Raw genomic sequence first — 144179 nt, forward strand, 5'->3', positions numbered from 1 at the left:
TCAAGGGACGTTGTCAAGTGGAAACATACATATGCACATATGTACATAAATGTATGTACATTGGGGAGAGCAATATTTTCATATCTTGGAAGTGTATATTTATCTCTTATACGTATCTTTAAATTAAAAAAAAAACCTTCTTTTGTTACCTTAAATTAGATTGAGTAAGTGCCCGTGCCACCATGATTTGTCACAGAGTAAAGTAAAATTTGAAATTGTTTTCGCTCTTTTAAATACGATTAATCCGTGCCGCATCGTGCTAGAAGTTTTGCCAAAATGCAACTCTTACTCAATGTAGTTCTTACTTTCATCGGTCTACCGCTTAGTCAGTCGTTATTTTTTAACCAACAATACTCCACAGTTTGTGTGGGAGAGTTGATCAAACGGCTGCTGCCTAGCCGTTTATTAATAGATTTTTGTACGCTGCCTAATAAGGGTCTCTTAATAGCCCTATCGAAAAAAATTTAACAGTTAAAAACAGTTTAGACATTGCCTAGACGTTAAGTTTTAACTACACAAAATTAAGCAACGATTTTTAAAGCTGAAAAAATAAAATGTTTCGAATTTTACATAGTCAAAAATGCAGCGGCAACAACGTTGAACGTTTCACAATGCATCTGTTAGATATTGTAGCACAAGTTCAAGCCACAAAATTAAAGCTTTTTATTCAAAATGAAAGGTACTCTTTTTTTTTGAATCTTTTGGCTTAGAAGTTATTAATTTTGATAGCTGAAATATGCCCCAAGGGCTACGCTTTGCGTCAAAATTATATTAGCCTCCTGCTCTGCATATCTTGCAGCAATTCTCGTAGGAGCCGTTATATGTATGTACATTTGGTGTGGGGTGTATGTGTGTGTGTGTATTTGTACCGTATATATGTATGCACGAGTGTTTGCCATTAATCAGACATATCCATTTACATGTGATGAACTTTATCCCTTAACCTGTTTACATGTAAATTACCTGCTGCTGATGCTCATTTCACGAGTGTATTTTACAAGAGAATACACCAATGCAGATGCACACACACACACACACACACAGACAGAGAGAGTCACATGTACAGACAGGCATTTTACAGCAGGGTGCAGGATTGCATGAATAATTGAGCCACTGACAATGCAAGCAACATTGCAATGCATTTTTCATATTTGCATTTACCTGAGATACGCAGTGTGGCAAGGAGGAGTGGTGGGGGGTGGGTGTGGTAGGAAACAGACATGACACACTTACGGGTTAAATAATATTCAGCATATGCAATTGCCGTTATATCCTTGTAATGGCCAAAAATAATGGAAATTATACGTACTAGTAAGTCAAACACATACACAGGGAGCACAGGGGGAACGTGGTGGGTCACACTTTCATGGACCCCGGACACACAGTTAATGGAGCTGTTGGCTGGCTTACAGTTCAAATTGTAGGCATTGCTGTGGCTGTGCCAGTGGTTGTGCCAGTGGCTGTTGTAGTCTTAGTTGTAGTTGTTGCTGCCATTAATGCGAGTGTTGGCACTTTCGCACGCAGCATCATCTACTGCTGTCTCCCCCTCACCCGCTTAAGTTTTCGGGTAAACACATTCATAAAGCAAATATGCCAGCTCACCATCGTACCCACACACCCACCTCCCACACGGGCCAAGGTTTTATTAAGCTGCAGGTGAGACATCTGAGCATCATAGCAATAAGACATCCCAGGCCTGGCCTTACCTCGTCGCGCAATATACCTCCAACGGGATATACACTCCGCCACTCCACTGATGCCTGTATGTCGATGGCATCGGACATATGCTAAACCGAGAACCGAATGCCGAGTGCCGAGCCGAGCTGAGCTTCAAGCTGGAGCCGAAGCTGCCGTGTTGTTCGCGTATAAAAGCCGCTGCCTGCGCCGCTGTCGCCAGCATTCTGCGTTCGGCTGGCGTAGGACGCGCACAACTCTCCTTGCCAAAGCGGAGACCACCACAGAGGCGGCACGGCACTCCTCCTCACCGAAAGACGCGTCATCGTTTGAAAAAAGCGCTCGCAAAAACAAAACCAACGCGAAGGAAGAAACCAGGCGAAAATACAAAACAAAAAACAAAAAAAACCAACGACAAAAGTCGCGCGCGATTCGTAAGCTGTTTACTTTGCCATTATAAATCCGGCGAGCGCTTTCTTTGTGTTTGTGTTGATGTTGGTAATTCCTGTGTTGCCCCGCACCCCCACTCCCCACACTCTGACCATTTTTTGCTCCTTTTTTTCTAGTTGTTCAAACAGTGCATAAAAAGTAGACGGCAAAGAAGACAAATAACAGGAACAAAAACAAGCAAAACAACAACAAAAATTTGCAAAATTTGCAAAACGGATGTGTAAGCGAAAAGTGTTGCATTTCCGTCGCTCTCGTTGGGTATCTTTGGAGCCACAAGAAAAATGGCCTCAGGTGCCGCCAACACATTGCCCTCCTCGAATCACGTAAAAGGGAGGGGGGAGGTGGCGAAAGCAGAACTCCAAATTATGTTGCTAAGGGGGTGTCAGGATGTCAGGGTGTCCCTCGCAAAAAATAGTACATTCCCATAATGGAATAATAAAATCAGTTAATTGATGATTTAGTGCAATTCGTGATATCAACATAAAATTCTTCATTATCAGCAACCCCATTTACCACCATTATCTCATCAAAAATAATTACATAAAATATGTTCCACAGCAGCGACACCTGCGCATCCCCCCCATTCATGTGGAGTCATTCGGTCCGTCGCTTGCGACAGAAAGAATTTGAAAATTTTACACACAACAGAAATTTAGACGAGAACGAAAAACTAACTAAAAATCCCATATGTACATAATATGTAGTACATACATATGTATTTGTAGATAAACAGACTGAGGGAATTCTCTACAATTGCTTTTATCCACAGATGAACTTTCACTTCAAGGATTAGCAATATCAATCAGAAATCACAATGAAACTAAAAAAAAAAATATAGACATATTTCTAGGGATATTTCACCATTCTCTTAGACGCATTTACGTTTATTCAGCATATGAATCCATATTAATTTGATTGAATTACTATAATCAAATATAATATCCGAAAATTGTACTACAAAGCTCATTAACCGCAACCCACAGTGTGTTTTACTTGGAAACAAATAAATCAAAATTTAAATTGCATTCTCTATGACAGAGATAAACACACACAATCAGAAGCAAAGAACATAAAAGAAAACGAGAAGGAACGTGTGAGTCGCTTCTGGGGACGCGACTCTACTTATACCCGTACTCAGTCAGCATATACATTTTTAAGCATATAATTATTTAGAATTTAAAAAATACATTTTTTTGCTACATCGGTTATCTACATCTTACATATACTATTTATATTATACATCTAACATGTAGATTGTACATGTTCCATTTAGATTCTACATCTCCTCCGCTAGGGGTTGCTCGCGCACTGAACGCGGCAGAGTGTGCGAGAGAGAAAGAGATAGGTACCGGGTCGTTGGCAGGGGGATGCAGAGGAAGCAACAGAAAATTAATTTCTTCATTTTGGCTATAATTTTTATCCGATCTGATTCAGATTCGGCAATCTGGTAGATATGGTCATTCTCTACGATACTGCATTTTTAGTTTTATCTTTAAAATTGTGCCTGCCACAGATTTACGTCCTTTGTGGGGGCGGAAGGGGGCGGGGCGAAATTTTGAAATACACTTGTAGCAGTGTGATATCACATGAGTCTGGAAACCAAATTTGGTTACCCTAACTCTTATAGTCTCTGAGATCCAGGCGCTCAACAAGACGGACAGACGGACGGACGGACGGACGACGGACAGACCAGACATGGCTATATCGACTCGGCTATTGATGCTGATCAAGAATATATATACTTTATGGGGTCGGAAACGTTTCCTTCTCTGCGTTACACACATCCACTTTTACCACAAATCTAATATACCCCTTAACTCTTTTTTGAGTACGGGTATAAAAAAAAAAAAAAAAACAAGTTTATCTTTAAAAAGAAAATTTAAGTACTTTCCCAAAGTATTTTGTTTGTGTGGCGAGGGCGAAACTTTTGGCACAAAGCGCTTGAAATTTAATTTTAATTCGTTTTCAATTCGGTCTAACCAGCCGCAAGGGCAGCGGTGGGCAGAGTTAATGCAGCCGAGGATTGCTTAACTCGTGCCCCAAGAAGACGGATTGCGTGTAGCGTGGGTCCTACACGCCCTTAGCAAATGATTCAAATTTACTTTGATCGGTGGTATTGGTGGTCGCAAATTCATGTGGAAAATTTATTTGAACAAAGAAAGTTTCAACAAAAACTACCCACTTCCAGTGATTCACAAAAAAAATGCATGATAATCGTGTTATTTCTTTGAGTACACTTTGTAGATGAATATCGAAAAAGAAAGAAAACGAAGAATACACAAAGAATATATGTACAGACATATATTGGAAAGAAGGATCTGCGGCTAGTTCCTATAGTCTCTGATCAGTACACACTCCATTAAATTGTATCACTTGTTGTCTCTTAAGATCAGCAAAGCATTTAAATATACCCAACTTCTTAATGATTTCCACAGAAATACTTTAAAATATTCCAAAAATCAATTTCCTAAATATTTTATTTTTTAAGCTGGCAAAAAAGCATACATACATATGTACATTGTACATACATTGCTATGAAAAAAACTTAGCTGCACAATTGATTATTTTGTAGGTCTCAGCTGAATATTTGATGCTTTTAATTCCCAAGAATTTTTTGCCAAATAAGTGTTCAAACCCTTTAAACAATTCCTTCAAATTAATAATTATCATGAGTTAAGTCATCTGCATAAAACTTTTCCTCTTATGTGGTTTCTTTTATGTATTTTGCGTATATAAATCACTGGAAAGAAATATGAAAAAGAAATTCTTTTGTTATGAAAAAATATACGAAAAATTTTACACTTCTAAAATAATATTGCACGGCATTGTGACTGGTTTCCAGTCAAGGATATACCTTTGATATGAACCGAAATGAAATGATGAGTTGATTGTGTAATTTGGCCACCGATAAAATTTTGTCCTGTGTGGGAGAGCAGCAAACTGATTAATGCACTTTATGCCTGACAAATCTACCGTAATGTACCCCAATTTCCAACTCTTTCTCATGCCCCACCGAGGGGCATACTAGAGACGACTTTCTCTCTGTGTCTGTGTCACTGGCGAGAAAGTGAGCGAAAGTGAGTTTTTGTGGCATGTCATTGTCGTCGGCGTTGTCACACGTAGCGGCGCGCCGCCGCCGCGGCGGCTCTGATGCTGCTGGCACGTTGAAAACTTTTTCGGCATAAGTTGACGGCTATGCGAGAGCGGTGTGTGTGTGAGTGTGGTGTGGCAAGTCGTAAGCACGATATGGCGCTGCAAAGTATGCTACACGAAATTCTTAATGCAAACGACGCCGAAAAATTTTCCAGCGGCAGCGGCCAGGCAATGAAACTTTGATGGAACCCCCTGCCCATCCCCATCTCCATTTACATCTCGCTGCAGTATCCATAACCATGGAGCACCCCTCCCTTCACACCCCGGACTCTGGAAAATAAATTTGACATGTCAATACACAGGACGTGTAAATATTTATTATGTACTTAAAACTGTGTTGCTGCTGCCGCTGCCGCACAAATGTCTCGATTGTCTGATTTAAATGTAAATTGTACTTGTAATTTGTTGTTTTTTTTTTGTTTTGCTGTTGTGCACACTGAACACTGATTTGTTATACAAACAAATCGGTTTTGTCCATCAAAAAAGCTACTCCGCCCTTTTGACAAATTTCCGAGCGATAAGCAAAAAGGCGATTGAGGGACACAACAAGCGATTACCAATAAAGGAGAGTCGATCAGCTGATTGACAAGTATTCCGTTTAAAATGGCGCTGCAACTGGGTAGCGTTTGCCGGCATCAGCTTCGCCGTCACACTCAGGACCCACGACAGGAGCAGTACCAATATCGTCAAGAGAAGCTACAACAAAACGAGAAGGAACGTGCGAGTCGCTTCTATAGACGCGATCTTATTATACCCGTACTCAGTCAATATATACATTTTTGAGCTTATGATTTTTTAGAATTTAAAAATTAAAAAAAAAAATTTTACATTTTACATTTTTTTGCTACATCTGTTATCTACATCTACATCTACAATGTATATTCCACATCTAACATGTAGATTGTACATGTACCATTTATATTCTACATCTCCTCCGTTAGGGGTTGCCTGCGCACTGAACGCGGCAGAGTGTGCGAGCGAGAAAGAGAATCAATAGCGTCAGCAGCGCTGGAGAAGGAGAGGGAACCAACAGAAAATTCATTTCTTCATTCTGGCTATAATTATGATCCGATCTAGTTCAGATTCGGCAATCTGGTAGATATGGTCATTCTCTACGTTACTGCGTTTTTATACCCGTACTCAAAAAAAGTTAGGGTATATTAGATTTGTGGTAAAAGTGGATGTGTGTAACGCAGAGAAGGAAACGTTTCCGACCCCATAAAGTATATATATTCTTGATCAGCATCAATAGCCGAGTCGATAAGAGCCATGTCTGTCTGTCCGTCTGTCCGTCTTGTTTGACGCCTGGATCTCAGAGACTATAAGAGCTAGGGCAACCAAATTTGGTTTCCAGACTCATGTGATATCACACTGCTACAAGTGTATTTCAAAATTTCGCCCCGCCCCCTTCCACCCACACAAAAGACGAAAATCTGTGGCAGGCACAGTTTTAAAGATACGATAAAACTAAAAACGCAGTATCGTAGAGAATGCCCATATCTACCAGATTGCCGAATCTGAATTAGATCGGATCATAATTATAGCCAGAATGAAGGAATTCATTTCAGTTGCTTCCCCTCCCCATCCCGTTACAGACAACACAACTCATTTTCCTTCTCGCTCGCACACTCTGCCGCGTTCAGTGCGCGAGCAACCCCTAGCGGAGGAGATGTAGAATCTAAATGGTACATGTACAATCTACATGTTAGATGTAGAATAGACATTGTATATGTGATGTAGATAGCAGATGTAGCAAAAAAATGTAAAATGTAAAATTTTTTTTTTAATTCTAAAATTCTAAAAAATTATGCTCAAAAATGTATATACTGACTGAGTACGGGTATAAGTAGAGTCGTGTCCCCAGAAACGACTCACACGTTCCTTCTCGTTAGTTTTATCGTATCTTTAAAAGTGTGCCCGCGGGGGCGGGGCGAAATTTTGAAATACACTTGTAGCAGTGTGATATCACATGAGTCTGGGAACCAAATTTGGTTTCTCTAGCTCTTATAGTCTCTCAGATCTAGGCGCTCATTAAGACGGACAGACGGACGGACGGACGGACAGACGGACATGGCTATATCGACTCGGCTATTGATGCTGATCAAGAATATATATACTTTATGGGGTCGGAAACGTTTCCTTCTCTGCGTTGCACACATCCACTTTTACCACAAATCTAATATACCCCTTAACTCTTTTTTGAGTACGGGTATAAAAACAAACTGCAACAAGTACAGTCACCGCCGATGGTGCCAGTGATGCTGCTGCTCCTGATGCTGACACTCCTGACGCTGCCCCTGAGCGCCTTCTCGAACCGTAAGTAGAACACAAAAATATATTGGCAAATTAAGATGAATCAGATACAAATTTATTTGCACAAGCAAAGCTTTGGAAGGGATCATATACGCAAATGCATAGGCGTAACTCACTGCCGCATCTTCTACTAGTTGTTTGCCCTCTTGTCTGTCTGTCTGTCTGCCTGTCTGTCTGTCTATCTGCCTGTCCGTGTGTGTGTTTGTTTTTTTGCTGGGTAATCGAGTATGTGTCTAGTATGTATGCTTGTATGTATGTGAAAGCATGCGTTGGGCATTACGTTATCAAGTGGAGCAGTGGAAATGCCATCGCCGAGGATGTAACATGTCTGTTTGTTTCCTTGCTACAAGCATTAAAATTCGCAGGCACACACACACACACACTCACATTTACCGGCATCGTCACCCACATCCTCATTGAAGGGGGTAAGGTTGAGACCGCGACCGAGACGGAGACGAAGTCTGAGTCTAGGGTCTGAGGTCTCTCGATGGCATCCCCATAAAGTTCATGGCTTGGTGGCTTGTCCTGAGCACGGTCGACGCCTTGGCAGCCAACAGAACTGAACAGAACACAACCGAACCGAACAGAACGGAACGGAACGAGGGAGGACAGCAGAAGCGTGCATTAAAAATCAATAGAAGTTACAAATGTATCCTTCCATTGGGCAAAAAGGGCAAAACATTTGTGGCGCCATTTGTGCGCTGACAGGCTGACTGACTGACTGACTGGCTGGCTAGCTGGCTGGCTGGATGGCTGGCTGGCTGCTGCTTCGTTGGTTGGCTGCTTGCTTCCTTCGTTCTCGTCTGCCGCCGGAATGTGCAGCAGGGCGTTGAGTCAGGGACTCCTGTGCAGGTGTGGATCTAGCATCTGAATGCCATCGCAATAAGCACATTGAGTTTCAGTCGATGTAGGTGATCGGACTCGGATGTGCCGAGATGGCCAAAAATAAAATCTTCTGACATTTATACTAGCAATAACTGAAACACAAGTAAAGCAGCTATTTAAACAAAACAAAAAAAACGAGAAGGAACGTGTGAGTCGCTTCTGGGGACGCGACACTACTTATACCCGTACTCAGTCAGTATTTACATTTTTGAGCATGATATTTTAGAATTTTAGAATTAAAAAAAAAATTTACATATTTTTGCTACATATGTTATCTACATCTATATATACAATGTATATTCTAAGGAGGTGGCGTTAACCCGTATCAGACGTGGAGGCCAAATAAATCTTTCAACTAATCACGGTTGAAAGTAACTTAAAAAAAAAAAACAACTAAAAATCAATTTCTTCATTCTGGCTATAATTATGATCCGATCTCATTCAGATTCGGCAATCTGGTAGATATGGTCATTTTCTACGATACTGCGTTTTTAGTTTTATCGTATCTTTAAAAATTTGCCTGCCACAGAATTTCGTCCTTTGTGGTGGCGGAAGGGGGCGTGGCGAAATTCTGAAATACACTTGTAGCAGTGTGATATCACATAAGTCTGGAAACCAAATTTGGTTTCTCTAGCTCTTATAGTCTCTGAGATCCAGGCGTCAAACAAGACGGACAGACAGACATGGCTCTATCGACTCGGCTATTGATGCTGATCAAGAATATATATACTTTATAGGGTCGGAAACGTTTCCTTCTCTGCGTTGCACACATCCACTTTTACCACAAATCTAATATACCCCTACTCTTTTTTGAGTACGGATATAAAAAAAAAATCTTCTGATATTTAGACTAGCGATATATGCAGCTCAGTCATTACTGGCATATTATATCCAGCGATCATAAATCAGTATAGTAGCAAGATGTCGGCTATGGGCTAAAGCCATGAATATGTATAAAGCCAATTTTCAATCGATAGAGGAGGAGCACTCACTCGACGTCCAACAAGTCCAAATTGATGCTCAAACTATGCCAGAACGTTGTACGTTGGTCCGAGAAGGACACCAGCAAGGAGCATTCATGAATCATAAAAAAGAGACAAAAATTCCACTTTGCCAATCGAGTTTCATACATTCACATTTGGATCAAATAGATGTACGAGATGTTCCCCACAACATACGCCCACAAAATACATATGTATGTACATGTTATGTGTATGTTATTTATGGCTTTTTTTGCCATCGACAGTCAATAAAACAAAATTTAAATGCAAACCAAACCGTAAACATTCAAATAAGAAAAAAAATGTTCCAACTTTTGTTGTTGTCTTGGCTCATTCTTTTTCTCGACTTCCTTTCCATTCTTTTTGCTTCCGATACGAGTTTATGTATGTATGTATGTATGAGTGTATCGGTGTATGGGTGTGTGCCCCAGTGCCTCAGTGCCTCAGTGCCAGTCCCAAATCCGAAGTAAGTGTCTGATTAGTGCAAGGGCCTCCACAACTTGTTTACCTTCGATGTGGGAGCCTCATAAATCCATAAGAACTAACCGAAACCGAATAGGATGAGGAATAGCAAAAGAATCACTTCGCTCCGCTCTCCCGAGTGCCTGGCTCAAGTGGGCTTTGCCCCTCGATGTGTGGCGCCATCCCTCCCCATCCCCATCACCATTCGTCCCGCTCCAGCTACCGTTTCCTGTCTGCTTAATGGCCGGGGCCATGTTTTACCAAGCAATTCAATTTATTTAATCCAGTGGACAGTTCCAGTCAGCTCCTCCTGGTTCCTCGTTATATGCCCCATGCACTCCCCGGACCGCAACAGATAGCTAGATATGGGGGTAGGTGGTAGGGGGTGCGTGTGCGACCCATGCCACATGCCAAATGTGAATTTCCCGTTAAGCGTAAAAATGATCCGGAATCGGATATCGGTGCTTCCCTCCGTTATTCCGTTTGCCGAGGTTGGTCAGCACTTGAAGCGAATTTTGCGACGCACGGAATGAAATCGGAGCTAAAATCGACCAGTTATATTCCATAAAAAAAGGCAAGCTCCAAGAAAGTTTATGTTGCGCGTGGATGGATACCAAATAAACACGATAGTCCATAAGTACAGTGTGTGGGGAAGATCTTAGAGCAGATCTTTGGGAATAGTTCCGTTTCCATCGTCTAATACATTGAAGATTCATCCCTAAAGTCCACCAATCAGCAGATTATTATGGAGCTTAATAACAGAACCGAAGACTTAAATGTTTTCAAGTATGTAAACGAGAAGGTACGAGCATAAATTCCTAGAAGCGAAACGAATATTGCAACCAAATGGTAACTTTTCATCGAATTATATGTAATCCTAAACAAAAAAACATATTGTTTGATGCCGTGGTTCAGAGTCGAGAGCGTGTTGTCAGAACATAATCCTGCCTGCATTTTTCAAAGCTTTGACAAAATTGTATTCTAAAGACCTGTCTCCAGCACCGCGGAATCGAGAAATTCCTGTCAAACTCCATGTAAAAATAACTGCGGCATGAATTTTTTGTATACGTTTTCCTGGAGTGTGTATCCAGCAATACGTGCGGAATCCACAGATTTATATCGATATTATGCGAGAACAGCTGACACACAGCTCAGGAATATATCTTCAACAATTATTCCTGAAGTGAATGATGCGAGATGTAGACAAAAACTGTGCGCAAAACAAAAAGAAAGATGCAAATTGTTCCTTTTCCCATTGCAACTATATATATACATATATATTGCAAACAACACAATTACTTCACCGTCAGAGAGCATTTTTTCCCTTTTTATACCCGTACTCAAAAAAGAGTTAAGGGGTATATTAGATTCGTGGTAAAAGTGGATGTGTGTAACGCAGAGAAGGAAACGTTTGCGACCCCATAAAGTATATATATTCTTGATCAGCATCAATAGCCGAGTCGATGTAGCCATGTCTGTCTGTCCGTCTGTCTGTCTGTCTGTCTGTCTGTCTGTCTGTCTCGATGAGCGCCCTAGATCTAGAGACTATAAGAGCTAGGGCCACCAAATTTGGTTTCCAGACTCATGTGATATCCCACTGCTACAAGGTGTATTTCAAAATTTTGTCCCGCCCCCTCCGACAAACGACAACGCAACTCATTTTCCTTCTCGTTCGCGCACTTTACCGCGTTCAGTGCGCGAGCAACCAGTAGCGGAGGGATGTAGAATCTAAATGGTACATGTATAATCCACATGTTAGATGTAGAATATACATAATATATGTAAATAGATAAAAGATGTAAAATGAAAATGTAAAATTTTGTTTAATTCTCAATTTCTAATTTCTCATGGCACATCCGTAAAGAACAGTGCAGTAGTCATCCCCGAACAGGAATCCCACCACTCCCCACCAGAATTTTCTTGAACAATTGCGGTGCCGCGCTGAGCTTTCTGGATGACTTTTTCCGTCCCCCGGCCAAACGTGTCGTCCGCTTCTTGGTCTTGAACCGAGGCCCACGGGCACTTGTGGATGGCTGCTCCCCTTTCTGGGTGCCGCATGGCACCTGTGGGGCAATTGGCAGCGAGGATATGGCTGTCAAAATTAGCTTCTCCACTATCGGGTCCATACATTCAGGGCCGCTTTCTGGCAGATTTGCCGGTTCCCCGTGCTGGCCAATCGTGTCGTCCGCGCTTGTCTACCACGGGCACTTGTCGTTGGCTGTTCTGTCTGGTGCCGCATGGCACCTGTGAGGAGATGGGCAGCGAGGATATGGCTGTCACCCCACTCGGCGAAGTCCATCCAGTGTCGGGAAATTTCCCTTCGGTATTTCAGGTTCCATCGGGTGGCCATCGGAAGGAGGTCAGCATGTCACCATCGAGTGCGTCGACTGGGCCGAGAGGCTAGGGGGACTCAGGCAGGACTTCATCGACGGCGTTGCGGTGTCATTGAGGCTCAAGCTGGACCCCATCGACGGCGTTGCGGTAGCATCGGAGCTCAAGCAGGGCATCGTTGGCAGCCCGTTGGCGTTCGAGAAGCGGCCGAAACTCTGAAACCTGAGACGAGGCGTTACTCTCGAAACGTGCTCAACGTTCCGGAATCCGACCTGGCTGACGGTCTGCCGGTTCTGCTTGCGCTTGCAGTTGACACAGTAGCAAGGCTGCGTAGAGGGACCGATGGATGTGAGGCTGTCGCATGACGTCCAGCACCTGCTCCACTTGTTTAACGCCTCCACGTCCCCTTGGGCCCAGGATAGTGCGCTCCAGCTCGCGACAGCGGACATCTGATTTTCATTCTGATTGATGAGAACATCGTAGGTCAGGTCGGTGATATGGGTGGCACGACTGTTCGTCGCCGACAGGTACACGAAGCTGGAGTGGTGCACCTCCCCCCTGCGCTGGGCATGTGCCAGACCGATCTGAGCGACCAGTTCGCCGGTCTCCCCACTGCCACTGGTGCTGGGATTGGCGCTGCTCAGCACCGCCGGATTCGGCGATTCCTGAGGATGAGGCGACGCCTTCTTCTTGGGCACTGGTCGAGCCAGTTGCGTCTTCAATTGCTTCACCTTTGATTCCTGAAGATGAGGCAACGCCTTCTTGTTGGGTACTGGCCGAGCCAGTGGCGTCAATTTCTGCACTTTTTGAGGGGGGGCCTGACCACGGCTGAGTCCTGCGACGCGAGGAAGAATATTCCTCTTTGGCTGGCCAGCGGGTGGATGTGAAGCAGGTGCCGGATAGGGCGCAGCCGCAGCAGATCTGGCTGCTGCCATGGTCGGAGCTGTCCCCAGTTGCGTGACTTCGTCCGAACGTGGATGGAAATTACAATTGGCAAGCTTCTTGCGAGTGCCCATTTTTTGTTGACTTCTGACTTCGAAGTCACAGCAACTTCTGATAGATACGCCTGAAGGTAACCCATTGACTGTATTTCACGCATATGCCTCAGAAAGCAGCACAGAAAAGGTCTAAAACAGCTCATAGAGAGTGTAAAATTATCTACCTATAATACCTTTAATACATATATTCAGAACACTCCCCGCTCTGCTCTGCTCCCTCCCCCTTCCGCCCCCACAAAGAACGAAAATCTGTGGCAGGCACATTTTTAAAGATACGATAAAACTAAAACAGCAGTACAGTAGAGAATGCCCATATCTACCATATTGCCGAATCTGAACCAGATCGGATCATAATTAAAACCAGAATGAAAAAATTAATTTTCTGTTGGTTCTTCCGCCCCCTCCTGACAGAGACCCAATACCTATCTCTTTCTCGCTCGCACACTCTGCCGCGTTCAGTGCGCGAGCAACCCCCAGCGGTGGATATTTAGAATCTAAATGGTACAATCTACATGTTAGATGTAGAATATACATTGTATACATATGTATATGTGGATAACAGATGAAGCAAAAAAATGTAAAATGTAAAATTTTTTTTTTTTTAATTTTAAACTCTAAAAAATCATATGCTCAAAAATGTATGTACTGACTGAGTACGGGTATAGGTAGAGTCACGTCCCCAGAAGCGACTCACACGTTCCTTCTCGTTAATTTCTGTTGAGTTTCACAGATGTTTACAGATGATTCATCAACCCTGTTTTAGCTACATATGTTCCACACAGTCACGGAATAACTAGGCCGTAAACAGATTATAGTTTCCAGTGCTATGATGAACATATTTTTAGTTCTAAAATGGTAGCCCAACAAATCCAATCGGAATAGGTGGAAAGGATCAGGGAATGTATTCATTTGATCTTCCTAGGGTATTTAAAGGTGTGAAACCTTTTTCTGTTCTCTGATTTTTGTGTTTTTTTTGTTGGATTCACTTTCACCTGGCCTGGCCTCTGACCCGTCACCAGCCTGGTCTCTGACCCGTGCTGACCTGGTTGCCCTACTGGCATGTGCTGTGCTGGTCTGTGTCTATTTAATTCCCGTAAATTTTTATTCAATTCAATTGAAAGCTTTACGAGCGTTTAGCAGCTCGCTTTAAGCTGCTCCACCACGTGCACTCGTGCCTTCTTCTTTCTGACTCGCCGCAGGCTGCTGTGCCTTTGTTGGAGCTTAACTCTAATGTTGTTATACCCTTGCCGGGGTTATGCTGATTTCGGCAGATGTCACCAGACATTATTTATTGTTTATTCTCTTCACTTTTTGCTCCACTCTGTATATAAATATGGCGAAACTGCCTAGATGGGATGCATATTTGAATGATCAGTCGATCAGTCGCATTGACATGTGCCATTACATTAAGATGTAGCTGGAAAAATGAACTACATATTTATTTGCAAGGGTATTAAAACCTTAGAACCCTAAAGCTTGCCTTTCTGTCTTGTTTTTAGTTTTATATCTAATTTCTTTGCCCTATTGCTTTTGTTGTATGAATGTGAAGAGCTGAAGTCTCGCTATTGCTTGCTGTCTCGTCTCCGCTCTCCTACTCTCTGCTGCTGCTGTACTGCTGTTGCTCTGCTTCTGCTGTTTCTTTAGTTTGTTGTTGTTGTTGTTGGGTGCTTGACTCTAGATCTTGTTGCTGCTGTTTTTTTTTTTTGCTTTTTCTGCTCTTGTGCTCTCTTTTAGTGTTGATTTAGTTGTTCCTATTGTTTGTGGACGTTTTTTCTTGTTGTGTACAAAGTGCTCTCGTTCCTGCTCTCTCGCATTGGCTGCTGCTGCTGCTGCTGTTATTGCTAGAACTGTTGTTTGGAGACTGGTTAGCACTAAGCTGACTCTCCCACCAATTGTGGGGGACTTTGTCGGTAAAGAGGACGAGGGTTAACGGTAACGGTGACAAATGGTGACAAACACGGCAACGACTGAGATTTCTCGCAACAATGGAAATAAAAACATCTGAAAACTCTGCAATTGAAGTGTCGACTGGTAGCTACCCGATACTCACACTCAGATGTGTGTTTTTGCTAACAATACGATGACAACGAACTAATTGTAACTATCCAAGTGGATGTGACAGCAGATATGAGTGCTTTGGCTTGCCAAAAGTATAAATATGCCCCATAAAAACAGCATAGATTAGCTGCGCTGGTGCTAGTCTGGAGTGTGTATACACCCCCTTTTGTTCTCGGCTAGTACAGGGCATCAGGACAGAGCATATAATGGAGTCTGCTAAATGTCTGGCAGCCCATCAGTTTTCGTTAGCGGCAATCTCACTGAAGACTGCATTTTGTTTATCATTTATTTTAATCGATACACATGGATTTTGGGGGAAACTTCGTATATATTTGCCCTAAAAAGTATGCTATGGATATGGCAGTATATGCATGGATATGTAAATATGTACATATGTACAGATGTGTGTATTCGAATCCCCTATTTGTGTACGCTCGAAGATACTGCTTTCTTCTATTCGTCAGTAATTTACATACATATGTATAAGTTCTATGTACATATGTATGTATGTACAAATTGATGTAATATTTGATTTTGGAATATTTAATATTATTTGCAATATTCCACATTAATGCAATGGAGCCAGCGGGCAAGGGGGCAAAGGGGCAAAGGAGCAAAGGGGGAAACTTTTTCCATTAGTCATTTACCATTGCTTCCGTTTCGAGTAAATAAATATAAAAGATGGTGAATATTACACTGCAGTTATCTAATCTAGCTTAAGCATAATGGGAAATGATTTCCCAAAAGAAGAACTCTGAACCCTCCCTCCCATTCCCTCTCTTAGGGTCTCCCCCGCCCCCTTCGTCTGGGTAGCCTGAAGTGATTTTAAAAGTTATTACCTCTCTTATCGCCTTCATCGCTGCCAGGTAGGTGTCCTTCGTTTGTGCCTTTTTCTCCTGCCCTGTCACAGGCGAGTCTCTTGTCACAAAATTTGCATTCACTTTCGGATAACAGCATAGAGCCGACACCTTTTGGGCCTTGCCAAACAAAACAAAGGAAACGAGAAGGAACGTGTGAGTCGTTTCTGGGGACACGACTCTACTTATACCCGTACTCAGTCAGTATATACAGCTTATGATTTTTTAGAATTTTACAAAAAAAAAATTTTACATTTTAAATTTTTTTGCTACATCTGCTATCTACATTTACATATACAATGTTCATTTCTACATCTAACATGTAGATTGTACATGTTCCATTCATATTCTACATCTCCTCCGCTAGGGGTTGCTCGCGCACTGAACGCGGCAGAGTGTGCGAGCGAGAAGGAAAATGAGTTGCGTTGTCGTTGGCGGGAGGGGCACGGGGAAGCAACAGAAAATGAATTTCTTCATTCTGGCTATAATTATGATCCGATCTGATTCAGATTCGGCAGTCTGGTAGATATGGTCATTTTCTACGATACTGTGTTCTTAGTTTAATCGTATCTTTAAAAATGTGTCTGCCACAGATTTTCGTCCTTTGTGGGGGCGGAAGGGGGCGGGGCGAAATTTTGAAATACACTTGTAGCAGTGTGATATCACATGAGTCTGGAAACCAAATTTGGTTGCCCTAGCTCTTATAGTCTCTGAGATCCAGGCGTCAAACAAGACGGACAGACAGACATGGCTCTATCGACTCGGCTATTGATGCTGATCAAGAATATATATACATTATGGGGTCGGAAACGTTTCCTTCTCTGCGTTACACACATCCACTTTTACCACAAATCTAATATACCCCTTAACTCTTTTTTGAGTACGGGTATAAAAAGGGTGCTTCGAAAATCAGTTGAAAATCGAGAGAATCATTCCATAACTAGAGGGCCAGCCCCATACAGCTAATGAGAAGATATATGGAGTCTGGCGGCTACCTGATGGGGCCGGGCCGAATGGCCATGTATGTACATATGTATTTATGGGATTTGGTGTCAAAGTGAAAACTTGACTGAATAAATAATAAACTTGGAGCCCAAGCAGCACCAAAGTTTCTGGGGGAAGGCAGGGCAAAACTTCTGTCCATGTTCCCAACGACAGGAGCTGTGGCAGCCCTAATATGTTGGGGCTTACGTGAGGAGTACGTGCATGAGTAGTGCCACTGGGAATGGTGGCTGGTGGCAGATGGAAGGGGCGGCGGTTGCTCTGGAGAGCTCAATGATGGCCATTCTGCGACGTTTGCCAATTTTGGTTCGCTCCCTATGCACAGGCCCAGACACAGACACAGCCACAGCTACAGACACTCTCAGCAAAGCAGAGAGAAAACTCAAGTCCCTTGAGTGCAGTGTGCACAGTGGGCCCAGCATGCAAGATAACTTTGAGTAGTAAAATTAGTTATCGATTCGATATATATGCACATGTATGTGTGCTTGACTTGTTTGTTGTTTTTGACATATTTTTCGACATATTTTCGTTCCACTGTGCTTGGGGTGTTTGCCTGCAGCCTGCATTGACATAAGAAGAGAGCGAAAATTCCCATGATTTCGATTCATTTCCACAGCAATCTTGTCGCGTCGCGTCTTGCTTAAACACAATTCAACACATTGTCGGTGCTTGCTCTGGTGGATAAATTGAAGGAGGGGGGCTGTGGTGGGGTGTGGGGAAGGAGAGACAAGCCAATGCACTATGGGGAAAATTCCAATTTTTCGGGTAAGGGAGAGGTCCCGGTTGTGGACATAGTTAGGTTTTTGCCTCATAACTTTTGACCAATTGCATATTATACAAACATATGTGTACCAATTTAAAGCTAGAGGCATTAGCTAACTATCAGTGAAGAACTAAATTGATTCCTTCATTTGGAAAAATTTTATCAAGAATTTAGTGAAGTAATCTTTTTTCGAGAAAAAAAAATATAGGCCTAGTTGTGGACCACCCTGAAAAATCCGCTTAAAATTAAAAAATGTGAAAGAAAATCACCACAAATAACGAGAAATTGGAAGTTTATTTATTTTAAGAGCCTACTGGCTTAAAGAGAAAGAAGGATGATACTTTTTAACATGAATCATCGTAGTCAGAGTCGCAGTGTTTGCATGTGAAGTAGCTGGCACGCATATTAGCGCACTTTAAATGCACAAGACGACTACATTCATTGCATTCGATGGAGTTTGCGGCGGTCAACTTCTTTGGCAGGAGGTGCAGACATCTCTTTCATCTTCCGAAAGAGCCTTGCTTCGCTTAGCTGCTGGTTTGCCTAATGATGCCTTCCGTCCACGCTTTTTCTGGGCAGAAACAGATGCCTGCTTCCTCAAGGAAGCAATACAGTGCGGCGAGGTAATCACGGAAATAGCGATTCAGGGTGCTGCGAGAAATGCCATATTCTTTAGCAGTAGCTTGTCCGACAAGCAACACTTAATGGCTTTCAACAGTGCAGTAAAATTCATTTCTTTTTTTTATGTGTCACATTCGAGAGGGTGCTCTGAGGTGATCTTGATTTAACCACTAGACCGATTTTGTTTACATTTTTTTTAAGCTTTGCATGAGAGAGAAGGGAATGCAATCTTATTCTAATGTAATCCTAAAGTAACGGTTAATGAGAATAGACCTATCCCACTCTAATACATAGGACGGGGTGCTAGATAATTATGATCTGCGCTTAAAAGCTTTGGCAGCTTCATAAGGTGCTTCTAGACGATGCAGTGACTGCATGAGAAGCTCTTATGTCTGTGAGGCTGCACGCTTTGTTCACACAGGAAAACGAAATACTATAATTTTTTGACAAAATTTACATACATTTTTTCGCACTTGAAAAATAATAAAATTTACTTTGAAGTTTTTTTTTCCCCCATTTTTTATTATTATGCTCACAGCACCTAGACCAAAGCAGCTATTTGTTTCGGTATTAGCACAATAACTGCGTATTGTTACCGAATATGACTCCCAATACTCAGATCAGAAGCATCTGCTTGCTGTCCAAGTTTTTGGGGGGTGGGTCACAACTAGTACCTGGTCCACAACAGGGCCCTCTCCCCTATTAATTAATAACTTTTAAACTAAGCAAGATTTTTCGATGCGGTTTTTTGATTAATGTTATGCACACCCCTAGAAACATTTTTGGAAAAGTGGGCGTGTTCCGCACACAAATTAAAAAAAAAATAATAATTTTAATAATATTAAAAAACTGAATAGCTATATTAATATTTATTGACTATAATACTCTTTAATACATAAAAATTAAGTTTTACTATTGGAAAAACTTCAGTTTGATGAAATTCAGGAGCTAAAGAAACCATAGTTAATATTAATAGAAATTTACATAATTTTTTCTTAATTCATCTTCGAAATCCTCAAAAGTTTGATCTGGGCCTTCAATTTCACATTATTAGAGGATTAACAAGTCGATGGGATAGGCAAGGTCTTTATGCTTGCTGCTTGAATCATCAAAAAGACATTGCACTCTTGAGTTTTCTATAGAGTTGCGGCATTTTTTTTAGCTCCTTCTGCTTTTAACAAGTAAGCCAACTTTGGATGACCAATTTGTCGATTATTGTTCCCATTTGATTCGCTTTTGTATAATTTTTTTGTGCTCATTAACTAATTTTAATGATGTTTTCAAAATTGTTTTTGTTCCGCATGCATTTTTTTCATTTTGCATTAAAATATTGGCAAAAATATGAGTTTTGCTCTGTAAATATAAAACATGTGTTAAAACATGAATGTTTTTATTTAATATCCTTGGTTGCGAATGAGTGGACTGTATTAATCTTTATGTATTTTTATTTGATTCATATGTAATATTAGTGGTTTAAATGTTATTTGCACAGCGGGTTATATACAAAGCGGGGGTGACAATAGCGGTGCGATGATGAATACGCGTGCGGGTACTCTCAAGTATAGTTTGGTACTGACTCAACTCCACCAATAAAGTCGAGCCCAAAAGGGAATTAGAAGATCACGCGATGCGACACTCCAATACCAAGACGGTGCACATCGATGTCTTCGTGTGCAGCTGCGCGTTTTGGCTATACGCGTGAGAATGTTACAGTTAAGTTTTTGGACATAAGCAATAAGAACAGCGGGCAAACAATCGCGAGCATATGATTAGGGCAACTCTTATATGAATGAATATTGACTTAAAACTAAGCGATTAATTCCTCAACATACCGGCCCCCCTGAACGAATGTTCAGTTAAAGGGAAGCACAGCAATTTTGGTGATAGGTCTCTTGTACACTCCTGGGCAGTTTTTACGGTGACCACTCGAACTCTCTCGTCTTGACCAGGATGAACTTCGGTGATGCGGCCAAGCAGCCACTTGCTAGGAGGTTGATTCGGCTCCTTCAGTACCACAAGCGTATCCACTGTTATGTTGTTGGTCTCCTGCTGCCAGTTGGTGCGCGACTGCAAGGAAGAAAGGTATTCAAGATTCCAACGTTTCCAGAACCCTTGAACCTTGGCTTGCAGCTGTCTCCAACGCTGCAGTCTGTTAATGTTCACTTCCAAGAACGATGGCTCTGGCACCGACATATGAGGTTGACCTGTAAGAAAATGAGCGGGGGTAAGGGGATCCAGGCTGTGATCGCTGGGAGCGCACAGTGGGCGAGAGTTTAGTAGACCCTCAATCTGGGTTAAAACGGTGGAATATTCTTCGAAAGTTAATGCACTGCTCCCAATTACTCGGCGAAGGTGAAGTTTAATTGATCGTACGCCAGTCTCCCAAATACCTCCAAAATGCGGGGCAGACTGCGGAATGAAGTGCCAGTTGATTTCCTGACTCGTCAGAAAACTTGCAATGTCCTCATCTTGACTTTGAGATACAGCCATCCGTTGCATTTCCGTTAATTCCCGTCTGGCTCCGTGGAATGTTGTGCCATTGTCTGAGTATAAGTCGGATATAGGGCCACGTCGAGACCAGAATCGTTTGAAAGCGATGTCTTGATAATAACTGGTCCAGCGTAATCCAATCCAGAATGCAGAAAACAGCGGGTGGGCTGAACCCGAAAAGCGGGAAGATCAGCCATGAGTTGTGTGCTCGTACCTTTACGCTGGAGGAAACAAATCTTGCAGTTGAATACGATTTTCCGGACTATGTTGCGGGCACCGAGAATCCAATACTTCTGTCTCAAAGTGTGGAACATAAATTCAACTCCAGCGTGTAGCGATGTGACGTGCTGGTGTCTAGCTAATAAAACAGCGACTGGTGATTCCTTTGGTAGAAGTATGGGATGTTTTGCCTCGTAAGTTGCCATTGAATTGTCAATGCGTCCTCCTACGCGCATTGTTCCTTGGTCGTCAATAAATGGAGTGTAGCGAATCAGTTTGGATTTTTGAGAAAGTGGTCGTCCAGTGCTTAGCTGCTTGTACTCCACTTGGAAGAACTCCATCTGAACGTGTTTGATTATCCTAGAGCGTGCATATTGAAGCTCCCATGATGATAAAAACGATGACAGGCGTTCCTTGCAGCGAAGACGGTGTACAAAACGAAAGCAGTAGCTTATTGTCCGCAAGAGATGTGACCAGGAGGAAGCCTTGTTAATCATACATTGAAGATCATTTCCTTCATCGGAAATGTGTAGATTAACTTGAGGCATGACCTTAACTTCCATGTGCGCAGCCTCCTCAGTCGACAGTGCAAACTTTGCCTTAGCAGGTGGCCAAGTGAGCCGAGATTGTGAAAGCCACGGTGGTCCATTCCACCACAGTTGATGGTCTACAAGATCCCTCGGTAAAAGTCCGCGTGATGCACAGTCCGCGGGATTATCCCCAGTGCGAATGTGATTCCAGCAACTACGTGGACAAGCATCTAGAATCTCAGCAGTCCGATTGCAAACATAAGTGTTCCAAGTCCGAGGGGGCGATGAGAGCCAATGCAGCACAACTTCTGAGTCAGACCAACATGAGGTACTGGAAATAGGAATAGTTAGTGCTTGCTTAACCAGAGACATCAATTTTGAAAGAAGATGGGCTGCATTCAATTCGAGCCGCGGAATGGATACAGGTTTGATGGGCGCAACACGGGTTTTTGCGGCGATCAGTCTGACAACATAGTCTTATTGAGTTTCACGCGACTGTAAATAACAGCGGCGTATGCATGAGAAGATGCATCGGCAAATCCATGCAGCTCCGCTGCTTGAAGTGGTGAGGATATGTAGCGAGATATGCGACACGTTTCCAATAAATGAACTTCTGCTACAAACTGTTGCCAACGTGAACATAACTGCACCGGTAGTGGCTCGTTCCATTCGACCGAGCTCAGCCAACTATCTTGAAAGAATCCTTCAGAAATACAGTACTGGGGGCAAGCAAACCCAAGGGATCGTAGATATGGCAAGCTCCGACAGCAAAATCCGTTTTGTCAGAGCAGTTGTGGCGTCGGGAATGGTCAGTTTGAAGGAAAGATTGTCAGCAGCCGGGTCCCAACCTATTCCAAGAACCTTCACATGTTGAGCTGGGCTCTCTTCTTCTAGAGCTTCAAGGGGTACTCACAAATGTCCTTTGGCAGCGATTGTAGTAGTGGCCAACAGTTTGAGCTCCACTTTCAAAGTTTAAATTGAGCTCGACTCAATAACAAAATCAATTCATCCTTGAGTGCAATGAGTTCGTTGATATTATCGCATCCCGTAGGAATATCATCCACGTACGCGTCCCTTACCAACACCGCAGCAGCATTCGGATACAACTCGGCATGATCTTGAGCGATTTGCTTGAGAACTCTTAACAGCCAGAAACGGTGAAGACGCTAAACCATAAGTCACGGTCAGAAGTCGGTAATGATCAAGTGTAGCAGTCTCCTCCTTCGCCAGAAAATACGTTGGTACTGCGTGTGTTCTTCTGAAACTAGGATGCCTCTAAACATTTTCTCAATGTCTGTACAGAACACATAACGATGCTGTCGGAACCGTAAACAGACTCCAAGTAAATCCCTTTGAATAGGTGGTCCAATGTGTAGTCGTGAATTGAGTGAATATCCCTTGCAGTCCTCCCCAGAGCCATCAAACACAACTCGGCATCTCGTAGTGGTGCTGTCTGGTTTAAATACTGCGTGGTGTGCTAAATAATTGTGACTGGCGAGATCCTCGGGTAAGGTAGTAGGAGGAATCAACTCCATGTGTCCTCGTTGTAAGTAATCCTCCATAAAGTCGACATTGTTGTTTGAGTGCCGGAAACTTTCGAAATTTCCGTTCGAGAGAAGAAAGCGGCGTATGGCTTGCGGCAATGTGGATCCCCATCGGCGGACGGAATCCTTGAATGGATATCGGACGACGTAAACTCCATCGTCTCTGCGGGAATGCGTTTGAACGAAGTGTTGTTCAGCGGGATCACTAGCGTCAATGGTAGCGCTACTTGGTTGAACTTGGTCCATGTCCATGAACGATCGGACTAAAGTATCCAGACCCTCGTGAGCATGATGAGCTAGTGCGTGGGTGTAATCATCAATACCGATATGGTAACTGCCTGTAATGACCCAACCAAATTTAGTATGAAGTGCAATAGGATATGCGAAACCAAACTCTTTGCGTTCTCCAGTGTATATGTTCCAAAGTTGATCAGCTCCTAAAATCAGGTCGATTTCACCTGGTGTCCCAAATGTAGGGTCTGCTAAGGGTAGCTCAAAAATCTTTCCCCACATTGGGGTGTTCGACTCAATCCTCTGTGCTGGAATCGAGGATGTTAAAGTACTCATAATCAGACCTGTTACCACTACGGATGTTGTGCTTGTGCGCGAGAGCAGCGTGAACGTGGCGCGACCTCGAGTAACGCCAGCCGGGCTTGCACCTAGGCCAACAACTGGTATACGAGCATGCGTGCGCGACAGCCCTATCCGTTGAATAAACGACTCGGAGACCATCGTTATCGTCGAACCAGTATCCATCAAGATCCTGCAGGTTGTCTCATTGCCCCAGGAGTCGACTATAGTGGCTAAAATTGTTGGCAATATAGCTTGACTAGTGGCCAATACTCCTCTCTCCAATGTATGATGGCTGACCACGGCAGGATCAACCTCAGCAGCATGCATGGGCGAGCACAAGTTTGGGTCAGCGGATGTATTGACAGCAACACTCGGGGTGGTGCGAATCTCTTCTGGATGGACAAGAGTGTGGTGCCTCGACTTGCACAGACGGCACGTATTTGTGGAATTACAATCCTTTACTTGATGAGATCGACTTAGGCAGTTGAAGCACAACTTACCCTCCATTGCAAATGTGCGACGATCCACGACGTTCATAGCTTTAAATTGAGTGCACACATACAGACTGTGTGGCCCGTGACAATATACGCAACCACGAGCAGATGTAGTTGGCACGTCCACATGATGAGAAACTGCACGACGTTTGGGAGAATCATGAACTACTGTTAACTCTTGACAGGACTCCAGCGCATCAAACCGGGCGAAGAGAAAGGCGAACAGGTCATTTATGGTCACATTTTCCTTGCACGATTCACTGGACGTAGCCCAAGCTTCCTTGCATTCAGGGTCTAATTTTGAGAGCAAGATATGGATAAGCCATACATCGCGGCTGTCGCATTTCAGCGCGTGTAGACCACGTATACTCCCGTCCGCGGTGTCGACTATGTTACGCAACTCGATTATGTTTGAACTTTTTGCAGTTGGCAGCGAAAGAAAGTTTTGAATGAACGACCGCGCAATCAGTGATTTTTTATTATAACGATTTTTTAGCCTCTCCCATGCGTCCTGGTAATTATCGTCAGTAATGGGAATATGTTTAATCAGGGACAAAGCTTCACCATCTAGATACGACTTTAAATAATGGAACTTTTGACAGTTGGAAAGACTACTCTTCTTGTCGACTGAGCCTAAGAACAGATCACTAAACTGACACCAATCTTCGTATCTTCCAGAAAATGTAGGAAGGCGTATTTTTTTCGAACTGCAGCTCAGCGGGTCGCGCTGACTCCCGAATCTTCTCCAAAAGTTGTGTTTGTCCCTCAAATAGGCGTTCCACAGTACTAGATATCAGTAGATTTGACGAGTCGTGTCCATTATCGTGACTGCTCCGCTCACTTATGGCTCCAGTGGAGAACGGCATGGGCACTATAAAACTTTCCCTCATATTCGGCGATATCCAAATTCGGATCCACAAATCCGTCTTCCTCATTGTATTGAACTAAGTCCTCAGAGAGCTCCATAAAGCGGTTGAAAGTTGCAGCCAATCGGTCCAACTTGTGTTCTAATGTTTGCACAGACGTGCACGACTGTACAAACTTCTGAGCCTCCGTAGATGCACGAGTTAGTTGGGATTTGCACGCACCACGCTGCTGAATTATGCGATGTACGAGAGTCTTCATGACGGCCAGCAATATCACTCAATATATTTCAAATAAAATTAGCCGGAGATCCGGCTCGAAGGACCAAAAATTTCTTATGGTTGCGAATGAGTGGACTGTATTAATCTTTATGTATTTTTATTTGATTCATATGTAATATTAGTGGTTTAAATGTTATTTGCACAGCGGGTTATATACAAAGCGGGGGTGACAATAGCGGTGCGATGATGAATACGCGTGCGGGTACTCTCAAGTATAGTTTGGTACTGACTCAACTCCACCAATAAAGTCGAGCCCAAAAGGGAATTAGAAGATCACGCGATGCGACACTCCAATACCAAGACGGTGCACATCGATGTCTTCGTGTGCAGCTGCGCGTTTTGGCTATACGCGTGAGAATGTTACAGTTAAGTTTTTGGACATAAGCAATAAGAACAGCGGGCAAACAATCGCGAGCATATGATTAGGGCAACTCTTATATGAATGAATATTGACTTAAAACTAAGCGATTAATTCCTCAACAATCCTTTTGCCTTTTTCCTTGCCCCATACATCAAACAGCTCCGCGTTTGAAAACTCGAAGTCCCTTGCAAAAAATTAATTTGAGCAGATAGTGCGGAAAAGTGCGTATTGAGACAAACTGCCTTTAAATCAAAATTAATAGCTCTACGACATACTATTGGACGTACACTTATGGACCCTTATGTTCGTTTTATATGTCTCGAAGAACTTGGAATATATTTCCAAGAAATGTGCTTTGAGAACGTGTACTACTTTTACAAACTATTAATAGAACACGCACAACTACAAATTACACTAGTCAACACTAGAATTAGGCTGTGGCCCAAAATTTAGATTCTTATAGATTTCGGGGATTAAAATTTTTTAACGAATTATGGTTTTTATACCCGTACTCAAAAAGAGTTAAGGGGTATATTAGATTTGTGGTAAAAGTGGATGTGTGTAACGCAGAGAAGGAAACGTTTCCGACCCCATAAAGTATATATATTCTTGATCAGCATCAATAGCCGAGTCGATAGAGCCATGTCTGTCTGTCCGTCTGTCCGTCTGTCCGTCTGTCCGTCTGTCTGTCTTGTTGAGCGCCTAGATCTCAGAGACTATAAGAGCTAGGGCAACCAAATTTGGTTTCCAGACTCATGTGATATCCCACTGCTACAAGTGTATTTCAAAATTTCGCCCCGCCCCCTTCCGCACCCATAAAAAACGAAAATCTGTGGCAGCCACAATTTTAAAGATACGATAAAACTAAAAACGCAGTATCGTAGAGAATGACCATATCTACCAGATTGCCGAATCTGAATCAGATCGGATCATAATTATAGTCAGAATGAAGAAATTAATTTTCAGTTGCTTCCCCTCCCCCTCCCGACGAGACAACAGAACTCATTTTCCTTCTCGCTCGCACACTCTGCCGCGTTCAGTGCGCGAGCAACCCCTAGCGGAGGAGATGTAGAATCTAATTGGAACATGTAAAATCTACATGTTAGATGTATAATATACATTGTATATGTAGATGTAGATATCATATGTAGCAAAAAAATGTAAAATGTAAAATTTTTTTATACCCGTACTCAAAAAAGAGTTAAGGGGTATATTAGATTTGTGGTAAAAGTGGATGTGTGCAACGCAAAGAAGGAAACGTTTCCGTCCCCATAAAGTATATATGTTCTTGATCAGCATCAATAGCCGAGTCGATAGAGCCATGTCTGTCTGTCCGTCTGTCCGTCTGACCGTCTGACCGTCTGTCCGTCTGTCTGTCTTGTTGAGCGCCTAGATCTCAGAGACTATAAGAGCTAGGGCAACCAAATTTTGTTTCCAGACTGATGTGATATCCCACTGCTACAAGTGTATTTCAAAATTTCGACCCGCCCCCTTCCGCCCCCATAAAGAACGAAAATCTGTGCCAGGCACATTTTTAAAGATACGATAAAACTAAAAACGCATTATCGTAGAGAATGCCCATATCTACCAGACTGCCGAATCTGAATCAGATCGGATCATAATTATAGCCAGAATGAAGAAATTAATTTTCAGATGCTTCCCCTGCCCACTCCAGACGACGACAACACAACTCATTTTCCATCTCGCTCGCACACTGTGCCGCGTTCAGTGCGCGAGCAACCCCTAGCGGAGGAGATGTAGAATCTAAATGGTACATGTATAATCTACATGTTAGATGTAGAATATACCTAATATATGTAGATGTAGATAACAGATGTAGCAAAAAAATGTAAAATGTAAAATTATTTTTTTTAATGCTAAAACTCTAAAATATTATATGTTCAAAAATGTAAATACTGACTGAGTACGGGTAAAAGGGAGAGTCGCGTCTTTAGAAGCGACTCACACTTTCCTTCTTGTTTTTTTATGGTGTAGTTTTTTTTAAAGAGTTTTTTATATCTGGTTTGCATAGAACTTTGCAGTTCTGAAAAGCTGACAAACGCAGCTATAAATCCGACCTAGACTTTTTGTATTTGCAGCTTAACGCCTGGAAGTCAAAATTTTGACTTTAAAAACTGGGAAAAGTCTTGGCATGCATTTTTAGTTTTAGATGACGCATTAATTAGTCGTCGTTTAAAGTATTGTTCATTAAAATTATGGAGAAACAGTGGAGCTAAAATTCGTTAACCAAACCTCAAAAGTGAAAAAATAGACAAAAAATACTTTTTGGAATGTTGCGGGCCCAACTGCCAATTGGAAACAAAGCAAACGAACAGGGGTTGAATTTTTGGTAAAAAGTATTTTTTGTCTATTTTTTCACTTTTGAGGTTTGGTTAACGAATTTTAGCTCCACCGTTTATCCATAGATTTTAATGAACAACCTTAAACGACGCCCAATTATTAGAATTTATTGTCGCAGAATATCCACGGATGTTTATTTAATTCTTTGATTTGTTCCGCAGGTCAAATGTTAGTACTCTCTCAATTTCGTTCAGCCAGGAAGTGACTCTGTCTCCCTCGCTCCGATCTCTCCTTTAGTCCATCGATACTTTTACGACCAAGACGATATTTTTCGCAAGGTGCAAGAGTCGATATTATGTGGGTTAAAAATACTAGTGATATTCCCTCTCTGACCTAATTCCACATAGTTCTAGTTCGCAGAACTAGAACTATCGAAACTTATTACGATATTTTATACAAGGTGCAAGATTAAATGTAAATACAATTGTAGGTTAACGATAATAATAGTAATACAATCTAACAGCTCGGCCATCCTGACAATTAGATCGTCCTCGATCGTGAGTTTGTAATTAAGGTTAATTGTAATTATATGTGTATATATATAAAATGTTAACTACTTAGGTTATTTTCACACTGATTACGCCAATCGGCCCATTTCCTCAACCGGCATGCCTCTACAACACCGTCATACGGGATTTGACTTATCTGGCAATTTTCAATGTCGTTTAACACGTATCTGTCATTCGGCAATACCTTCCTGACGATATACGGATCCCTGTATTTTGGAACAAATTTTTTATTTGTACCGATTGTGGTATCAATGTTTCTCATTACAACGAAATCTCCCTCTAAGAACTCAATGTGGTTTTTGTGCTTCCTTTCAAAATACTCTTCACTCTTCTGCTGACTATGCTCAATTTTATCTAAAGATTTCTTACGTATTGATTCTAAATCACCTTGCGGTTGGTCTTGCTTGTCATCTAAATATTCTGTCAACGCGTCAATATTACAACCCCTTTGCTGAACTCCAAATAACAAAACTGTGGGCAATTCTTTCGTGGTCGAGTGCACTGAGTTGTTAGTTGCAAATTCTGCCTTTATCAAGAGTTTACTCCAATCTTCGTGATTTATTGGCTCAGTTATTTTGGCCAACATAACTTTTATGGTTCTGTTTACCCGTTCTACCTGACCATTCGCTTGAGGTGACGCAGTTGCTACTTTCACATGTTCTATATTATTTTCTAACAGAAATTTACTAAATTCTAATGATGTAAAACATGATCCTCTATCACTTATAATTCTACGTGGACGACTATAGAATTGAAAATACTTTAAAAAACAACTGTTGACTTCTTTCGTGCTTGTCGTATTTACAGAAAACAATTTTACAAATTTCGTAAACGCGTCAATGATGACTAGCACATGCTTTTTCTTTGATATAATAGCGGGAAGTGGTCCAAAATGATCTACGTGTAATGTATCAAATGGGATTGGTCGCTTAGGAATATTGTGAAGTGTTCGGTTGTTTGCGTGTGTGGGCACTGAAAACATTATGCAATTTAAGCAGTTTCCTATAAATGAATCAATTTTAGATCTCATATTCGGAAACCAATAGTGCCTTAGGATTTCTTTCATATATTTTTCAGTTCCTAAATGACATAACTTCTCGTGAACTCTTCTGATTATGTGCGTTTTCATTTCAGCTGGGACATAAAATAATTCGACGTCATTCTCATTTAATCTATACACAATTCCATCACTCAAAGAAAATTTCTTAACAGGTCCATGTTCCAATTGTTCTTTCAATTTCTCTATATAGTTGTCTCTGTTTTGTGTTATCTGAAGCTGAAGACTAATGTCATCAATGTCAATTACGGAAACTATTCGGTCTTTGTTATCACTTTCATGAATTGTAACTACTGGCTCATATTCAAAATCTTGATTAAGCGCTGAAGGATATCTACTAAGCGTGTCAACATGGGCCATATATTTTCCACTGCGATGTTTCAGAGTGTAATTATAATTAGCTAACTCCATGGCCCATCTGGCAATACTTGAATTAAAGCGTCCTTTTCCTAAACATAAGACTACTGCGTTACAATCCGTTATAATTTTGAACGGAATTCCTTCTAAATAGATTCTAAACTTCCTTAATGAATAAATCACTGCTAATGTTTCGAGCTTGAAACTTTCATATCTTGCTTCTAGTTTGGTCGCTCTCTGTGAAAAAAATGCCGTTGGGTGAAACTTATCATCATTTTGTTTCTGCAACAAAATTCCACCAAAACCTTCACTACTTGCATCACAATGCAGCTCTGTTTCTCGATTTGGATTATAAAGAGCCAATACTGGGAACGAAATTAGTTTCTCTAGCAGATATTCAAAAATTTGTATGCACTTGTCTTGAAGTTCAAACTTAGCCCCTGGTTTCGTAAATTCCTGTAAAGGTTTTGCTATTTTTGAGTACGCCGGAATAAAACGCCTAAAATAGGAGAATAATCCTAAACACTTTTGCATTTCATGGCGATCCTTTCGCAACGGAAGATTCTTAATTGTTGCTGTGTGCTCGCAGTTTGGGCTTATTCCTTTTCCACTAAGTGTATAAGTTAACAAGAGTTAACTGAATTGTCCATTGGGTTGGACGAATTCTGAGTTAACAAGAGTTAACTGGATTGTCCATTGGGTTGGACGAATTCTGCGATATCGCAAGGTAAGCAGTTTCGTCAACCGTGGGATCGCCGTCGTCGCGGTCGCCGGATGCCGGCCGCTACTGGACACCACGCACGAGGCGCAAGGTCAGCACTTTTGCTGGACAGCGACGAGTGCCGTGGCCGGCAACCAAGGGTCCCGTAGCTGGGAAGTTTAGGTTTTTAAGTGAGTTGTTAATTACCGGCCGAGTGGCATTCACGTATCAACGTTTCGCCTTGCGGGTACTTAATCTCTCATTGTATTCTTTTGCAAGTTTAATTACATTCATGAAATAAATAATACTTTACATCAAATACCCGTGTCGTATTTTAAACATTACTGGCGCCCAACGCGATAAAAATAAACCACCCCTGAGAGAGTAATTTAGCGCGGAGACAACGCCCGCTAAGTGAAAATCGGCTAAAAGTGCCACGAAGGGTCAAACAAAAAGACCAAAAAACATCGAGTGCGGAGACAAAGCCCGCTCAAAAGCAAGCAAAAAGAAAGTGGAAACTGTGGAGCGCGGAGACAACGCCCGCTCAAAAACACAAAGATTATTATCAAAAAGCCACGCCCGCGGGAGATCGGTAAATAGATCGCCGCAACACACCACCAGGAATCAAAAATCACGGTGAAGAAAGGCGCGTACATCAATTGCACGCAAAAGCTCGTAGCCTCGAGTGTAAATAAAAGGCATTTAATCAACCCCAAACTGTTACACCAGAGCGGACGGCTTTGGGCAGCGGCGACGAGAGAAGACAACAACTCAGAACTAGAACTTTCCAGCTAGAATCAATACACCATAAGAAGGAACATGTAAGTGAAACCTTTCTTCATAATCGCCCTATAGTGAAAATAAAAAAAAAGAAAAAAATAAAAACAAAACCCCCTTTTTTTTTTTTTTTTTGGTTGCGATAAACGCAAGCAAGAAACGTTACACCACACCATAAATACATTGTTGTCGGCGGGCAACAACAACGAGATCTGTGTTTGAGGGAGCTTGAATTTGATTCCTAAAGAAAATAAACAGAAGCAACGGCCCGGCAGAGCTGGTCCTGACCTACGACAAAGACAAACGAAACGTTAGGGGGCGACCGAAAAAAAAATCCGTCTATGCCCATTTCCGAGTTAGCCAGATTGTTCGGCGGACTCAGCGTAGACCTTGAAATAGAACCCGAGGGAAGAGTAGAAAAAATGGACCCTGTTCAGATCAAGGCTGTTATAGAGGCGGCGGTCAACGCTGCGCTAGAAATACAAAAAGCGGACTTTAATCGGCGTTTGCAGGCTGTAACTGACCAGCTGCACGCTGCGAGAGTTCAGGCCCCCGAGGCCAAGGCCTACGAGGCGGTCACCTTGGACCGAGCGGTAGGTTGTGATGAAGCTCTGGATGCGGTAAAAACGATGCCAGAGTTCAATGGGGCCCAGCAGCAATATGTTTCCTCGCGACAGGCAGCAAAGGCTGCCTATAAGCTATACGAGGGGTTTGTAGGAAGTTCAAAGCACTACCAAGCGGTTTTAATAATCAGGAACAAGATTAGAGGGCCCGCTGACTCACTCTTAGCGTCGTTCAACACAGTGTTGAACTTTGAGGCGATCATTAATCGCCTCGATTTTACATATTCGGACAAGCGTCCGATACACTTGCTAGAGCAAGAGCTTGCCACACTTCGGCAAGGTGGACTGTCCATCACTCAGTTTTACGAAGAGGTCGAGAAGAAGCTCACCCTTCTCACAAATAAGACGATCATGTCACAAGACGCCGCACAGGCGCAATACATTAACGAGAAGTATAGGGCTGACGCACTCCGTGTCTTTGTCTCAGGCTTAAGAAGAGGCCTCACGGATACATTATTTGCGGCACAGCCTGCGGACTTGCCATCAGCCTTGGCCTTGGCACAAGAAATCGAGGCCAACCATGATAGGTACGACTTTGCAACGAATTACGCAAGAGCTTTAGAAAGCAAGCCACAGAACCGAACAAAGTATAGGCAGGACGGACAGAATGAACCCGATCACTACAAAAGACAATCGAAGAACCCGTTCTACACGAACAGCCAGAGGAACCATCAAGCAGGTGGTCACCGTAGCCAAGACAAAGTAGAGATGATGGATGTTGATCCATCTTCCTCTAAATTCCGTCAGCCAACTGGCTTTCAGAAGCAGCAGGGGCACAAGCCAGGCCTACCGGCTACAGAAAACCCTAATAACGGGCACCAACATTGTGCGTATAAAAGACCGGCTGGATCCCAGAGATTTTCCGACCAGCGCAGGCAGAGGGTCAACCACCTCGCTCAGGTGGACCCGGACAAATACGAGCAACAGTACGAGCAGTTAGCGTCGGAAGCAGTGGCGGAGATTGATGAAGACAATAGTGCAGGATACGACAGTGATACTGTCAATTTTTTAGGGGAGCATCCCTGCTCCCGTTCGTCAAACGAACAGTAGCAGGGAGGACACTTAACCTTTTAATAGACACTGGGGCTGCGAAGAATTATATCAAACCTTTAAAAGAACTTAAGGGAATTGTCCCTGTAGAGGCCCCATTTGTTGTAAAATCCCTGCACGGGTTTAATAAAGTAGAGCAAAAATGTCTCCTAACCATATTCGGCATAAAATGACCCTTTTTTATCTTGCCGGAGCTATCAACCTTTGATGGCATCGTAGGGCTCGACACGCTAACGAAAGCTGGCGTCAATATAAACCTGGGGACAAAAAATCTCCACTTTGGACAGGAATCTGAAAAGATCCTATTCCACAAATGCCCCAGCGTTAGCTTCACAAAAGTAGACGACATTGAGGTCCCGCCAACAGTAAGGGACGAGTTTCTCAGAATGATGTCCAGCCGTATAAAGGCATTTGCAGATCCGACTGAAATGCTACCCTTCAACACAGCCGTAATAGCCACAATTAGGACCGAGAATGAGGAGCCAATCTACTCGAAAATGTACCCCTTTCCTGTAGGAGCCACTGATTTCGTCAATGACGAGGTAAAGGACCTATTGCGGAACAAAATCATTCGGCCTTCCAGGTCTCCGTACAACAACCCCATATGGGTTGTTGGAAAAAAAGGCACTGACGACTCGGGCTCAAACAAGAAGCGGCTAGTCATAGACTTCCGCAAGCTTAACTCAAAGACCATACCAGACAAGTATCCAATGCCTTGTATCTCCATGATACTTTCAAATCTGGGTAAGGCAAGATACTTCACTACCCTTGACCTAAAGTCAGGGTACCATCAAATCACGTTAGCTGAACGCGATCGTGAAAAGACCTCATTTTCGGTAAACGGAGGCAAATATGAGTTCTGCCGTTTGCCATTTGGCCTCAGGAATGCATCAAGCATTTTTCAACGGGCCATCGATGACGTATTACGGGAGCATATTGGTAAGATATGTTACGTATATGTTGACGACGTCATCGTGTTCTCAAAAAGTGAGGCGGATCATGTCAGAGACATTGACACCGTGCTTGGCAGCCTCCACGACGCGAACATGAGGGTGTCAAAGGAAAAGTCCCAGTTCTTCAGGGGGACAAGTGGAATTCCTTGGATTTGTGGTGTCAACCGAGGGCACGAGAACAAGCCCCGATAAAGTCAAGGCTATTCAGGGGTTTAGACAACCCTCCACCCTGTTTGCGGTAAGATCATTCCTGGGTCTTGCCAGCTACTACCGGTGTTTTATAAAGGACTTCGCTCAGATAGCAAGACCGATCTCTAGCATTCTGAAGGGAGAAAATGGTAAGATCAGCAAACAACGCTCGAAAACCATTCCCATACAGTTGGATGATGTTCAGAAACAGGCCTTTGATAAACTTAGGAACATTTTGGCGTCAGAAGACGTCATCCTCCACTACCCAGACTTCAACCAACCATTCGACCTAACCACTGATGCCTCGTCCAGTGGTATCGGGCGGTACTGTCACAAAATAATAGACCCATAACCATGATTTCTAGGACTCTAAAAGACAGAGAACTAAACTATGTGACCAATGAAAGGGAGCTTCTGGCCATAGTCTGGGCCCTAGACACTCTCCGTCACTACCTGTATGGAAAGAGTGACATCAACATCTACACAGACCATCAGCCACTGATTTTCGCGGTTTCAGATAGAAACCCCAATTCCAAGATAAAGCGTTGGAAGGCGAGAATTGATGAGTGCGGCGCAAGGGTCTTATACAAACCAGGCAGGGACAATTACGTAGCAGATGCGCTGTCGCGACAGAACATCAATGTGTTAGGAAGTCAGAGTCGATCCGACGCAGCAACAATTCATTGTGAAGCATCGCTCACTTACGTAATTGAAGCCGCAGACAAACCAGTGAACTGCTTCAGGAATCAGATAATCCTAGAAGAATCAAATACTCCTTCCAAGCAGCTCCACATCCTCTTCTCCGAAAAGACCCGTCACAAGATCGAATTTGCCAGTCGAGATACACTTCTTGCGTCCATCAAGGAAGCGGTAAAGCCTGGAGTCGTTAACGCCATCCATTGCACTCTGCCAACTTTGGCGTTTGTGCAAAACGATCTGGTAAAAGCCTTTCCGGACACAAAATTTCGATTTTGCAAAACCTTGGTGACAGACATCACCAACGACGGGGAGCGAAGAGAGATAATGACAGCCGAACACAATCGGGCGCACAGGGCAGCCCAGGAGAATGTGAAGCAGGTACTGCGAGATTATTATTTCCCGAAAATGGAGAAAATCGCAGCAGAAGTGGTGATAAACTGCAGGATATGCCAGAAAGCCAAGTATAACCGGCACCCTAGGAAGCAAGAGTTAGGGGTGACTCCAATTCCGGCAAGGAGTAGGCGAGTTGATTCATATCGACATCTTTTCCACCGCAGGAAGTACTTCCTTACCGCAATTGACAAATTTTCAAAGTTTGCAATAACGCAGCAGGTTGCTTCACGCACGATCACGGACGTGAAAATACCAATTTTACAATTGGTAAACATCTTCCCAGCTATTAGGACCATCTACTGTGACAATGAGGCAGCTTTCAACTCGGAGACCATTCGGTCTTTATTAAAGAACCAGTTCGACATTGATGTAGCGAATGACCCAGCTTTGCACAGCACATCAAACGGACAGGTGGAACGCTTCCACAGCACCCTCTTAGAAATAGCCAGGTAGAAGATACGGCTGAACTAGTTATTCTAGCGACCATCGAATATAATCGAACCATCCACTCCGTCACGAACAGGACACCTATGGATGTGGTCCACGCAAGTTGTGACCTTGGGGAAGAAATTATGTTAAAGCTAATAAAAGCCCAACAAGAGCAGCTCGATAGAAACAAACCGACCAGGCAAAATAAGACCTTTGATGTAGGCGAGCAGGTCCTAGTGAAAACCAATAGGAGGTTAGGGAACAAGCTAACTCCCCTCTGCGCTGAACAAAAGGTAGAGGCAGACCTGGGAACCACCGTTCTTATTAAAGGGAGGGTGGTCCACAAAGACAATTTGAGGTAAGTAAGGAATTAGGTGTAGTAAACCGGGATTCATAGCACTAAGTTCAGGTCCACTAGGACAAATTATAGTAGGATTAAAGAAGGTATAGCTAATAAGCCGATGTGTCTCTCATTTCTTATAAGTCACCCGTTGAGTATCTCTGCCTCCTAACAGTCTTGGCCTTGACAGCCATGATCGACTCAAAGCTGACGGACTACACGCACGCGGACTACATTCCCATAATTGACGGACGGACCGTAATATGGAACGAAACCTTCTACGTACAACACTCCACGAACTTGACAGAGTATGACCGATACATTCAGGAAACAATAGACTTGACTGACGTGTTCCCTCAGACACATATGAGGAAAATATTAGAAACAGACACGAAACACCTACTGACGTTGACTGCGGCTTTGGGAGTTCATCACAGGCATGCGAGGAGTCTGAATATCTTGGGGTCTGCACTGAAGGTAATCGCAGGAACCCCGGACTTTGATGACTTACAACAAACGAGACAGGTCGAGTATGATTTAATAAACGCAAACAACAGACAGATAACCATAAACTCAAGGACTCAAACACAGATAAATGCCCTCACCGAAACGGTTAATCAATTATTGAAAGTAAATAAGCAGGAAGAAATTGACACTTCCCATCTATATGAAACCCTCCTAACTAGAAACAGGATATTGACGCTCGAATTGCAGAACCTAATGATCGCCACTACTCTGGCTAAAATAAATATAGTAAGTCCAGCTATTATCGATAGTAATGACTTAGAGGCGATTCTGAAGAAAGGTTCCACAGATATCAGTGTAACCCAACTTTTGGGCGCTGCAAATGTGAGAGCACTAGCTAATAAGGAATTGATCATCTTTGTAATTGAAATGCCTAGACCTAAGCTCATTTGTAAGAAAATAACCATCTTCCCAGTCGCACACAAAGGGGTAACGATCCGGTTGCCCGAGGACACCATAGCAGAATGGGGCAGCAAGGTCATCGCTGTCTCATCATGCATAGGGCCCCCATCATTGGCCTTCTGTAAGGAGGCACCGGCGAACAGCTGCGCTCAAGAACTGCATTTTGGCGCCGTGGCCCACTGCGGCACCCAGCCAAACAACCTACCCCCGATCTTGGAGATAGATGAGGGTATTGTGGTAATCAACGATGCCACCGCCATTGTGACCACCGACGACGGCCCCAGCGAACTGTTACGGGAACATACCTGGTAACCTTTGACCAGGTCGCGCACGTCAACGGGACAAAATACACCAACTTCAGCAATGCGCCAAAGAGAGTCCCGGGCGTAGCTACCTCGGCGAGGATTAATGTCACCCGCCACCAAACAATGTTGAGCCTGCCGTATCTTCACAAGCTGAATGAGGAAAATCTGCAGCACCTGACCGAAGTCCGAACAAACCTTGTGATCAGTTCCGCACTGGCCGCTGTCGTGGGCGTGGCCGTGTGCGTTGATTTAATCGGCGTTTCCTGGTGGATGCGGCGCAGGCAGCAGAAGGGTAACACCGTCGCGATTGAGCAGATGCTGAAGAGCATGGGCTTGACCGAGACGGTCAAGTCTTGAAGGAGGAGTAGTTAACAAGAGTTAACTGAATTGTCCATTGGGTTGGACGAATTCTGAGTTAACAAGAGTTAACTGGATTGTCCATTGGGTTGGACGAATTCTGCGATATCGCAAGGTAAGCAGTTTCGTCAACCGTGGGATCGCCGTCGTCGCGGTCGCCGGATGCCGGCCGCTACTGGACACCACGCACGAGGCGCAAGGTCAGCGCTTTTGCTGGACAGCGACGAGTGCCGTGGCCGGCAACCAAGGGTCCCGTAGCTGGGAAGTTTAGGTTTTTAAGTGAGTTGTTAATTACCGGCCGAGTGGCATTCACGTATCAACGTTTCGCCTTGCGGGTACTTAATCTCTCATTGTATTCTTTTGCAAGTTTAATTACATTCATGAAATAAATAATACTTTACATCAAATACCCGTGTCGTATTTAAACATTACTTATATCCTAAGAATTCGATACTTTCATAACCAAATTGACATTTACTAATCTTAATTTCTAATCGATATTCAGCGAGAATTCTTAACACTCTACCTACTGTTATGAGGTGATCATTTAACGTTTTGGAACCTATAGCAATATCGTCCATATAAACTACTACATTACCTTCGCGAATTAATGGTTGCAAGATAAAATTAATAAATCTCATAAATACTGCTGGTGAATTCATAAGTCCGAAGGGCATTCTTGTATATTCATACTGACCACTAGGTATGACAAAACTTGTATACTGACCCGAATTCTCTGATACTTTTACCTGGTGATATCCGTGTTTCAAATCTAAAATTGTAAAAATTTTATTCCCTTCCAATCTCTCTAAACAGTCATCTATTAGAGGCAACGGATATCCATCACGAATGCATATCTTATTAAGCTGTCTGTAATCTACACACATTCTTTTTTCTCCTGATTTTTTCTTAACTAATACTATTGCAGAAGTATAGGGCGAGTTACTTTCTCTTATAAAGCCTCTTTTCAATAATTCATCAATTCGGTCATCTACTTCTTTTTTCTCTTGGTATGAAAGTCTTCTTGGAACGGAGCGTACAGGTTATTCTGTCTTCAGTTTTAGATTAATTTCATAATTATGCTGAATTGCTGGGATATTACTTAAATCTGAATAGTTAAATTTGATCACTTCAATGAATTTACTACGTTCTTCATCACTCCGCCTCGGGTCTATATTGAAGCAGTCATCTTCATTTGTTATATCAATACTATATATATATGGTATATCTATGTCAGATATTCCTAATGTTTCCTTTGCCATATGCTCATTATCTTTTAAAAAATAGTCACTACTTTTTAAACTTTTTAAATTTAACGAGAAGGAACGTGTGAGTCGCTTCTGGGGAAGCGATTCTACTTATACCCGTACTCGGGCAGTATATACATTTTTGAGAATTAAAATTAAAAAAAAAAAAAATTAAATTTAATGAGAAGGAACGTGTGAGTCGCTTCTGGGGAAGCGATTCTACTTATACCCGTACTCGGGCAGTATATACATTTTTGAGAATTAAAATTAAAAAAAAAAAAAAAATGTACATTTTTTTTGCTACATCTGTTATCTACATCTACAATGTATATTCTACATCTAACATGTAGATTATAGATGTACCATTCATATTCTACATCTCCTCCGCTAGGGGTTGCTCGCGCACTGAACGCGGCAGAGTGTGCGACCGAGAAGGAAAATGAGTTGTGTTGTGGAGTGCGGGAGGGGCACGGGGAAGCAACAGAAAATTCATTTCTTCATTCTGGCTATAATTATGATCCGATCTGATTCAGATTCGGCAGTCTGGTAGATATGGTCATTCTCTACGATACTGCGTTTTTAGTTTTATCGTTTCTTTAAAATTGTGCCTGCCACAGATTTTCGTCCTTTGTGTGGGCGGAAGGGGGCGGGGCGAAATTTTGAAATACACTTGTAACAGTGGGATATCACATGAGTCTGGAAACCAAATTTGGTTGCCCTAGCTCTTATAGACTCTGAGATCTAGGCGCTCATCGAGACAGACAGACAGACAGACAGACAGACAGACAGACAGACGGACAGACGGACAGACAGACATGGCTATATCGACTCGGCTATTGATGCTGATCAAGAATATATATACTTTATGGGGTCGGAAACGTTTCCTTCTCTGCGTTACACACATCCACTTTTACCACAAATCTAATATACCCCTTAACTCTTTTTTGAGTACGGGTATAAAAAAACTAATCTTATCATCATTTCCATCCTTCACTAAATCATTGTTATTGCTATCTGATAATCTCAACTCATTATTTATATTTGTCAATACTATGTTTTCAATTGGGTCGCCGTCAATGTTTACCAATATTTTATTTTCAATTTCACTGTCAATGTTTACTAATACTCTTTTTTCAATTAAGTCACTGTCACTAATTTCTACAGTTCTGTTTTCTATTAAGTCCCTGTCACTGTTCACTAATATTCTATTTCCTATTAAGTCACTGTCACTGTTCACTAATATTCTATTTTCCATACTGACTTGCATTACTCGTTTTAAATTTTCAATTGTATTTTCAAAAATCAATTTTATTCCATAATGTTCAAGGAAACTACGCCCCAGAAGGACATTACTAGATACATAATTATTGGGTACAACGTAAAATATGAGTTCTTTCTCTATGTTATGAAAATTTACTTTAACAACTATTTTTCCAAAAGTGCTTATTCTTGAACCATTTACTCCAATACTCAGTTGGTCTTAGTACATCATCAAAATTTACATAAGGCATCGCCGCACGCTGCATCAAATTAATAGCGCTACCGGTGTCCAACATGGCAGAAAGAAATTTAATATGATACCTGCGTTTTATATCAGTGTAAAAATATACCCCTACCTGATTCATAATAGGAACAAACATATTGTGCTGCTCTCCGTCGTCCATCATCGGCTGGTTGCTGGCTGTATTCACGGATCGTTGAGTTGGCACAGGCGTCTGTTGGCACTCCTTCACCTTGTGCTGATGGACCCACACTGGAAGCACGATCCCTTCTCCCGCAGAGGTGCGGGACACGATGAAGCGTAGTGTCCATGCGCTGAACAATTATAGCAGCGCACCTGGTTCTGGTCAGGTCCTGATGCACTCATCTCAGAGCGCTTGAAAGTCGTCTGGGTACTCTTCCTTAAAGCCTCGTATTGACGGGCCAGCTCCTTAAGTTTTCCAATGGTCGTCGCTGAATACAATAAGGCGATACTGGTAGAACGATCGCGAAAACCATCAATGATAAACTGAACCGTTAATTTTTCTTCGATGTCGGCACGCATAGCAATTTCTTCCATCAGAAGAATGTATCCCATTACGGAGTTCTTCCCTGGATTGAAAGTGGTTTCCTTCAAGAGAAACATTAAGTCCTTTAATGATCCCGTAAATTCCAGCCGTAATGCAGAATGGTCTTGCCTTACCTTGAGTTTCTTAAAAGCCAAGTCTCTGTGTTGGCTAAAGTTCATACCTTCTCTGTCAGGCCAGCTTCACTCAACATCAATCCCTTTAACTTAAGTGACCTGTCTGCTGTTCTCAATAGGGGCAGAAACACTGCGGGAGGAATAGATAGAATTACATATGACATGATAAGAGCCCTCAGGAGCCCAGCACTGAATAATCTTTTACAAGAATACAACAGGTTATTTACAGAATGTAGAGTCCCTGATCAATGGCGTACAATCAAAGTCATTCCCATCCCAAAGAGGGGTAAGGATCTCCATATCTACCAAAACTATCGACCTATTTCTCTCATCTCGGTATTGGCTAAAACTCTCAATCTTATGATCAAGAGTCGCCTAGATATGTTCTTAGAAAAATGTAACAACATGCCCAGACGATCTTATGCCTACCAAAATGGTAAATCAGCAGCCATGTGCATAAATGATCTCATCAATACCACGGCCTGTGAGAAGAAAAGGGGAAAATTCGTTGCAATTGTAGTAGTAGACATTGATAATGCATATAACTGCGTTAATCTTCAAACGCTACAAATGCTAATGGATTATGAACACATTCCCACGCAATATACTGACTGGATTGTCAATTTCTTTTCGTCTAGATTCCTAAAACTGGGTAACTTCAGTAAAGAAATCAATGGTGGGTTGCCTCAAGGCTCCTGTCTCTCACCTCTACTTTTCAATCTGTACACCAAAAGACTTCATCAAATCAATGATTCACATACGTCCATTATTCAATTTGCTGATGACTTTGCCATCATCTCAACAGGCAACAACATAAATGATGCTAGCAAAAACTTACAGGTAAAGATCAACGACTTTCACCTTCTCTGTCAAGATCTAGGCCTTAATTTCTACCCCAGCAAATCCTCAGTTATGTTTTGCAGTAGGGGAAGACGTGATAACATCGCAGTTACATGCAATAATATCACTTTCCCAATAAAGGAGTCAATTACCTTTTTAGGCAGGATCATTAGTGCCAACATGTCAGACAAATTGCATATTGCAAAAATCAGGGACAAATCAGACAAAAGTGAGCTTTTGTTGCATGCTGTAACTACCATCAAAGCGGGACTCAAACCCAAGGTTTCATCCAACATCTTCAAATCCTTCATCAGATCTCAGCAGGAACATGCCATTACTAGTTTTTCGAATCTAAACATTAGCAACAGCAAGTCTCTTAACACTGCACAGACGGACTGTCTTCGCCGTTGCGTGGGTGTGCCTCCAAAAACATCTACGCATCTGATTTTTGCTCTGGCCGGTATTTTACCTCCCAAACACAGAGCTAAAATTCTCACAGTCAGAGAACTACTGAAAGTAAAGTCTCTAAACCCGACCTTGTATAATGATGTTATTAAATCCACTGCAAAGACTGCCTACACAGCTGTGTATCAAGAATATAGTGATCTTTTCGACAATTATAATGAAGCCAAGAAGTACAAACATAGTCCCAAAGCATTAATTTGTCTGTCAGTCTTTGACAGGAAAAAAACTGACATCTCAAACGAAGAATGCAATGTGATATATCAAGCTAAGCTTGAAGAATGGGTGTCAGGTGGATGGAATATTCTTTCCACTGATGCATCCATCAATGGTGATAAGACAGGCATAGGTATCTTAGATTACCCTAGTAACTTTAGCTATATGTTTAGGACTGAAAATAGTTCCTCATCTGTGTTTGCAGAGCTTGTTGGTATATTAACGGCAGTTAAGATATCAAATATAAAAAGATACAGTAAAACTGTAATTCTCTGCGATAGTCAAGGAGCCTTAAAGGCTCTGAAGAGAAATGAATCAAATTCATACTTGACAGACGAAATCCACCTCAACATGGACAATTCCTTCACGAGCAACTTTATTGTGCACTGGATACCCGGTCACAAGAACATTGCCATTAATGAAAAGACTGATATACTAGCCAAATCAGCCACTAATGAAGGCAAACTATTTAATTTACCCCTAACATTCGATGAAGTAATAAGAAAAGTTAAAATAAAAGTTCAGACGGATTGGAACAATGAGTACAAGGAAATATCAAAAACCAAAGGAATTTATTTTGCGTCAATTTACAATGAAATTCCAGTCAAACCATGGCACTGGGCTCTCGACTGGAGTGCAAAAAACATAAAGGTCATAAATAGACTGTTAATTAATCGAACCTATGATAACGTTTTTTTACACAAAATCAAAGCCAGAAACACCAACATTTGCGAAGTATGCAACGTTCTCGACAATGCGGAACATGCAATTTTTGCAATCTTCTCCTGCCAACGACATGCTATTATCAGGAAAAAATATAAGATTTTTCATCGCTTTAAAGATCTTAAGGAGCTATTGCTCACAAGGGAGCCACTTTTTTTTAGAGAATTGGCCAAATTTATTAATGAGGCTAATTTGGAGTTGTGATTCGAAACACACTGGATTTTATTCAGGTCGGGTTAACTCGGTGCCAACGGAAGTCACCTTGAGGAGCAACCTTCTGTTGTTCCTACTTTCTGAGGCAACCTTCTGTTGCCTTACACACCTACACATACATATCAATCCATTTCACTACTATATATTTTGTTAAACTCTTACACATGACCACACTTTAAACTTAGCATCATATTGTTTAAATTATAAGAATATAGCAATGCAACACCATGCATGGTCTTATTAACAACCATCGATAGACAACAAAATATCGACAGGCCCATCATCGAACTGAAGTACCTGGTCAATGCGGACTCATCGTCGTGCGACCATCCAATTTCGCGGCAGCGATTAAATACCAAAAAAAAAAAAATATTTTTTTTTTCGACTTTTCCCGAGTTTTTAAAGTCAAAATTTTGGGAAAAATACCGCAAAAAAATGATGAAATATGAATTTGAAAGCTGAATAGCTTTCAGGCGTTAGGCTTCAGATACAAAGTTTCTGGGTAAGATTTATAGTTGCATTAGGCACCTTTTTAGAACTGCAAAGTTCTGAGCAACCAGAGGTAAGATACTTAAGTTATGTGGAAAAAAAGCATTAATTTAAGGTAAAATTATTTTTGAGTTGTTTTGGTGAAATGGCTCCAACTTGACCGTTTATCCATAGATTTTAATGAACAATACCTTAAACGACGCCCAATTATTAGAATTTTTTTTTTTTCTACTTTTCCCGAGTTTTTAAAGTCAAAATTTCGAAAAATAATACCGCAAAAAATTATGAAATTTGAATTTGAAAGCTTAATATCTTCCAGGCGTAAAGCTGCAGATACAAAACTTTTCAGAACTGCAAAGTTCTATGCAACAAGATATAAGATACTAAAGTTATGTGAAAAATAAAAGCACTACCTCTGAAAAAAACCATGAAAAAAAATACCAGATTTTAAAAATACTTAAAAAAAAAATGACACCATAAAAAAAATAATAATGTTGAGCTACTGAGCTTCTTCAGTAGCGTTGTTTTGCAAGATTATTTAAGAGACGATGATTGTTCAGTTAATATATTCACAGTTTATTGTACTTAAGTTAATATATATGTTTTATCCAAAACTAGCGAAAGGTGTTCGGATTTGATAACGAGAGTTAACGATGGGTCGATTGAAGACGCGGTGGCCGGTTCAAGACTGTTGAAGTTGTTAGGTTTATGTAAGATTTAGTTTAGAACTCTGTGGCAGGCAGGTCACTGTGCCAGACAGCAAAACGTTTAACTACAGTGATGATCGAATCTGAAGTGTCTTCTGCTTTCTCTGACGAGCCTCCCCCACAGCGGCTGTCGAACGCCGACAGAGAGCAAAGCACCAGATAGAGCATAAGCAAAGCAAACAAAACGGTAATAAAGAGAGACGTTACATTTAAGAGATGTTACATATGGTCTCATTGCTCATTGTGATGCCATGGGCCGGCGCTTAGCCGAACAAATAAAGTACTACAAAAATTATTAAATCCCGAAATCTATCAGAAAAAGTCATTTTGGTTCACAGCCTAATACTCTCTGCACACTGAGTCCATCCTGGGGGAACGGTGGGAATTTTTGAAATATGTGAAACACCGATTCACATTGACACCATCCACCATCCATGAGAAACATCTGTTGCTCACAATTGCGTGAGGTGAAAATTTGTTTACTTTAATTAAAATGAATATAAATAACATTTCAATGGTCGTGAATGTGATTCAGCGGCAAAACATATTCTTGCACAAGCTAAACATGTTGTTGGACATGGACGATGATGATGAAGATAACTTTGACGAGGAGGAGATAATAGAATGGATATCTGTTTTAAAAACACTGAAGCCCGGAAACACACGGCGACGAACTTCGGTGGTTTTCATAATTTGAAGAAGAACTCCCACAATCTCTACAAAGAAATGTCTGAAAATAATAAATAAATATAAGAATCAATTCTCTTTCGTCCATTTTCTTGTCGTCTTGCATAATTCTGTTGATTTATCAAAATTTGTTTACTTTCCTTGTCATCAAGCACCCAAAACAAAATTCAAGACGCGCGTCTGCCAATGTAAACGCCTTTTCTGCTTCATTGCGTCTATTCCGATATCGATAGCAGACGCGCCCAGTGTAAAAAGGCTATTAAAGCAAGTGTTTTTCTACAGTAACAGCTGACTTTAACATCTGCTAGACTTAACATTGTTCTGTTATATAACATTTTTTATATTGGACTTTACAGTTTGAAGTTTTCTTAAGATCTTAAGATTCAATCCCCCATACCCAGTCCGCCTTCGCCCATACTACAGCATGCTACATCTTGGGTTGACTGGCAGCTAAACCAAATATGGCGTCATTCAACGCATTTCCGTTTACATTACACGCTCATTTCCACTCCGTGTGGCTTTATTAAGCGTCGCCAGTTTTTGTTGCACTTTCCTAACGCCTGCCCACCCCATCACCATTGCTCTCTCAATCCCCGTGTGTGTGCTTGGTCCTCCTGGCTGGGCTGGGCTGGGCTGGCTTGCCACTTGAAGTGCGCTCAAGCAGACTAAAGCTGTTGAGGGGAATTTTCTTTGAATTTGCTCCAGTTTGAGCCTAAATCGAAATGTTTTGTTGCCCACACAGTCTGCCCCACCATCCAAAACAAGGGAGGCTAGCAGCAGTATGTCTGAAATTTAAATTGGGCAAATCATTTGATGCAGCTTTAAGCCCAAACGATACGATATATCCATGTCCGTGTGTGTGTGTGTGTTGCTCTGGGTTTCTGTGTAGTTTTGGGTATCCTGTTTGGGGGCAGGCTCTGCCCACGAGTAGCAGCATTCAATGCCGGCCAGAGCCCAGGTCAGATGGCCTTAATATACGATTAAAGATAGTGAAAGATACCCAGAGGGTTGAGTAATTCTTCTCAGGTTCCCCCAATACCGCCAGCCAATAATAAAACAATATTTCATATTTGTTGCTGCCCCTTTCAAAATTTTGAATTTAATTTGCGAAATAATTTGCGTTCCGAGATGAATTTACTTTGGTTAATTTTGAGTGGGTGTGTGTCGATCTGTCGAAAGTTCTTCACTCTGTCCGTTCATCCCACCCCCGTGTAGGATTCCACCGACGAAAAATAGGATTCGAAACCTGTACCAATCCGCCTACTAAAGAAACTCCATTAGGTCCGCATTGAGTCAGGAGTACGAGTATTACTTACTTCCTTTTCCTGTTCCTATCCGAGTGCGTGGGGTGTACCCGAAACACTCGTCCAATCATGCCAACGCTAACGATGAATTGTTCTATTGCCATGGGCATGATCTACAGGAGGTTGAGGTTGAATATCGCTGATCGCTGGGCTAGTTTGATAGTCGACTCGATTTAATTACACTCCACTACCGCTGCAAAGTGTCAGTGCGAAAATTATTTCATATCCGAGAATTTGTAGCTTGGGCCAGCTAAAATTTGATCCATCAGGTAAGTAAGTCCGGTTAAGGAAGTCCGGGTAAGTAAGTCCGGGAAGGGGCAGCCCCGCCGCCTGGGACTGGGCTGCGCCACCATTGCATGCCATAATCTAAATGGTTATAAATATTAGCAACGCAACGAACTTGCAACTCCACTGGTTTAGCTCACTGTGAGTGAGTTTCTGAGTCCTTGGAGGTTTAAAGTTGTTCAATAAATTTAACAAAAAAAATCAACTATAATTTCAATAAATTAAACAAACGAACCAAAAAAAAAACCAACTAAACATAAGCAAAATAAACAAAATTAAATTAAACGAGAAGGAACGTGCGAGTCGCTTCTGGGGACGCGACTCTACTTATACCCGTACTCAGTCAGTATATACATTTTTGGGCTTATGATTTTTTAGAATTTTAGAATTAAAAAAAAAATTTACATTTTACATTTTTTTGCTACATCTGTTATCTACATCTACATATATTATGTATATTCTACATCTAACATGTAGATTATACATGTACCATTTAGATTCTACATCTCCTCCGCTAGGGGTTGCTCGCGCACTGAACGCGGCAGAGTGTGCGAGCGAGAAGGAAAATGAGTTGCAGGATCGTTGTCAGGAGGTGGCAGGGGAAGCGACTGAAAATTAATTTCTTCATTCTGGCTATAATTATGATCCGATCTGATTCAGATTCGGCAGTCTGGTAGATATGGGCATTCTCTACGATAATGCGTTTTTAGTTTTATCGTATCTTTAAAAATGTGCCTGCCACAGAATTTCGTTCTTTGTGTGGGCGGAAGGGGGCGGGGCGAAAATTTGAAATACACTTGTAGCAGTGGAATATCACATGAGTCTGGAAACCAAATTTGGTTGCCCTAGCTCTTATAGTCTCTGAGATCTAGGCGCTCATCGAGACAGACAGACAGACAGACGGAAAGACAGACATGGCTATATCGACTCGGCTATTGATGCTGATCAAGAATATATATACTTTATGGGGTCGGAAACGTTTCCTTCTCTGCGTTACACACATCCACTTTTACCACAAATCTAATATACCCCTTAACTCTTTTTTGAGTACGGGTATAAAAAATTAGAACTATGTTTTGTCCGGCGGCACGCGAAGGTCTCTCTTCTGCAGAGTTCTAATTCCTGGACATATTTTGTGCACAGAATACTTTGGGATGGGCGAATACTCACTCCTCGAAGGGCAAACGATCCCATTGTACATACACATATGAAAAGTCTGTCATAGTTCGCTTGCTTTATCTTTTGGCAGGCCCTTCTCTTCAGGTGTTCCTGTAGGCAGAGGAATGGATGTACAGGGGAGCAAACTTTCAGCCTGTTGCACCCGAAGGGGTACAATGCACCCCTCGAACAAGTGTTTGCTGGTAATAGCTATTGAAATATGCTGCTAGAAAACAGTTCGAATATACCTCCTAGAATCTGCGAGTGCAAGCAAAGCAACAGCAGCAACAATAAAAGTTGTTTAGACATAAGCAATTTACTATTACTTAATCTTTGCTATAAAGTCCATAGATATCAGCAAGTACGAGTATCACATGCAACACAAATTATCTTACCGATATTTTCTAGAATGTTTTAAAGAAATCTACACGAAAAGAAACATATAAAATATTATTAAATAGTCTTCGCAGACAGAAAACATAAATATCCATAATCATTGAATATGCGAGTAAAACAACCAAACTGGTAGCTGAAATCCAAGCTAAAATAATATATATTTTTTATTTATTTACGCTGTGAACTTAAGGTTATAAATTATAGCTACAGAGGGGGAGCGGCTATAACTATTGGCTATCTAAGTAGCTTCCTCGGCTAAATCTAAACTTTATACGCGGTTAAGTCATCCCATCCCAAAGTGCTGGAAACGGGTGAAAGTGCAGGACTTCCATGGTTCTGTTAATGTGAACTTAAGCAGTGGCGGCTGGCACTGCTTTCACCCTTTTCGAATCTTTTCATAATAAACTTTACATTTCCTTTTTTATAGCCGTACTTAAAAAAGAGTTAAGGGGTATATAAGATTTGTGGTAAAAGTGAATGTGTGTAACGCAGAGAAGTAAACGTTTCCGACCCCATAAAGTATATATATTCTTGATCAGCATCAATAGCCGAGTCGATATAGCCATGTCTGTCTGTCCGTCTTGTTGAGCGCCTAGATCTCAGAGACTATAAAGGCTAGAGAAACCAAATTTGGTTTCCAGGCTCATGTGATATAACACTGCTACAAGTGTATTTCAGAATTTCGCCCCGCCCCCTTCCGTCCCACAAAAGACGAAAATCTGTAGCAGGCACATTTTTAAAGATACGATAAAACTAAAAACGCAGTATCGTAGAGAATGCCCATATCTACCAGATTGCCGAATCTAAATCAGATCGGATCATAATTATAGCCAGAATGAAGAAATTAATTTTCAGTTGCTTCCCCTGTCCCTCCTCCAGCAAACGACAACGCAAGTCATTTTCCTTCTCGCTCGCACACTCTGCCGCGTTCAGTGCGCGAGCAACCCCTAGCGGAGGAGATGTAGAATCTAATTGGAACATGTACAATCTACATGTTAGATGTAGACTATACATTGTATATGTAGATGTAGATATCATATGTAGCAAACAAAATGTAAAATGTAAAATTTTATTTTTTTTCTAAAAATTCTTAAAAATCATAAGCTAAAAAATGTATATACTGACTGAGTACGGGTATAGAGTTGCGCTCTTTAGAAGCGACTCACACGTTCCTTCTCGTTTATATTTGGATTTGTATATCTGGCCCTGGTGATGAGCCAGATTTTCGTCAGTCGAGTCGAGCTCTTCGCGGAGCAAACATCTCGGAACAAAAAGGAAAATATATTTTTGGGAAAAAGTGAAAAATTTAATAACGAATAAAAAGCCCAAAAACAGAATTAAACGAAATGTTAAATGTGCCGCGCGTACGTAAAGCTCGGAAATCGAAGCGGTCTCCGAAACCGAGACCGAGACGGAGACCGAGACCTTCGCGTGCCGCCGGACAAAACATAGTTCTAATTTTTAAATTTAATTTTTTTTAGTTGGTTTTTTTTTGTTCGTATCTCTTTGTATCTCTTTGATTAGATCCATCACGATCAGTGCCAACGATACTTGTGTCGGAGCAAAGCGGTTTATTTTTTTGAATTTAAACAGAACATTTTTAGAGCTTTTAGTTCACAATTTAAATCCAAGCAGAGGTAAATGTAAAAATAAATAAATGCTGTTTGCACCACATTTGTTTTGTTTGTTTGATCTACGCATAGATCTACACATAAAGTGATCAGAGGTCCCGGTGAGGCTTCCTTTGGTTCCATACAATCGAACGAATTCATATTCCCGACCCACGAGTAACGGGCCAGAATGCAGATCGAGGGCGGGAGGGCACGGTAAATGGGAGAGAGAGCCAGAAACAGGGCACCGTTGAGCACTTTCCATTTGAAACTCATTAGAAAGTGCTCCAAGCACATGCACGACAGATGGAAGGGATAAAGAGAGAGTGGGCTGGGAGAGTGGGGCTGTGCTTGCATTTGCAACTACTAGTATTTGCAGGGTCCTGTGGGCGTGTCAGCGTCTTCGCTTCAACCAAATTGAATCAAATATGTCCATGCATGCACACATTCACATGTATACATAGAGTACATGTGTATATGTGTGCTCGCTTGTGGGTGTGTAACTGGTCAACTGGTCCGGCAGCCATTCAAGTCCGGAAAGCCCTTTAGTGGATGCTTGGATGGCGCTTTACGCGTGGCCCACAATTAAATCTCAGGTACTCCAATTTGCGCACCACTTAGCTGCGTCAGAGCTGAAAGTACATTCATTATATTACATAAAAAATAGCGATACTTACCGTTCGGTATGCAATATTCCAATAGGCAAACTGAACCAAATTCCTCTCGATTGATGCCCCAATTTTTGTTCTATCAAAATTGAAATACATTTAAGACAGACAAACTCTTTAGACGCAGGAATCGTGATATATATTTATGTACATTTATTTATTAGCTCGAACAAGCTAAATCAGGGGAATATAGCAGATAAAATGAACAATTCGAAATTAAATTTGTATATTCTATTCCACTTGTGGGACTTATCTGCGCGAATTCCTCTTTCATCATTCAACTTTTACTCTCTGCTGTCACAAGACAATAGATGCTCGAATGTTGCCAAAAACAAGTTGCATAATGCCAATATGGTTAGTAGGAATTACTGTGCCAAAAACTTCACGTGTTTTAGGCTGTTTAAATATGGCTTGCTTCTGGGAAATCACTCGACACGTAAAGCCTTCAGATATAAGGAGAATTAAGGAGAAGTATCAAGCTTGATGCCATAACATACTCGCAGGCTTAACAGGCTTCGACTGCTTTATTGGCCATTTCTATATTCAAGTTGAAGTATCCTTTATTCTAGTTTACTTAAACTGTCACTGACCGACTCCATTGCCTTTTGGAAATACATAATAAAGTGTGGCTGCTATCCTGCGCTGACAGTGTGCTGGTGCGACACATTGGGCACACCTCAGAGGCACCTGGACCTTTGCTCCTGTAACTGTCCATGAGGGTGGCACGGGGCAAAGTACATGCGCAGCAAGCTGATCATCGTAGCGGATACGACCGTCGTTATGCCTCCGCTGTTTCCTTTTGCTCCTACATTTTGTACAATTAATTTCATTTAATTCAGTTGCATGCCATGCCATTCCATTCCGTTCTATACATTGCCATTTTGTTTGCATATTTTAATATTTTTTTCTCAAATTTATATTCCATTTTCATTTTCTTGCTGCGCCAGCTCCCGCTCCCAAGCGGTCAATGAGACGGTGGTGGCGGGGGGGCAGAAAGCGACAGAGACAGAGATGAAGATGTGGAGGCATGTGCGGCAGGGTGGAAGTGTGGCAGTGTGTGCGGTGAATGGGCTGGCATGCTGCATTAGCACAGAGGCGGCAAGAGCCACAGCCATACCGACAGCAGCAAACAAGAGACAACAGTGCATAAGATCGTAGCAACCAGCTGCTGCCACGAGTACAACCAAAATAAAAAAAAGAAGAAGAAAACGAGAAAAAATTCTGCATACTTCCAGGCGAATTTTGTATTCTTATTTTTATACTGGTAAGGAGAAAAGGCTAGCTGCCTACTTCTAGACTAAGCAAAGTCGGACCGAGAAGGGGCGGTATATCCCCCATCGACTGGGAAACCGGTGGCCAGCGCGGCATCCTTTATCCGACTGGAAAAATCTAGAAGAATGGATGCAGGAAACCCCTTCGCAAAAAGTACTACGATGGCAAGATCGCCAGTGGCAAGATCGCCACCACAGCAGTCATCGGAGCAGGAAATGGCAGAATCTTTAGGAAATCCTGAGATAGCACCAAAGTCCCTGGCGAACGCGGTAACCCAAATGGGGCTGCACCTGAAGTACCTCTCGACGTGGTTTTCCAGTCATAGGCACATAAATCAGCGGGAGAGAGAGATCTTATCACAGCTGGTAAACCTGCAGCAGATGATAGCCAACCTCACCAGCCAGGAGACCGAAAATGCTATCGAGCACAGAGATGTGGACACGCAGACCTCGCCAAAAGCGGCAAACGAAAATGGCAGACTGTACGTCGCTGCGGAGAGGAGTCAAGCGACACCAAAGCGGGCAAGGGAACAGCCAGGTCAGAGACAAACTCCGTCGAAAAAGTTCAGGTCGCGAGAGGAAACAACAGTGAGGACCCAAACTGAAGCCCAGCGGATCCCAACGGACAGACCCACAGGAGCCGGTAAAAAGCAGCGCCCAAAAAAGACGAGATCCGATGCCATAGTAGTAGCGAGCGTGGGAGGCATCACCTACGCAGAGCTCCTAAAATCTGTAAAAGGAGACGCAACACTGAGCCAGGTCAGCGGCGATGTGGAGAGCATCAGAAAGACAGCAAAGGGTGACCTGCTGTTACGCCTTAAGAAAGCGCCAACTCATAGCGCAGAAGAGGTGAAAACGGCCGTTTGAAAGGCACTAGGGGCCAAGGCGGTCGTACGAGCTCGACATCATGGACCTGGACGAGGTAACAAACAAGACGGAGGTACTTGAAGCAGTCCAGATTGCCCTAGAGGGAACAAAAATAACCGAAGACGGCGATTTGGATGTGTGGCCAACCGGCCCAGCACCTAGACGGAGTGAGAAGCTCGAAAGGTTTCGTTAGAGCGAAGCTGAAAGACAGGGTGATATACAGCTGCTACTGTCCTCAAAAATGCCGACTCCACGCCTACATTCAGCAGAGCAGGGCCCAAATCGATTATTGACCTCACCTACATAAGCTCAAGTCTGGCAGCGACCACGACATGGCAGATCAGTGATTAGTACACCGCGAACGACCACAGTGCCCACGCGGGCCCGAAGAGCTGCCCCAAGCACTGCCACGAGGGGGCACTACAAGGAAGATACTCTGGACATACCAGTTTTTCAGTCAGCCATAGCAGGACTAGCAGAGATGGAAGGTGAAGAAGACGATGTGGGCTACATCATGGGCCAGCTTAACGGGGCATGCGAAGCCAGCATGGAGCGCAGCAAACCTTTCAAGGGGCATAAACCGACCTATTGGTGGAACCACTCTATAAAAGAGGCCCGCCGTAAAATGCATAGGCGCCAGACGAGCCTATCAATGATCTCGTGGAGCAGAAAACTTCCAAGCCCTCAGAGAGGGTATACACCCAAAAGAGGAAGAATCTGAAAAGGGAGATAAAATCAAGTAAAAGGCGATGCTTAATAGAGCTCTGTGACGAAGCAGAAAATGATCTCTGTGGCAAGGCCTACAAAGTGGTCATGAAGAAGACAGGCGGATTCAAAAACCCGGCGCCCGGAACACTAGAAGTGATCGTCAGGCACCTATTCCCAGCGCAGGACAGGACTATCCGACAGTCAGTACGGAAGCAGGAAGGCTCGCTCAACCCTGGATGCACTGGAAAAGGTGTGTAGCACAGCCAAAAAGGCTATAGAAGGCACGCGATGGCTCAGTGGGGCCAAAAAATACTGCTTGGTGGCCACATTGGACATCAAAAACGCCTTTAATTCCGCATCTTGGAGCAGGATACTGTCCTCCCTTAGTAGACTGGGAATCCCAGATTACCTGCAAGCAGTGGTCAGCAATTGCCTGGATGATAGATGGCTCCAATACGATACCGACGATGGCCCACGGACATACTCCATCACGGGAGGGGTCCCACAAGGATCCGTACTGGGACCCTTACTGTGGAATACCATGTACGATGGAATCTTGCGCCTGGACTTTCAAGCCGGAGTAGAGATTGTGGGCTTTGCTGATGACGTAGCGGTCACGGTCATCAAGAAGACAATGGAGGAAACGGGAAGCGCAATGAACGAGGCCATCAGAACCATAGGCGGTTGGCTAAACCTGGCAGGACTTGAACTGGCCGAACACAAAACGGAAGCGGTCCTTATCAGCAGCAGGAAACAGGTTGAGACGGCGAGGATAACGGTAGGAGGAGCCTGCATCGTCTCAAAAAAGAGCCATCAGGTACCTTGGAGTCATGCTGGACACCCGGCTATCATTCAGAGAGAGCACCTACAGGAGACACACCGGAAGGCACACGGCGTCATTATGGCCGTATCCCGCATGATGCTGAATAATAGAGGACGGAAGTCGACGAGCAGGAGACTTCTCTTCAACGTAGCAAAGTCGTCAATACTATACGCCGCGCCGATATGGGCTCAGGCAACGAACACCAAAAGCTACACTGCCGATCAATGGGATAGACTCAATGCATTTTTCGTTTTTCTCTTCGATTCCCTCATTTACGGAGTAAGCTTTCGCTGAATTTTTTGATGTGTTTGTTAGAGCAGTAAAGGGGACAGAAGTAGGAGATAAGAGCGGGCTGCAGAAATTTTACAGTTATGATTTATTTCTATTTTGCTTTACCCTATGCCAAAAAATGAGCTTCTTAGGCGATCATTCGAATAGACTCAGAGGCTGCAATTTTAGTTACTGATAAGCTGTGCAAGGTAAAAGGTGCATTTAATTACCTCTTGCGACTTCTCATTATTTAAATACAAAATGGGTCGGGGCAAAGTTCTAACAGCGGAGGAAAAAGCAAAAACATTGGCATATATGGACAGCAACCTTACAACCAGGCAGATAGCCACAAAAATTTCCAGAAGCCAGACTGTTGTGTCTCATTTTTGCAAATCCATCAAATTATGGAAAAAAAATAAAAACTCCTAATAGAAAAGCACTCACGACTACCGAAACGCGAAGAATTTTGCGAAAAGCCTCAAATTCCACGTGCTCTGCGGCTCAAACTTGGGAGTTACAGCTAGTATAACAACCGTGCGGCGAGTTATAAGGAACGCCAAACATCTAAAGAGATTAAAAATAAAAAAAAACCACCGCTCACTGAAGCTCGTAAGCAGGCTCGCATGCCACGTACAATTGACCATGAGAAAAACATGAATTTTCTAGATTGAGCCACAAATAGTCAAGGATTGGCCCTGTGATTTGTTGATCGTCATGGCGAAGGCAAGACGAATCGGGAATTGAATTCGTTTAAACTCAAAGGGCATATCCGTTGGGATCATCGGAATCCTTGGAATAAGAACTTCCTCATCTTTAAATTTTCCTTTAAGTATCGACGCGTTAATCACATTGCTCATCAGTTTTCTTATCACCAAACGCGTTCCATTACACAGTTTTGGTTGGTTTAAATTTCTAAGTTGGACAACAAATGTCTGACATGTAATAAACAAATCAGCATCTATTCAAATGATTAAGTATTCATTACACATATCGAGTTTTCATTGTTTTTAAGATGTATTCTGCTATTCGGGCTATTTTCCACGTTCATGAGTACTTTGATTTAAAAATTGAAATTTCATACGGAAAATTCTTGAGTCTATTCCATTGATCGGCAGTGAGGAATAGGCAGGGAATAGATTCAAACTTTAGACTTGGAGCCCTGCGGATCAGTGCGGCTTTTCGCACAGTTTCCACAGAGGCTATTCTGGTGAAAACCGGCATACCACCCGTCGAACTGGCAGCGATGGAAGCCCGGACAGACTACATGGAGAGGAAGGTCGCCATCACGCAAGAAGACGACAGAGCAGCCAGGAGCAGAGCGAGGTCCATATGCCTGGATAGATGGCAGGTTAGATGGGATAGAGCGGAGAATGGCCGCTGGACACACCGACTAATCCGCGACATAAAGGCGTGAATAAATAGGCGGCATGGGGAACTCACGTTTCCATTGACGCAGGTTCTGAGCGAACATGGGTGCTTTAAGTCGTACCTACATCGCTTTGGCCACGAGGAAGACGAACTATGCACCAGCTGTGGTGTGGAAGAAAACGCTGAGCATGTCCTCACCACATGCGTCAGATTTTCAGAATCCCGCGGACGAGCAGAGGGCACTCTAGGGGTGCCTATCACAGTAGAAGCCTGGTTCCAGCTATACTGGACGGCGATTTGCAGCCTTGCGACGGAGATCGCGAAAGAGCTTAGACGTCTGGAAAGCATCAGAAACGAGCAGCCGTAATAGGCTAGCCAGCCTTGTGAAGCAATGCTTCACGGCAGTCCCGCAAGTCTGGTTTATATATACATATTAATTATACCTTTATTCTTTACCGTATATTTTTATATTTATATGTATATATCCTTAGGTTACTACTATTATGAATACAAAAAAAAAACGAGAAGGAACGTGTGAGTCGTTTCTGGGGACACGACTCTACTTATACCCGTACTCAGTCAGTATATACATTATTGAGCTTATAATTTTTTAGAATTTTAGAAAAAAAAAAAAAAAATTTACATTTTACATTTTTTTGCTACATCTGCTATCTACATCTCATCTACAATGTCTATTCTACATCTAACATGTAGATTGTACATGTTCCATTCATATTCTACATCTCCTCCGCTAGGGGTTGCTCGCGCACTGAACGCGGCAGCGTGTGCGAGCGAGAAGGAAAATGAGTTGTGTTGTCTGGAACGGGAGGGAGAGGGGAAGCAACTAAAAAAAAAAAAAAAAAACTAAAAATAAAAAGCGTGACTGGCAACGGCGACGGAAACTCCTCCATTGCCGTTTCCATTTCTAGGCATTGGCTCCTGGAATAAAAGAAAATAAACAAACACAAAATGGCACTGAATGGGACATCCCACGGGGCGTTGGCCCCCACAGAGGCGAATCGCAGATGCCAGATAAACATTAAAAAACGAAATGGTAAGCGAAAACGAAAATGAAAACGAAACAAAATGATTGTCGCATTACGCGAGTGTTTTTTATACCCGTACTCAAAAAAGAGTTAAGGGGTATATTAGATTTGTGGTAAAAGTGGATGTGTGTAACGCAGAGAAGGAAACGTTTCCGACCCCATAAAGTATATATATTCTTGATCAGCATCAATAGCCGAGTCGATATAGCCATGTCTGTCTGTCCGTCTGTCTGTCTTGTTGAGCGCCTAGATCTCAGAGACTATAAGAGCTAGGGCAACCAAATTTGGTTTCCAGACTTATGTGATATCCCACTGCTACAAGTGTATTTCAAAATTTCGGCCCGCCCCCTTCCGCCCCACAAAAGACGAAAATCTGTAGCAGGCACATTTCTAAAGATACGATAAAACTAAAAACGCAGTATCGTAGAGAATGACCATATCTACCAGACTGCCGAATCTGAATCAGATCGGATCATAATTATAGCCAGAATGAAGAAATTAATTTTCAGTTGCTTCCCCTCCCCCTCCTCCAACAAACGACAACGCAACTCATTTTCCTTCTCGCTCGCACACTCTGCCGCGTTCAGTGCGCGAGCAACCCCTAGCGGAGGAGATGTAGAATATGAATGGAACATGTACAATCTACATGTTAGATGTAGAATAGACATTGTATATGTAGATGTAGATAGCAGATGTAGCAAAAAAATGTAAAATGTAAAATTTTTTTTTTTCTAAAATTCTAAAAAATCATAAGCTCAATAATGTATATACTGACTGAGTACGGGTATAAGTAGAGTCGTGTCCCCAGAAACGACTCACACGTTCCTTCTCGTTACCTCTCCTTTTTTGTGAAATTAGAATGCAAACTCCAACAGTCCGTCCGCCCACACAACCGCACACAAACACACACACTACACACACACACACTCGTTCCACACCTCGTTATGCCTTCTCCTTCCTCTGGCTTTCCTTTCCCTTCCCTTCACGAACCTTCCTCTCATTATACCCGTACTCAAAAAAGAGTTAAGGGGTATATAAGATTTGTGGTAAAAGTGGATGTGTGTAACGCAGAGAAGGAAACGTTTCCGACCCCATAAAGTATATATATTCTTGATCAGCATCAATAGCCGAGTCGATAGAGCCATGTCTGTCTGTTCGTCTGTCCGTCTGTCCGTCTTGTTTGACGCCTGGATCTCAAAGACTATAAGAGCTAGCGCAACCAAATTTGGTTTCCAGACTCATGTGATATCCCACTGCTACAAGTGTATTTCAAAATTTCGAACACTGCAGAGTACTTGGAAACACTGGATGTTCAGTAGATTGTTGTCACCCAACGAACGGACGTGTAGAATTAATATTTTTAATATCGACGCCATCCTGCTATTACATAATTACACGGAAACACTTCAAATAAACAGTCGAGAAGCAATGGCAGTCAGACCAAAATTCCAGGCTCGTATTTACTTACATTATTTCAACGCATAATCAATAAAACCAATCGGCAGAGTTCCTCGATTCTAGCAATGGATTCTAAGTAGCCCATAGTTTTTTCTTTTTATTGCCTTTTCAAGCTTCAACTTGGCCGAGCTATTTTTTTCTGGCGCTGGGCTGGGACTGGGGACTGTGGACTGGGACTCTCCTTTAACTCCTGCTGGTAGACCACCCATTACTCCTACTTAGAGGGGGATTAGCATTTTCCCAACACTCAGCAGCAGATCGAAAATGCCGCATTGTGTTTTAATTAACTTTCGAAACTCTCGCCCACCCACAGATAAACATTGCTGTTGTTTCTGTGTGCTGTGTGTTCCTTGCTACTCGTATATACATATGTATGTATATCCTCCCTGCTGAACCCTTTGCTGCCACTGTTGTTGACCAAAATTCGTTTTATTTCGTATATGTCCTGTGCGCCGAAATTGCAAATGACATTTACATTCATATCTGTGTACGGTATGTAAGCCACATGTCCATTTCAACTTATGATAACTGCACAGTAAAGATCCTGGGACGGGCTGCTTGTGGGTGGGTTACCTACGACAGTAAATAGGGATAATGCCAGCATGTGAACCGAAATTTAATTAGATAGATCCAACAGTGAATGCCATGACCCTGCACTGAGCTGCTGCTGCTGCTGTTGCAGTTTCAGCTCAATTCTCAGCTCTGCCACAGAAACTTGGCCACAGATGACTGCATTTAGCATGGGTCAGCTACTGCCAGAATATTCCAGGCCCGAATGAATATTAAACGACTTCCTAATGATGAATAAAATTAGCATCGAATAAATTACAAATATGCGTAATCTTGTAATGAACATGAAACGCATTAATTAAAGGGAGAAAGAAGTGAGGCAGATTACAGTCACAGCTACAGGCAAACTTTTTGGTAGCAAAGTGCTAAATGGACTGCACTCAAAGTTACTTGATGATACAGCTGATAAGAGGCAGATGTTGCTGGAAATGCACTAACAGGGTATACAATGCACTCTAAATTAATATATTTTGTACTCTTTGACAGCTTTGGGCAATATTTAATACATATGTACATGATTTAAGATTTAAGAGGGCGAAAGAGAGATGATTTACAGTGGGCAGTGCAAATAATAAACAATGAAGATGATTTATGTTAGGCTGCTACTCTGACTAATTATATATTATATTATATTGTGGAATTTGGGACATTGTTCTGTGTGTCTTTGGAGAGTAAAATGTCAAAAGAATATTGGTCTATAAGGCTGCTTCTCACGAAGCTCTTGCTCTGCTTGAAGAATGCTCAAAATGGACTCGTTGTCGGTCACATCGCAGCAAGAGTTCCCATCATAATCGAGCAGATCGTGTCGGGGATTGTACTGCAGCAGAGCACGCACTGCCTCCAGGTGCCCGTTGATGGGGCTCAACTTCTTCACTTTGTGGATGAAATTCCGCTGGGCAGCTGCAGAGGACCGGCGGCCCAAGCTCTTCCAGGCACACCACTTCTTATGTGCCTCCAGATCATCTAAGGGGGGACAGGGCATCCGGCAAGACCCCACAGTTGCCATTTGATAAAGCCATACAATTCCATGCGATTCGGCTCGCTGTACTCCAGCTCTTTTCATATCAAATAGTTGGCAGCCACATCAAAGTCTTTGTCGCTTTGCTGCTGCTGCCGCTGCTGCTTCCATTTCGCGACGATGTTACCCATTTTGGAGTTGATTTTGGTGGTCTTCTCTCACCGGTCCTTAGTTTGGATCCGTGTGAGATTTTGATCAATCCTAAATAAATATATTCCTCGCCTACTACTACGCCTACATGGGGGGAATGTGGTCTACGAATTCGTTTTTTAGGTTTACAAGTAGGCTTTGGATATTTGTATAGTCAACCACAGCTCTCATTCCCCCACACAACAGTTATTCAACAAAACTAAACCAAACAGTCAACAGTTCCACAAAAAAACCAAACAAAATAAAAGTAAAATTATTCTTAGTTTTTCCGATTTTTCGACTGATAAAATGCCTGAACGACGACACCACCACCACGACGAGGGCTGGGAACGCCGCGAGCGCCGCGAACGCGAGAACAACAACTATTCCGAGCACTGCTGGGAGAGCGCGGAGAACCAACCACAGACAGAGGCTACCTTCAGCCTTGGCTATAGGCTGCAGGCAATTGGTTTGTTCCTGGCCACACTGGCAGTGGGCTGGATGCTGTACACTGTCGTCGCCGAGAAGGTGGTCGTTCCACCAACAGTGGAAGAACCTGGCAAGATCATCCGTCAGCTGGAAGGATGCGCCGAGGGTGACAGGTCTTGGCGCGACTCTGACTCTGCCGCCGCAGCTGCGGTGGCAACAGCCGAGGAGAAGGCATCCCGCTCCTACTTTTGTCATCAGCCAATTTACATTAAGGAGAGCATCCAGGTGATTGGCAACCAGGTGGTCGGGCAGGAGAAGGCGCTCGCCAGGCTGGAGCAGGAGCTGAGCCGCGATCGCAAGTTCCGTTCGGTGGCATTGCTCGGCCCACCTGGCGTCGGCAAGACAATGACAGCAGCGGCTCTGATCAAAACATTCCCATGGCCTGAGAACGTACGAACATTGTCGTGGAACGCCACGGGCTCGGGAAAGGACCACGTCGTGGAGTTCCGTAAGTTGCGGAAATTCATGAATCAATTGTCGAGCTGCGGCATGAACTTGCATGTCATTGACGACCTGAAGGCGGATGACATAGAGATAGTCCCCATCTACAACAAAATGATCCTGCAACGCGAGGGATCCCTGGACGAGCGGATGGCGATGCAAACCGTGTTGGTTGTGTACATCTTCAACCTGGAGTCGAAGCACCTGGAGGAGCAGCAGAATTACCTCCAGCGCATGTCGGACAGCACCGCTTCAATCAACTTTCGTTCGTTTGGTCTTGAGGAACTGAAGCTGTGCCTGGAGAGCGAGCTGAAGGCCATGAAGTACGCACTCAAGGAGGAGTGCGAAGCTGCAGTTCTGAAGGAATCCATGGAGAAAATCGACACTTTTGGGTGCAAGTCACTTCGGCCACTCATCGAGCAGCTGGGGAATCCGCTTAGTCTGATTGATTGCTGATCATTACATTAAAGCTATTTCGTGTTCGTTGTGAATACTTCTGTTTCTGCTATTTTTGGTTATGTTGTGCCAACCCATCTGGCCAAAACTCTGCTCTACACGATATCTACATTAATTCTACTATGACGAAATATCAGACTGGGAAACCCGTCTTGGATTCGAAATGCATTGGGTTCTTTTCTTCATGTATCTGTGTGCTGGTGAGGCGTATAAGCTAATGACACTCTGATTTGCACTCTAACGACCATTAAAAGACAGAAAACTGATCATAAGCGACCTGTTAAAAGCCACTCGAGTAAATGTGTCTGATTTGCTCAGACTGAACACTTAAGCTTCAGTTATGTCAGATATTGTGAGATATCTATATGGCATATACATGCATATGTAAATCTCTATTTTTGCACATAGAATTAAGCATGAATAAAGTACTTACAGGACACACAGTGCACTGTACAGTGAATATTTCCGCCTGGCCTGTTAAGCTCTTATTGCTTTATGCCTCTAGTTAATTACAGCATAAATCAGGGCACGCAAAACTTTAATTGGCAATAATTGTACATACATACTTATTCAGGTATACATACATATTTATTCATTTGTAATTATGAGGTCAAGGACACACCTGTCATGTCGTACTTTAGCCCACTGTTGCTGCCCCTGCGTCTGTTTTTCCCACAAATCTCAAATTTGTCGTGGACAACGTCGTTGAAAAAGAATTCCGACTGAGCATCATGTTATTTTGTTGACACATTTCTGTGGCAGACGGTGCTCTGGTGATGGCCAGGGCAGTGGCTTGGAGGGTAGGGAATATTGAAACTAAAGTCTGTGAACACATTGGGGCTCGATTACAATCGAGACGGTTTCGCTAGAGCACGGCTGAATGATGTTTACATCTACAGCTGCTATCTGCCACCGAGCCTCACGTTGCAGCAGGCGACGGCGGTGCTAGAAGGTATTGCGGATGACGCCCGGGAGAAACACCCTACCATCATTGCCGGCGACTTTAACGCATGGGCGACGGAGTGGGGGTGCCCGAGAACCAACCCAAGGGGACAGGCACTCTTGGAAAGCTTCGCGACGCTCGATGCCGTGCTGCTAAACACAGGCAGCCAGCAGACATTCGGCAGAGCAGGAACGGGGTCCATAATAGACCTAACGTTCGCGAGCAGTAGCCTTAGCCCGAGGACAACCTGGAAGGTTAGCGACATCTACACTGGAAGTGACCGTCTGGCCCTGATCTATAAAGTCAAGGACGTTGCAGCACGTAAGTCTGTCCTGGGCAAGCAGATCAGGTACAAAGTCGACACGCTAGAGCCGGACATGGTCCGAGCCATGTTCGACCATTATGAGACCAACGGGACAGCCTCAGAAAGAGCAAGCCAATTGGCTAGGCAGACTTTGCAGCATGTGACGCCTCCATGCTAAGGAAAAGGCCGAGCCCTGGCAATCGCAGCCCAACATACTGGTGGACTGCAGATATAGCCAGTGCCAGGCGGGAGTGCCACCACACAAGGCGGCTATATCAACGCTCGAGAGGATCCCCGGAATTCGAGAGGCTCCAAGGAGACTATAAAGAATGCACACGCCTCCAGAAGAGGCAGATCAAAGAAAGCAAGCGAAAATGCTTCGAAAAGCTCTGTGACGACGCAGATGCTACCCTTGGGGCTTCGCATACAGGCTGGTGATGAAGAAACTGCGAGGAACTGTTCAGTTCCCCGCCGCCAATGTGTGCAGACCTGCTGGCAAACATAGTGGGAACTCTATTTCCAGAGCAAGTGTCAGCCCAGAGAACCCACTACAGAAGCAGAAATCCTCGAAGCTCTAACTCGAACCAAGAACGGCAAAGCACCGGGACCTGATGGGGTCCCAAATGCCGTACTCCGCACTGCGATGGAGACAAATCCACAAACCTATGTGGGACTCTTCAACGCGTGCATGTCCGAAGGAATATTCCCCAGACCATGGAAGCGACAGCGGCTTGTCCTTATACCCAAAGGGAACAAGCCAACCGAGGAGCCATCATCCTACAGACCACTCTGCATGCTAGACACAGTGGGTAAGATCCTCGAGCGCATAATCCACACAAGGCGGGAAGCGGTAACGCGTCAGCTCTCACCGAGACAGTATGGGTTCCGCAAAGGTAGCTCCACTGTGGACGCAATTGGCGAGGTATGTGAGATAGCAAAGCGAGCTATAGATGGCACCCGATGGATGTATGGGAGCAAAGAGTACTGCATAGTGACAACACTCGACGTCCAAAATGCGTTTAACTCTGCCAGTTGGGACCACATACTAGAAGCATTGAGAAACTTCCAAGTACCGCCGTATTTGCAGATAATCATCGCTGACTATCTCAGAGACCGAGTGCTCATATTCGAGACAGAAAAGGGGACACGTGAGCACCAAATCACTGGAGGTCTTCCCCAAGGATCGGTACTCGGACTGTGGAACAGCATGTATGATCGAATCCTAAAGATGAATATGCCAATGGGTGCCACGGTGATAGGATTTGCCGACGACATAGCAATAGTCGCAGTGGCAAAAATTTAAAGAAGAGGCAGAGAGAATCTGCAATGACGCCGTAGAGCGAGCCAAAACATGGCTTTCCGGGAGGGGTCTAACATTAGCCACCCATAAGACAGAGGCGGTGCTCATAAGCAGCAGGAAGATAGTTGAGACGGCCACAATCCAAGTAGGTGACTAAAATATTAGCTCCAGTCCAAGCCTGAAGTACCTGGGGGTCATGATTGACCATAGACTCAGTTTCAAGCACCACATGGAGTATGCAAGCAGCAAAGCCGGTAAGACGGCAGTTGCCCTATCTCGCATAATGGCAAACACGAGAGGGCCAAAACAGCCAAGACGGAAGCTCTTAGCGAGCGTGGTAAGTTCGACGTTAATGTATGCAGCACCAATATGGGCCGATGCATTGAAACAGAAAGCATATGCCCGAGAATGCAATGCAGTCCAGAGAGTGTGCGCCTTGAGAGTATGCTGTGCATTCAGAACGGTATCGCAAAGGGCGTTGGACACATAGGCTAATCCCCGACCTGCAGAGTTGGCTGAGCCGTAGCCATGGACAAGTGGAGTACCACCTGACCAAATTGCTGACAGGACATGGATGCTTTAAATCCTACCTGCATAGGTTTAAGCACGAGGATGACCCCTTCTGTGTGCTTTGCACACGGGTCACCGAAGACGCGGAACATTTTTTCTTTAAATGTCCAAGGTTCGAGCAAGATCGGGTAGTCCTCACCAACAAGCTTGGAAGGACGCCATCAGTGGCAAACCTAGCGCAACATGGCCACAGTGATGACTACCAAGCTGCGTCGCGAAGAAAGAGCAAGCAAAGAAAGGAGATAGACATACTCTAAAATGAGCGTATAGGCATTTCCCCCCGGCGAAGTAATATCTCGCGACAGTTCCGCCGGGACCGGGGTTGGTGTGTTAGATTGGTTTTAGTGGGTTAGAGTCCCACACTTCGGCGCCACTGTAACCATCTAGGGAGAATAAGGGGACGATTCTTGAGGCTAGTGCTCTTGCACTCAGGCCTTCATCCATATTCCTCAAGCGAGTCGAAGGTATCCGAGCGGGGCGGGACCCTATGTTTCCGTTAGCTCTTTCGGGGTGGGGGTGGGTTTGCTAGGACCTTGACTCTCGCCTACATAATCTTATTTAAGGATCCCTACTGAAACTAAAACAGGAGCTTTACTCCTAAAAAAATATAATCTGATTCGACGAAGAAAGCCTAAACAAACTTCGGGCAACAAAACGAAAGAATTTCCCGATCAATAATAACGAGGTATGGGCGTGGTCGAAAGGTGTTAGTTGACCAACGCGTTCTTTACCCTCCCTACCTGGATATTCAATATACGGTTTTTCTGAATATCCCCTATTTCCATGCTATCTCTCAGTCCTCCAGGTCACCGCTTATGAGACTTTTAGTCACTCATTCCAAATTAATATTCTTTTTATTCATATGAATTCTAGGTAATGCATTTCAAACATGCTTTTCTAAATTAATCGTTTCGAGGTTATTCTATATATGTGGGCTAATGCTAAAGAAAATATTTAATTCAAATTTACATGGCTAACGAAAATGAATAATTTTATGATAACAAAACAATACGAAAACGAGAAGGAACGTGCGAGTCGCTTCTGGGGACGCGACTCTACTTATACCCGTACTCAGTCAGTATATACATTTTTGATCTTATGATTTTTAAGAATTTAAAAAAAAAAAAAATTTACATTTTACATTTTTTTGCTACATCTGATATCTACATCTACATCTACAATGTATATTCTACATCTAACATGTAGATTGTACAATGTACATGCTCCATTTAGATTCTACATCTCCTCCGCTAGGGGTTGCTCGCGCACTGAACGCGGCAGAGTGTGCGAGCGAGAAGGAAAATGAGTTTCGTTGTCGTCGTCGGGAGGGGGGACAGGGGAAGCAACTGAAAATTAATTTCTTCATTCTGGCTATAATTATGATCCGATCTGATTCAGATTCGGCAGTCTGGTAGGTATGGGCATTCTCTACGATACTGCGTTTTTAGTTTTATCGTATCTTTAAAAATGTGCCTGCCACAGATTTTCGTCCTTTGTGGGGGCGGAAGGGGGCGGGGCGAAATTTTGAAATACACTTGTAGCAGTGTGATATCACATGAGTGTGGAAACCAAATTTGGTTGCCCTAGCTCTTATAGTCTCTGAGATCTAGGCGCTCAACAAGACGGACAGACAGACAGACGGACAGACGGACAGACAGACATGGCTCTATCGACTCGGCTATTGATGCTGATCAAGAATATATATACTTTATGGGGTCGGAAACGTTTCCTTCTCTGCGTTACACACATCCACTTTTACCACAAATCTAATATACCCCTTAACTCTTTTTTGAGTACGGGTATAAAAAGATATATATGTTAATGATACAGGAAAAATGTAGGAAAAAATATTTTATAAGTGGTTAATATGCTTTCTCATAGCATTTCCCGGATCATTTTTATAAGATCGGTCGAAATTACCAGAGTGTTTTTTTTTTGTATTTTCTATCTCGGCTAAGGCAAATGCATCAAATCAATACGGCAACAACTACCAGCCAATATCTACTTTTATTGCAAACTCACGCACAAAACTCTCCAGCGGTGAAAGGCCTTCCAACGGTGTTGATGTAGCGGCTAAACATGGGCAAAAAGGGTTATAAATGTGCAAACCAATTGATTCTATGCATTAGCTATGTTAACATTTACTTTTTGTTGATTTTTTCCTTCTTCATTTTCTTCACTTTTCCGACAAATTCTTGTATCAAAACATTTTAAAGAAATTTGCACGCAGGCAGAATGAGTTAATGGAATTGATTTGATTCAAAATTTAATTAAAACGAGAAGGAACGTGTGAGTCGCTTCTGGGGACGCGACTCTACTTATACCCGTACTCAGTCAGTATATACATTTTTGGGATTATAATTTTTTTGAATTTTAGAAAAAAAAAAATTTACATTTTTTTGCTACATCTGTTATCTACATCTACATATACTATGTATATTCTACATCTAACATGTATATTATACATGTACCATTTAGATTCTACATCTCCTCCGCTAGGGGTTGCTCGCGCACTGAACGCGGCAGAGTGTGCGAGCGAGAAAGAGAATCAGTGGTTAGTTTTCTTGCCGGAGGGGGCGGGGAAAACAACAGAAAATTAATTTCTTCATTTTGGCTATGATTATGATCCGATCTGATTCAGATTCGGCAATCTGGTAGATATGAGCATTCTCTACGATACTGCGTTTTTAGTTTTATCGTATCTTTAAAATTGTGCCTGCCACAGATTTTTGTTCTTTGTGTGGTCGGAAGGGGGCGGGGCGAAATTTTGAAATACACTTGTAGCAGTGTGATATCACATGAGTCTGGAAACCAAATTTGGTTACCCTAACTCTTATAGTCTCTGAGATCCAGGCGCTCAACAAGACGGACAGACGGACAGACGGACGGACAGACAGACATGGCTATATCGACTCGGCTATTGATGCTGATCAAGAATATATATACTTTATGGGGTCGGAAACGTTTCCTTCTCTGCGTTACACACATCCACTTTTACCACAAATCTAATATACCCCTTAACTCTTTTTTGAGTACGGGTATAATAATCTAAGAAAAAAAATGACGAAAAGATCCGTTTTGTTTGGGGAGCGCCACTTTGCGATCGCGTGCAGCAATTAGCCGTTGTGTTTGTGGAGCGGCACTGTGCGTCTGCCTCGCAGGTGTCCGGCGAGCTATGATGTGGAGTGTTGAGGCTCTGCACCGGACACTTGTAGAAGGCTGCACTAGCGGCTGGCGGTGGCCACACCGGCAAAGGGGTTGATTTGCGCAGCTGTGTCGTGGTGTTGGTGGTGTTGGTGTGAATCCGGGGGTCAGCAAGCTGGTTATGAGTGTGGATGCTGTGCTGTCCACGCGAAAAAACCCAGGGATGAAAAATCGGCCCACGTCAGAGGATCAGCAATTGCACTAGCAAGATGCGTGTTGATGAAATGGCAATGCTGAGGTCGCTGGACGTGGGCGATGTCCAAAAAGGTTTCTATGCACACTGCCGAGGAAATAATCCCGTTTACTATACCGAAAACCACCAAAATACGGTGTGGCACACGAACCTTTGTTTGTGTTGAATCCAATTAGACAATGTAGTGATCGTTTGGATCAGGTTAAATGCTGGATGCCACAAGATAAAGATTTTGCACACACGTGATGGACTTTCGATTTTGCACACACAAAAAAATAGCAGACGCCGCAACAAAAAAATTTTTGAGAAAGAGAGTGGGGTACAGCTGCAATTTTCTTTTATAGACCGGCATTCCAGAGCTTTCTCTCTGCAGCCTCTCGGAAAGAGAGAGTGACAGATGAGTGACAGGTGCATCCAGACGCACTGAGAGAGCTTTCCCAAGCTGAACTGCTAATCACAGCTGGTAGGGCTCGATCAGTCAGCGCCCTCTATGTTTCAAAAAAACCCATTTTGCATTTCCAACGCAGCGACAAAAATGTCGCCACCGAAATGCGATGGAAATTAAACGTTATTTTTTTAAAACTAAAAACGGACCGCCAGGCGCCCGTTACACCACCCCATAATCTGACACTGTTAGTCGACAGATTAGGGGGAATTAGCTCCTAATATCTTTTGCGTGAAATGTACCAATCTCCCGTCCATTCAGATCCTCTGGAATAGCTTTTTCTTAATGCGACTCTGGGTGAACTTGCTTTGAGCGAAATTTCTTCGGTACACTTCTTGACCAACCTTGTATGAGGTAGGAGTAGAACGTAAGTTATATTGCTTGACGTTACGCTCATAGGCTTTTTTTATATTTCCCTGGATGTCTTTACGCAAGATCGCAAGGTTGTCTGTCTTGGACAATGGTACAAAAGGTTCTTCTAACAACTTTAACTCCTTTAGTAGTTTGTAGTCGGTGCCATGGGTTATCATATCGATTCCGAATAAGGCTTTGTATGGAGAACAACCAAGTGATTGATGCAGTCCTGATCGTAGAGCGCAAGAAATGCTAGAGATGTTTTCATCCCACTTGGTTTGATCATTTTCAAGGTATGCTTCACTGCCGCAAGCAGGGAACGATTAACTCTTTCTGCCGCGTTGCTTTGAGGCGAATACAAGGCAGTATAAACGTGGTTAATACCTAGCTCGGTTAAAAACCTATTAAACTCTGTTGCTTTGAACTGAACACCATTATCACTGATGATAGTCTCCGGTACTCCAAAGCTATGAAAAATGGTTTTCAAAAGAAATTCCTATATAGCAGCGGAAGTAAACTTTTTTAGCGGATACAACCAGTGGTATTTGCTAAAATGGTCCAATACTATTAGTAGCCCGATATGACCGCTTTTACTACGAGGGTACGGACCGAGAAGATCAATATAAAGACGTTGAAAGGGTCGGCACGAGTGGCTTTGCGAACCCATCGGCGGCCTTAACGTGTGATTAGGCGCTTTTGTCTCCTTGCACACTTCGCATTTCCGGATATAATCTCTTACGGACGTTGCCAACCCGGGCCAAAGCAAACTAGAGTGGTCGGTTATTACCTCGAACTCTTGAAGCTCAAGATAACATCGGAACTTTTCGACTGCTAAGATGACGGACAAACATTCGCGTTCAGTAACGCTGTAGTTTTTCAGCCAACTTTTTGGACATGAATGCGATGGGCTTTTCCTCTTGATCTTCCGATAGTTGAACCAACACTGCTCCAATACCAAAGGCACTGGCATCACAATGAAGGTAAAACGTTTTAGAAAAATCTGGAGGCTGTAGTACAGGGCAGACGTTAAGGTATGCTTCAAGGTATTCATTGCAGCATGCGCCTTCGGAGTCCAGGCAAATTTCTTTTTCGCCGACAAGACATCGGTGATCGGACAAGTTAGGTCAGAAAAATTCTGAATAAATCGCCGATACCACCCACAAACTCCCAGAAATCCACGAACTTGTTTGAGGTTCCTTGGCGGAGGCCAGTTTAAAACGCAAGAGATCTTTTCTGGATCCGTACAAATTCCTCCACTTCCTATAACGTAACCCAGGTAGTTTACGCTAGTTACACAAAAGTGGCTCTTCTCAACATTAATTGTTAAGTTGGCTTTCCGGAATTCTTCCGCCAATCGTACGAGTATGGCTAGATGCGAGGAAAAATCTTCAGAAATTATGCACAGATCATCAAGATAGCCAAAAACACAATATCTTAAATCGGGCGGGATAATGCTATCCATTAACCGTCACATTGTCGAGGGGGCGTTACATAAACCAAAGGGCATGACCTTAAATTGGTACAGTGGTCTCCCGGGAACAGTAAATGCGGTTAACGGTTTGGCTTCGTCACTTAGTTCGATTTGCCAGCAGGCATCCTTTAAGTCTAGTTTGGAAATGAGGTTGGCTTTCGGCAAACGAGCGAAAATACCGTCGATGCTTGGAAGGGGGTAAGCATCCTTTTTTGTTACTGCATTTAACTTCCTAGCATCCAAGCATAATCTAACTTTATTTGGCTTGATTACCAATCTCATCGGTGAGCTCCAAGCGCTTATCGAAGGCTCTATTACATCAAGCGATAACATTCTATCAATCTCTGCAAAAACCAATTTCTCGACCGCTGGACTCACTGGATAAAAACGCTGTTTGACTGGCTGCGCGTTGTCAATGTCTATGTGGTGCTGAACTAATCTTGTTCGACCTAGTCCTTGGGCGAAACTAGGGAAAAGTTGTTTGACAAGGTCCAGCTGCTGAAGCTGAGTCGTATTTAAAGGGTATGAAGACGAGTCGGTTTCTTTTTCAACCTCTAACGAACTTATTATATTCGGGGCAAGTTGAAATAGCTTCCAAAAGTCAATCCCAAGAATCACTCGTTGTTTAATGGAGGGGATAACATATAACTTCATAAGCTTCTGATCATTTTTGTACTTAACTAATATATTCAAAACTCCTATAACTTCATGGCCCTTACCATCTGCTGTATTTACCTTAGACTTTATTGGCTTAAATTCATGATAGTTATCTAACTTATCTGTAGCAAGCGAAGCTCCCACACAGCTAACATTAGCTCCGGTATCCAAAAGACCAAGTTCATCGCGTCCGAGAAAAGAGACTTCCGCATAGCTACGCATATCGCTTTTATTACTAAAAATAGCTGACATTAACATTCTATGATTCTTTTTACGATTATTGAAATATTCTCTAACTCTTGAACTGTTTCTTTGTCTCACAGGCTGTGCATTAAAAATTCTTTTTCGGGCTTCCTGATAGTTCTGCAACCGCTCATGATACGGGATATGATGACGGGCTGAATTTATTTGTTGGACATCTTTCCGGGGCTTAGGATCGTTTACAGGAAGATCTACAGTTTCTAGGTCCTCGGAGGCATCCCGCTGTTGTTGGGTGTCCCCTTTAATCGGTTTTCCGAATGACGGCTTAGGCATGTTTTGCATTGTGGCTTATACACTTGAGGGGCGCCACATCCATAACAAAAGATACGACGCTCAGCCAGACAGTTTTCCCATACGTGGCCTGTTGTCTCGCAATTCCAACAGGTCAATTTTGACTGGGATCTGCGTATTGCGGCAACCTCAATTTCCGTTTCTGACTCTTCTTCTGCTTCGGTTTCTCTAGTCGGCTTTTCCACGGATAATACTTGGCGGCGATACCCGATCGGTTTCATTTTGGCTGAGAATTCAGCGCGATCACCTATTTCGCGTCCCATAGATTCCTGCATCTGCACCAAACGACGAAGATGACTTACAGTGTGTATGGGTTGATACAGCAGCTGCTGACGTATGGCTGGCAACAGGTTATGCTTAAGGATTTCAAGAACTTCTTCTTCTTCCATGCGTACTGAGAACCTATCAATCAGGGTCGCTACAGCGTCGTAAAAATCAGAAAAAGTCTCTCCAGACTTTTGCTTCCGAGAACGGATCTGTTCTTTACAGCGAAAGTCTGAGCGATAATCTCGGTACTGCTGTCGTAGAGACGAACAAAACGCAGACCAGCTTATTTGAGCCACCTGCTTATGATATCTCCAAAACCAGTCTCTTGCTTTCCCGGTAAAGAGGACATGCAAATGCTTACATAAAGCTGCGAAGTCGCTATCTAACGTTTCATCTGTTAGTGCCTTTACCCTATACATAAATTCATCTACTCCTAGCCCATCGTCGGATCCATCAAACTTTAGATTCCATTTCTGCATTATGTCGGCAACCTTTCCTGGCTTTATGTTCGTGATACTGATACTCGAATGGACTTGTGATCCTAGCGCAGGAGCTGCTTGATTATGCAAGACACTATCATTTGGTTGGGGACTCACATTTAAGCTTGCCAGACGGCGTGACAATGCTAGCTCAACCATGTTTTCGAGATGATCATAGTCTATCCTACTTCTATCCTGACGGTTGCTTTGATTATTCGGTCGTCCACGACCTCTGGAACTTATACCTCGTCTGATTGAGTTTTGACCTCTTACCCCCTCATTCTGGATAGGAAGTGGAGGTTCATTTAAGACCCTAGATAAATTTCGAGTTAGAACACGGCTGGTGGATGGAGCGCTATCGGTACTGGGGCCTCCAGGGGAGCAATTGCCTACGACTACTTTTATATTTTGCGATGACACACTCTGGTTACAGTGGGGACATTCTTTCCGAGCTTCTAACCAAGATTCTAAGCAATTCTTGTGAAAGACATGCTTACAAGGCGTGCTCAAGCACGAATCTGTATTAGACATACGATTCCCACAAATCCCACAATCGCTGGTAGCTACTGCTTGAGCTGATGCTTGTTCACGGGCATGTCCGAACGAATCTCGTGGACTATGTTCAATAGGCATATTTTATTTTAAATTTCTTTTAACGATAAACTAAACGGTGACACTGGTTTCCAAGAGATAGCAATTTAATTTCTCATGATCAATTTTTCGGGAATAGATTGGGCTATTATAATTAATTTAGTGAAGATGGGTCGTTTTGTGTGCTTGCTACTCAAGCCTACCATGTGCATTCGGTACCGACGTGCATGAGTGCAACATCGATCATATCCAGACATACCAACGTAAGCGTTTCTAATAGCCTGCGGCACAAATCTTCCTCACCTTATAAGTTATCGGAACAGAAAGTATTTTTCATGAACTACTACATAAATCTAATACAGAGACCATTGGCAGGGTGTTCGATCTGAGCCAAACACACAAGAATTCCGAATGACATGTATGTAAGAGTATTCACACTTTTATTCTTATTTAAAAGTACTATTCCGAGTATAAAATGAGCTAGAATTTTGACGGCTTTGGTAGCTGATGTTCTGCTGCTACTTTGTTACTTCGTTACTTCTTCGTTGGGCATTCGACGGCCATAGTACTTGCTATCTATCACAATCCCATGCCGGAGATACCTCAACTATCTTTATCCACTCCTGGAACATAGTGCCTATGTGCCTATTATTTTCTACAGAACGGAACCAGATAAAAATAAAGAAACATTCTGCTCGTCTTAATCCTGGGGGCGTGTGACTGCTAATTCCAAACTCTGATCGGTATGATGTTATTTTACTAACAGCCCCACGTTGGGCGCCAAAAATTATGTAACCCTGTTACATACCCCGCGGGGTACTACAATTGGAAAAATCTTAACGGACAAACAGCCCCACGTTGGGCGCCAAAAATTATGTAACCAGCTAGGGAGAATAGGGGGACGATTCTAGGCTAATTCTCCTTGCACTCAGGCCTTTATCCATATTCCTCAAGCGAGTCGAAGGTATCCGAGCGGGGGCGGGACCCTATGTTTCCGTTAGCTCTTTCGGGGTGGGGTGGGTTTGCTAGGACCTTGACTCTCGCCTACATAATCTATTTAAGGATCCCTACTGAAACTAAAACAGGGAGCTTTACCCTAAAAAAATAATCTGATTCGACGAAGAAAGCCTAAACAAACTTGGGCAACAAAACGAAAGAATTTCCCCGATCAATAATCACGAGGTATGGCGCGTGGTCGAAAGGTGTTAGTTGACCAACGCGTCTTTACCCTCCCTAATATCCCTCATTTCCATGCTATCTCCAGTCCTCCAGGTCACCGCTTATGAAACTTTTAGTCCATTCCAAATTAATATTCTTTTTTATTCATATGAATTAGTAATGCATTTCAAACATGCTTTTCTAAATTAATCGTTTCGAGGTTATTCTATATATGTGGGCTAATGCTAAAGAAAATATTTAATTCAAATTTACATGGCTAACGAAAATGAATAATTTTATGATAACAAAACAATACGAAAAAAAGATATATATGTTAATGATACAGGAAAAATGTAGGAAAAAATATTTTATAAGTGGTTAATATGCTTTCTCATAGCATTTCCCGGATCATTTTTATAAGATCGGTCGAAATTACCAGAGTGTTTTTTTTTTGTATTTTCTATCTTCGGCTAAGGCAAATGCATCAAATCAATACGGCAACAACTACCAGCCAATATCTACTTTTATTGCAAACTCACGCACAAAACTCTCCAGCGGTGAAAGGCCTTCCAACGGTGTTGATGTAGCGGCTAAACATGGGCAAAAAGGGTTATAAATGTGCAAACCCATTGATTCTATGCATTAGCTATGTTAAAATTTACTTTTTGTTGATATTTTCCTTCTTCATTTTCTTCACTTTTCCGACAAATTCTTGTATCAAAACATTTTAAAGAAATTTGCACGCAGGCAGAATGAGTTAATGGAATTGATTTGATTCAAAATTTAATTAAAAAATAACACTAGTCAACACGTTTTTCCTAGGAACGAAACGAAATTTTTCTTAAAGATTTGGGGCTTAGAAATGGTTTGATGATATTTTTTTAAGGGGACCTTTTTTTGAAGAATTTTTGAAAACTGGTATTTTTTTAAAGCTGAGGTCTTTTTTCACATAGCTCTGTATCTTACGTCTGGTTGTAAAGAACTTTGCTATTTTGAAAACATAATTAAAACAGCTAGAAGTTAAGCCCAAACACTTTGTGATTTTTTCGACTTTAATTTTTAAAGTCAAAATTTCGTAAAAAATACCGCCAAAAATCATCATTTTTGCATTTCAATGCTTTATATTCCCAGACGGTAAGCTGAATCGCAAAGTATTTAGGCTCAACTTCTAGCTGTTTTAATTACCTTTTCAAAATAGCGTCCAACTGTGCAAACCGATTAAAGTTATGTGAAAAAAACTATCGCTACCTCTGAAAAAAGCTTATTAGAATTCAAAAATTCTTCAAAAAAAAGTTCTGCCATAGAAAAATTCTTTAAAAAATTATAAAGCCCCATATCTATCAGAAAAAGTCGGTTTGGATCCTTGGAAAAAAAAGTTCGGTTTTGTCGGGTAGTGTAATCTAAGAAAAAAATGACGAAAAGATCCGTTTTGTTTGGGGAGCGCCACTTTGCGATCGCGTGCAGCAATTGGCCGTTGTGTTTGTGGAGCGCCACTGTGCGTCTGCCTCGCAGGTGTCCGGCGAGCTATGATGTGGAGTGTTGAGGCTCTGCACCGGACACTTGTAGAAGGCTGCACTAGCGGCTGGCGGTGGCCACACCGGCAAAGGGGTTGATTTGCGCAGCTGTGTCGTGGTGTTGGTGGTGTTGGTGTGAATCCGGGGGTCAGCAAGCTGGTTATGAGTGTGGATGCTGTGCTGTCCACGCGAAAAAACCCAGGGATGAAAAATCGGCCCATGTCAGAGGATCAGCAATTGCACTAGCAAGATGCGTGTTGATGAAATGGCAATGCTGAGGTCGCTGGACGTGGGCGATGTCCAAAAAGGTTTCTATGCACACTGCCGAGGAAATAATCCCGTTTACTATACCGAAAACCACCAAAATACGGTGTGGCACACGTACCTTTGTTTGTGTTGAATCCAATTAGACAATGTAGTGATCGTTTGGATCAGGTTAAATGCTGGATGCCACAAGATAAAGATTTTGCACACACGTGATGGACTTTCGATTTTGCACACACAAAAAAATAGCAGACGCCGCAACAAAAGAATTTTTAAGAAAGAGAGTGGGGTACAGCTGCAATTTTCTTTTATAGACCGGCATTCCAGAGCTTTCTCTCTGCAGCCTCTCGGAAAGAGAGAGTGACAGATGAGTGACAGGTGCATCCAGACGCACTGAGAGAGCTTTCCCAAGCTGCACTGCTAATCACAGCTGGTAGGGCTCGATCAGTCAGCTATGTTTCAAAAAAACCCATTTTGCATTTCCAACGCAGCGACAAAAATGTCGCCACCGAAATGCGATGGAAATTAAACGTTATTTTTTTTAAAACTAAAAACGGACCGCCAGGCGCCCGTTACACCACTAGGCGCTAAGTCGGCATAGAGCTTTCCAGAACAGACAACACAAAAAAAAAAAAACACACACACACACCTGTGATAGACACTCCTCTCAATTATTATCTGGTGGCAGCTACTGTCGCCTCACTCCTCTGACACTCCTGGAATCATTTGGTGCCATCTCCTTTCGTCCCACACTTGCAAATCAAAGCGTTCATGTCATCTCCTTTCTGCCTAAGCACCTGTGTATTCTCTCTCTCTCTCTCGGATATCGATAGACAGCTGATTGAATTTGAATTGAAATTTGAATTTATTGAAGCTCAAAAGTTGGAGTTGAAGTTGGAGAAACAGGCCGAAAAGGAGAAGGAGGTGCTGAAGTGGCTCAGCGACATGTGTCGCCATGTAATGCAAATGTTATCTGCATTTCCTGTTGGACTGCAGCATGGATCGACATTGAAATGAATGGCAGGCACAGGCAGGCAGGCAGGCAAATCTCGATGCACTGGCAGTCGTCGTCGTCGTAGTAGTCGTCGCCTCCTCCCATTTGGCATGCATGGGGTACACATGGAAATGGCAGACAGAGCCCCTGACAGCCAGTCGAGACAACACATGAATCTTGCACGCACACTTCTGACGATGGAGCCAAGCCTGTCTCGCTCTCTCTCTCTCTCTAAAGCCCACTCCCCTCCCCTTTGTTACAAAATGGTCATCAATCATGTGGGAAGGGGGGTTGGGGGGGATTACCTATAATTTTACATAATTAAACATATCATAATCAATGTTCTCCTTATTCTATTGCTCTGCTTGCAGGCACCGAGAATCAGCTCGTCCGAAGAAGAGACGACGACGACGACGGCCTAACCTAGTCACATAGCTGTCATAAGCACCATGAACGGCCAGGGCCTGGTTCAGGGGCAGGTCTGCGAGCTGAACCACACCAACGGGGACATCATATCACAGAACCAACAGAAGGGCTGGTGGACCATCGGTCTGATCAATGGCCAGCACAAGTACATGACTGCGGAGACCTTTGGCTTCAAGTTGAATGCGAATGGAGCCAGTCTGAAGAAGAAGCAGCTGTGGACCCTCGAGCCCTCCAACACCGGTGAAAGTGAGTTACAAACGAACAACGAACGACGAACAACGAAATGATGCTTATCGATAATTGGCCTTATCGATGACAATCGGCCACAGAACACGCGTCACGTGCGCTTATCTACCGAACGAGATACATAAGTCCGTCTGCTAATGCCCGACTGCCGGAGTGATTTTTCTTTCACCTTTTTGCTTGCTTTTGCCATTTATTGGGAGTAGCAAAGTGGCAACAATTTTCCTCCTGCCACTGCAGCTGGCTGCTGCGGCTGTTCTCCTCTTTAGCTTGCAAACTTGATATCAATTGCTAGCCATAATCACTGGCATCTTCTTGCCACAGTTTGTGGCGTCTCTTCACCCGATAGAAAAAACCCCTGAAATTTTAATATTTTCACTTAGATTTTAATATTTATGCCATTGATTTTCATCCAAGAGTGGTTGTATTAAAATTGAATATTTTTCACTTAAATTATGATATTAATATAGAAAAATTTAAATTTAATATATTTCATATTTAAATTTAATATGTTTCATATTTAAATTTAATATGTTTCATATTTAATGTTAATATGCTTCATATTTAAATTTAATATGTTTAATATTTAAATCTAATATGTTTCATATTTATATTTATATTCATTTTTAACTAATTGGTTATTATTTTGCGTACGCAAATTACATTTCAAGTCCTCATGGTGTGAATTGGTTAAAGTTTTCAACTAGAAATAATCGCAACATGAGTAGGACTGCATTGGTTGTGATTATGCCCCTGCGCTAAGATAATTTTACTGTGCATTCAAGGCAGCAGCAGCTGGAACTAGTTGGGAATTCGAGGGACATAAAAAAATAATATAAACATAGTTAAAATAAATACAAAAAATATTTGATTTCATTTAATATGGAATATTTAAAATAAAAAGTTTTTCCTTTGGATTTTAAAAGAAAAATTTTGAAATCAAGTCATAATAATATTCAATTTAAATATGAAACATATTAAACTACAAATTAAATATATTATAGTTATTTTGAAGTGTTTTGTATTTAGATTAAATATGACCGTATTAAAAAAGCATTTTTAATACATTTATATTTGAATCAAAGTGAATTCTATTAAATTTTACTATGTTTGTATTTAAAAATGGCATTTTAAATTCAAATATGATTGTAGTTATTTTTACTATGCCTTTTTTCTATCAGTGTTGTGCTGCCCTGTTGCAGTTTCCACGGCACTCGGGATACAGCCATGCGCTCAGAGAATTGGGATTAACCGGGAAGAGGGGGAAGCCCCTCTGGGACCAAGGAAATGTGGAAACTTAAATACCATTGAAATGATCGCTCTGCAGAGGGTATTCAAAATGCGGCCCACCGTATAAAAATAATTTCGAATGTTGTCCGTGCTGTTACTTGCAACAGAAATCATTTGGGGGGCCGCACCGCACCAAACACACACACACACACACACACACACACACACACACATGGGGGGCCAAGCCGCCAGGAGAGGCCTCCTCGTACAGGCCCATCTGCCTGGACACAATTGGGAAGGTCTTTGAGAGGGTGATCGCAACGAGGATGAGTGCAGCTATCGAAGCGGTCTCTCCCCGGACCAATACGGCTTCAGGAAGGGAAGGTCAACGCTGGACGCCATCTCGAAGGTCGTCGGAAGGGCAAAGGAGGCTGTCGCAGGAACCAGGTGGAAAGGCGGGACCAAGTCCTACTGTCTAGTGGTGACACTAGATATCAGGAACGCCTTCAACTCGGCCGACTGGAGCCGAACGCTGGAGGCCCTGAGAGGCTTCAACATCCCGGGTTACCTGCTGAACATAGCTTACAGCTATTTTAGCGCCAGGGTGCTTACGATGGACACGAGTCTGGGTTCCAGGGCATACGAAGTCTCAGCCGGAGTCCCGCAGGGCTCCGTCTTGGGACCCCTGCTCTGCAACGCCATGTACGATGGAGTGTTGAGGCTTCCGATGCCAGCCGGTACAAGCATGGTAGGCTTCGCGGACGACGTTGCGATAGTGGCGGTCGCAAAGGAACTCGCCGCGGTGGAGAACCTCGCCAACGAGGCTATCCACTCCGTTGAGTCGTGGCTAGAGGTCGCAGGACTAGAGCTGGCGGCTCAAAAGACCGAGGCGGTGCTTATATCGAGCCGAAAAGCGGTCGAGACAGCCAGAGTGCAGGTCGGAGGGACCACGATCCAATCGCAGAGGTCGATTAAGTACCTGGGTGTCCACATCGACACGAGACTGTCCTTCAAGGAGCACCTGGAATACGCCCACCGGAAGGCCAGCGGGACCGCAGGATCGTTCTCTCGAATGCTGCTAAACACCAGAGGCCCAAAGCAGGCAACGCGGAAGCTACTGACGAGCGTCGTGACGTCGCAAATGCTCTACGCCGCGCCAGTGTGGGCGGAGGCAGCGAAGGTAAAAAGTTACATGCGAGGGCTGGAGGCCACGTATAGGATATGCGCCATTAGAATAACGTGCTCGTTCCGAACCATCTCGGACGAAGCAGCGCTGGTTATCGCCGGGCAAATCCCTCTCGGTGAGCTGATACGTGAGAGGAAGGACATTCACGACGCCATTCACGACGGAGCAGCGGCCCACTCCGTGGCCGAGCTGAAGGCTGCCGCCAGGAGGAGCACAAAAAGGGCGCTGGACGCACACCCTCATCCCGCGCATAGCGTGCTGGGTGGAGCGGAAGCACGGACAGGTAGACTTCTACCTCACCCAGGCTCTGAGCGGGCACGGCTGCTTCCGCAGCTACCTCAAGCGCTTCGGCCGCGAGACGGAGGATTGGTGTCCAGAGTGTGGCACGGGTATAGTGGAAGACGCTCAGCACGTTCTTTTTGAGTGCCATAGGTTCGGCTACGAGCGGCAGGTGTTGGAAGCCGCTGCAGGGAAAAGAATAAGAGCGGAAACTCTGGTGCCGCTGATGCTGGCTGAGCCAAGAGTTTGGGAAGCGGCCGCGGTGTTCGCCTGTAGCGTGATGAGAACGTTTAGGTCCCTGGAGAGAAGGCGGAAGGAACGGACGGAGTAGGTGTCCTCGCGGCGGCGAAGAAATTCCTTGCGGCAGTACCGATCGAAGCACGACCCCTAACCCTACCCACCATCACCCCCCTGTCCGTCACCCCTTACTGTTATTGTTACTGTTACTAAGTTAAAGTTAAAATATATGAATACAAAAAAACACACACACACACACACACACACACACACGAACACACACAGACACACACACACACATGCACGTTGGACATTGGACATGGAGAAAACATTCCAGTTTGACGTGCTGCAGAAGAAACCAAAGCGCCTAACGAATTTGGCATCATTTATCAAGTTGCTGGCAGAAGAGAGCTCGGGAAATTCGATTTGGAATTGCAATTGGCTGTGGATTTGGCTTTAGCCTTTGGCTGTGATTGTGGAGAGAAATTACAATTAAAGGCAGGATTGCAACTGCTGCTGGTCGTTGCCACTAGTCGTGGCAATTAATAAAGATTTTTTATAATGCCAGAGAGCCATATATCAGCTGGCATTCATTCCGAGCAGCATCATCGTATCCATTAAAATAGCTTCCAACTAAATTGAAAATGGCTTAATAGATAATATCACTCAAAATGAATGTGTCGCTTGAAAAGCGAAACAAATCGCTATGCAATCGATGCACCATAACCCTGGAAGCAACAGGTGAAGTTTGGTCAATGGATTTAGCCCTAGGACTGGTTAGAATATATATTATTATAATGTTGGGACAGGGGTAGAAGGTTCCTACATCCGTTGTAGCCTGCTTAAAGCTGCGCACTTTTTGATCACCCATTCCACAATCCTTTCACTCACTTCGTTATTGTATTCCTTTCCTTCGGCAGGTATTATCTATTTGCGATCTCATCTGAACAAGTACCTATCAGCTATCAGTTTGGCAACGTGCTTTGCGAGAGCGAGGAGCGGGACGCGGGCAGCCGCTTTCAGATCAGCATCTGCGAGGATGGCAGCGGCCGTTGGGCGCTGAAGAACGAGTCGCGCGGCTACTTTCTGGGCGGCACGCCCGACAAACTCGTCTGCACGGCCAAGACGCCCGGTGGCAGTGACTTTGGACGGTGCATTTGGCTGCACGGCCGCAGGTCAACTTGCGGTCCATCGGACGCAAGTGGTTCGCGCATCTGTCCGAGTCGCAGGACGAGATCCATGTGGATGCCAATATACCCTGGGGCGAGGATACGCTCTTTACTCTGGAGTTCCGGGCCGATGAGGGCGGGCGCTATGCCCTGCACACGTGCAACAATAAGTGAGTAGAATATAAAGCACCCATCCTGCTGATCCTCCTTGATATTCAATGCTCAATACTCATACTCAATCGCGCAGATACCTGAATGCCAATGGCAAGCTGCAGGTTGTGTGCAACGATGACTGCCTGTTCAGTGCCGAATATCATGGCGGACATTGGAGCCGCGCGATCGCCAGGGCCAGTACTTGTCGCCATGGTTCCCCATGGTTCGTCACAACTAAGTAAAACCTCTTTAAATATCTCTACAAGTATAATCGCATAACTGAACACTAAGTAAAACCTCTTTAAATATCTTTAAATGTATAACCATATAAATAAAAAGCCAAGTAAGAATCTCAAATTTCCCTAAAGTTAAATTCCTTTCCCACGGTACCGGTGCATATCGATCACCTTACCGGGGACATTGGACACCTATTGGGAGGCGATTGCTTAGGTAACTCTCGACTACCAAGCAAAACCCCCCCACATGCGCAAGCCAGTCAGCAGTCTCCAACTCGGACATTGACTGCAGGGCAAATGATTAGGTAACCTTCTGTTACCGATCAGCCCGTCTACACGCGCAGACTATACCTCGACCATAGATATTTATGTAAGAACCCTTCTTACGGTCTGGAGTAGAAATAAGATATCTATAAGACATTCATGGAAGGCCGGCCGATCTATAAAAAGGCAGTCCACCAGCCATCGGGGGAGGCAGTCAATCAGCCATCGCGGGCGTCAGTCAAAAATCACCATCCGCGTCGTAGTACAAGTAAACATAACATAACCGGGTAGAATAATCATACGGAAGAATACGGAAGAATAAAGAAAACCATTAAAAATTAAAAGAACCAAAAAGTGTTGTGATTTCTATTTCAGTTTCTGGCAAAGTTCCTGGTTTCCCGATAAAGTCCTCGTGAATTAGAAATATCTTGTAATTCAGGACCCTGGACAGGCTGATGCATACCTCAGCCTGAAATAGGACATTACAACACATATTCCTATAAATTTATTTATATATACATATTGATATGAGCAATAGCACCCCTACCCCCCCTACACCTATACCATCACCCTACACCCTACAACCCCATACACCTATGCCCTAAATACACAAACAAACCACACACACACATACACATACACACACAAGCGCAAACACAGTCTCAAGCAAGCAATTTTATTATGCAAAAACAAAATTTTTAGACACTAAGCTTAACTAAAATTAATCTGTAATAAAAGAAGAAATTATTTAAAAAATTATTATTAAGAATAGAAATTATTAAAAATTATTATTTTAGAAAAAAAAAATGTTACATTTTACATTTCTTTGCTACATCTGTTATCTACATCTACAATGTACATATATTCTACATCTAACATGTAGATTGTACATGTTCCATTTAGATTATGCAACTCCTCCGCTAGGGGTTGCTGCACTGAACGCCGCAGAGTGTGCGAGCGCGAAAGAGAATCAGTATCGTGTTTCTTGAAGGGGAGACGGGGAAGCAAATGAAAATGAATTTCTTCATTCTGGCTATAATATATATATAATATATATAATATATATATATAATATATATGATCCGATCTGATTCAGATTCGGCAGTCTGGTAGATATGGTCATTTTCTATGATACTGCGTTTTTCGTCCTTTGTGGTGGTGGAAGGGGGCGGAGCGAAATTTTGAAATACACGCACAGTGGGCTAAAAGGGCATTGAACCGAGTCTTTTATTTACAAGGCATCGATTGTTGTTTACGTGGGTATGGATGTTCCAGGACAATTATATACACGAATAAGCCACATACATATTTACATGCATATGTTTTTATATGCATGTCTGTATGTGTCTGCTTGTGTATTTACAATTTGCGACAACTTCCACGTGGCGAGAACTGGCGTCAGCATTGGATCAGTGCTGCCAGATCGTCATTATTCAAGAAACCTGGAACCTGCTACATTTTTTCTAACTTCATAATAAATTAAAACGGGGAATTCCACGGAGTAAATGAATAAGCTATAAAAAAATAGAAAAATTGGGAATGCCGTTGGGTAAATAATCTCTAAAAAAATAAAATCAGTCTCGAAGGTGTTTCGTTTTGAGCGATAAACTGCCGATGGTCGGAATTTCGTTTCGTATAACGCCTAGATCTCAGAGACTATAAGAGCTAGGGCAATTGGGGCAATTTGTGCCTGCCACAGATTTTCGTCCTTAGTGTGGGCGGAAGGGGGCGGGGCGAAATTTTGAAATACACTTGTAGCAGTGTGATATCACATGAGCCTGGAAACCAAATTTGGTTTCTCTAGCTCTTATAGTCTCTGAGATCCAGGCGCTCATCGAGACGGACAGACGGACAGACGGTCAGACGGACAGACGGACAGACAGACATGGCTCTATCGACTCGGCTATTGATGCTGATCAAGAATATATATACTTTATGGGGTCGGAAACGTTTCCTTCTCTGCGTTGCACACATCCACTTTTACCACAAATCTAATATACCCCTTAACTCTTTTTTGAGTACGGGCATAATTACATCTCCAATTACTCTGGCAAAGGCATCAATCATATCCTTCATACATACATACATATATCTACATACATAAATACATATATATATCTATACTATATAGTACACTCTGATGTATTGTATTAGTCTTTTGTTATTTATTTGCGCCAATAATTTGCGCCAATAATTTGGTATTTTTGTTTTTAATTTCATTTCTTTTATTTGCACACTTTAAACGTATCTAAAATGGAAAACTAATCCCAATTTAGTTGCTAAATCTTAAAATGGAAATGATGTATGATACATATGAAATATATACATACCATATACATGCATATATACAGGATCCAACAGAAATTTTGCTGGGTCAGTTCTGAGGGGAAAAGCCTTGGGATTATCAACAGATTATGAAATTCAGATGCTGCTTCACTTCCATTAGATGCTTTGCAAGTTCCACTCTCTATAGTTTGACTTTTACTTGGCTGTCTGTATGGAAGACAAAATATAAATGAAAGGGTGTGTGTGGTCGTTGGACGGTCTCCCAGCAGGATATCCATACTAATTATGATAGCTTCTGAATAGATGTCTTGAAATTCTTCAAATAGTTCTCTGTCTCTGTTAACCATCTTAAAATAACTGGTTTATATTTGTTTCCTTTATTTATTAAAAAGGTTTTTGTTTTTTGAATTTAGTTTTTAATTTTCCCGCTCGGCTTAACAGCTCACATATATATCGAGTATCGCTGGCTGCGCCGTTTGATCAGGTGTACATGCACTACAAGGCCCCTTCACAGTCAGCTGTGTTTCGGATGCTAATAAAGTCTGTTAATTATTTAAATTTTTTTATGAAAGAAAGCACCTATTGTAGCGCTGGCGGAAGACGATGAACGCGAAAGCGTCGACAATTTAGATAAATTAGCGTCAAAGAAACGGAATCAAGTCAAACCAAGTTATTTAATCGAAAATTTTATTGCTGAATTTGGTTTGGCGCCTATGCAAATTTCAATTAATTACTGCTGAAAATGCAGCCCTGGAATCGATAGGCTCCATCAATATCGCAAGCGTCTCTGGTTTGAATAACGATTCAAATTATAGTCAACGTTTCTTTATTATTCTCATTATTTTTGAAAGGTAAGATTAAATAAACCGAATATTGATTTTATTGCACTCTTATGGGATGTTTTTTTCCCCAGATCGAAATTTATTGAAGCTGCTTACAAAGTTCCAATCAGAATTCCAATTCACTCAGTGACTCAAATAGCATTATGATGCAGAATAATGCAATAAGCCCAGAAGCTGCAAGCGACCGATTGACTGGCTGGGAAAATGATTCCCTCATGCCACCGTGCCACCTCCTTCTCATGCGACTGAGACTGTAGCTTCCACGTTACACAGAAACGGTGCCAACTGTCACAACAAGATGGAGCTCACATGCCCAGCTAGCCAGCCACACACGGTCACACGCGGTATGATCCCCAGTGATGTGGCGGATAGATTGACGTGGCATGGGATGTGATGTGATGTGAGGCAATTCGAGTCCTTCGTTGGCGTCCAACTGCCACATGTCAGGCAATAATAATTCTCCAATTGGCCCTCAACTGGCTCTGCCATTGATGCACTGCGACGTCGTCGCATCGTATCATCATCGTTGACAAAAACAAAATGACAAAGGGCGTGGACAATTGTCAGCGTCGTCTAAATGAATGAATTAAGTCAGCCATGTGACATAACTGCAATGGCCGCACGGACTCGGTACACGACCTGGGGACCTGAAGCGAGAGCCGCGTCACACTGCCCTGCCACATTGCCTGACGAGACCACACGGCCACTGCCACTGCCAGGTAGCATCGCCATCGCCACCAACAACATCATTGCCACATTTGCCACATTGTTTTGTTGCTGTCATTTCCACTCGAGCTTGAGGTTGCCGGGCGTGCGATAGCCGACGAATCCCTGCTCGCACTTCAGCACCAGAATGGGCCTGCAAAACACGCATAGATCATGGATATCAATCATCAGTCTGTGTGGTATGGTGGGTTGGGATCCAAATGGCAAATGCTTACCGATTGCTCAAATAAAAGTAGAACTTGGCTATCTCCTCAATGGACTCGGAGGTGGCGAACAGATGGCCCGAACGAGAGCGAACCGTCGTCATGCCAAATCAGCTCGAACAATGCGTCGGCGCAGCGTCGATTGCTGGTGGCCTGGATGCCGCCGCCGGCGGAGAGGCACCAGTACCGATCCTGTATGGTGCGTAGTCCCCAGCGATGCGCTGACCAATCGTACTCCAGCTGCAATGTCTCGTTCTCGCCGACCTCATCCTGGTTGGCCGTCACATCGACGCATTGCTTGACGCTCACATAGCGCAAATTGAGGCCCGCAATGAACGAGGCCTGGGGCAGCGAGTCCTATAGCGAGAAGAGCTCGTCGCGCGTCACCGTCGAGGAGCGAGACTTCAGCACAGCCTTGGAGCCGATGGGCGACAAGTACTGGCCCTGGCGGTCGCGCGGCTCCAATGTCCGCCATGATATTCGGCACTGAACAGGCAGTCATCGTTGCACGCAACCTGCAGCTTGCCATTGGCATTCAGGTATCTGCGCGATTGAATATGAGTATTGAGCATTGAATATCAAGGAGGATCAGCAGGATGGGTGCTTTATATTCTACTCACTTATTGTTGCACGTGTGCAGGGCATAGCGCCCGCCCTCATCGGCCCGGAACTCCAGAGTAAAGAGCGTATCCTCGCCCCAGGGTATATTGGCATCCACATGGATCTAGTCCTGCGACTCGGACAGATGCGCGAACCACTTGCGTCCGATGGACCGCAAGTTGACCTGCGGCCGTGCAGCCAAATGCACCGTCCAAAGTCACTGCCACCGGGCGTCTTGGCCGTGCAGACGAGTTTGTCGGGCGTGCCCAACAGCCGCTGCCAAACTCGCAGATGCTGATCTGAAAGCGGCTGCCCGCGTCCCGCTCCTCCCTCTCGCACAGCACGTTGCCAAACTGATCGACTGATAGGTACTTGTTCAGATGAGATCGCAAATAGATAATACCTGCCGAAGGAAAGGAATACAATAACGAAGTGAGTGAAAGGATTGTGGAATGGGTGATCAAAAAGTGCGCAGCTTTAAGCAGGCTACAATGGATGTAGGAACCTTCTACCCCTGTCCCAACATTATAATAATATATATTCTAGCCCGTCCTAGGGCTAAATCCATTGACCAAACTTCACCTGTTGCTTCAAGGGTTATGGTGCATCGATTGCATAGCGATTTGTTTCGCTTTCCAAGCGACACATTCATTTTGAGTGATATTATCTATTAAGCCATTTTCAATTTAGTTGGAAGCTATTTTAATGGATACGATGATGCTGCTTGGAATGAATGCCAGCTGACTTATGGCTCTCTGGCATTATAGAAAATCTTTATTAATTGCCACGGCCAGTGGCAACGACCAGCAGCAGCAGCAGCAGCAGAAAAAAAGCAGTGGCAATCCTGGCTTTAATTGTAATTGCTGTCCACAATCACAGCCAAAGGCTAAAGCCAAAGCCACAGCCAAATACAATTCCAAATCGAATTTCCCGAGCTCTCTTCTGCCTGCAACTTGATAATTGGGTCAGGTGATAACTCACCTCTCCGATTCGCCGCCCTATCCATGGCTCGATGTCTGGAACAATCCTGTGGGTCCATCGTCCATTAGTGGCTGTGTTCCACCTTGCCTGCCATGTTGCTATCGACGCCAGTCTTGCCGATGCTCGGATGGTCTCTGCCGTTCTTCCTGACTCCGGACGCTCTGCGTATAGCTGCGTCATCTCCGTCGCTAGGATGTCCACCGGTATCATACCCGCGATGACCAGGGCAGCATCATCCGGCACCGTCCTATATCCGGACACCACTCGAAGAGCGCAGAGCCTGTAGGGCACTGACAGCTTCTTTTGGAGGCTCTTGTTGCCGATTAGGACTGACGACCACACCGGCGCAGCATACAACTGGATCGAGGCCACTACTGTTGACAGGAGTAGCCGCCGGCCTGCCTTTGGACCCCCAATGTTGGGGAGAATCCTCGACAGGGCTGCCTGCATCCTGGAGGCTTTCTGGCTGACGTACTCGAGGTGGGCACGGTAGCTCAATCGGTTGTCCAGCATCACGCCAAGATACCTTATTGAGTCCTGCGACTTAATAGTCGCACTTTCCACCTGGAAAGACGCATACTCCACCTTTTATACCCGCACTCAAAAAAGAGTTAAGGGGTATATTAGATTTGTGGTAAAAGTGGATGTGTGTAACGCAGAGAAGGAAAATTTTCCGACCCCATAAAGTATATATATTCTTGATCAGCATCAATAGCCGAGTCGATAGAGCCATGTCTGTCTGTCCGTCTGTCCGTCTGACCGTCTGTCCGTCTTGTTGAGCGCCTAGATCTCAGAGACTATAAGAGCTAGGGCAACCAAATTTGGTTTCCAGACTTATGTGATATCCCACTGCTACAAGTGTATTTCAAAATTTCGCCCCGCCCCCTTCCGCACCCATAAAAAACGAAAATCTGTGGCAGCCACAATTTTAAAGATACGATAAAACTAAAAACGCAGTATCGTAGAGAATGACCTATCTACCAGATTGCCGAATCTGAATCAGACCGGATCATAATTGTAGCCAGAATGAAGAAATTCATTTTCAGTTGCTTCCCCTTCCCCCTCCGGCAAACGACAATACAACTCATTCTCCTTCTCGCTCGCACACTCTGCCGCGTTCAGTGCGCGAGAGTTATGTAGTTGAGTGGTTTTTTCAAAGAAACAGCAACAATTTGTAACTTGGTTTTTCTTTTTTTAATTTTTAAATTTTTGACTTTTTTTTTGTGGAGACTCTTTTGTTAGTCTCTGGTCCGTTCTGCTGTCGACAATCGAATGAATGTCAGAAGTTGAACACCTGGACTTCTTCCTTTCTCTTCTTCTCTCTCTCCTTTTCTCCATTCCTTCTTATGTCATCGGTGTCTCCGTTTTGGCTTTATGTATGTCTATTGTTTAGGCAACTCTAGTCAATTGTTTAGGCAACTCTAACCAACAACTTTACAGTGGGGTCTTCTTATAGTGTCCTCGTTGGACATTAGCTTAGAAGGTATTGGCTGGAGACATCTCGGGAAGAGTGTAGCATGTAACTCCTCCCCCTGGATTGAAGAGACGGCCAGAGGGAACGAATGGTCGGAACGAAAACTTGAACTTTCCTCTAGTTTCAATACGATGTTGTTTCTTTTGAAGATTATGATTAGCGATTCTCCCAATGTGATAGTGTCGAGACCAATATGAATATATAAATAGATAAATATATATTTTTAATTAATAATATTTATTTGGTTAGTTTAATGTTTAAATGTAACAATTCATTAATGTTCAGGGAACCTAATATGATATGGGTTAGTAAGTGTATGTTTACATCGATCTTCTGTGTAATAATTTTGTATATGTATTGTATGTTTATATGATTATGTATTATTTTTTTTTTTGTTCAATCGTTTAACTTTTGATTTGTGTAATTTTTGTTTTTTATTCGTTATTAATGTCGGTCCTTTGTCTTCTAATACTAAGTGTTTGGTAAACCTGGGAGTCAATTTGTTTCTTCGGTTTTCTTTCCTGAAAATTATGTCATTTTCTTGTGTCGGTATCGGTTCATTCCTTTCATTATTTAGTTTCTGTGTTCTATTATTTTTTTTTTGTCTGATTATCCTGCTGGACCTTATTGTAAAGTTTTTCCCTAAATTCATTTAGTTCGCTAAGGAATTCGTGTTCGTTATTGAATTTAACTTCCCTGTTGAATGTATGTGTCCGTCCGGTAAATAATTCGTATGGTGTCATTTTTGTTGCTGAGTGAATCGCATTATTATAGGTAATAAACGTTTCATTAAGTATATCTTCATGATCTATAGTTAGCTTCTTGTTTTTCTTGTTGGCTAAAATAATCCTATAAATTTCTGTTAATGAGGAATGTAGTCTCTCTACTGGAGAATTACTCGATGATTGTTGAAATGAAGTAACATGAAGCTGTATATTATATTGGTCACAGAAATCCCTAAAGATTTTTCCAGAAAATTCTGCACCTTGGTCACAGACAAGTTTTTCTGGAATTCCGTGTGTAGTAAGAAAATTCCTAAGTGCTCTTGTTACATTTGGACAGTCCCTGGCAGGTATAGTGTATCCAGTAGCAAACTTTGAAAATTTATCTATTACTGTTAACATAATTTTTCCGTTAATAAAATAAAGGTCAATGTGAACTATTGCTAACGGGTATGGAGGCGATTCAGTTTCCTGATATTTGATTTTTTGAGGTCTTCTGTCGTATTTGAGTGTTTGACAAATCTCACAATTATTAATTATTTGTGAGATTTTTTGTTTCATTTGGGGGAAATAAATTGTTCTTTTAATATGATTATATGTTTCTTCAATGCCTCTGTGATTAGAATTTGTGTGATATTTATTTATTTCTAATTCTTGTTCCTCAGTTGAACTTATATCTTTCAGCATATATTTACATCGAACAAATTTATACAAATCTGTACTTGCGAAATATTTTGTATATGCTTCTTTAATTAACTCAAATTCCATATCAGAAACTAATATTGCGTAAATTCTGTTAGCTTTTAAAATGTCTTTTAATATCTTTACAAATTTTTCTATGGTATAATTTTGTTCTGTAAATATTCTTCGTATTTTGTTTTTAAAAGGTGTCACCAATTCTACTTTTGAATTTTGATCAGTCTTAAAAATGATTTGGATGTTAAACTCGTTCAATGGGCTATCAGATACTTTTATTTCGTTTAATTTTTTTGCTGTATCTGATCTATGCATATTAATGTCTATTGATACACGACTTAATGCGTCGGCGACTGTGTTTTGTGACCCTTTCGTATATTCTATTTCATAATCGTATTCTAGAAGTTTTAGTTTCCAACGAACTAATTTCGAGTTTGGTTCTTTAAAATTCATTAACCATGTTAATGGTCTATGATCCGTCCTTATAGTAAACTTTTGCCCGAAAAGATATGGTCTGAAGTATTTAGTAGCCCATATTATAGCTAGCATTTCCTTTTCTACCGTGGAATAATTTAAATCAGTATCTGACAAGGTCCTGCTAGCAAAAGACACCGGTCTATCTGATCCTATGCCACCCTGTGACAATACGGCACCAATGGCTACGTTACTAGCATCCGTAGTCAATATAAATGGTTTATTGAAATCTGGGTAACGCAGATTGGGTCATTGCATAGCAAGGTCTTACATTTTTTGAAAGCTCTTTCATATTCCTCATCGATTTTTACTGCTGCTTTTCCTTTTAATTTTTGGGTCAGTGGTTTTGTTATCTTCGCAAAGTCCTGAATAAATTTTCTGTAATAACCCAGTAGGCCAAGAAATGACTTTATTTCCTTTCTTGTTTTTGGCATTGGAAATGCTTTTATGGTTTCGATTTTTTTTGGGTTGGGTTTAACACCTTCATTCGAAACAATGTGTCCCAGATATTCTATATCTTTTTTAAAGAACTCGGACTTATTTGGTTGGAGTTTAAACCCGGCTTTGGATAATTTTTCGAATATCTGCCCTAAGTGTGTATTATGTTCCTGTAACGAAGGTGAAAAAACTATTATATCGTCTAGATAAACCAGACAGCATTTTCCATTTAGATCTGCTAGGACATTATCCATTACTCTTTGGAACGTGGCTGGGTTAGTGGTTAGTCAAGCCGAATGGCATACGAATGAATTCGAAATGTCCGCCTTCTGCTGAGAAAGCGGTTTTTATCGTATCTGTAGGTTCCATTTCCACTTGATGGTACCCGCTAGCTAGATCTAATGCCGTAAAATATTTTGCTCTACCGATCTTATCTAAAACTTCATTAATGTTAGGCATTGGGTATTTGTCTTTAACAGTTTTTTCGTTTAATTTTCTGTAATCTACCACTAATCTCCACTTCTTTTTGTTTGATGCATCCATCTTTTTTGATACTAGAAACACGGGAGCGCTCCAGGGACTGTGACTATGTTTGATAATATTTTGGTCTAACAGTTTATTTATGTATATGATTTTTTATTTCTTGGGATTCAATTCGACTATATCTAAAAGGTTTTGTATATATTGGAATTTCGTCTGTGGTTTTAATCTTATGTTTGACTAGATTTGTGAATGAGAGATGATCGTTTTCTTCATAAAACAAATTTGGGAATTGTTTGCAAAGATTTTTTAAGGTTGATCTTTCTTCGTCATTAAGGTGTTCTGTCCTTAACAGTTTAAAGTTATCATTTTTGTCACCATTGTTTGGTGCTATTATATTTGGTAGGGGATTTGATTCCAAGTAATCAGATTCAAGGAATTCGTCTACTTTTAATTGTGAATCTAGAAATAATTTTTGCTTCTGAATAGTTCACTACTTCCATTAGACTATGTCCATTCTCTGCTCTATATAACCCTCCGTTGATGATTAAATTTTCGCTAATTTTTATGCTGTCGCAGATAAACACACCATTAGGAATACTAACTGACAATCGAACAAGAGCCTTTGATTCTTCATCGATTATATGTAGTTCAGTAGCTGAATTAAATTGTTGATGTAAAGTGATTTCGAAATTTTTTGTTCGTAAAGTTTGTTTTGGAATGTTAACGATGGCTCCCACTTGTTTTAAAATATCCATTCCGATTAATCCATGAAAATATTCATGAAAGTGGAATAGCATTAATTGGAATTGTTGTCTGTCATTAAATTCGTTAAAAAGTGGAATGTAAGTTTTCTTACGTATATAATGTGTGTTGAGAATTGTTTTTATGGTTACCGGAATATTGAGTTCTATATGATCATGGTTCGGTATTAATGATGGGTCAATAAATGAAATAGATGCGCCAGTATCTATTAAAAATCGAAGTGGTTCTTTGGATTGGCAAAGTTTTATTAAAATATATGGTAGATTAGGGCCATGATCATTTTTGTTTATGTATCCTGTCTGGGATGTGAGGCTTTTTCGCGAAAATTTGCGCCATCATCTATATTGTGAAGGTGTTCAGTTGCTTGCTGTGCCTTTCCTAAAGTTTGAATATTATTTATATTATACCTAAATCTATTGTTAGGGTTACTTCCCTGTGGTGCAACTCCTTTATTGGGCATAATTGTTGGTCTATTTCTATTTTCTTGTACGTTTGTACTATATCTATTGTAGTTGTGAGGTGAGTAACGGTTGTCGTAGTTCTTGTGGTTGTAGTCTACATATTTTCTTTGCGAATTTCCTCGATAATATCTATCCTGTTCGTATTCTCCATTGGAATATCTTGAATATCTTTCGTTTGGACGAAAATTGTTTACGCGTCGCGTCATGTTATTCTCCTGTCTAATGTTATTGCCCTGCAGAAATATATTTCTTTCTTGAATAGCCCATTCATAGGCTTCATAGCTCGAATTGTTCCACCCAGCTGTCCCCTCATGCCTGATAAAAAAGTCTTTAAGCAGCTTCCTGCGAATATGGATTTCTTTGTCTTAATAATGTCAGGGTCAGTCTCTTTAGCGTCCGTGTATTTAAATAAGGTTGACTTAATTTCTGTAATTTGGTCGAAGAGTTTGTTGAGCTACTGAGCTTCTTCAGTAGCGTTGTATTGCGATACTATTAAAAAGGCGATGATTGTTCAATATATATATTCACAGTTTATTGTGGTGAAGTAAATAAGCGATACAGAGTCGAAAGGATAGTTAGCTGGATTCAAGACGGGGTCAGATTGAAGACGCGGGGGTCGGTTCAAGACGGTGTCGGATTGAATAGCTCGATTCCAAGACGATGCGCAGTGATTGCAAGATCAAGACTAATTCAAAGGGCAGGCGGGCCGAATTGCCTGTGCCCTAATGCGAGCGAGAGAGCGACAGATCGAGAGAGTGATAGCGAAAGGCGATAGAAAGAAAGGTGTGGGATGAAGAGGCGAAAGAGAACGGCTGCATAGGCTGCTGCCGTGAGGGAGCATGAATGCGTGCATGAGTTTGTAGGTAAATGACAATTTAGTACAGTGGGCAGTGTAAACAACGAACAATAATAAGGATTTACTCTACTGCTGCACCACTGGCTATAATCTATGCATTTGGCCACTATTTGGCTGCGTAACCAAACATACTCCCCCCGTTGAAGATCACGGGTCTTTAACATCCTTCTTTGGCAGCCACATTTCCTTTGTTGATCCAGGTGACGTCTTTAGTATAGCCACTCCGGAAACCATGCCTGACTCGACGAAGAGGTCCAATACTCGTGCGAGGGGGCACTTTAGACTGGTTAACTGAAAATAACACAGGAGAACGTGGATCTGATGCGCGAGACTGAGACACCTCTCCTGCAATTATCCATCCTAGCCTGGTTTCCTGAAGACGTGGCAGACCAGCTCCCAATTGGATTTGGCCAATGCAGAGAAGCTCAAAGAACAGTCCCGCTCCAATAAGAATGTCCACAGGTTGACACTTGTAGAACTTGGGATCCGCTAACTGTGTGTTGCAGGGAATGTTCCAGCTGTTTAGGTCGATATTGCAGTTAGGTTGACTGGACGTAATGGTGGGAGCAACTACTGCCGAAATGGTCGTGGCATAACTTGATGTGCGTGATTCCAGGTTGATATCTACGCAGCATCCTTCCGATGTGGCACGCGACTCGCCGAGACCAGACACCAAAACATCCGACACTTTCCTTTGAAGCTGCAACTGCTGAGCCAGGCGAGAAGTAATGAGATGCACCTGCGATCCAGAATCAAGCAAGGCACGGCATGGAATGAGTGTACCAGAGCGATTCCTTACGCTGATTATGGCAGTGGCAAGAAGAACGATGTCCTGCCTGTGACTCTGGGCCAAAAGCGATGTGGCTGACGCTGTTGCAGTATGTACAACGCCAGAGGGTCCCGCGGGCAATTGCGGAGCTGATGTAGAATGTGACAGTGATGGCAGAATGGATTGAGAACCGAAAGACGGGGACTCGAAGTGAAGTAGAGTGTGATGTCTGGCACCACATATTCGGCAGGATCGAGAATGACATGCACCCTGCGTGTGGCCTGCTCGGAGACAGTTGGTGCACAGTGACAGCTTCTTAGTTTCCTGAAGCCGAAGTTGAGCGGAAAGATTCCCAAATTGTGAACACGCATAAATGGAGTGTCCTGGATCACCGCAGAATGTACAGACCTTGGAGCTGGTTGCGATTAGACAGTGTTTCCGACTGCTCTGGGTGTACATATCATTTGCGTGCTCTTGGGTTTCCAACCTCTGGCATCTCTGCTCCAGAAACGTGGCGAATTGCTGGCTGGAGGGTATGCTATCCAACGACGAGCATTCCTCCCACTTGGTTTGTGTGGCGCTGTCCACCTTCTGTAGTAGGCTGTGTATTAGGATGCAGTCAGCAATCTGCTCCTTTGTCCCCATACTTTGTAACGCTCGCAGATTGGCATTAACTGTATCCGAAAGGGACCGTAGTTGGGAAACAGATGAGGCCTCGACACGCTGCAAGCTCAGAATGTCTGTGACATGTGCCTGAAAGATGAGACGCTTGTTATTAAATCGTTTGCTGAGTAAATCTAGAGCAATAGGATAGCTGGCGTGGCTAAATTCCAGCGACGAGATCGTGTCCAGCGCTGGTCCCTTTAGGCATGATCGTAAATGCTGCAGCTTCTCGACATTCGTAAGGTCAGGGTCCTTATCTATAATGGAGGAGAACATGCCCCAAAACGAGGAATACTGAGCGTAGCCCCCACCGAACTCAGGTAGCTTCAACTCCGGCAGGCGTGGCCGACTTTGCACGACGACCGTAGTTGGGGCCTCTCCTACATGGTCCGCCCGCATTGTTGAACATGGTAGCATTGTGGGCTGCCGCTTGTTTAACTCTCGCTTCATGCGAATCTCCAGCATGACCACGCACTCGTCAAACTCATCCCTCAAGGGACTACCGATCTCATCGAGATCAATCTTCTCCAGGGCATTATGGTGCTCGTTGAATGAAGCTACAAGATCCGCTAGCAGCTTCAGCCTCACGTTCAGCTCCTCCTCATTGAGCTCGCCAATCCTCTCCTTGCCGACGGCCGTTTCGATTCTCCGTGCCGCCCCTAGCATGGATTGCACCTTGCGCTTGTAGAATGCAGCTTCCGAATCAACGAACAATGGTGAGGGGGCAAGATCGAAGGGGTGCTATTAGAAGCCATCGTGTATGTTCAATAGAAAAGCTGGGCTTAGAGTCACTGAGAGAGTGTAGAGGTTAACAGCCGGTGAATAACCTCGAACAGTTTTACACGAACTGTACAATCGATCGCAGCGTTTAAAAACACACAGTCTTGCAGTTTTACAGAGCAGCAGCGAGAGCTAACAGTTTGAAACGCACTGCACTTGTGCATCCGACAACAACAAAGGCATGCACACTGAGAGCACGAAACCGAAACGAAACAACAGCAAGCAAGCAGACCGCAAAGCAGATGACGCGAGAACCGTTTCTGTTGCTTGTGCACAAACGATGAACCGAAACACCGTGGTTCAAAGCGAATTTATCCAACGAAAATGTTTTTTGTGATACAATTTAAAGAGTTTATGTTTATATCACGTTGGGGTCACCAAATGTTGAGCTACTGAGCTTCTTCAGTAGCGTTGTATTGCGATACTATTAAAAAGGCGATGATTGTTCAATATATATATTCACAGTTTATTGTGGTGAAGTAAATAAGCGATACAGAGTCGAAAGGATAGTTAGCTGGATTCAAGACGGGGTCAGATTGAAGACGCGGGGGTCGGTTCAAGACGGTGTCGGATTGAATAGCTCGATTCCAAGACGATGCGCAGTGATTGCAAGATCAAGACTAATTCAAAGGGCAGGCGGGCCGAATTGCCTGTGCCCTAATGCGAGCGAGAGAGCGACAGATCGAGAGAGTGATAGCGAAAGGCGATAGAAAGAAAGGTGTGGGATGAAGAGGCGAAAGAGAACGGCTGCATAGGCTGCTGCCGTGAGGGAGCATGAATGCGTGCATGAGTTTGTAGGTAAATGACAATTTAGTACAGTGGGCAGTGTAAACAACGAACAATAATAAGGATTTACTCTACTGCTGCACCACTGGCTATAATCTATGCATTTGGCCACTATTTGGCTGCGTAACCAAACAGAGTTTTTGTACTGACAATTGCTTTTGGACTAGTCCGTGTAGTTCAATCAAAAGTGTTTGTTCATCTCTTTTGTCAGAGCAGTGTGTGATCAAGGCTTCCTTGATCTCATTCCAATTGAGTCCAGCTTCTGATGCCGTAAGGGCGTCATTAGCTTTTCCCACTATCTTATTTCTAATTGATCTTAACAAAAATTTCCCGTACGGCTTATTTTCAGTACCCGTGATGAGCGACACGATTTCTTCGACATTTTCCAAAAATTCATTAAGTTTTTTGGCGTCACCGTCATATTCGGGTAGGAATCTAATTGCGTCCGGAATACGTAAGGCTGAACATACATCTGCTGGATTATTTGGCACAGAGTTTGAGAAATCCATGGTGGAATAGTTTGCTTGTGGTCGTACAATTAGTTGATTTGGTTCCCTTATGGTTGGCGAACTGTTATTTAGCTTAGTTCTACTTCTAGTGTTAATGTTCATTTTGTGTTGTTTAATTGGTGTTTTGTATTGTTACATATAATTAATTCTATTAAGTGATACTTATGCATGTATGTATGTGTGATGTGTTGATATTCTCTTTTCTTTTGTGGATGTGAAATTTGAGCTTTGTAGTTATATCAGGATTGCAGTCTAGTTGTGCTGGAACCACCTCGGATGTAAATGAATTGAGCCAGCCACAGTCGGAACCGTATAGCTACCCAGTTTCAACACGCAACTTGCAGTTCGAGCCAACCTGGTTTGACCGCATCTACTGGTCGGAATGGATTTCGAGTAGTTTTACCTAATATTACAATATTATAAATTTAGCATTAGTTTCTCATTTCATGTAATAATTATATTCAAAAATTTTTTATTTTTTATTTATTTATTTATTTATTTATTTTTTTTTTTTTTGTTATATATTAATATACGTTAATTATTAACCGATTTTATTGTGGCTGGACAGACACACCTCAGTGACCGGTTCGAGCAAACTTGTTTACTCGCGTCCAGTGTGTCTGTCTGAACCGTTGGTTGTTCTCGCCAGAGTGTTGCCGTCGTCCAATGTTCGCCCTGAACATGTTGGATTGGACTACACTCACAGGATATTTTTTTTTTTTTTTGTGTATATTTTTACGCATCGTACTATATCCATATCTTTTGTTTTTTATAAATTGTTTTATTTTGTGTAATTTTATGTTGAAATTTGTACTTAATACGCCGTTCGCACTGAACTGAACGAATCAATTGTACTTTTTCTTTGAATTCTTCTTTTTCTCTTTTCCTTTCTTCTTTAATTTTACCATTTTTCCTTCTTTGTGAGTGAGACAAAAAAAATGACGTCACCTATTTCACGGCGTACCAAATCTAAGGCGTGCATGTGTGAGTGAGACAGATAGTGACGACACGCAGTCTACGAAGTCCCGAATTCGAGACCGTACCGCACTGTTCGAACCAGCAATATGGTTAGCGTGTGAGACCGAAAGAGACGGAAATACTCACACATATAAGCTTGCACACAATTTTCTAAGCATTCTTCTCAATTTAGTTAGTTTTTTAGTTTTTAGTTTAAATTATGGTATATTTCACATCCACTAATAAAATTATATAGTTTTTGTTCCACTTACGCAACTTTTACCGAGTTAGGAGCAAGATTCGAGCCTTTTCGGCTGCGCCAGTTATGTAGTTGAGTGGTTTTTTCAAAGAAACAGCAACAATTTGTAACTTGGTTTTTCTTTTTTTAATTTTTAAATTTTTGACTTTTTTTTTGTGGAGACTCTTTTATTAGTCTCTGGTCCGTTCTGCTGTCGACAATCGAATGAATGTCAGAAGTTGAACACCTGGACTTCTTCCTTTTTCTTCTTCTCTCTCTCCTTTTCTCCATTCCTTCTTATGTCATCGGTGTCTCTGTTTTGGCTTTATGTATGACTATTGTTTAGGCAACTCTAGTCAATTGTTTAGGCAACTCTAGCCAACAACTTTACAGTGGGGTCTTCTTATAGTGTCCTCGTTGGACATTAGCTTAGAAGGTATTGGCTGGAGACATCTCGGGAAGAGTGTAGCATGTAACTCGAGCAACCCCTAGCGGAGGAGATGTAGAATATGAATGGTACATCTATAATCTACATGTTAGATGTAAAATATACATTGTAGATGTACATAACAGATGTAGCAAAAAAATGTAAAATGTAAAATTTTTTTTTTTCTAAAATTCTAAAAAATCATAAGCTCAAAAATGTATAACTGACTGAGTACGGGTATAAGTAGAGTCGCGTCCCCAGAAGCGACTCACACGTTCCTTCTCGTTTCCTACTCGTGATGAGAACGGCCTATGTTTTATGGCCGGCCAGGTCCAGTCCTGCACTCTCCATCCATCTGGACACGATCCGGACTGCCTCGCTCGTCGTTGCCTCTATCGCCTGGAGCTTCTTGGCCACTACGACCAGTGCTAGGTCGTCGGCAAAGCCAATCAGCTGGCATCCCTGCGGAAGCTGGATTCTCAGGACGTCGTCGTATATTATGTTCCACAGAAGAGGTCCTAGTACGGACCCCTGCGGAACTCCGGCTGTCACCTTGTAGAGCTTCGGTCCTTCCTCCGTTTCGTACCTCAGTACCCTATCCGACAGATAATTGTCTATTATCCTGAGCAGGTAGGTGGGGATTCCTATTCTTCCAAGGGTCTCCTTGATCCGGGTCCAGTTCGCCGAGTTGAACGCATTACGGATGTCCAGGGTCACAACCGCGCAATACTCCTTCGTGATAAATCTCCATCGGGTTCCCTCGATCGCCCTCGATGCGATGTCGGTGACCGCTCTGATGGCTTCGACCGTGGATCTGGCCTTACGGAATCCATACTGGGACTCTGACAGAGCTTCCTTCTCTTCGATCACTGCTAGTAGTCTAGAGTACACGATCCTCTCCAAGACTTTACCGACGGTATCCAGCAGGCATATTGGGCGGTATCCTGACGGTTCCTCTGGGGGCTTGTTTCCTTTAGGCAAAAGGATTAGGCGCTGCACCTTCCACTGCTTGGGAAAAACTCCTTCCCTTATGCATCTGTTGTAGGTGTCAACGAATACCTCCGGTCTGGTGTTTGCTCCAAGCTTTAAGGCCTTGTTGGGTATCCCGTCTGGACCTGGGGCCTTCTTGTCTCCGACTCTCCGGATGGCTGTCGTCACCTCCTCTGCGGAAATCGGCTGCCACAGTTCGTGGTCTTGGCGCGAAGAACTCCCATCCTGGTGTGGGTGCTGTGGGAAAAGTGCCTCCACGATGCTACGAAGTAGCGTCGGGCACGTTACTTCCGGCGTTTCCTGGCTTCTGATCTTCTTGGTGACGACCTTGTATGCCGTCCCCCGAGGGTTTATATCCGCCTCCTCGCATATCTGCTTAAAGCAAGACTTGCTGCTTTTTATTGCTCGCTTAAGAGCTCGCTTGGCTACACGGAGATCGTCTCCCAACGTGTCGAACTCTGGGCAACCCCGCGCTCTCTGGTAGCATCTCCTCGCCCGTAGGCATGCTTTCCTGAGCTGGCCGATCTCTTCGTTCCACCAGTAGCAGGGTGCTCCTCGTCTGCTCGGCTTCCTTCGCGGCATTGCAGCGTCGCACGCCTCCTCTAGGCGCATTGAAAGTTGCAGAGCCAGGCTATCTGCCGTTTCCCCCATTGGGCTCCAGTTGGCGTCGCGGAGACACTCCTTGAACGTTTCCACGTCCAAGTGGTCGTCCTTCCATCTGGGTCCGGTCGTCTTCGCACGCTGTCTCCTTCGACTTTCTCCGCAGTCAAAATGGATCGCCTGGTGGTCGCTAAACGTGAACTCCTCGCTTACTCTCCATGTAGATCTCCTACAGAGGGAGCTGCTCATGAAGGTCAGATCTATAATAGACCCGCGTCCCGCCTTGAAGTACGTTAGCTTCCTTCCGTCGTTTGCAAGCACCACATCCAAGGACGCAAACTCCTCCAGCAGACACGTGTCTATGGCGTTGGTCTCTCTGCTACCCCACTCCACTGACCACGCATTAAAGTCGCCCGCTATCACTAGGGGCGCTCTGCCTCGCGAGTCTTCTGCTATGTCTGATAGCATCCTCTGGAAGCGCGCTAGGTCCCAGCTCGGCGGAGCATAGCAGCTGTAGAAGGTGACCCCTCTCAACTTCGCTCTGACGAAACCGTCGTTCACAGCGCATATTTCCCGTGGGGGGGTTTTTACAGACCAGATGGCTGCCTTCCCGCATCTGCTGTTGGTCCAGCCGCTTCCCGGTATCGTCCTGAATGGCTCGCATATAAGAACGACGTCCGTCTTCCGCTCTCTAACTGCTTGTCTTAGGAGAGACTGTGCAGCTTCGCAGTGGTTGAGATTCAGTTGAGTGCATCTCATGCTGATCTCTTCGACAGGGCGCTCCTAAACAGGGGGCATCTACCGCTGCCGGCCACGTGCTTCCAATCGGCGCTCTTTCCCTTGCAGAGCATGCACTGTGGCTCCGAGTCGCAGTCTTTTGCTATGTGGTCCTCCTTACCACATCTCCTGCACAGCTTTGATCTATCGATCTCGCTCCTGCACTGCCGTGCCATGTGCCCGAATTCGAGGCATCGGAAGCACTTGGTGACGCTGACCCGTTCGCGGAGTCTGCATCTAACCCAGCCTACCCTCAGCACTCCCAGCTTAAGCGCCTTCTGAGCGCTCTCCGCTGGTAGCCTGATTGTGGCCGTCTGCGTTCCTCCGTATGCCTTCCGCAATTGGATGTCCTCTGCGGTTAACTCCGTGAGGGTTACCTGGCTTCTCATTGCCTCCACTATATCCTCCCTGGTGGTGATCTCGTCGAGGTCCCTGCATTCGAGACTCACCCGATGCGTCAGGGTACGGACTTTCGCCTGCTCACCCAGCGTCCCAACTACTAGACTCTTGAAAGTCTCAGTCTCCTGTCCCGACTTATTGAGCTGCAGCAAAAGCTCTCCTTTTTGTGTCCTCCTTATCCTGGCGACCGCGTCTCCGAGTCCGTGAAGGGTTTCTTCCGTCTTCACTTTACGCAGTATATCAGCGTAGCTGGTTTCGCCTTTCGTGGAAATGATGATGGCATCCGGTCTCGTCTTCTCTACGTCGGTTGGACACGGTCTGGAAAGGGATCTCCGCGGGCGCTTCGTTCCCCGTTTCGATGGGGGCGTCGTTTCCGACTGCTACGCCTGGCGTGGTCTGTGCTTCCACTGATGCCTTGGTTCTCTTCGTCCGAGGTGTTGGCGCACCTGCAGCCTGCTTCCTCTTTGGCTCCGGAGCCGTTCTAAAGAACGGGGATGTCTGAGAGGACTGGTGTGAGTCCTGATCACAGCCTTAGCTCCTTCGTCATGTAGCTGGATGGCTACCAGCTCATACAGCACCCGTATGCTCTCGATCGAGTCCCGCATAGCCTGGTGTATCGAGCGCCTCTTCCCATCGTCGAGCATCTCCACAAGCTGCGTGATTTCTCTTCCGAGATCGCGCAATGCTGTGCTGCTCTCCGAGTCCTGGCGTTGCACCGGGTCCGTGCGTGCCGGCGGGGGCGCGTCAGTCCGTTCGCCAGTCGGAGTCCTTGCCATTTTGTTGCTTTTTGTAAAGCCGTCTACCTTCTCTTTCATAGTTGGTGTGATTGTACTCATTTTGTTGGGTCCCAACTCATAAGCCGTTGTCCTTGTCCGTTGTACAGTCGCGTTTTGATCCCATGGTTATCTATGCAAGCAGGGAGGCCATGCGAGGGTTGACTCTCGCCCTTATGGGGTCGGGAGTTCAGAGCCGGATCCGCGCTAGTCAGGAGTGACTCAACTGAGCCTGTACGTCCAACTTAATGGCGACGAAACAAGGAGCGTGCTTAGAGATTTGCCAATTTTTCACGGGACGGGGGCAGAAGCAGCATTAGCCTAACAGCCATTTCGGCAGGATTTCACTCCGCGTACTAAGGTGCTAGAATACTGACTTCCGTCAGCCCAGGGGTCGTCAGGTATGAAAACGGGGGTCCAGTTCCGATCCTAAGACTTTACTGGTCTCCGTCTTAGTCGCCTTCTCGTATTAGCTAGGTACTGTGCAGACCTATCCGGGGGATACCTGGCATGTGCCGGCGGTTACGAGCTGCTTTAGTCCTCTGGAGAGGAATCGACCTGTCTATTACCAAGTTAATGTAATTCAGGGTCTTTCCGCCTACTACAAGGCACCTATCCGAGCATACCATCCCCGTGTCTTCTTAGTCGCCTCATACGACAAGCTATGACGTGCTGTGGTGTTATTCTATTTCCCGCTCACCACACGGGTATTTTTTTTTTTTTTCCATGGATACGCCATGGTGGGTGAGAATCTTTAAAATACGTGACTGGCCCGTACCAGTCAACGAACTGGACTACCCCTCCGGGGCTTCCCAGCTAAACTCACCACACACAGCTACGCACCTCATTCCCCGCGGGATCACCGCAAAGTATTACTTCGCGGGGATGGGTTGCCTACTTTAGGCACTCTCCGCCAAGCGTCGCTCCCTTTCGCATCTTCTCAGATCGCTCTGGATGCCTATAAGGGTGTCGCAGACGCGTTTCCAATTCTCCTCGGACTCCTTCATGTAGGCCATCAGCTCCTCTGGTGGTGGGACGAACCCTGTTCTTAAGCGGTACCTCGTGCAGTGGTAAATCACATGCTCCGGATCCTCGCTCTCATGCGGGCACTCGGGACACTCGGGGGTGCCATCGTGTCTTGACCTGTGCAGGTACTTCCTGTAGCCTCCGTGGCCCGTCAGGAATTGGGTCAGGTGATAACTCACCTCTCCGATTCGCCGCCCTATCCATGGCTCGATGTCTGGAACAATCCTGTGGGTCCATCGTCCATTACACAAAGATCTTAATATTCCAACCATAAAAGAAGAAATAAATAAAACTAGTAAGAAATACATCGACAGACTCCACAACCACGAAAATAATTTAGCCTTAAGTCTAGTAGACAATAGTTTAACAGTAAGAAGACTGAAAAGATACCACATTCTCGATCTCCCCGATAGATAAATCCAACAAACTGAAAAGATGTTATATATAATAGCAGGGCTCTTTGGAAAACTGCTATTTCTGTTAATTTAATATTAATTATACAATTTACTTATTGTTTAAACAGACAGATTGTAAATAAAAAGAAGAAAAAAAAAAAAGAATTACTCATATAGAGAATATTAACTACTAGCTTAATGATTATTATATATTAGATTATAGACTAGATATTATTTGCGCCAGGATACGTGGGGCGACAGAGGAAGTACAGTGTCCCCGCGGGACGGCCGCGAAGCAATGCTTCGCAGGGACGGTGGTTCCTCCTAAACTGCCTCCCTTCTAAGGCGCTCGCATCTCCGGAGCTCTTTCAATGCGGCGGCAGCAAAATTGGTTACTGCTGTCCATACCGCCTCGTCTCCTATCATCGCTTCCACCAGGTTGCTGGGTGACAGCCGCCTGCCAATGGACTGCCACAGTTCGCTCCTCGTCTGGTCGAAGCGCCCGCAGACAAACATGATGTGCTCTGCGTCCTCTGTGCCGCCGGCGCACCATCTGCAGTGTGGCGAGACTTCGTGCCCGAATCTAAATAAATACTGGCCGAAGCAGCCGTGTCCGCTGAGGAGTTGCGTGGTGTAGAAATTCACCGCACCGTGTCCCCTGTTGGTCCAGCTTCTCACATCTGGGATGAGACGGTGGGTCCACAGGCCGTTTTCGGAGCTGTCCCAGCGGCTTTGCCACACTCTGAGGCTCTCCTCTCTTGCCTGCTCTCGCGCCGCCTTCCGTTCGGCTCCTGCCCGGATGGCCAGAGCTACATTCTTCTCCTCGACGACTAAGAGATCGATGGGGAGAACTCCTGCTATGACCAGCGCGGCGTCGTCTGATATGGTTCGGAAGCCGCAGCATATTCTCAGCGCGCAAAGCCGATGTATCGATTTTACGTCCCTCGCGTAGCTGTCGATTTTGATGGCGTCCGCCCAAACTTCTGCAGCGTATGTTATGGCTGAACGAACTACGCTGGTCAGCAATAGCCTTCTCTCCTGCTTCGGTCCACGGGTGTTAAGTAGCAGGCGAAACAGGGCTGGACTTGTGTTGGCTGCTTTCTCCTGTACGAAACTCAGGTGCTCCCGGAAGCAGAGCCTGGTGTCGATCATCACGCCTAGGTAGCGGATGGCTCGCTTCGACGCTATAGTCTGATCTCCTACTCGGACGTGCGCTGTCTCCACCGTTGATCGAGTGCTGACCAACACTGCCTCCGTTTTTTGAGCCGCTAACTCCAGCCCCACAGACAGAAGCCAGTCTGCTATAGTCTGTATTGCCGTGTTGCAGGTTTCTTCTGCCGCTTGCAGGTGTTTGGCCACCACTGAAAGGGCTACGTCGTCCGCGTAGCACGTGAGCTGATAACCGGTTGATAGGGTCAGCCGCATAACTCCATCGTACGCTATGTTCCATAGTAGCGGGCCCAGCACCGAGCCTTGGGGAACGCCTGCCGAAATACTGTGGGATTGCATGCCAGCCGCCGTGTCGAAGTTCAGCGTTCTTCCGTCAAAGTAACTGCCTACAATCGACTGCAGATATGGAGGGATGCCCATCTGTCTCAGTGAGTTGACAATGCAGTCCCAGTTCGCAGAGTCAAAGGCGTTCTTAACGTCCAGGGCGACGATTAGGCAGTATTGCTTCTTGCCGCCCTTCCATCTCGTACCCTCTACCGCCTTGGCTGCGATCCGGACAACTCTGCCGATGGCATCCACTATCGAGCTGCCCTTTCGGAAGCCGAACTGGTTGGCAGATAGCCCACCGGCTTCGTCCACCGCCCTCTCCATCCGTGTGCAGATTATCTGCTTCATCGTCTTCCCCAATGAGTCGATCAGACATATCGGGCGAAATGAGGAGGTGTCCTCTGGCGGCTTACCTGGTTTTGGTAAGACTCAAGGTGCTGTGTCTTCCATTGAGAAGGAAACAGTCTTTCTTGGAGGCACTTAGTGAACGCCGTCGCTAACTCTTGCGGCTTATACGAGACAGCTAGCTTGACTGCCCTGCTGGGGATTCCATCGGCACCTGGGGCCTTATTTGGCTTCAACCTGCGGGCCGCTGTGATAGCCTCGTCTGCCGTTACCGGTTCCACCTCGTATGGGTGCTGAAGCGCTTCGTCGTTTTGGGGCAGTTTATGCATCCTAATTGGAAACATCGCCTCCACGATGGCTGAGAGTTGGTGCGGGTCAGAGGGAGCTGCATTGTTGTATACCGTCCTCTGTGCTGCGTGGTTCGGGGCTCGTGCCATTCCTCCGCCAACTATTAAAAGCAGCGCCTCCTGATCGCTGGCCGTGTAGTGGTTGCCTGCAGCTATAGATCCAGAGACTAGCTAGCTTTGCGCGGACGAAGTGCCTTTTTGCTTCACACGATGTTGGCCGCAACGGCGGCCTGCCACAGGACCATAGCGCTGCTTTGCCCGACGAGCTTTGGACCCAGCAGCCATTTGCTGGGGATCTGTATGGCTCGCTGATGATGGGTGAGCAGGTCGCTGGCTGCCTCGCAATGGTTCAGGTTTATTTGGTAAAACCTAAGCACGACGTTTGTTTCGTGCTTTCTCCTGGGCTGTGGGAGCCATTGGGCACCTGGCGCTGCCTGCTGCGTGTTTATGTGGCTGGCCCTTGGTAGCGCAATAGAAGCACTTGGCTTCATTGAGGCAGTCGCGTATCTTGTGGTCCGCGGCTCCACATCGGAAGCACCACCCGCTTTTGTCCACTGCGCTGCCACAATTCGCTGCGATGTGTCCCAGCCCCAAACACCTAAAACACCTGGTGGGGAGATTTCGCTCCCGGATTCGGCAAACCGACCAGGCGATCCTGACCTTGCTAACGGAGAGGACCTTGGCTGTTATTGCTGCCGGAAGGCTAATGATAGCCCGCTGCGTACTGCCGTACGCTGGGCGCAGGCTTTTTATGGCGTTCTCCTCGAGAGCGACGCCGATTTGCTCTTTGAAGGCGTGTTGCAGGTCTTCCACCGTGGTCATCTCGTCCAGGTCCACTACTTCCAGCCTTGTCTGTGGGGTAAGTGCTCGTGCTTCCACCTTACCTTGTGAGGCCGTAGTAATGCTGTCTCTCAGCCGCTGCGTTTTCTCCAAGGTGGTGTCATTGAGCTCTAGCAGAAGTGCACCTTTGGCTGTGCACTTCACCCTGCGCACGCTCTCACCAACGCTCTTCAATTTATCGCTTTGACTGCGAGTAACTAGGCTCAGGATTTCGGCGTAGGACATTTTTTCCTTGGGCTCAATTATTATGGCATCATCACGCTGCCGCGGCTGTCGAGCATGCGCCCTTTCCTTGACTTCTATCCACTCATTTGGGGGATCTATCTCTGTCCGCCGGGCTAGTTCCTAGCTGGCCTCTCCGCTTTCGCTCCGTTCTATCGTAGGGACCACTGCGTATCCTGGTCTTGCTGTGAAACCCTCTCGTTTCTCCGAGAATTGGCGTTGAAGCTAAAGAGTGCAGATTTTTGGAGTCTCACCACCTTCAGCGCCAGATCCTTGGCCTAGGGGCCAAACGCCCCTAGGCGTCTTCCACTGCGGTGGGGAGCGCTGCAGGCTCAACCTCCGCCCAAAAGCCCGTTTTTCCTCCTCCTCCATATCTACGGCACTTATTCAAAAGTTGGCGCCCAACTTCAAACCGTTTGGCCGATCTGGCAGCCCTTCGGCGCTCCGCAGCTTTCTGGCAACTCCGTGGGGGAAGCAACTCTGCACGATCAGCTGCTCAGTTAAGATGCTCGAAACGAAAACAATCAGGATGAGTGAAATTGTTTTTATTTTTCTCCTACTAACGCGATGGACAGTGGAAGGCGCCAGAACAGTGGTTCACCCCCCCCTCCCGCGTGTAACACGACTGCCCGTGCCCCAGCAACCAGACGAGGTGTCGGCGAGATCAGCCACCATGCGCAGTACGTACCGCCGCAACAGTGCACTGTTCTGAGCCGCTTTCCTTTTGCTTTCCAGGTGTGTTACGGATTCTATGCGTTGACAACTCGGAGCTCGCATGAAAATACAACCGCACTTGAAAATAACAACTCAATAACTCCTCTTGTGAGTGTTTTTTTTTTTTTTTGTGTTGTGTGTTCTGGAAGCTCTATGCCGACTCATTGCCTAATGGCGCCGAAGTGTGGGACTCTGACTAACTAAACCAATCTAACACACCAACCCGGTCCCGGCGAACTGTCGCGAGATATTACTTCGCCGGGGGAAATGCCTATACGCTCATCTATTTTAGACTATGTCTATCTCCTTTCCTTGCGTGCTCTTTCTTCGCGACGCAGCTTGGTAGTCATCACTGTGGCCATGTTGCTTATCGCATCCCAGTTTTCTTCTGACTCCAGTAGACATTGCGCTAGCCAGTTGGCTTGCTCTTTCTGAGGCTGTCCCGCTGGTCTCGTAATGCTCGAACATGGCTCGTACCATGTCCGGCTCCAGCGTTTCGACTTTGTACCTGATCTGCTTGCCCAGGACAGAGTTGCGTACTGCAACGTCCTTGACTTCATAGATCAGGGCCAGACGGTCACTTCCAGTGTAGATGTCGCTAACCTTCCAGGTTGTCCTCGGGCTAAGGCTACTGTTCGCGAACGTTAGGTCTATTATGAACCCCGTTCCTGCTCTGCCGAATTTCTGCTGGCTGCCTGTGTTTAGCAGCACGGCATCGAGCATCGCGAAGCTTTCCAAGTGTGCCTGTCCCCTTGGGTTGGTTCTCGGGCACCCCACTCCGTCGCCCATGCGTTAAAGTCGCCGGCAATGATGGTAGGGTGTTTCTCCCGGGCGTCATCCGCAATACCTTCTAGCACCGCCGTCGCCTGCTGCAACGTGAGGCTCGGTGGCAGATAGCAGCTGTAGATGTAAACATCATTCAGCCGTGCTCTAGCGAAACCGTCTCGATTGTAATCGAGCCCCAATGTGTTCACAGACTTTAGTTTCAATATTCCCTACCCTCCAAGCCACTGCCCTGGCCATCACCAGAGCACCGTCTGCCACAGAAATGTGTCAACAAAATAACATGATGCTCAGTCGGAATTCTTTTTCAACGACGTTGTCCACGACAAATTTGAGATTTGTGGGAAAAACAGACGCAGGGGGCAGCAACAGTGGGCTAAAGTACGACATGACAGGTGTGTCCTTGACCTCATAATTACAAATGAATAAATATGTATGTATACCTGAATAAGTATGTATGTACAATTATTGCCAATTAAAGTTTTGCGTGCCCTGATTTATGCTGTAATTAACTAGAGGCATAAAGCAATAAGAGCTTAACAGGCCAGGCGGAAATATTCACTGTACAGTGCACTGTGTGTCCTGTAAGTACTTTATTCATGCTTAATTCTATGTGCAAAATAGAGATTTACATATGCATGTATATGCCATATAGATATCTCACAATATCTGACATAACTGAAGCTTAAGTGTTCAGTCTGAGCAAATCAGACACATTTACTCGCGTGGCTTTTAACAGGTCGCTTATGATCAGTTTTCTGTCTTTTAATGGTCGTTAGAGTGCAAATCAGAGTGTCATTAGCTTCTACGCCTCACCAGCACACAGATACATGAAGAAAAGAACCCAATGCATTTCGAATCCAAGACGGGTTTCCCAGTCTGATATTTCGTCATAGTAGAATTAATGTAGATATCGTGTAGAGCAGAGTTTTGGCCAGATGGGTTGGCACAACATAACCAAAAATAGCAGAAACAGAAGTATTCACAACGAACACGAAATAGCTTTAATGTAATGATCAGCAATCAATCAGACTAAGCGGATTCCTCAGCTGCTCGATGAGTGGCCGAAGTGACTTGCACCCAAATGTGTCGATTTTCTCCATGGATTCCTTCAGAACTGCAGCTTCGCACTCCTCCTTGAGTGCGTACTTCATGGCCTTCAGCTCGCTCTCCAGGCACAGCTTCAGTTCCTCAAGACCAAACGAACGAAAGTTGATCGAAGCGGTGCTGTCCGACATGCGCTGGAGGTAATTCTGCTGCTCCTCCAGGTGCTTCGACTCCAGGTTGAAGATGTACACAACCAACACGGTTTGCGTCGCCATCGGCTCGTCCTCGCGTTGCAGGATCATTTCGTTGTAGATGGGGACTATGTCTATGTCATCCGCCTTCAGGTCGTCAATGACATGCAAGTTCATGCCGCAGCTCGACAATTGATTCATGAATTTCCGCAACTTACGGAACTCCACGACGTGGTCCTTTCCCGAGCCCGTGGCGTTCCACGACAATGTTCGTACGTTCTCAGCCCATGGAATGTTTTGATCAGAGCCGCTGCTGTCATTGTCTTGCCGACGCCAGGTGGGCCGAGCAATGCCACCGAACGGAACTTGCGATCGCGGCTCAGCTCCTGCTCCAGCTGGGTGAGCGCCTTCTCCTGCCCGACCACCTGGTTGCCAATCAGCTGGATGCTCTCCTTAATGTAATTTGGCTGATGACAAAAGTAGCAGCGGGATGCCTTCTCCTCGGCTGTTGCCACCGCAGCTGCGGCGGCAAAGTCAGAATCGCACCAAGACCTGTCACCCTCGGCGCATCCTGCCAGTTGACGGATGATCTTGCCAGGTTCTTCCACTGTTGGTGGAACGACCACCTTCTCGGCGACGACACTGTACAGCATCCAGCCCACTGCCAGTGTGGCCAGGAACATACCAAATACCTGCAGCCAATAGCCAAGGCTGAAGGTAGCCTCTGTCTGTGACAGTGAATCGAATTGGTTTTCCGCGCTCTCCCAGCAGTGCTCGGAATAGTTGTTGTTCTCGCGTTCGCGGCGTTCCCAGGCCTCGCCGTGGTGGTGGTGTCGTCGTTCAGGCATTTTATCAGTCGAAAAATCGGAAAAACTAAGAATAATTTTACTTTTATTTTGTTTGGTTTTTTTGTGGAACTGTTGACTGTTTGGTTTAGTTTTGTTGAATAACTGTTGTGTGGGGGAATGAGAGCTGTGGTTGACTATACAAATATCCAAAGCCTACTTGTAAACCTAAAAAACGAATTCGTAGACCACATTCCCCCCATGTAGGCGTAGTAGTAGGCGAGGAATATATTTATTTAGGATTGATCAAAATCTACACGGATCCAAACTAAGGACCGGTGAGAGAAGACCACCAAAATCAACTCCAAAATGGGTAACATCGTCGCGAAATGGAAGCAGCAGCGGCAGCAGCAGCAAAGCGACAAAGACTTTGATGTGGCTGCCAACTATTTGATATGAAAAGAGCTGGAGTACAGCGAGCCGAATCGCATGGAATTGTATGGCTTTTATCAAATGGCAACTGTGGGGTCTTGCCGGATGCCCTGTCCCCCCTTAGATGATCTGGAGGCACATAAGAAGTGGTGTGCCTGGAAGAGCTTGGGCCGCCGGTCCTCTGCAGCTGCCCAGCGGAATTTCATCCACAAAGTGAAGAAGTTGAGCCCCATCAACGGGCACCTGGAGGCAGTGCGTGCTCTGCTGCAGTACAATCCCCGACACGATCTGCTCGATTATGATGGGAACTCTTGCTGCGATGTGACCGACAACGAGTCCATTTTGAGCATTCTTCAAGCAGAGCAAGAGCTTCGTGAGAAGCAGCCTTATAGACCAATATTCTTTTGACATTTTACTCTCCAAAGACACACAGAACAATGTCCCAAATTCCACAATATAATATAATATATAATTAGTCAGAGTAGCAGCCTAACATAAATCATCTTCATTGTTTATTATTTGCACTGCCCACTGTAAATCATCTCTCTTTCGCCCTCTTAAATCTTAAATCATGTACATATGTATTAAATATTGCCCAAAGCTGTCAAAGAGTACAAAATATATTAATTTAGAGTGCATTGTATACCCTGTTAGTGCATTTCCAGCAACATCTGCCTCTTATCAGCTGTATCATCAAGTAACTTTGAGTGCAGTCCATTTAGCACTTTGCTACCAAAAAGTTTGCCTGTAGCTGTGACTGTAATCTGCCTCACTTCTTTCTCCCTTTAATTAATGCGTTTCATGTTCATTACAAGATTACGCATATTTCGTAATTTATTCGATGCTAATTTTATTCATCATTAGGAAGTCGTTTAATATTCATTCGGGCCTGGAATATTCTGGCAGTAGCTGACCCATGCTAAATGCAGTCATCTGTGGCCAAGTTTCTGTGGCAGAGCTGAGAATTGAGCTGAAACTGCAACAGCAGCAGCAGCAGCTCAGTGCAGGGTCATGGCATTCACTGTTGGATCTATCTAATTAAATTTCGGTTCACATGCTGGCATTATCCCTATTTACTGTCGTAGGTAACCCACCCACAAGCAGCCCGTCCCAGGATCTTTACTGTGCAGTTATCATAAGTTGAAATGGACATGTGGCTTACATACCGTACACAGATATGAATGTAAATGTCATTTGCAATTTCGGCGCACAGGACATATACGAAATAAAACGAATTTTGGTCAACAACAGTGGCAGCAAAGGGTTCAGCAGGGAGGAATATACATACATATGTATATACGAGTAGCAAGGAACACACAGCACACAGAAACAACAGCAATGTTTATCTGTGGGTGGGCGAGAGTTTCGAAAGTTAATTAAAACACAATGCGGCATTTTCGATCTGCTGCTGAGTGTTGGGAAAATGCTAATCCCCCTCTAAGTAGGAGTAATGGGTGGTCTACCAGCAGGAGTTAAAGGAGAGTCCCAGTCCACAGTCCCCAGTCCCAGCCCAGCGCCAGTTGAAGCTTGAAAAGGCAATAAAAAGAAAAAACTGTGGGCTACTTAGAATCCATTGCTAGAATCGAGGAACTCTGCCGATTGGTTTTATTGATTATGCGTTGAAATAATGTAAGTAAATACGAGCCTGGAATTTTGGTCTGACTGCCATTGCTTCTCGACTGTTTATTTGAAGTGTTTCCGTGTAATTATGTAATAGCAGGATGGCGTCGATATTAAAAATATTAATTCTACACGTCCGTTCGTTGGGTGACAACAATCTACTGAACATCCAGTGTTTCCAAGTACTCTGCAGTGTTCGAAATTTTGAAATACACTTGTAGCAGTGGGATATCACATGAGTCTGGAAACCAAATTTGGTTGCGCTAGCTCTTATAGTCTTTGAGATCCAGGCGTCAAACAAGACGGACAGACGGACAGACGAACAGACAGACATGGCTCTATCGACTCGGCTATTGATGCTGATCAAGAATATATATACTTTATGGGGTCGGAAACGTTTCCTTCTCTGCGTTACACACATCCACTTTTACCACAAATCTTATATACCCCTTAACTCTTTTTTGAGTACGGGTATAATGAGAGGAAGGTTCGTGAAGGGAAGGGAAAGGAAAGGAAAGCCAGAGGAAGGAGAAGGCATAACGAGGTGTGGAACGAGTGTGTGTGTGTGTAGTGTGTGTGTTTGTGTGCGGTTGTGTGGGCGGACGGACTGTTGGATTTTGCATTCTAATTTCACAAAAAAGGAGAGATAACGAGAAGGAACGTGTGAGTCGTTTCTGGGGACACGACTCTACTTATACCCGTACTCAGTCAGTATATACATTATTGAGCTTATGATTTTTTAGAATTTTAGAAAAAAAAAAAATTTTACATTTTACATTTTTTGCTACATCTGCTATCTACATCTACATATACAATGTCTATTCTACATCTAACATGTAGATTGTACATGTCCCATTCATATTCTACATCTCCTCCGCTAGGGTTGCTCGCGCACTGAACACGGCAGAGTGTGCGAGCGAGAGGGAAAATGAGTTGCGTTGTCGTTTGTTGGAGGAGGGGGGGGGAAGCAACTGAAAATTAATTTCTTCATTCTGGCTATAATTATGATCCGATCTGATTCAGATTCGGCAGTCTGGTAGATATGGTCATTCTCTACGATACTGCGTTTTTAGTTTTATCGTATCTTTAGAAATTTGCCTGCTACAGATTTTCGTCTTTTGTGGGGCGGAAGGGGGCGGGCCGAAATTTTGAAATACACTTGTAGCAGTGGGATATCACATAAGTCTGGAAACCAAATTTGGTTGCCCTAGCTCTTATAGTCTCTGAGATCTAGGCGCTCAACAAGACAGACAGACGGACAGACAGATTTGGCTATATCGACTCGGCTATTGATGCTGATCAAGAATATATATACTTTATGGGGTCGGAAACGTTTCCTTCTCTGCGTTACACACATCCACTTTTACCACAAATCTAATATACCCCTTAACTCTTTTTTGAGTACGGGTATAAAAAGCGTGACTGGCAACGGCGACGGAAACTCCTCCATTGCCGTTTCCATTTCTAGGCATTGGCTCCTGGAATAAAAGAAAATAAACAAACACAAAATGGCACTGAATGGGACATCCCACGGGGCGTTGGCCCCCACAGAGGCGAATCGCAGATGCCAGATAAACATTAAAAAACGAAATGGTAAGCGAAAACGAAAATGAAAACGAAACAAAATGATTGTCGCATTACGCGAGTGTTTTTATACCCGTACTCAAAAAAGAGTTAAGGGGTATATTAGATTTGTGGTAAAAGTGGATGTGTGTAACGCAGAGAAGGAAACGTTTCCGACCCCATAAAGTATATATATTCTTGATCAGCATCAATAGCCGAGTCGATATAGCCATGTCTGTCTGTCCGTCTGTCCGTCTGTCTGTCTGTCTGTCTTGTTGAGCGCCTAGATCTCAGAGACTATAAGAGCTAGGGCAACCAAATTTGGTTTCCAGACTCATGTGATATCCCACTGCTACAAGTGTATTTCAAAATTTCGCCCCGCCTCCTTCCGCCCCCACAAAGGACGAAAATCTGTGGCAGGCACAATTTTAAAGATACGATAAAACTAAAAACGCAGTATCGTAGAGAATGTCCATATCTACCAGACTGCCAAATTTGAATCAGATCGGATCATAATTATAGCCAAAATGAAGAAATTAATTTTCAGTTGCTTCCCCTCCCCCTCCCGTTCCAGACAACGCAACTCATTTTCCTTCTCGCTGCACACTCTGCCGCGTTCAGTGCGCGAGCAACCCTAGCGGAGGAGATGTAGAATATGAATGGAACATGTACAATCTACATGTTAGATGTAGAATAGACATTGTATATGTAGATGTAGATAGCAGATGTAGCAAAAAAATGTAATATGTAAAATTTTTTTCTAAAATTCTAAAAAATCATAAGCTCAATAATGTATATACTGACTGAGTACGGGTATAAGTAGAGTCGTGTCCCCAGAAACGACTCACACGTCCCTTCTCGTTTTTTTTTTTTTGTATTCATAATAGTAGTAACCTAAGGATATATACATATAAATATAAAAATATACGGTAAAGAATAAAGGTATAATTAATATGTATATATAAACCAGACTTGCGGGACTGCCGTGAAGCATTGCTTTACAAGGCTGGCTAGCCTATTACGGCTGCTCGTTTCTGATGCTTTCCAGACGTCTAAGCTCTTTCGCGATCTCCGTCGCAAGGCTGCAAATCGCCGTCCAGTATAGCTGGAACCAGGCTTCTACTGTGATAGGCACCCCTAGAGTGCCCTCTGCTCGTCCGCGGGATTCTGAAAATCTGACGCATGTGGTGAGGACATGCTCAGCGTTTTCTTCCACACCACAGCTGGTGCATAGTTCGTCTTTCTCGTGGCCAAAGCGATGTAGGTACGACTTAAAGCACCCATGTTCGCTCAGAACCTGCGTCAATGGAAACGTGAGTTCCCCATGCCGCCTATCTATTCACGCCTTTATGTCGCGGATTAGTCGGTGTGTCCAGCGGCCATTCTCCGCTCTATCCCATCTAACCTGCCATCTATCCAGGCATATAGACCTCGCTCTGCTCCTGGCTGCTCTGTCGTCTTCTTGCGTGATGGCGACCTTCCTCTCCATGTAGTCTGTCCGGGCTTCCATCGCTGCCAGTTCGACGGGTGGTATGCCGGTTTTCACCAGAATAGCCTCTGTGGAAACTGTGCGAAAAGCCGCACTGATCCGCATGGCTCCAAGTCTAAAGTTTGACTCTATTCCCTTGATATACACTGCCGATCAATGGAATAGACTCAAGAATTTTCCGTATGAAATTTCAATTTTTAAATCAAAGTACTCATGAACGTGGAAAATAGCCCGAATAGCAGAATACATCTTAAAAACAATGAAAACTCGATATGTGTAATGAATACTTAATCATTTGAATAGATGCTGATTTGTTTATTACATGTCAGACATTTGTTGTCCAACTTAGAAATTTAAACCAACCAAAACTGTGTAATGGAACGCGTTTGGTGATAAGAAAACTGATGAGCTATGTGATTAACGCGTCGATACTTAAAGGAAAATTTAAAGATGAGGAAGTTCTTATTCCAAGGATTCCGATGATCCCAACGGATATGCCCTTTGAGTTTAAACGAATTCAATTCCCGATTCGTCTTGCCTTCGCCATGACGATCAACAAATCACAGGGCCAATCCTTGACTATTTGTGGCCTCAATCTAGAAAATTCATGTTTTTCTCATGGTCAATTGTACGTGGCATGCGAGCCTGCTTACGAGCTTCAGTGAGCGGTGGTTTTTTTATACCCGTACTCAAAAAAGAGTTAAGGGGTATATTAGATTTGTGGTAAAAGTGGATGTGTGCAACGCAGAGAAGGAAACGTTTCCGACCCCATAAAGTATATATATTCTTGATCAGCATCAATAGCCGAGTCTATATAGCCATGTCCGTCTGTCCGTCCGTCTGTCCGTCTGTCCGTCTTGATGAGCGCCTGGATCTCAGAGACTATAAGAGCTAGCGAAACCAAATTTGGTTTCCAGACTCATGTGATATCACACTGCTACAAGTGTATTTCAAAATTTCGCCCCGCCCCCTTCCGCCCCACACAAAGGACGAAAATCTGTGGCAGGCACAGTTTTAAAGATACGATAAAACTAAAAACGCAGTATCGTAGAAAATGCCCATATCTACCAGATTGCCGAATCTGAATCAGATCGGATCATAATTATAGCCAGAATGAAGAAATTAATTTTCAGTTGCTTCCCCTCCCCCTCCCGACCACGACAACGCATCTCATTTTCCTTCTCGCTCGCACATTCTGCCGCGTTCAGTGCGCGAGCAACCCCTAGCGGAGGAGATGTAGAATCTAAATGGTACTTGTACAAACTACATGTTAGATGTAGAATAGACATTGTAGATGTAGATGTAGATATCATATGTAGCAAAAAAATGTAAAATGTAAAATTTTTTTTTTTTCTAAAATTCTTAAAAATCATAAGCTCAAAAATGTATATACTGACTGAGTACGGGTATAAGTAGAGTCGCGTCCCCAGAAGCGACTCACACGTTCCTTCTCGTTTTTATTATACCCGTACTCAAAAAGAGTTAAGGGGTATATTAGATTTGTGGTAAAAGTGGATGTGTGTAACGCAGAGAAGGAAACGTTTCCGACCCCATAAAGTATATGTCGTAGAGTCATTTTTACAATAATACTCTTCATTGTTTTCCTCATCCTCTCCTTCTGCCACCTCGTCGACAAAACGTTTCCTGGCGCGTGGCATGACTTCTCGCTTCACACTCCAAAAACTGACTGCCTCCGCAGTTCTTTTCTAATTGCGATCTTCTCTTTTCCAGTCATCACTCACACATGCAAGAATTTTGCCAACACACACTCAAGCCTTGAGTGTACTTCTTTTTGCTCTCCTTCTTAATCTGCTTTACTGCAGATGTACTCTCTTTCATGCCCACGCCAGGCTACGTCAGACAAGAACTGCCAGTCCACGAAAGTAGCAGAGGAACAAAAAAACAGTACCGTGGTTAAAGACACACCGAACACGGAAGTTACAAATCATTAAATTTAATTTAAATTAAAAAGTTAATATGCGACATATATATATTCTTGATCAGCATCAATAGCCGAGTCGATATAGCCATGTCTGTCTGTCCGTCCGTCCGTCTGTCCGTCTCGATGAGCGCCTGGATCTCAGAGACTAAAGGAGCTAGGGCAACCAAATTTGGTTTCCACACTCATGTGATATCACACTGCTACAACTGTATTTCAGAATTTCGCCCCGCCCCCACAAAGGACGAAAATCTGTGGCAGCCATAATTTTAGAGATACGATAAAACTAAAAACGCAGTATAGTAGAGAATGCCCATATCTACCAGATTGCCGAATCTGAATTAGATCGGATCATAATTATAGCCAGAATGAAGAAATTAATTTTCAGTTGCTTCCCCTCCCCCTCCCGTTTCAGACAACGGAACTCATTTTCCTTCTCGCTCGCACACTCTGCCGCGTTCAGTGCGCGAGCAACCCCTAGCGGAGGAGATGTAGAATATGAATGGAACATGTACAATCTACATGTTAGATGTAGAATAGACATTGTATATGTGATGTAGATAGCAGATGTAGCAAAAAAATGTAAAATGTAAAATTTTTTTTTTTTTTTTCTAAAATTCTAAAAAATCATAAGCTCAATAATGTATATACTGACTGAGTACGGGTATAAGTAGAGTCGTGTCCCCAGAAACGACTCACACGTTCCTTCTCGTTTTATTATACCCGTACTCAAAAAAGAGTTAAGGGGTATATTAGATTTGTGGTAAAAGTGGATGTGTGCAACGCAGAGAAGGAAACGTTTCCGACCCCTTAAAGTATATATATTCTTGATCAGCATCAATACCAGAGTCTATATAGCCATGTCCGTCTGTCCGTCCGTCTGTCCGTCTGTCCGTCCGTCCGTCTTGATGAGCGCCTGGATCTCAGAGACTATAAGAGCTAGAGAAACCAAATTTGGTTTCCAGACTCATGTGATATCACACTGCTACAAGTGTATTTCAAAAATTCGCCCCGCCCCCTTCCGCCCACACAAAGGACGAAAATCTGTGGCAGGCACAGTTTTGAAGATACGATAAAACTAAAAACGCAGTATCGTAGAGAATGCCCATATCTACCAGATTGCCGAATCTGAATTAGATCGGATCATAATTATAGCCAGAATGAAGAAATTAATTTTCAGTTGCTTCCCCTCCCCCTCCTCCCACAAACGACAACGGAACTCATTTTCCTTCTCGCTCGCACACTCTGCCGCGTTCAGTGCGCGAGCAACCCCTAGCGGAGGAGATGTAGAATATGAATGGAACATGTAAAATCTACATGTTAGGTGTAGAATAGACATTGTATATGTAGATGTAGATAACAAATGTAGCAAAAAAATGTAAAATGTAAAATTTTTTTTTAATTCTAAAATTCAAAAAAATCATGCTCAAAAATGTATATACTGACTGAGTACGGGTATAAAGTAGAGTCGCGTCCCCAGAAGCGACTCACACGTTCCTTCTCGTTTTTAATCTCTTTAGATGTTTGGCGTTCCTTATAACTTGCCGCACGGTTGCTATACCAGCTGTAACTCCCAAGTTTGATCGAATTTGAGCCGCAGAGCACGTGGAATTTGAGGCTTTTCGCAAAATTCTTCGCGTTTCGGTAGTCCTGAGTGCTTTTCTATTAGGAGTTTTTATTTTTATACCCGTACTCAAAAAAGAGTTAAGGGGTATATTAGATTTGTGGTAAAAGTGGATGTGTGTAACGCAGAGAAGGAAACGTTTCCGACCCCATAAAGTATATATATTCTTGATCAGCATCAATAGCCGAGTCGATATAGCCATGTCTGTCTGTCCGTCTGTCTGTCTGTCTGTCTGTCTGTCTCGATGAGCGCCTAGATCTCAGAGACTATAAGAGCTAGGGCAACCAAATTTGGTTTCCAGACTCATGAGATATCCCACTGCTACAAGTGTATTTCAAAATTTCGCCCCGCCCCCTTCCGCCCCAAAAAAGAACGAAAATCTGTGGCAGGCACATTTTTAAAGATACGATAAAACTAAAAACGCAGTATCGTAGAGAATGCCCATATCTACCAGACTGCTGAATCTGAATCAGATCGGATCATAATTATAGCCAGAATGAAGAAATTAATTTTCATTTGCTTCCTCTCCCCCTCCCGCCAACGACAACACAACTCATTTTCCTTCTCGCTCGCACACTCTGCCGCGTTCAGTGCGCGAGCAACCCCTAGCGGAGAAGATGTAGAATCTGAATGGTACATCTATAATCTACATGTTAGATGTAAAATATACATTGTAGATGTAGATAACACATGTAGCAAAAAAATGTAAAATGTAAAATTTTTTTTTCTAAAATTCTAAAAAATCATATGCTCAAAAATGTAAATACTGACTGAGTACGGGTATAAGTAGAGTCGCGTCTTTAGAAGCGACTCACACGTTCCTTCTCGTTTTTCCATAATTTGATGGATTTCGCAAAAAATGAGACACAACAGTCTGGCTTCTGGAAATTTTTGTGGCTATCTGCCTGGTTGTAAGGTTGCTGTCCATATATGCCAATATTTTTGCTTTTTCCGCCGCTGTTAGAACTTTGCCCCGACCCATTTTGTATTTAAATAATGGGAAGTCGCAAGAGGTAATTAAATGCACCTTTTACCTTGCACAGCTTATCAGTAACTAAAATTGCAGCCTCTGAGTCTATTCGAATGATCGCCTAAGAAGCTCATTTTTTGGCATAGGGTAAAGCAAAATAGAAATAAATCATAACTGTAAAATTTCTGCAGCCCGCTCTTATCTCCTACTTCTGTCCCCTTTACTGCTCTAACAAACACATCAAAAAATTCAGCGAAAGCTTACTCCGTAAATGAGGGAATCGAAGAGAAAAACGAAAAATGCATTGAGTCTATCCCATTGATCGGCAGTGTAGCTTTTGGTGTTCGTTGCCTGAGCCCATATCGGCGCGGCGTATAGTATTGACGACTTTGCTACGTTGAAGAGAAGTCTCCTGCTCGTCGACTTCCGTCCTCTATTATTCAGCATCATGCGGGATACGGCCATAATGACGCCGTGTGCCTTCCGGTGTGTCTCCTGTAGGTGCTCTCTGAATGATAGCCGGGTGTCCAGCATGACTCCGAGGTACCTGATGGCTCTTTTTGAGACGATGCAGGCTCCTCCTACCGTTATCCTCGCCGTCTCAACCTGTTTCCTGCTGCTGATAAGGACCGCTTCCGTTTTGTGTTCGGCCAGTTCAAGTCCTGCCAGGTTTAGCCAACCGCCTATGGTTCTGATGGCCTCGTTCATTGCGCTTCCCGTTTCCTCCATTGTCTTCTTGATGACCGTGACCGCTACGTCATCAGCAAAGCCCACAATCTCTACTCCGGCTTGAAAGTCCAGGCGCAAGATTCCATCGTACATGGTATTCCACAGTAAGGGTCCCAGTACGGATCCTTGTGGGACCCCTCCCGTGATGGAGTATGTCCGTGGGCCATCGTCGGTATCGTATTGGAGCCATCTATCATCCAGGCAATTGCTGACCACTGCTTGCAGGTAATCTGGGATTCCCAGTCTATTAAGGAGGACAGTATCCTGCTCCAAGATGCGGAATTAAAGGCGTTTTTGATGTCCAATGTGGCCACCAAGCAGTATTTTTTGGCCCCACTGAGCCATCGCGTGCCTTCTATAGCCTTTTTGGCTGTGCTACACACCTTTTCCAGTGCATCCAGGGTTGAGCGAGCCTTCCTGCTTCCGTACTGACTGTCGGATAGTCCTGTCCTGCGCTGGGAATAGGTGCCTGACGATCACTTCTAGTGTTCCGGGCGCCGGGTTTTTGAATCCGCCTGTCTTCTTCATGACCACTTTGTAGGCCTTGCCACAGAGATCATTTTCTGCTTCGTCACAGAGCTCTATTAAGCATCGCCTTTTACTTGATTTTATCTCCCTTTTCAGATTCTTCCTCTTTTGGGTGTATACCTCTCTGAGGGCTTGGAAGTTTTCTGCTCCACGAGATCATTGATAGGCTCGTCTGGCGCCTATGCATTTACGGCGGGCCTCTTTTATAGAGTGGTTCCACCAATAGGTCGGTTTATGCCCCTTGAAAGGTTTGCTGCGCTCCATGCTGGCTTCGCATGCCCCGTTAAGCTGGCCCATGATGTAGCCCACATCGTCTTCTTCACCTTCCATCTCTGCTAGTCCTGCTATGGCTGACTGAAAAACTGGTATGTCCAGAGTATCTTCCTTGTAGTGCCCCCTCGTGGCAGTGCTTGGGGCAGCTCTTCGGGCCCGCGTGGGCACTGTGGTCGCTCGCGGTGTACTAATCACTGATCTGCCATGTCGTGGTCGCTGCCAGACTTGAGCTTATGTAGGTGAGGTCAATAATCGATTTGGGCCCTGCTCTGTTGAATGTAGGCGTGGAGTCGGCATTTTTGAGGACAGTAGCAGCTGTATATCACCCTGTCTTTCAGCTTCGCTCTAACGAAACCTTTCGAGCTTCTCACTCCGTCTAGGTCCTGGGCCGGTTGGCCACACATCCAATTTGCCGTCTTTGGTTATTTTTGTTCCCTCTAGGGCAATCTGGACTGCTTCAAGTACCTCCGTCTTGTTTGTTACCTCGTCCAGGTCCATGATGTCGAGCTCGTACGACCGCCTTGGCCCCTAGTGCCTTTCAAACGGCCGTTTTCACCTCTTCTGCGCTATGAGTTGGCGCTTTCTTAAGGCGTAACAGCAGGTCACCCTTTGCTGTCTTTCTGATGCTCTCCACATCGCCGCTGACCTGGCTCAGTGTTTCGTCTCCTTTTACCGATTTTAAGAGCTCTGCGTAGGTGATGCCTCCCACGCTCGCTACTACTATGGCATCGGATCTCGTCTTTTTTGGGCGCTGCTTTTTACCGGCTCCTGTGGGTCTGTCCGTTGGGATCCGCTGGGCTTCAGTTTGGTTCCTCACTGTTGTTTCCTCTCGCGACCTGAACTTTTTCGGCGGAGTTTGTCTCTGACCTGGCTGTTCTCTTGCCCGCTTTGGTGTCACTTGACTCCTCTCGCAGCGACGTACAGTCTGCCATTTTCGTTTGCCGCTTTTGGCGAGGTCTGCGTGTCCACATCTCTGTGCTCGATAGCATTTTCGGTCTCCTGGCTGGTGAGGTTGGCTATCATCTGCTGCAGGTTTACCAGCTGTGATAAGATCTCTCTTTCCCGCTGATTTATGTGCCTATGACTAGAAAACCACGTCGAGAGGTCCTTCAGGTGCAGCCCCATTTGGGTTACCGCGTTCGCCAGGGACTTTGGTGCAATCTCAGGATTTCCTAAAGATTCTGCCATTTCCTGCTCCAGTGACTGCTGTGGTGGCGAGCGTGCCACTGGCGATCTTGCCATCGCAGTACTTTTTGCGAAGGGGTTTCCTGCATCCATTCTTCTAGATTTTTCCAGTCGGATAACGGATGCCGCGCTGACCACCGGTTTCCCGGTCGATGGGGGATATACCGCCCCTTCTCGGTCCGACTTTGCTTAGCCTAGAAGTAGGCAGCAAGCCTTTTCTCCTAAAAAAATTTTACATTTTACATTTTTTTTGCTACATCTGTTATCTACATCTACAATGTATATTTTACATCTAACATGTGGATTATACATGTACCATTTATATTCTACATCTCCTTCGCTAGGGGTTGCTCGCGCACTGACCGCGGCAGAGTGTGCGAGCGAGAAGGAGAACCGGTGACAAGTTTGTCGTTTCGCTTCAATGTTGGATGGTCATTCTCTACGATACTGCGTTTTTAGTTTTATCGTATCTTTAAAACTGTGCCTGCCACAGATTTTCGTTCTTTGTGGGGGCGGAAGGGGGCGGGGCGAAATTTTGAAATACACTTGTAGCAGTGTGATATCACATGAGTCTGGAAACAAAATTTGGTTGCTCTAGCTTTGATAGTCTCTGAGATCCAGGCGCTCATCAAGACGGACAGACGGACAGACGGACGGACAGACGGACATGGCTATATCGACTCGTCTATTGATGCTGATCAAGAATATATATACTTTATGGGGTCGGAAACGTTTCCTTCTCAGCGTTACACACATCCACTTTTACCACAAATCTTATATACCCCTTAACTCTTTTTTGAGTACGGGTATAAAAAAAGCAAATTAAACCTTTGGCATTGCGGTTGGCTTTTTGGATGTCCTGTGAGATGCAGCAGGGACGGGGACGCAAGGACCTTGAGGAGCGACGCCGAAGTGCAGAGTTGCGCATCAACTACGGCAATGCCCCGTCCGCCATGAACATGCGCGGCTCCAGGCCCACGGTGAAGATCCAAATACCCGGCACCGACATCGTGACGAGGCATCGCATCGCCAATCCCATTAGCGGAATGGACCGCGGTCTGCCGATGTACAGCGGCTACGGCTACCATCTGGACAGACGCTTTCTCTCGCCCTCGCACATGAAGCCGATTGGTTCCGGACAGATGCCCCAGGACTTGTCATTGCCCGTGGGCGGGCGAGATCGGGATCGATTTGAGCCCATCGTCTGTGAGGCACTGCCAAAGACGCCGCCCCGCAAGAAGTATCCCATCATCCAGAAGCTTAAGTCCAAGCTAAAGTCCAAGCTGAAGGGCAAGCCCAAGGACCAGAGCAAGACCTAGAGAAGAACAGCACAAGAAGAAGACCGCCAAGAAGTCGCCAAGAAGTCGCCAAGAAAAGAAATGCAATCCAATAAACCAATAAAAGCATCCACTGGAAAAATCAAAAAGCAGTTTAATTTTCAGAGGTTTTCCTCCGCACATCAGATCGGATCAGAGCAGAGCAGAGCGGGGAGGGTTTCTCGTGAATATGGGATTATGTATTAAAGGTATTATAGGTAGATAATTTCACACTCTCTATGAGTTGTTTTAGAGCTTTTCTGTGCTGCTTTCTGAGGCATATGAGTGAAATACCGTCAAGGGATTACCTTTAGGCGTATCTATCAGAAGTTGCTGGGACTTCGAAGTCAGAAGTGTGGCGTTCTGCTGCTTTCAATTTGAAGGATAATACAAAACATTCTCCCAAAACATAAACTGACAAAAATCAATAGATTTTGCATGTGTTTTACTTGCTTGGAAAAGTATTTCATCTAGTTAGCATTTACTTTTCTGTTCGTATCGTTTGATTTGAGGCTGGGCAATATTTCATTCTTTCATTTTGGCCTGTACGGTAGTTTATATTTTTTTTTTGTTATTTGACTTAGTGTAAAACAAAATTTCGGTAGTTTTTATTTATTTTTTTTTATACCCGTACTCAAAAAAGAGTTAAGGGGTATATTAGATTTGTGGTAAAAGTGGATGTGTGCAACGCAGAGAAGGAAACGTTTCCGACCCCATAAAGTATATATATTCTTGATCAGCACCAATAGCCGAGTCGATATAGCCATGTCCGTCTGTCCGTCCGTCCGTCCGTCTGTCCGTCTGTCCGTCTGTCCGTCTGTCCGTCTTGATGAGCGCCTAGATCTGAGAGACTATAAGAGCTAGAGAAACCAAATTTGGTTTCCAGACTCATGTGATATCACACTGCTACAAGTGTATTTCAAAATTTCGCCCCGCCCCCTTCCGCCCCCACAAAGGACGAAAATCTGTGGCAGGCACATTTTTAAAGATACGATAAAACTAAAAACGCAGTATCGTAGAGAATGCCCATATCTACCAGATTGCCGAATCTGAACTAGATCGGATTATAATTATAGCCAGAATGAAGAAATTAATTTTCTGTTGGTTCTCTCTCCTTCTCCAGCGCTGCTGACGCTACTGATTCTCTTTCTCGCTCGCACACTCTGCCGCGTTCAGTGCGCGAGCAACCCCTAGCGGAGGAGCTGTAGAATATAAATGGTACATGTACAATCTACATGTTAGATGTGGAATATACATTGTAGATGTAGATGTAGATAACAGATGTAGCAAAAATATGTAAAATGTAAAATTTTTTTTTTTATTTTTAAATTCTAAAAAATCATAAGCTCAAAAATGTATATACTGACTGAGTACGGGTATAAGTAGAGTCGCGTCCCCAGAAGCGACTCACACGTTCCTTCTCGTTTTATTTGACTTAGCGTAAAAAAAATTTCGGTCTGTTAAAAAAATTTAAGTCTGACTATTATCTCAAATGGCCACTCGCAGTAGGCCTGGCAATTCCCATCCTCCGACCATGGCAGCAGCCCAATCTGCTGCGGCTGCGCCCTCTCCGGCACTGGCTTCACATCCACCCGCTGGCCAGCCAAAGAGGAATTTTCTGCCTCGCGTCGCAGGACTCAGCCGAGGTCAGGCCCCCCCCCAAAGGTGAACAAATTGAAGACGCCACTGGCTCGGCCAGTGCCCAACAAGAAGGCGTCGCCTCATCCTCACGAAGGGCCGAGTCTGGTGGTGCTGGGCAGCGCAAATCCCAGCACCATTGGCAGTGGGGAGACCGGCGAACTGGTCGCTCAGATCGGTCTGGCACATGCCCAGCGCAGGGGGGAGGTGCACCTTTCCAGCTTCGTGTACCTGTCGGCGACGAACAGTCGTGCCACCCATATCACCGAGCTGACCTACGATGTTCTCATCAATCAGAATGAAAATCAGATGTCCGCTGTCGCGAGCTGGAGCGCACTATCCTGGGACCAAGGGGACGTGGAGGCGTTAAACGATAGCTACCAGCTGCTGAACGAGACGGTCGTTGGCATTGAGACGGTCAGGCCAAGCCGAAAAGAGGCCACGACAAAGCAGCTGGGGCCCTCGGAGTCCTCCGCTGCTAAAAAGGAGCACAGGAAGAGATTTCTGAAAAGGAAGATGGAGAATTTGAGATTGATGAACGAACGGATGCAGGCCAAAATACGGGCCATTATCAATCCGGGGGACCGCACTGAAGGAGGGGGCCCGCCAACGGCACCAACGTCATGCGACAGCCTCACATCCATCAGTCCCTCCATGCAGCCTTGCTACTGTGTCAACTGCAGGCGCAAGCGCAAGCAGAACCGGCAGACCGTCAGCCAGGTCGGATTCCGGAACGTTGAGCACGTTTCGAGAGTAACGCCTCGTCCCAGGTTGCAGAGTTTCGGCCGCTTCTCGAACGCCAACGGGCTGCCAACGATGCCCTGCTTGAGCTCCGATGCTACCGCAACGCCGTCGATGGGGTCCTGCTTGAGCCTCAATGACACTGCAACGCCGTCGATGAAGTCCTGCCTGAGTCCCCCTATCCTCTCGGCCCAGTCGACGCACTCGATGGTGACATGCCTGACCTCCGATGGCCACCCGGTGGAACCTGAAATGCCCGAAAACGGAATTCCCGACACTGGATGGACTTCGCCGATGGTGGTGACTGGCTGTTCCCCTTTCATAGGTGCCATGCGGCACACAGACAGAGGAACAGCCAACGACAAGTACCCGTGGGCCTCGGTTCAAGACCAAGAAGCGGACGACACCTTTGGCCGGGGGACGGGCAAAGTCATCCAGAAAGCTCAGCGTGGCAACGCAAGTGTTCAGACAACTCATGAGTGGGGTGTTGGGGATGTTCAGCAAATCCTGGTGGGATGACATTGCAGGTATTCCTGTTTTGTTTGACGGCTGTGCCGCATTTCCCCCTGAATTTGAGAATTAAACAAAATTTTACATTTACATTATACATATATTATGTATATTCTACATCTAACATGTGGATTATACATGTACCATTTAGATTCTACATCTCCTCCGCTAGGGGTTGCTCGCGCACTGAACGCGGCAGAGAAGGATGGAGGCAAATGACTTGTGTTGTCGTTTGCGGGAGGGGGGACAGGGGAAGCAACTGAAAATTAATTTCTTCATTCTGGCTATAATTATAATCCGATCTGATTCAGATTCGGCAGTCTGGTAGATATGGTCATTCTCTACGATACCGCGGTTTTTTTTTTTTTTATTTTTTTTAAGGCTGTGCCCCAGATTTTCGTTCTTTGTGGGGGCGGAAGGGGGCGAAATTTTGAAATACACTTGTAGCAGTGTGATATCACATGAGTCTGGAAACAAAATTTGGTTTCTCTAGCTTTTATAGTCTCTGAGATCCAGGCGCTCAAGACAGAGACGGACGGACGGACAGACGGACAGACAGACATGGCTATATCGACTCGGCTATTGATGCTGATCAAGAATATATATACTTTATGGGGTCGGAAACGTTTCCTTCTCTGTGTTGCACACATCCACTTTTACCACATTTTTGAGTACGGGTATAAAAATACAAGAGAAAAGTTCTGCAATTTCGCATGTGTAGGCGTCTGTCTGCATACTCGACTGGACTGTGTTAGTCTGCGAGTGACGTCACTTTTTAATATTTTGTGCGTTTTGTTTTTGTTCTTTGTTTTTTTTTGTAGGCCAGAAAATAGAATGAAGATGCAGAGAGTCGAATTTCTGTCCTCCGACGGCGTAATCATTATCATTGATAGGAGTGTTGCCAACCGATTTGAGCGGCTCAAAGATTTCCTGGTGGCGAATGCTTTTCTGTACTTTCCGAATACAAGATCTTTAATTTTGCGCAAAGTGCTGACCTGGTCGTTCTACCACAAGAACGATCCCGGGCCCAAACCCGATGGCGAAAGCACTTTGTGGTACACAGAATTCTTCGATGTGGATCAGGGCGTTCTACTGGAACTGATGGAGACAGCCGAGCTGCTGGACCTAAAGAGTCTATCCAACAAAGCGCGGGAGCTAAGAATGATTGAATAACTCTGAATAGTTTTGGACGATTTAAATTTGTTTATACATACATATGTATACAGATGCACATTGGGGAGCTAATTCCAGAAGGTGAAAATAAAATAAAAAATAATGTTTACTTATTCCAATTGATTGTTGATTAGAAGCCAGAAACCAAATGGTTCTTAAGATAAGTTTATTTTGTATTATTACATATGTATGTACATATATTATGTTTATTATACTTATGTATATTATACCTAAGCAATAATAAAAATGAAAATGAAAATTTGATGAACTTTGATGGACTGCACAAATTTCAGCGCTGCATTAAAATCAAAATTAATTGTTAAATTTTTCCTGCCATATTTTATTCGAAAATATCATCATGCAAAAGCAACCCACTAGACCAGCCACTAGAGACATCATTTGTTGATCAACTCAGAGCCATATGACATCAGACATTAGACTTAGACAATTTTGCTGCGTAGAGAGAATAGCACTAGAGACAACATGCAACATTATTGTTCGTAGCCGTCCCTGGACACGTCTAATGGCTTTAAGTAGAACAACTGAGGCACTATTTGACACAAAATTCTATCCACAATGTAAAATTTTCGATAAGTTCTGATGCAGCGCTGCTACCAGCTCAACTGGACAGCCAGCTTGACGCATATAGTTCTCTCGCTCTGACTGCAGGCATTTCCCATGAGGTCATCTTTATTTTTCCAGCTAGTCAGTTAGCAAAGTCTAATGTCATATGGCTATAAACAAGCTTGCTCTTCGAAAACTTCTCCATTCCTTCTGCTCAACATCTAGCATGCTAAAACATCCATCTAGCAATACGAAATGTATTATTTACAAAATATAATGTGCAAGTTTAACCCAGCGATTTAATTGATAGTGGAAACAATCGGCGCTCGGTTCTATTTGCAACCATCGATATTATCGATAGTGCTATCGACTTTTGTTCACAATCAACCCTATCATAAATGTATACGCACATTTTGCATTATACTTTGAATTGAATTATATTTCCGCACACACGAATCATATAAAAATGAACAATCAATGCCGATCCTGTGGTTCGGCCATCTACAACACCAAAGGCAGGAACTTGTTCCAGCGGCAGAACGCTGAACTGTTGTCGAACATCGATTTGGTGACTGGTGTCTCGGTATGTTCGATCTAATAACTAATAAGGAGCCACAAATGATTTCCAGCTAATGTCCCAATGCAATCCATTGCAAAACGTAGCTCAAACAGGATCGGCAGCTACCCAGCTGCATTTGTACTTCTTGTGCGGAATATGTAAATCGCTCAGTCGCATTCCGAGCACGTTTCATCCAGAATCAGGAGAACTTTCTGCAACGTCGCAGGGAAGCTCGAGATCCACAGAATGATTCCGACGACAAAACATCTGATGCTGATCAGACAGCGCAGGATGATGACTTCCTGCTTGCTGCTCTGGACGAGCAGCTAAAAGGCAGAACTGATTTCGACGAACCTGACGCTCATGAGACGGCGCAGGTGGCCGATTTGCTGATTACAAGTCTGCAAAAGGATCTAGGATACGGCAACAAGAGCAGTGACACCGAAAACATCGACGAGTCTACGAAACGCTTGAGTAAGAAGTCCACCACCAAGACCAAATCCAATCGATCCACTCCTCTGACTTCTATCAATGTTGATCAATTGGCCAAAACGGTCAACGAGTCTCCGAAACGCTTGAGCAAGAAGTCCACCACCAAGTCCAAATCCAATCGATCCACTCCTCTGACTTCCATCAATGTTGATCAATTGGCAAACAGCAATCCGTTGCCATTCGCAAAGAAGAAGCCATTTGAATGCGATCAACCATTCCCTCTAGGTTTTGCGGCAAAGACTTTAAGAATCCCTCAAAGTTGACTCGCCACTTGCCAGCGCATACGGGCGAGAGAGTGTCAGTACTGCGACCGATCGTGCACGACTCGGGGAAACAACATCCGGCATGAGAGGTGAGAGGCCAAAGGCTTGAGACTTATATGTTTAATGTCTTGTATCTTGCAGAACTCATACAAGGGAAGGGGCCTTTCCCTGCGCCACTTGCGGCATGTCCTTCTCCCATGCTTTCGTGCTGAAGAAACATATTAATAAGAACCATACTGAAACGAGTGCGTAACTTTGAGTACAAATAATCCATTCATCCATTTAGGCTTCAAATACTTCTGACTTAAGTGTATTGCGCCTTTATTGATGAATCTTTTGTGGGGGTAACGACTTATCTCCTGGCGACATATCTCCTCGCGGAGTTTAGCGACATATCTCGTGCTGAAAAATGTATGGGAGGAGATATGTCGCCAGGAGATAAGTCGCTATGCCTCTTTTGTGTATAAATAAAAGTAACTCCAAGAACTAAGTTGTTCGATGTGTGGGCCCTCGCTTCAGGCCCTGCAGCCAGAGCTTGAAGGTCGTTTACTTGAGCCATCTACGTGGACCCGTTTATTGTCCAGTGTGTTGTCCCTGTGCTGCCACAGGTTGCAGATGAATTGAATGTGATTTGGGTGCTTTGAAAGCTTGCCTGGAAGGGAACACACGATTAAATAATGGATATGTTTCCGTGTAATAATTCTTTGGATAAAGTGAATTGGAAATTAATGCCAATAAAGAAATGGCACTGCAAATGCCATAGTAATTCTATGATTCCACAGAAAAGAAACCAAACTGTCGCCAGTCTCTGGCTGAACGCGATTAGATATATCCTCGACTCAAGAGCTGTGGAACATTCTCTTTGTTGCTGCAAGGAAACTTTAAGGCATGGCCTTGATGCATACAAAAAATGGTATTCAATGTTGAATATCTTTGTCAACATTCCTTTTGTCGCACTGGTCGCATGGTTGTAATTAAAGTGAGACAATCAGCAAGTGAGGAAACTAATACATTTGCGAACTTGACAATGTCCTTTGCTCGCCAGCAATTGCGGATAATTAATCACTCTCAATTGTGCTGGAATTGTGTTGTTTGCTGCTCAAATTGATTGGGTGGATAGTGGGTGGGTAGCTTTTAATTTATCTGAGAACGGAACATTGAGACAGGAAAACATTGAATACATTCCAGAAGCATACACAACCTGAAATAGCAACCAGGACAGGACTGAGTGCGGTGCGCGTTTTTATTCCTAATGCGATGCAGCAGCTGAGCAGCCAGCATTGCCTAATTCATGAATTAATTGAGATTGATCCCATGCAGCAGGCGCTTGGCATAGTTTCCACAGCCACAGCCCAGTCCTCAGCTGTCACTCGGCTCCTGGCAGGATACAGGACAGACCTGACATTCCAATCCATTCGCATTCCCATTGCCCTGCCATTCCTTCGATGCATCCGAATGTGTGTGGTGTGCCTTGTACTTAAGTCCTCACTATGCAACACATTACAATGTTCCCATTGGCGTAATTTATCCGTATCCGTAGTCCGTTTCCCAGCTATGAAACCTACAGATAATTGGAAGAAAATCCTGCTGCCTAGTGTATTTTCTGCATGGCCTGGGTAGAACTTTTGGATTCAGTGACAATGGAGGAAACTCCCCCTCCACCACCAAACAACCCCATCCATCTGTCCCTACCTGCCTTTCAGCCGCGTGGAACATGTCTCGCATTTCACTTTCACAACTTCCCAACTGGAAAAGCACGAAGAAGGTGGGATAAAAAATTCATGAAATACCCAAACGAAAACCTGTAATTCTGGGCTGAATGGGCGAACAATTTGGATTCAAATGATTTAAGAGCTCTCCTGGAAGTAACATCATTAAAAAATCTTTCCTGTTGAGTTTCATTTGCCATGGTAAATACAGCACCACCCCATGCCGGGGTTGTATTGTCATTCAGTTTCCCCTTTAAGCCGCAGGCTGTCAATTGAAGTTTTCACGGGATATCGATACCAGGTAACCAGGCTCTGCAATCAAGTGCATGGGGCGTCAGGGGTCAGGAGTCAGCTGCCCTTTTCCGGTTTGTAGTGTGTCCTAGGTAAAGTTTTGATGGCACCTCAGCACTATGGTCCCAATGACCACTTTTGTTGGCCAAAACCCATTTTTCAAAAGTTAAACAATAACCGTCTGTATTAGAAAAAGAGTGAGCTTATAAGTTGCGTACCAGAACTTTCCATAGATGGCGCCACATTCGCAAAATCAGCTGTGCAGCCCAGCTGTTTTTGCTGACAAGCACGCGCAGTGAAAAAGTGGCAATTTAATTACAGTTTTAAATCTCTCATAAATTGAAAAATACGATTAGCTTATCAAATTTTTTGATTGAATCTTAATTTGTTGGGTTTTTACTACGTGTTTTGTATTGTTAACTGTATCTCGTAGTTGTGATGTCTTAGTACTTTTAGGTTAAAATGAGTCCTTTCTTTTAGCCAATTTTGATTGAAAACTGATTTTTGAAAAGATATATTTAGTGAGTCCCACCTAGTCCCACCTTGAAATCTATTGTGTGATGTAAATTAATAAATTCTTGTTGAAATGTATATAGTAAGAAATACCACATTTGACCACAAATCTTAAAATTTTCATTAGTAGAATATAACCTCAAAATCAACAATACAGAGTTGTTTGGCGTTCTATTTTGTGCTAAAACAATAAGTTGAATGCCCAGAGAAGGCTTAATTGACTTGCAAGGCTGTACAGAACCCAGGAAGAAAGCCGCAAAATTTCTGACCCAACGAGCACCCTGGAAAAAGCGTTTTCCACCCTGACACAAGGGGTTTTCTCTAGGGGGCAAGAATTACAAAAAATTTTTTTTCAAATCAAAATTTGTGTTGTTTTTATGCGTGCCACGACTTTATAATTTTAATAAAAATTAGTAAAACTAATTTCTTAATAAAACTGTTATAATTACTTCCTATTCCCTATCATTAATTATTTATTAATATGCATTATTAAAAAAGGCGGTGCCACACCCATTTTTTTTTTTAAATCTTCTTCCTATTGATTATACATATATATACAATACAAGAAACTAATTTGAAAAATCTTGTTTCGTTTTCGAGTTATTAATTTTGGCCAACAAAAGTGGTTGTTGGGACCATAGTGCGCAGCCGCCGCTGCATTGCTGCCATTGACTAGCAGCTCGGTCAGATTGGTTGAGCTGTTGGGATCTGGTTGAGGGTTCCCTGCTGCTGCTGCTAGGCAAAATAGCTAAAACATTTTTGCTAGTGAACTTTTTAATTAAAGCTGGCAAACGCTGCATCTTGCTTACTGCCTGCCTCATGCTGCAGCGAGGGCGTTGGGGCAGCAAGCAACAGCTTCTGCTGCCAGCCATTGGGCACAATAAAATGCTTGTGCAGCAGAAATAACCACAGCAGTACCGGCAGTACCCCCCATCTCATTCGTGCCAACCTTTGACCGGTTGGTATGCGGCTTTTGTCTGGATTATTATTTCATGACTCTTTCCCACTCGCCCGCTCTCTCTCTCTCTCTCTCTGGCTGTCCCTTTCGTTTGGTTGATGTTGAATGTTATTTTATTATTGTGATTTTTGCATATTATGTGCATAGGTAGAAATATGTGTATATACAAAAAAAGGCAAGTTTCGAGCCATCACCGAAAATGGATTGAATTTCTGTAAAAACAATTCCAATTTATACAAATAAAATCAATTTCATTTTATGTTTGCATCTCAATGCAATCCCATGCCTCGCCACTACACAGATGCATCCTGCAGTAAGCAATTTTTAATTGATGCAGGAAAATCGATTTTAATATATGAAAAATACTCATATGCCTGCACATACATAGTATGTGTATGTAAATGAGATCCATTAGCATAGGTACACATATTTTATATACCCTGAAGTAGTGAATGGAGCTAGCACCTCAAATCGAATTATGCGAAGGCTAGAAGCAGTTCCCGCAGGCCAAATGCGAATTGCAATGTGCACTGGCAGAAGCAGACGAATGACGGGAACTCCGTTTAGCGATGGTAACGCAGTGCACAAGCACATGTAGGGCTCTTCTCCATTAATTAAACAGCAAATCAGGGCCCTGCTTGCTTTCCACTGACAAATCACAGATGTGGCTACAAATCAAGATATATGTAGGTATGTTTGCCAAAATTTGTATTTACACTGTTCACTTGGCGGAGTGTTTCCTTTTGTGCCCATGTAAACAGAGACATAAACATACTTACATATATGTATATGTACATAAATGTGTACATTAATATTCAAATACTCACTACTCGTCTACCTGTATGCACCTTCCATCAAGTGATCCACTAAACTCGTTGAGTGGGCGGACGCTCACTGTGATATCCCTTGACACCTCCCTCCCTCATTGTGTGTGCGTCTCCGTCTGGCCGGGTCGGATTGTCAGCTCCTACCGTTGAATTATGAAGAGTCACAGGTCGCTGGTGCTCCGCCTGCCGCTTGCCTGCTAGCAAAATAATCAAACTGCACAAACAACTCGACCTCATAAATAGTTAAGACACAAAGAGTAGAACCAGAAGGCAGAATAAATGCTGTTTTTCCATGTCCCAGTGTCCGATGTTGGCCCGAGGGGTGGCAGGTGGCAGGGTAAGGCATCAGGTTGTCGGTACAATCGGTGAGTGCTTCTGTGCCAGTGTCCCGGATCGCTGCCTTCTGCCAGCGCCATGTTGTTTCTGCTCCGTGTGTCCATTTTTATTGCCCGGCAGCCACATGCGAGTGGAAGCTGGGGCACCAGGCTCCGGCTCCTCTTGTTTGCACAGTTCCCAACTAATTGGATTGGCAGTTTCAATTCAACAACGGACAGGGCCAATTTATTACACATGTTTGTCTCTGGCAGGGGCTGGCAACTTTCTCGACACTGCTGACCCTTCCACCACACCACCAACAATTCCACCATACCCAACCCAGCAACGAAACTCACCGCTCACCAATCGATAACTGATCTCACTCTCGCAGTCTTTCTGGCTTCTCTTCTGGTTGGAACTATTCGTTGGCATTTGCGCAGTATTTTAATTGTATTTTATTTTACATAAAGCTCGGCAATTGATTAATAGAACGCGCCATGATCGCCTGTTAAACATACGCGCACGGAGTTCCTACGCGAGAGCCTGTTCGGCGGTGCCTTGATGCAGGATTCTGCCATTTTTCACAACGCGCTGAGTGCTCTATGGTGTGAGTAGTAAGGATATTGGGCTTGGGTTTTGGGTAAATTTTTCAAGGTGGCGCCACGTCGGAGAAAGTGGTTTAGGATCTCGATATTCGAGTAAATTCTCACAAGGTGGCGCCACGTCGGAGAAAGTGGTTTAGGATCTCGATATTCGATTAAATTCTCACTACTTGGCGCTAGTGTTGCCTGCCATCGGATATTCTGCTTAGCATGAGTCCTTTACAGGTGTGTGTATAGGATATGATCTAGGTGTTCATTTAAACAAAAATGTTTTTTAGTGTCAACCATTAACATTCCTATTAAGAAATAAATTCTTATAGGATCTGTTACTTACATGATCATGCTAAAACACATTCTTTTAGGATATTTATTAACATTACATTGTGAATATATGTAAATGCTTTCAGGATCTAATATTTAGCCAAGCATATGGAAATATTATGTAAAATCATGGTTTTTAGATGGCGTCATAAAGGATGAGATGACACAAATTATAGTAAATATACTACACTCCTATATCGAATGCTCTTTGTGGCGAGTCCAAACCAATGCCCCATATCCTTACTACTTTTGTGGCGCCATCTAGCGGTCAAGATGTGAACTAACTTTGTCAAAAAATCCAGGATCAATAATCCTGGACAGCAACCATCAAACAACTATCCCTCTCTCTGCTTATGTGATTGGTTCCCTACAACGATTCAAACATCCCTCAGGCAAGTGTTTCATCCCGTCCCTTTCAAATGAATTTGCGGCACTATTTTTTTTTTGGGTCGTTTATCTCTATTGGTTTATGGTTTAATGGTGCTAATGGTTTTTTCTTTTTTAAAGGGCCTCCCCTAGCACCTTGACTGTTCGTTTACTTTCGTTTTCATTTCTTTTGTCTGTGTGTGTATGCCTAACACTGTCCTATAGTCACATGCCTATATAATAGCTACTCACAGCTGCAAGCCTTATCATAAACTAGTGGATTCTAAACGAAGATGGATGACCTCGAAATTATTTTTATAAACTCGCAACCTGAGACAACTATAGATCTGGACACCCAGTCCGACTCCGTGGACCTTTCGCTGATATTCGGAATTAAAACGCAAGAATATATAATGCAACGGAACGTCTTAAGTGATATTATATGGGATGATAGTCTTGATGACCTAATGGCTGCTGCTCCGATTGATGAAATTCAGACATTCAACTTCCCGGATGATGACAGTATATTCGATTTGGTCGATGATAATGCCGAAGGGGACCGAAAACGATTCGAGGAACTTCTTCGCGACGAAGATAATGCCGAATTAATAGCTGCGGTAGAAAGAGCCGAGAAGCAATTTTAATAATATTCTTATTTATGTTTAATACAAATAATTTATGTATTTTTCAACAAATAATATATAATAAATACAATATAAATTTAAAACAATACTTATTTTCAATGGGTAGTTTTTTTTTTTTTACTTTGATTGGTGAAATTTCACTCCACCAAGAGAATCATAGGATTCGTTTACAACATGGTTTTTTCTAAGGGAGGATTACACAAAAAGAATAAGTAGATTTTAGGTAGAATGCAGGTACTATTGAATGTATTTATTGGTTGAATTTCACATCATATTAAAACGGCATGAAAAGTCAAGTGTAATGTACATATTTATATTATTTCTTAATATTTAAGTAGTCATTTAACTGTTTTAATTCTACGTTATGCTTTAATAAAACATGCATATTGAAGTCAAATCGCAGCCAAAACTTTATCGCGCCAGGACATAAGTAACATTGGTAAAATGATGATTTTGATTTTTGATAACTGAAGTTATGAATTTTTAATACGTGTTGTTTCAGTCCATTGCGGGACCTAAAACTTTTTTTCATATAACACAGCTCGCAATGAAATTCACTCATTTCGAATAGCAAATGAACTAAAGTATCTTAAGAGTTAGATGTTCTTATATAGGGTTTCGAGTTATGAGCATATGTAATATATAAAAACCTAGCACACGGTCCATTTATATATATATAATGTTTTCATTTGAGTGGTTTATGTACATACGTATACATGTATGTATGTATGTATATAAAGACTGAAATATATAATATTTGAAATCCTATTCTAACATCTGGCTTTTACATAATTACAACTATATACCTAGCGCAACAACCAATCAGCATAGATCTCATTTAGAAGAAAAGACGAATGAGAGTATAAAAGATCATGTAATCATGATTAAATAATTTAGTATAAAACATTTAGTAGTTTGAATAGTTTCATTTTTATAATGGTATGTAAGCATTTTTCTATTTTTGATATATAAAAGGATAATCAAAACTTCATTAAACATGTACATGCATAGGCGTTCCTAGAAACACTCAACGAGATAAAACCGGCGATTGGATACACCAAGGTTGAAGATCTATGTATAGGATTTGAGTACAAGATCAATGGATGTAAACTTAAAAAAACATCATTTGGAACAAAGGTAGTCCTTTATTTAAGTGATAAGGACAATGAGCCGCTTTGGATATTTTTACCTAAAAGTTATGTGACCAAATTTTCCACAAAAACACCTTTTAAGATGTTAAAGGAGCATGGAATTTCACATCTTATATATAAAGGAAAAGAGATGACTAGATATAGCACTCCCCATTTCCAATTTGTATGTAAAGAATAAATAAAGAATTCAAGGGATTACCTCTCTTATACATAAGAGAAAAGAGACAACTAGATATTCATGTAAATAAAAATAAGAAAACAGGTTAAAACATAAATACATTTGCGAGTTAGAAAGAGATAAATGGTATAGCACGGTTTATTTACAATAGTTATGAAAAGAAAAATCCTAATGAGGAATGCGTAAAGGCATGGATATAAAAGAACCACGCTCCTTGAACGATCATCAGTATCAGTTACAAGAAGCCAGTTGAATCATGCACGCCCATCAAATAAAACTTTTTCTTATTCAATTCGAAGAGATGATTTTCGATGAGCATTTGAAAATCCTGGAAAACCTCATGATTATTTTGGAGGATCTGGAGGAAAAGGAGCTCCAATACTCCAAGTTCGGGTTTCACTATAAGCTGTGCCCCTGGAGCGATGACGATGCTACCGAGGGACCTGACACATGCCTTTGTCATACGTTACCGGCAAAGAAAGCCCAAGCTGTAGACCTCATGCTTAAATATTATAGATTAAATAACAGAATGAACCCCACTCCAACAAATAAAATATTTACTTGAAAATATAAATGCATTGTTTTTTCTTTTTACTTTTAAACTAATTTTTTAAACATTTTCATTATTAGCTTATCATTATAATTAAAGTCATTTTTCTTAAATTGTTTTAACAAAAAATTTAAGGTTTTCTTTTGGCTTTTAAAAATTCCATATAGGATACAGTAATGACCACATGTACTTGAAAAATATCCTTGAAGTAGTTGTTTATTGAATGTAAACTTTAATGAATTATTCCTTAATAATTTCAAAAATTCTTTCTTCTGAGTATATTGACCATAGGAGTCAAAAAATTCAGCTGAATGCTTACTATCAAAGTAAAATGCAACCCAATGCGTTCCTGGACGGTTTGAAGAATCTGTGTTAGCTATTATTAAAGCAGGATATTTAGAAATTACTTTTGGGAGCCTATCAGAGGGATAAACTCCTTTAAAAATTGTTTTTGTTTTTGAATGCTTGGAAAGCAAATTATCGATTTGCAATGTATTCATTTTTATAGAAGAACTCGTATATTTCGATGTTTATCAATATCAATCATTGAGTCATATTCACAGTATACCAAACAAGTAACTGCTTCAGTAAGAGGTTCCGAAAATCGTCCTTCAATTCGAATGGCTCCTTGAGAAATTAAGTTTGAGCAATGGGTTGAATTATAATGGTCTGCAGTTAAGTCAAATGCTAATATAAAACTATTTTTATCATACATTTCCTTTGTAATTTGCAAGCCTCGATCATAATGTCTTATTCCACTTGCTCTGAATAGCATATTATAACCTCTAGAGCTTTGTGCATTTTCAGAGTTCGAGAAATCAAACTCAAGAGCCTGCGATGGTACTTGCACACCATTAACCAATAGATTAAAGCGTTGAATTTTAAAATGTTCAAAATTGAAAGGATTTAAAGTTCGATTGCCAGAATATGATTTGTTTTTTACCATGCAAAAAGCCAAAAAATTAGGAATCTGTCCAATAACTGCATTGTCAATTGATAATGTATTATTTCCTGGGTATATTGTAAATGATTTTACTTGGGCTTTGCTATATGGATAAATAGCATTTTTAGTTTGTAAAACATGATGATGAGCCAATAAAATGCTTGGATTAATAGTTATGTGGCTCATGAAGAGTTGTGCTTCCAATATCTTTAGATTTGATTCAGTTTCAGATTCCATTAAATAAAATGCTGTTTTTTCAATGTTAAAAGTTATTCTTAAATCAACATTATTTATAAGCAGTTTTGGTTGATTAAATATATCTCCATTAACTTTTCCAAAAAGTTCAACCTTATTACTGTTTTGAAAAATTTTTTTAAGCAAAACGGATCCATCGGTATTAACATATCTACCAGATAATAATTTACCATAGTTAGGATAATAACCTTGAGTGGTTAAGTGACTTTCAGTGGCGTCACTACCATAGTTTAAAATCGTTTGCAAATACGATCTATAATGATAGTTATTATCACTCTGAGAAACCAATATATTATTTAAATATACAGACGAACTTCTGAACATTGAATGTAAAATATTATTCACTACTCCAACATTGTCTCCTTCAATGCTTCCATTATCATTTTTTCTTAGTTGTACAACAAGTCTTAAGTAAACACTTGACAGATCTCGATATGTTTCACCATTTCCTAAGCAAACGAATTCAATTGAAGAGGCACTGTCCAATGAAGCTATGGGATTGTATGAAACTTCTTCAGTTCTCAGAATAGAGCTTTGTGTGGGATGTGGTTCAAACAGATCCAATTCGCTTTTCATACATTCTATATGGGTGGTCATTTTGATTTCGAAAAAATATCTTTTATATTTAATTTCTTGGAGGATTTTTTCTTTATTGGTCTCGACTGCGTATGTTTGCGTCCTTGTTTAGATGATAAATGAGCTCGTTTTTTCCTAGACCTTCTCTTTTTATTATTTTTACCTTCACCATTTTGGAATCGTGTAAATTTATTTATTGCTTTATTTGACAGATTTTGCAATGCAATTTTGCTTTGTTCTTGGATAATGTTTCTTAAAGGTTTTCGACCAAACTCATTTATTACAGCCTTTCCAGTTTCAGAGGCTTGATTTTTAATAGCGTTTATCCCCGAAAGGAAGAGTGGTTTAATATAATTAAAAAGCCCACTAAAAAAATTTCCAATTCCTCTACCTTGTTGGATAACTCTGGGTGTCACATATAGACTTCCTATATGATTTAACCCACCACCACATTGATTTAAATAATATTGTTGATAAGATCTCGTCATGATGACTATTTCTACTCTGAACTAATTTAGATTTGTACAGTTTTATTTATAGCATTTCGATTCGTTTTCTGAAGTGTAGAGTAATAAATATTGGAACTGTTGAAGATTCAAATGGTACTTTATATCCTTTGGAATCAGTAATTAATATTGAAATTTCCTTTGGTGACCATATTTCAATAGGATAATATTCAATATTTTTGAATTGCATGAGTTGCTCTTTTCCATTGAAATATAATACTCGAAGACATCGGGGTCTCTTGTTTCCTACACATCTTGGTTTAATAATGTCAGTGTAAACAAAAATCAATCCATTTTCAAAAACTTCAGACTCAATTGATTCATTTTCATATCTAAATGTTTCCCCATTTACTAAGCTAATAACGAATTCTGTTGTTTCGGTAGATATAATCGAGGAATTATTATGATTGACTGGTGTACATTTATTAAGATATAAGTCTGTGATTCCAACTTCCCATTCGTCATTCATGTTTTCAGGAATATTTACAATGTTTGTAAATGCACACTTAACGTTATCATTAAAGACATTTAACGAATCATTACTGAGTAATGTAACGAAAAACTGTGTTGTAAATGTCATTTTTTGTTTTATGTTCTGCTCCGTTTATTAATTGTAGGAAACCCAATTAATTTTGTTTTTTCCAATTTGCAAAGGCTCTCTGTTTCTAACAGATCTACTCAACTTTTCCCGTCCGCTTACGTATTTCAAGTCTTGTAATGGTTTTTGTTCACTTTTATCCCTCTTAAGTTTTGCTCTTAGTTTTTGCTGCTTATCGGTAAGCTTTACTTTAGACACTGCTTGTATTTTTGATACTTGAGTGTCTAAAAATGGTGTTTCTAAAAATGAAGTGTCCTTTACTTTACGTTTTTTATGCGTTGACTTAAAAGTTTTTTCAGGCTTTAAATCATCATCGTCGCTGAGATTAGGTAAATCATGTGACTCATTATCTATTGAGAAATCCTTTTTTGGGTTAACATTATTTTTATTGTAAAGAATATCAGTTGTGGGCATTACATCAAACCCGACTGAGTCGTCTTGTGTTTGTGTTCCAATTGTTTTAGATGATGGATGTGATGTTTTCAGACTAGGTCGTACATCCATTGTCTTATTTCTTTTTTTATTTTGATAGTAACACAATTCTTGACGTATTTTGATCCATTTATTATAGTCACTAGTTTTCTTATCATTTAAAATAGGTAAAAATGTTATATTTATTAAATCGTTTTCATTTTCACCTTTTATTAGTTTTTGATAAGCATTCGGACGCATTAAAATTACTTTGCTTAATTGATGCGTATTTCTAAACATTGCTTAATATTTTTCCAAAAATCCCCGAAAGCAATGAACTGATTAGAATTGGTAAAAATCCTCCCTTTTGGATGAGAACTTTTCTCTTGGAATTGATTGAACGTTTTGGACATGAAATATAACGTAATGCATTTTTATACTTTTTGAGAGCATATAGTTGAGATTTTGATATCTTATGATTTCCTTGTAATGTGTTCAACACTATTTCCACTAATGCTTTCACCGACTCAATATCACAATTACTTATAATTGCATTTCGAAGTTTGTGGTTGGCCCTTTTGAGCACATACAATAAATGTTTGTTCGCTTTCAATCGATTTAGATTCTTTTTGTAAACCATTTTCATCAGCAAAGCAAATTGTGTACACAGAATTAAAAATATCTGTTCGAAATCTCAAGAGATCATTTATTCCCTGAGTAAGGTCAATAAGTAAATAACCATGTGGCTCATCTGTAACCTCCTTATATATTCTAAATAGTTCCTGAGAGTTCTCAGGATAAATTTGTCTTGCCAAGCATTGAAATTGCAGTTTATCTCTAGGGTTTTTGAATGCAACGATGTATTTTGTGTTTAGAGAAATATCTCGCGTATGTGATGATTTATGAAATATGTTTTGTGTAACTACTATTACAGATAAGTTCCTGTGGTGAGATCCTCTCGTGAAAAGCTCGCATACATTTTTATTAAATGCACCCATCATCAAGTCATCTAATATTAAAAGAATGGGTTCATTAGCTTCATTTTCAATTGTTTCAGGAATTCCTTTATAGTATTCGATGTTATTGAAATTTGGTTTAGCGTGTTCCTCACCATAACACCACAGTATTCGATCATTTGAAATACTTAGCATTTCATTCCTTTTGTTTATTAAATTTTCTAAAAACGTTGTCTTTCCAGACCCTGAAGGACCACAAATTAGCATTGTAAAAGGATGTATAAATTGTTTAAACATAGCTGA

General features: G+C 43.3%; 5 protein-coding genes and 2 pseudogenes across 6 annotated transcripts; 3 read left to right on the plus strand and 4 right to left on the minus strand.

The window, feature by feature from the left end:
- Window positions 1-22991: 22991 nt before the first annotated feature.
- On the minus strand, window positions 22992-25353 carry LOC121404463. Its single transcript, XM_041593989.1, has 2 exons — window positions 25260-25353; window positions 22992-25204 (listed from the first exon to the last, which is right to left on the minus strand). Exons 1-2 carry the CDS (start codon window positions 25351-25353, stop codon window positions 22992-22994), a joined length of 2307 nt encoding a protein of 768 aa, XP_041449923.1.
- A 21919-nt stretch (window positions 25354-47272) lies between these two features.
- On the plus strand, window positions 47273-82506 carry LOC111081979 (annotated as a pseudogene).
- LOC111081605 lies at window positions 60866-62086 on the plus strand. The gene has a single exon (XM_041593999.1). It carries the CDS (start codon window positions 60975-60977, stop codon window positions 62049-62051), a length of 1077 nt encoding a protein of 358 aa, XP_041449933.1. The 5' UTR covers window positions 60866-60974; the 3' UTR covers window positions 62052-62086.
- Window positions 82507-86627: 4121 nt separating the features above from the next.
- Window positions 86628-88885, minus strand: LOC111078281 (annotated as a pseudogene).
- A 27346-nt stretch (window positions 88886-116231) lies between these two features.
- LOC121404464 lies at window positions 116232-116807 on the minus strand. The gene is made up of 2 exons (XM_041593990.1): window positions 116619-116807; window positions 116232-116510 (listed from the first exon to the last, which is right to left on the minus strand). The coding sequence occupies exons 1-2, from the start codon at window positions 116805-116807 to the stop codon at window positions 116232-116234; spliced, it is 468 nt and encodes a 155-aa protein (XP_041449924.1).
- Window positions 116808-130293: 13486 nt separating this feature from the next.
- Window positions 130294-131595, plus strand: LOC111078284. The gene is made up of 3 exons (XM_022372884.2): window positions 130294-130475; window positions 130556-131295; window positions 131348-131595. Exons 1-2 carry the CDS (start codon window positions 130359-130361, stop codon window positions 131204-131206), a joined length of 768 nt encoding a protein of 255 aa, XP_022228576.2. The 5' UTR covers window positions 130294-130358; the 3' UTR covers window positions 131207-131295; window positions 131348-131595.
- Window positions 131596-139900: 8305 nt separating this feature from the next.
- LOC121404467 lies at window positions 139901-141738 on the minus strand. Of its 2 annotated transcripts, none has more exons than XR_005968023.1 (2): window positions 141144-141738; window positions 139901-141082 (listed from the first exon to the last, which is right to left on the minus strand). XR_005968023.1 is itself a non-coding variant. In XM_041594000.1 (2 exons), the coding sequence occupies exons 1-2, from the start codon at window positions 141424-141426 to the stop codon at window positions 140134-140136; spliced, it is 1236 nt and encodes a 411-aa protein (XP_041449934.1). In that variant the 5' UTR covers window positions 141427-141578; the 3' UTR covers window positions 139901-140133. The 2 variants fall into 2 exon arrangements, 1 of the variants encoding a protein (XP_041449934.1); XM_041594000.1 differs by having other exon boundaries at window positions 141140-141578.
- Window positions 141739-144179: the final 2441 nt, after the last annotated feature.

Source organism: Drosophila obscura, unplaced genomic scaffold, assembly GCF_018151105.1.
Source record: "Drosophila obscura isolate BZ-5 IFL unplaced genomic scaffold, ASM1815110v1 contig_201, whole genome shotgun sequence".
In the NCBI taxonomy this organism is placed as follows: domain Eukaryota; kingdom Metazoa; phylum Arthropoda; class Insecta; order Diptera; family Drosophilidae; genus Drosophila; species Drosophila obscura.

Coding starts and splice junctions, on each gene's coding strand:
- LOC121404463 (XM_041593989.1), bottom strand. CDS start 25,353: ATGAGGAAGACGGATTTGTGGATCCGAATTTGGATATCGCCGAATATG. Junction 25,205..25,259: donor GTTCTCCACTGGAGCCATAA/GTGAGCGGAGCA, acceptor ACTGATATCTAG/TACTGTGGAACGCCTATTTG.
- LOC111081605 (XM_041593999.1), top strand. CDS start 60,975: ATGCCTGAACGACGACACCACCACCACGACGAGGGCTGGGAACGCCGC.
- LOC121404464 (XM_041593990.1), bottom strand. CDS start 116,807: ATGCGGATCAGTGCGGCTTTTCGCACAGTTTCCACAGAGGCTATTCTG. Junction 116,511..116,618: donor TATGCCTGGATAGATGGCAG/GTTAGATGGGAT, acceptor CCATTGACGCAG/GTTCTGAGCGAACATGGGTG.
- LOC111078284 (XM_022372884.2), top strand. CDS start 130,359: ATGAACAATCAATGCCGATCCTGTGGTTCGGCCATCTACAACACCAAA. Junction 130,476..130,555: donor ATTTGGTGACTGGTGTCTCG/GTATGTTCGATC, acceptor TGCAAAACGTAG/CTCAAACAGGATCGGCAGCT.
- LOC121404467 (XM_041594000.1), bottom strand. CDS start 141,426: ATGACCACCCATATAGAATGTATGAAAAGCGAATTGGATCTGTTTGAA. Junction 141,083..141,139: donor CATTCAATGTTCAGAAGTTC/GTCTGTATATTT, acceptor CTATCATTATAG/ATCGTATTTGCAAACGATTT.